General features: G+C 27.7%; 5 protein-coding genes and 1 long non-coding RNA gene across 6 annotated transcripts; 3 read left to right on the forward strand and 3 right to left on the reverse strand.

The window, feature by feature from the left end:
* Positions 1–15,210: 15,210 nt before the first annotated feature.
* LOC136080498 (L-rhamnose-binding lectin CSL3-like) lies at positions 15,211–18,642 on the forward strand. The gene is made up of 4 exons (XM_065797228.1): positions 15,211–15,398; positions 15,545–15,631; positions 16,165–16,248; positions 18,200–18,642. Exons 1-4 carry the CDS (start codon positions 15,347–15,349, stop codon positions 18,523–18,525), a joined length of 549 nt encoding a protein of 182 aa, XP_065653300.1. The 5' UTR covers positions 15,211–15,346; the 3' UTR covers positions 18,526–18,642.
* Positions 18,643–52,147: 33,505 nt separating this feature from the next.
* LOC136079951 (uncharacterized) lies at positions 52,148–61,350 on the forward strand. The gene is made up of 2 exons (XR_010638336.1): positions 52,148–52,262; positions 60,863–61,350. It is a non-coding gene; the product is annotated as an uncharacterized LOC136079951 (long non-coding RNA).
* On the reverse strand, positions 57,442–82,835 carry LOC136079950 (uncharacterized). Its single transcript, XM_065796613.1, has 2 exons — positions 82,752–82,835; positions 57,442–59,463 (listed from the first exon to the last, which is right to left on the reverse strand). The coding sequence occupies exon 2, from the start codon at positions 58,692–58,694 to the stop codon at positions 57,642–57,644; it is 1,053 nt and encodes a 350-aa protein (XP_065652685.1). The 5' UTR covers positions 58,695–59,463; positions 82,752–82,835; the 3' UTR covers positions 57,442–57,641.
* Positions 72,453–72,884, forward strand: LOC136080141 (uncharacterized). Its single transcript, XM_065796752.1, has one exon. The coding sequence runs from the start codon at positions 72,453–72,455 to the stop codon at positions 72,882–72,884; it is 432 nt and encodes a 143-aa protein (XP_065652824.1).
* On the reverse strand, positions 75,182–76,247 carry LOC136080142 (uncharacterized). The gene is made up of 2 exons (XM_065796753.1): positions 76,154–76,247; positions 75,182–75,858 (listed from the first exon to the last, which is right to left on the reverse strand). Exons 1-2 carry the CDS (start codon positions 76,245–76,247, stop codon positions 75,182–75,184), a joined length of 771 nt encoding a protein of 256 aa, XP_065652825.1.
* Positions 82,836–97,160: 14,325 nt separating the features above from the next.
* On the reverse strand, positions 97,161–103,772 carry LOC136080499 (L-rhamnose-binding lectin CSL3-like). Its single transcript, XM_065797229.1, has 3 exons — positions 103,532–103,772; positions 100,986–101,069; positions 97,161–97,681 (listed from the first exon to the last, which is right to left on the reverse strand). The coding sequence occupies exons 1-3, from the start codon at positions 103,581–103,583 to the stop codon at positions 97,296–97,298; spliced, it is 522 nt and encodes a 173-aa protein (XP_065653301.1). The 5' UTR covers positions 103,584–103,772; the 3' UTR covers positions 97,161–97,295.
* Positions 103,773–131,448: the final 27,676 nt, after the last annotated feature.

Here is a 131,448-nt window from a genome sequence, read left to right on the forward strand (position 1 = left end):
GCGTGTTTATTTATTCTTATATGCGCGTTTATATCCGAGTCAGCTACTCATAAAATCTCTAATACAACTTTATATTGTTGCGAAATCCTGATATTGCAATTAATGTATTTGCAATAGTGCGGTCTTCGTAAAGGTATTGGAAAATTACGCTAACGTAATTACATGTGTTTAAAGTTAACAATATAATATTTTGTGGTTCTGAATTTTAGATAAAAAGGATGATATTTATAAATAATATACTCGCAGCGAAATGGTAATAAAACAACTATAAATAAACGAGTGAATTCATTATTGTCACTGGGAAACGTTTAATAATTCCCCGTTTAATAATATAAACAATAAATAGGCTTTTATGTCTTTATATAGATATATATAAAATGTAAATTAGGATGTTGCCACTGCTATTTATTTAAAAATGGTTCCCCAGCCAGCGCTGGATTTAGGTAACTACGCATATGGTTGTAAAATGTAATTAAATTAAACTCTGTAGTATACATAATATTTTTAAGTTTTCTGATTACCCTATCCGTATTCCGAGACCTTTCTCCCTGTTTGTAAGTATACTTTAATAAAGAAAAAATTTCTTCAAATAAATAAAGCTGTGGCGTGTATGTTGGTAGATACTTAATAGCTATGCCATGAGAAGCTTGTGTTTGCCAAACAGAAAGGCTCCAGTGGAATCTACAATTGTCCATAACAAGCATCGGCGCTTCCACAACTAAATTCCTAACCGCTGGTGCCAACATTGTAGTAATGAAAGTACAAAAGGAACTTGCATTCCAGCCTCTAGTTTTTGTTTTATAAGCCAGCACTCCCATTGTTGAAACAGCACAAATTAAACTAACATTCTTGCCACAATTTGCTGACGACTGTAAAATTGCTGGCGCACCTCTAAGCGAATATATTAATTTTGAGGTTATTACTTATTTATTTGGATGAAATGGATTTAATGTGCACACAAATAGCATATATGGTTATAACCATATGTGCTGTTAGTGTGCACATTAAATCCAGTTTACTCCAAATAAATAAGTTTTTCATTTGAAATTCCGTTTGTTTTGCTTGCAAATGTATAGCGCGCATCTATAACTCGTGTTGAGTTTCGTTCTTCTGGCACATGCACAACACGCTTTCTTGATAAATCCGAGCGATTGAGTATTCTTGAAATAGTAGGCTGAGACATGTTGAAGCCTGCTGCAGAAAGATTTTCTTTCATTGCTTCTTGCGTACAAAGGTTGTTTTCTTGTACGCATAATTCGATAATATTTTTTATTTGAGCGTTTATTGGTCTTTTACCTCGTTTTTTATCAAAAAACGACTTGAATGCAGTCATGTCGTCGAATTCTCCTCTGTTTAACTTAACGACAAGATTTCGAACTGTGCGCTTAGATAAATTAAGAGAAGTGGAAATGCTTGTTGTAGATTAATTCCTTTCAACTAAATGCTTAAGCATTTCAATGTGCTCTCTTGTAACATTTTTTTTTTGTTTTACGATTGGCACTGCTATTTTCTCTTCCATCCATAGGGCAAAGATTTGATGTTAATAATGATTATAAATAATTAAATTTAAATCTAGATAAATGAGTAATTAGATGAATAAAAACTTTATCAATTGAGAAATTTAATAATAAAATTAAACAAAGACTTAATACTAAATTAAATAAACTATCATCGAATGTAAAAAGTCTTCTTCTTAAGTATTTTTAACCTCGTTTACAAAGAAACAAGAAAAATTGCTTAAATATGCTTTTCAAAACATATATAAGAATGAATAAATACGCATATAAGAATGAATAAATACGCATATAAGAACGAATAAGTCCGCATCTAAGAATGAATAAACACACATGTAAAAATGAATAAACGCACATATAAGAATGAATAACCCTATATTTACAAATATCATCCATTTTTACAAATATCATCACGAAATATTATATTATTAACTTTAAATAAATGTAATGACGTTGGCGTAATTTTCCATTAACTTCACGAAGACCGCATTACTACAAATACATTAATGTTAATATTAAGATTTCACAACAATATGAAAATATATTAGCGATTTTATGGGTATTGGACTCGGATATAAACGCGCATATAAGAATAAATAAACACGCATATAAGAATGAATAAATGCGCATACAAAAATGAATAACCCTGTAACAACATATTAACAAAATTTATTATTTAATTGCAATTAAAGTTGTATACCCCGAAGCATATATTAAAAATAATTAAGGGGCTTCCACATTATAACTAAACAAAAGAGATAGGCATGAAGCGGAACATCAATTACCATTCATTGGCCTATGTTTCAAAGCATATCGTATTCAATTAGTATTTTGTTTAGTTTTTTTATATTATACTTATTTTAGGTTAAAAAATTTAATTAAAACACACTTGTTATATGTGACTGCCATATGGGACAAACATGACCGATAGTTTACTTGAGGACCATATTAGTTTTATCTTATATTTCCACTTGTAATAGTGATAGACATTTTTTTTCTTAAATTTGTTATAATTTGTTATTCAAACATATTGTAACGTAAGAAATGCATTACTTTTACCAATATTATTTATGTAATCCTTACAGTTCTCAAAGTGTTAAACTAACTTTTTTTTAACCTTCATTCTTACATCGGCAACTGTTAATTTTTCCTTTTCAAACTAAGAATGTAACAATATAGTATAACAATATATTAAACGGAGTTTCATCACTTAGAATCTTAGGCATAAAGTTTGATGAACATCTCAATTGGAAAAATCATATTACGCTCATTAAAAACAAAATTTCTAAAGCTATACGCATTATGCATAAAACAAAATACCTTTGCTAAATACAAATACAAATACAATTGCTAAATACAAATACAATTGCTAAATACAAATACCTTTGCTAAATACAAATACAATGTTTAACAGGTTTATACTACTCATTTATCCATAGCTACTTTAGCAATTGTAATATTGCCTGGGCAAGTACTCCCCCTTCAGTATTAAAATATATATATATATATTAAATTAAAGCAGGCCATTAGAGTTATATATAATGTCCATAAATACGTCCGCTCCAAGCCGTTACTCCAGGAAATTAAAGCTCTTAATGAATAATATTTAAATGTGGAACATAGTTCTTGATGAAAATATGAAAAGTAATAACTTTAGTAAATTGTTTTAAAAATATATTTGAACAGTATTTACTTGAATCAACAGACACAAACACGTTTTTGCATTTTTAAGTAAAAAAAAAAAATATTGTAATATTTCTTACTTGATCTATTTATTTAATTTTTGCAATTTATCGTCTTCTTGTTGTAACTTGTTTTGTAACTTGTATTAACTTGTTTTGTGCAACGAGTATTTGTAAATATATATAATGAGAAATTTGTAAAAAAAATACTTTACAACTGCTACCGGTTTTTACATCCATTTAAAACAAACATAACATCTATTTAAAACAACCATGACATTCATTTAAAACATCGTGCCAATCAATTAAAACAATCGTGATTTTCAATTAAAAAATGAAACGCATGCGCAATCTCAACATTTTATATAATTCAAAAAAAAAGGTTTTATTTTAATATATATTTTTATTTTTTTTAATCAATTTTTTAAAATTATTTAAAAAATTTTTTTTATTTAAAATAAAATATTTATTTTCCAATTACTGTCGAGGTATGTCATCTGACCTAAGAAACGCTTTAAAAAAGCTTTCGCAGTGTGTGTAATAGTTCGAGAAGTTAAGATTAGGAATAGATAAGCATGCCTCACGCATTCTTGTAATTAGTTCATTTCTTCCAGCTAGGGCCGTATTTCTTCGCACGTTATTTTTAAGATAAAAAAAAATCTCTTCACACGGATTCAAGAATGGTGAATATGATGGCAAATATTTTATTTGAATGAAAAATATTTTATTCTGAGCCCTCATCTAAACATTTTGATGTATTCTGAAATTATCCATCACCAGGTTGAATTCTTTCTCTGTCCCCAAAACTCGTACAACTTCATCAATATATTTTTGAAACAAAACTGTGTTGGCTGACACACTGACAGCTTTGCAGTGAATAATTTTTAAACTATTGACGGCTAATATCATCGAAACATTACGCTGCCTAGGGCGAATGATCGGGTTTGGTGTTACTCCTCTTCTTGCCCATGAATGACTGCAAGACATGTGTAAATTAAATGGACTTTCATCAATAAAAACAATATTTCGATAACGATGAATAGGCGAGGCTGAAGAATAATATCTAACATATTAAATTCGAAGATTTTTTACATCATTGTCGTTTCTTCTTTCATAAATTGGTCGAGTAATTATATATATGTATCTAAGATTGGTCACCCATCTCCAGACAGTTTTAATCAATACATTTACATTTAAAGCATGTTTAACTTCAATTATAGTTGTCGTTGTGTTATCGTTTTTAAGCTCTTCAATTCTTCTTGTAATCTCTTCATTATAAATAACGTGAGGAGCGCCACCTCTAGAACCAGGACGTAATGAATTCGTTCGATCTTACCTACATAAAATTGATCGTATTGTGTTTCGATTAACTCCTGTTAACGATGAAGCTTCAAATTGAGTTTTTCCATGATCAACGACTAGATTTACAACAAGGTCTCGCATGTTTTGGGAAACGGAATTTCGTGGCATGAAGATTCAGATTGAATTTTTCGCGGTAATGAAGTTTCAGATTGAACCTTTCTTTGATCAACGACGAATCTCAAAACAAATTTTCGCGTATTTTGGCAAACAGATTTTCGCTGCATGTTTTAATAAAAATCTAATATCCACATGCGCTAAATATTTTATTAGGAAATCATGGTTGTTTTAATTATCATCATGCATGCTTTAATTGAACTGATGTCCAATTAATTAATCAAAGTTTCATGGTTGTTTTGCCAATACAGTATGTGTATAAAAAGTATGTAAAAAAATATGGTTTTGCATCCATTTAAAACAAACATGACATCCATTTAAATTTAAAATAAACTCCATGAAATTAAAATAAATTAATATAAAATTAATAAAAAAATAAATTTAAATAAATAAACCCTGCTGCGAATTGCGCATGAGAATGTTGAGATTGCGCATGCGTTAAATGTTTTAATTGAAAATCACGATCGTTTTAATTGATCGGCACGACGTTTTGAATGTCATGGTCGTTTTAAATGGATGTCATGTTTGTTTTAAATGGATGTAAAAACCGGTATAGGGGCTTGATGACAAGACCTCTACTTGATGACAAGACCAAGTCTTCTACTTGCTCCCGTCGTTATTAATTTTGATCTAAATTTTTTTGATGAAAATTGTAAAACTAGAACATTGTGAAATATTTATAAATAACGAATAAAAATATACATATTATAAAGTAGCAAGAATAGTCTTTACGAATATTTCGGTTATTGAAAATCTTTATATGAGACTAAAAAACGGTACAGTGTTTTTTGGTTAATTACAGGTTTATTGCAGTGTTGTAACTCAATACTGCAATAAATATTTATATAAAATAACTTTTTATATACATCAAAATTATAATAATAACATTTGCAATAGTGCTATTGATGAAAATACAGAAAGACTTCTAGTACTTTAGTACAAATCAAATTAGTACAAATACTTTTTATAAAACTAATTCATGTTAATATTTATTTTAGTTATTACATACTTTATATTAAGTAGTTTAATTATATACTTTATTTTACTTAAATTATATTTTCTTAGAATTAGTTATTTCATCAACTACTTTATCATAATTATCAAGTCAAGCTAAATAAAAATTCAACATAATTATCAAGTTAATCTAAAACAGTTAGGGGTATTATTATATAAAAATTTTAATTTTAATTAAGTTATTAGTAATTTTAATTTATATCATGTAGCTTTATGATAACAAAACACAGAGTAAACTCTGTGTTTTGTTATCAGTTTTTAAATAATTACTCGTTTATTAAATCATCAATCAGTTTTTAAATCAACAATTCTCAGTATTAATTTATCCGTTTTGTTATAAATATAACTGACGCATCTATAAATAATTTTTATATATACTATGTTTGTATTACTTTATATATACTTTTTTTTATACATACAATGTATTTATATTTATTTTTTATATGTACTATGTTTGAGAATAATAGGTCATGGTAATAAGAAAGTTTTATAAATTCTGCAATAAAACTGTACTTGATAACCATGAAGGAATTCTATGTACTTGTTGCTTTTCTTGAATACATGCTAAATGTAACGATTTCAGCAAACACACTTATCATCAAAGTCTCGACTGACTTTTTTATTTATTTTTATATTAGGAGCCCCAAGAATTCTTTACAGTTTTATCACAGAGAACCACGGAAGAGTCTTTGAAAAGAAGCTTACTTCCTTACCAATGTTATAAAACTTTCCCAGAAATGGCGTTGAACCACAGATCTCTAGCTTTTGAGACAAGCGCCCTAGTCACAGCGTTGCAGCCGCTTGACCAATGCGCTACGGCAGCTAACTAATTGGAACTGTAGTGACTGCATTTCCGAAAATTTTCTATTTTGTGGCTATTTTGTCAAACTTTACGAATCAATGAATTTTCAGAATTTATTCAGGAATATGAAAAATTTTTCGGCAAAAGTATTAAGAGTAAATATTAAGATTTTAATGAAGCCAAGAATTTACCAAAGCCACTTTACCGAAGTCAAAGTTTTTTATTTAAAGTGCTAAAGTTTACTAACTTGCGTACCTAAATTTTATAGTACTAATTTTTGATAAACAATATTTCTACCCAACCTGCATTTGGTCCCAAATTTACAACTATTAAACGTTTTTAGAACGCTCTGAACATCTTTCGAAAGTTCAAAAGTAGTTTTTTTCACACCAAATGCACGCTAAATAAGTATTAAGTATTAATTGTGATATTACATTTACACTTATATCAAATGCACAATATATTTTATAATCGCTTTGTGTCGTAAAAGGGTTTTAGGTTTTACATTTTTGCTATTTATTTTTTTATATAATTTTTTTTTTAAAAAAAGATACAAAATTATAGTTATATAAAGAAAACAATTAAGAAAACAGTTGCATATGAACATCAATTGTTTATGTAAGTAGTTAGAAATTACTTGGAACTAATTTACTACTTAAATTGATTACTAATTGGAAACTTATCAGTTATTATTATTTTTTTTTAATTTTGTTATTTAGGTGCCCCAAGAAGACCTAACGGTCTTGTCACAGAGCACCTAGGTAGTGCATTTAACTAGGAAGTTCACGCCTCCTTCTTTACCGTGACACGAATATGTATCCAGACTTCGTTTTGAACCTTTCCTTTAACTTGTATTTATTTATTGGTTTTTTTATTTGAACATTGAATCCGTTAAACTTCATCCCATTAGTTTAATATATAATTATACTTTTTCAAGAGTAAATCACATATCCAACCATTAGGTAAAAAATTTTTAGTTTGTACAAAACTATAAACAAAACATAAATTTGAACTTTAAAGTATGGTAAAAAAACATAGCATAAATGAGTGAGTTTTATGATACAAGCTATTAATCTATACTAAATAAATTATGGAATAATAAAAGTTTACTTTATTCATGCTATAACAAATTATAAATCATAATTTAAAATTTAAATTGAAGTTTTGAATCATTAATCTAATTTAACTACATCTTTTATTTGACTTTTAAACTCTAAATATTAAAGATCGATAATTGACAAAAATTTGTGACAAGCAATAATTAATGAGAAGTTTTCATTATTTTCATCTTTTTAACTTGATTATCATAAACATCAAGGTCAGAGTCGGACTTTTGAAGATGTAAACCTGGTTAAGAATTACATGATTCTTCTATGTCTGATTTATTGCCATCTAAATCAGTACTGTCTACTTCTATTGCTTATTGTAAATGAAACTCTAAATAAAAAAAGTAGTGTTGTTACGACTAATATATAATTCAACTGTTAATTAATTTGAATAATATATTTCCTAAAGTCGATAAAAATTGACAGATATATTTTTGAAATCAACTAAAAGTCCATTTAGTCAAAGAATGGGAACAAACTGCTTTTTTGATATAAATTGTAATTAAATTAATAAAGTAATTCATATTTGTTTTCTATTTTCTAATATCATATTATTTAAATAATAATGAAGCAAGACAATATGAGAGAAGGGCCTTTCAGATAACGGAATAATCTATTCCCACACCCCAATAACAATGGGACCGCGTTAAATACTTGCTAAATTGATATATTATACATTAGATTATATACATTGGATGCCTAACTTCAATCCGAATAGTGAAGCCTCTTTTGCCCTAATTAGAAATGGCTTCCACAATATTAGCTACATATTTTTTGTCATTTTTACAAATAGCAAAATAATATGTATATATATATATATATATATATATATATATATATATATATATATATATATATATATATATATATATATATATATATATATATATATATTTACAAACAGCAAAATAATATTTTTACAAATAGCAAAATAATATGTATATATATATATATATATATATATATATATATATATATATATATATATATATATATATATATATATATATACAGACGTATTATTCTGTTATAAATAAATAATATATATATATATATTTATTTATTTATATACATTTATAAATGTATATATATGATTGTAGAGATACCATTTAGAGGTTGTTCCACAACTTTTAATCCAAATGGCTCATTCCCCCTCTCCACGAAATAATGCTAACATGCCATGATTTAGATAAAACTTAAAGAGAGTAAAAAAAAACTAGGTAATCGTTATAATAGTATATATTATTGGTATTAAATGAAGAAACAAAAGTTAAAGTTAAAAAGTTTAATCGAATGAAAAGATAAAATTATTTTAAGATTTTTACTTGACTAAATCGACTTTTTTGATTCAGTCAAGTAAAAATCGAAATTAGTCGATAAGTAAAAAAATCAAAATTAGTTGATTGGAAAGAAAATTGAAATTAGTTGATTAGTAGAAAGTCCGTTGTCGTTTAAATTGAATTCGATTTTTCGACTAATTTCGACTAGTCGACTAATTTCGACTTTCGACTAGTCGACTTTTAGTCAATTTAATCGAAGTTGATAAGAACACTAATAAAAACGTTAATACTCTTGATGGAGATTTTATTTTTACATATAATTATTCGTTTTTTCAACAACTTTTAATTTTAAACGTTGATCAAGCATCAATTTTTAGAGCAATACATTCTTAAATTTTGAAAACGACTATTAAAATATTTTTTAAGTTTATGAACAACAGTTTAATTACAGTCGCTGTGTGATAAGCACTGTGTCTGGAAACCTTTGCATAAACAAATGGTATAATTTTTTTTGTATGTGCAGTGTTTGCACTCATATCTTTTGGAGCAACTGTGTTTCAGAATGCATACAAGCTTTCAACAAATTTTTATTCATTTCCATTGATATTCTGTTGGATTCTTTAAGAATCGATTCATTAAGGAATTCGCTTATATTAGGCTCTGTGTGAGACTCTGGGAAATGTGTGACTTGTAAGACGACATATCTAATTTCATAATCAGATGCCACAAATCTAGCAATAAAAATATGAATCAATTGGGTTGTGTGCTGGCATTTCCAGCCATCACAAGTTAATCTGAAAATATCTGCTCTATCTAACTCGTAATTTATTATGACTTTCACTGTTTCATACATCAGTGTAATCACTTTTGTGGAGAAACGCTTTCGACAAGGGATTGTATAACTTGTTTAAAAAAATTGTTTAAAAGTCTAGTAAAACTTTTATACCCCACAAACATATCGTCTTATCAATAAGTCTGGTAATACCAAAATAGTCTGGTAAAACATCAATAAGTCTACTGACCAATAAGTTCTTGAGCCTTCTGGTTAAGAGATGCCTAAAACAAATTCAAGCAATAAACTAAATGCAATAAACTAATAAAACTATTGATGGATCCAGATCATTGTTCTTAAAAGAGGAGGGAATCCATTATCAAATTCTAAACAATTACTATTTAGAATTAAAATAAAAAATATAATATTAACTAATTATTTTTAAAAAATTTGTTATTTCTTAGGGAGTAACAACTCCTTTACTCCTTATCCCTTCTACTTGTAACCCTCTTTGTATTTGCCACAAAAAATTATTAACTACTAACTAACTTGTACTAATTTGCTAAATTTTTAATTAACGATTACTAATAAGCTGATATTTAATACTAACTACATTTAGTTTGAGTTACTCACTTACCTGCCTTAATGAGCCTTTAATAGAAGCAATAGAGTTAATAAACACATGCAACCTTTCTTGAGTTTCCTCTGTTGCTCTGCCACTACTAATTTGCACTAATTTAACAGAACTTCTCTTTTCTGAGCATATTGTTTGAGTAGTGCAAAACTGTCTGACATAGATTTGACTCGGATCTGTTGTAGCTTTACTGTTAACAATCTTAGCCAAAGAATTATCATGCTATGGACATTGTGAGACACTTTTTTGAAATGGTTTTGTAAGATTGTTGTGAACATTTTGTATGTGTCTTTTCTGCCTCCAGACAATGTCTTTTTAAAAAGTATCCAAATTTCTTTGCCAACACTTCATGACTCACTTTGAGATAACCCCATAAAGGATTTTTTACTTTGCAAGTGAGTAGCAATTAGGTACTATTTAGGTCACCTTTAATTTTATAAAAAGTATTTGTTCCGAAAATTTAAATATAAAGTAATGTAAAGTTAAAACTAGTATCTTTGTTTAATAATGTTTATTATTATTGGTAGCATTTAAACTAAAATATAAAACTATTATATTGAAGTAAAATTGCCAATTCTAAATTGTCATTTACCTTTTTGTGTGTTAATTTTTATCTTTATAATAGTTTTTGTAAGTAAAAAAGTTTGAAATTAAAAAAAATTGCTCTATGCTTTAAAATTAGATAACTTTTGTAATATTATCGTTAAAAGTTTAAAACTCTTGTTGAACTAATATCTTTAGCACTATATGTAATAAATTTTAATTTACCAAGTTCAATTAATCATAACTTTATAACTTTTGCTTCAAATTAGCAATGAAGTTGAATAAATAAATAAAAATGGTTTTTAAGCCCTAATATTTTATGTTTTAATGCTTTTAAAAAAATATTTAACAAAAAAAACAGCAATTTTATGGCTGCAGGAAAAAAAACCCGGAAAACACCGCATAAAATAAACGATATATCAATATAATAGTTGTTTATAATATAAACATTTTATACATACATACTATAATACAAACAGAACATTAATCCTTCATTTTTCTTAAATCGACTAACAAATAGGTAGATTATACAAGGAGTCTACATATATCAACTGACAAATAGGTAGAAAATGCAAGGAGTGTACAAACATCGACAATTAGAGTGCCGCTACATTGACTAAGGGTATTGGTTTGGGCAGGCAATCTTTCAATTTCAAAGCAATAACTTTTATAAAAATTTATTTTTTGAAGGTAAATAAATAGTAAGATTTTTTTTTTTTTTAAAAAACTCTTTTATCAAAAATTATTTTATTCACCATCTAGTACCACGATCAGATTGAACAAAGCAAACTTCAAGTGTTTATCTCCTTATTGCAATTAAGTTACCTTCTGTTCTACTGCAGCAAAGTTATTAAAAAACCTGCCAGGATCTTGTCATTTTTGAAATGTAAAGCAAGATACCTATTAATAGTAAAAAAATAACTCTCCTTAGGCAGCTGTCTAATATGGATTACTATAGAGTCACAAGTCAGAACATAAATATTTTAAATTGTGTTAAAGCGAGAGTAAAAAATTATTCAAGTGCTATAATGGGAGTATTAAAATGTAGCTGTTTAATATGCATTTATTGATCTTTTTTTTTTTTTTATATATTTTATTATTTTTTTTATAAGTTTGCCATTAATGATAATTAAAGTTTTCGTATTTGCAAAATATACAAATAGCGGGGGAAAGGAGAGGACAAAATAGTCTTATCACCAAGTCCCTAATAATTCGTAAAAAATATATAGTGATTAAAAATGTTTGTCTTTAAAAATGTTATCAAAAATAATACAAAAAGGTTGAAAGAAAATAAAAATAATAAATTCCAAAATTTATTTTTAATGATAAATTAACACAATATAAAAACAAACAAAAAAATATTCAAAATTATATAATGCAGTTATTAATTAATACAGAAAAAAGAATTTTATTTTAAAACAATTTGTATCTGTATATAAAGAGAAGGTACAAATTAAAAAACCAAAGTTTTTTAAAGAACCGAATTTTTCAAATTGTTGCAAAGAAAATGAAAATACATTTTAATATTTTAAAGACCAACAATATAGATATAGCTCTAGAAGTCTCCTATGATTTGATTTATTAAAATTCTTTAAGTTTTGATTTAAAATTATTTGTGTTTGCAGGCGTTTTGATATTGTTTCTGATTATTATACTTCACAATTGGGGTCATCTAGCTGTGATAGAAACCGTAGTGGCTTCGATGTAAATTTTAGCTTTAATATAATTTTATTCGCATAACTTGTAAGATATTTGTGCTTTATTTTTTAGAGCCATCACTTAGAACATAATATATGTAAATAGTACTAGAGCTGAGGAAAAAGATTATTCATGTATCAGAACGAATAATTATCCTAAAAATTTTATTATATTTCCTCGCAATGGGATGAGAGTTGCAAAATCCTTGACATGATGTAAAAACAAACAAAATACTTATTGTTTTGATTAGATTAAAAGCCACATATGATGATGGAAACTTTCAGCCTAAAGAAAATCCCTAAAAAATTAAAGTTATCTGATACTGACCGTGTTTGTTTATTTAAGTTGTAGATTTTTTGTTTACAATCGTTATTGTTTTTATATACGTAAAAAAAACACATCCATCAATTTCATCGAAGTTATATAACTATATTAAAAAATTATATAATATAAAGCTATATAAACTTAAATTTCATAATTGTTGTTTGTTTGCTTTTTTTACATTAAATATCTATGTAAATTTTTAAGAAAAAACTGATCACTTTTTTCTTTAGGTGTCATTTTACTGCTCAGTTCTTTATGTAGTTTATAGAATAGATTAAGTATAAATTGAAATACTCTCTCAGAATATTAATATATCATTGAAGAGAGTATATCGAATAAAATGATTTCAACAAAAATGAAGTTTCTTATAAAAAAAAAGAGATTATAGAAAACTTCATTAACAATAAAAATCCACTGAGCGTTGTTTTTTCATAAAGCTTATATTTTATATAACATTAATTTTTATGTATAATGCTCTTAATAAAAAATAACGACAGACAATTTAGATTTAGAAAATAAAAGTAACATGGAAAAAAAAAATTTTTTTACTCTCTTATAAAATCCTAAAAACATATTAAAACTTCACCAAGCTCAATGAAAATATTTTATGGGTAAAGCTTTAAAGTTTATCCTCCTTTATAGGAAACACAGTTTACAAGAGGTTACATACAGTTTTATATTTGCCATACAAAAATGCTGTAAATCGGTGTAATAAAAAGCATGAAAGATATTTAGAGAGTATGCTTACAATAAAAAGGTTACTAAAAAAAAAAATTAACAAAACTATATATAAACGCTCAATTAACAAAATAATCAGCTTGTCTTTTATTTCCTTTTGTTTTGTTGTTCCGTCAACAATTTTTTAGGAGAAACTCAAATAAAATAACAAAGAGAAGTGAATACGCCTGCAAGCCGTAAACTCTTAAGGAAAAAGAGCAAACTTTACTAGATTATATTTAAAAAAGTGTTCAGTGAGAATTTACTAAAAATATTAGACATATGCCTGGTTCGAAAGCATTTAATTCAAAGAAAAGAACTTTTGTATTTAAATCATGTATAAACATGTATATCTACAGGGTACGTATGGAAGGAGTCAAGTCAAGTTAGACGCACTTGGTGCAATGGATGAACTTAATCAATTTATTATGAACACTGCCTCATTTAATGCATGTTTTTATTTTTAATTTAGAATGACAAATATAGCTTTCATTAAACCCTAGAATACTTTACAAGAAGTATCCCGGACTTAATGGCTATATATTTTGATTCAAAGAATACACTTTTAAAGTACCTTTTAGTTGATAAACATTCTTTAACAGCATTATTCCTTTATACTACACTTTTTTTTAAATGTAATCATAACATTAATTCACAAAATTTGTATGAAGATTTGGGCGCATATAAAACTTTTTATTATTATGAGATTGTTATGCATTGTGCACACGTGCTAGATTAAGCTTTCCCGTTTCAGTTTTTAAGTTTAACTTTTAGACAGTATTTACTATTAATTTAATTTAAAACTTCTATGATAATTCAGGCGCATAAATAATTATTAATAAGAGATCATTATGCATCATGCATACGTGCAAGATGAACAAAGGTCTTATGCATAATGATTTAACTTTCCTGATTAGGCTTTTAAATTTATCTTATTGGCAGTATTTACTATTGTTTTTAGTTAAAAATATTTTAGTGATTACATTCTAATGCGACAAGTATAGGATATTTGGCTGTAATAGCGTGTTCTTTCAATGTTTTAACATACCACGGTTTTACACAGAACTCAATGTTGTTTTTGTGGATATTATTCCTACGGTACGTTTTTATATGTTGGTATTTAAAATATTCAAAATGTGGTATGGTTAGAGAAAAAAAACCTTCAAACGTGCCAATACTGAATCCATTTCCTCTTGAGAATCTGGTTTTTACATTACATAATTTGTATGTATATTTATTTTTAGATATTGCGCGCGAACCAGTAAATCCATATTCATTATATCGAAAGTCTGCACACGTCGACCCTTACAAAACATTTTGTTAAAAATATTTTGGCCTTTTGTATATTTCATTTAATATGGTAGAAGTTTTTTAAATATGCTTAATGAAAAATATTTTTTGTTTGGGCTGTCAAACAATCCTTAAGCAAATGTTTTGTGTGGGTTGAATAATATTTTTGTTAGGATTGTGAACCAACCCATTTAAAAAATTATTTTTTAAATACAAAAATAACCAAACTTTGACATACTTTCATACTTTCAAAATTTTTTACACCCACACATAAATTAAGAAAAACATTTTATGTTTAAAACAGGAATGTTTTTATAAATATATTTAATGGTGAAACAATAAATTTTGAAACTGAAAGTAAGATGATCTGCAAAATAAACAGAGTTACTTTCAACTATAAAAGCTAGTTCAAATCAAAAAATAACTCAAGCTGTTGCAGTTGTTACTTTATTCATCATCAACAAGTCAACACATTTTTTGGGAAATCTGCTATTATGTCAAAACTCGGAATTCTGTTCGCGTTGTTTGCTTTGACATTTGCAATAAGTTAGTATATATTATATCTACTTTTTTATACAAAATATCTACTTTTTTAAATATCACTTTTTTTAAATACAAAATATCTACTTCTTTTAATATGAAATACTTTTTATTTTTAGCAATAAATCTTAATTATAGTAATTATTATATAGGCTACGAAGTTAACGAAGAAAATAGCAACGATTATGAAAACGATTTTCTAGATAATCTTGAGGATAGCGAATTAAATGATTTCATAGGTAATTACTGACGTTATTACTTATATTTTAATATAAATTTTCAATTTAAGGAAAAAAAAAATTATAATAAAAGTTTTAACATTCAAGTGAGCTAATCAAGTCAGGTAGAGTATATAATGATTAAAGTCATCGCTTTAACTAGACATATCAACACACAACCTATTTTTACTTGTTCAAATACAGTTTTTATTGCTAGCTTAAATACAGTCGAAAAGCCTAATATCTAAAAAAAACTCGTTTTTATTTGAATACTTAACTTAGATTAAAGTACAAAAAGTAATCGCAATAATAAATCAGTAAAAACTTTTAAACTGCTTCATAAGATTTTAATGTATTAAAATACTGATATGTCATATGCTTGAATTACCATATAATTGTTTTTTATTATAGTTAATACTTATTACATATATAAAAAATTTAGAATTTTTTTTTTTTTAATTGTGACTAATAAATAATTAGCCGATCTTAGAACTTAACGTCATAAAAGATAATTCTTAAGTTTATATGTTCAATTTCAAATATTTGTTATGTAGAGACAAAGGATGATAATGAAGACAACGACAAAGAAGAATCAGAAAATTACGAAAATAATGATCCCTCACAAAGCTATATTAAAAGTAATATTGTTTTTTTAAGTTTTAAACAAAATTAAAACACGTTTATTATTATTACTAATATCTATTTTTAGTTATTCTTTGTAATTTAAAATAACACAAACTTGAAGGCTGGATACAGTTATAACCTTTAATGGAAAATTAAATGCATAACTCGTTTTTTTATTTTCACTAGATTTTCCCATAGAATTTATTTTTAAGCATTAAACAAACTGTGCTAAATGATGACGTAGAGTTTTATGATATCAATATAAAGTGATAATGCAATTTAAAGTGATAATTAAATTGTGTATGCATCTCAAACAATTTTCAAAACAAAAAAGGCTTTATTTATATTTTCTACTTAGTTTTGAAATTTCTCTTGAAATGTCTTGAGATTAAAAAAGTAAAGAAACCTCATTAATAACATGTTGACTAACGAGATCGATGCTACCCATGAAATAGTTTCACAAAAAAATATCTGCTTATGTTACTCTTTTGTAACTATATGATTACAAAAATATTTAAATTAAAATTTGTAAAACGTAAATAGCCTTCATGACGTTAGTGGTTAATTGGGTCCGTGAATTACAGAAAAAACAATTAAATCTTATAAAACTGTGCATATGCAATAATTATGATAAAACCTTATGACTTTTTTCCTGTTATCATATTTAGAATTTGTAAAAATAACATATTTAGGATATGTAAGAAATTTAAATTTTTGAAAATGACCATTTTTCTATAAGTTTATGGAGATTTTAAGGTGCAGCAATATTTCATATACTTACATTTTAGCATATGCGATATCATACTAATGCAAAAGTTCCATATTTTATATGTTGAATATATTAAATTATTTATACCTTGAACTAATATTAATTGGTCTTTAAAATGTGAAAAGAATCATTTAAACTTCTAGTATAAAACAGTATTTAAAAATCATTTCTTAAGTCTTGAATAATTATTAAATATTTTAAAACCCTAAATGGCTTTGCTCTATTACCGTTGAGCCTGCTGGCATTAAAGTTCAAAACAATTTTTAAATAGTTAACTTTTTCAGTCATTTTGTTGGCAACTCGATTGATTTAACTTTCACTTTGATTTAAACATTATCAGCGTCCCTTGTTCATTTTTAACTTGTTTTTCTTGTTCTCCTTCAAGTGGTTCGGGCTATGCTATAATCTCAGGAAATGTTTTAGCTCAAACTTCTTTTTTATTAGATCTCATATCCATTATCTAAAATTGCACAATTTGCTATTACCCTATGGTGATAAGATTTTTATAGATTTTTAAAGATTCCAATTTTGAGATTTTCTTCGTGATTGATTTTTGCGTTAATCACGCTTTTCCACTCAAGCACTTATATATTTTTGATTAGATTTGGACAAGCATGAAAACTTTTAACCTTTTCACTGTTTTCAATATTTCTTCTTCTTGTGCAACTGCTATTTTTAATCGTAATCATGATTTTCGTACTTTTCACAAGAACAACTCTGATTTTATTAATTCTCAAAGTGATAAAGCCTAACTATTTTTAAAGATTTTCATAAAATCTTTACCTTTTAAATTAAATAACTATTTGACCCAACGATTGCAGCTGATATCGTAGTTTATATTTCAAAAGATATGCATTTATGTATTACATATTAAAACAATATTATATTGCTCTTTATAAGTGTCTTCATTACTCAACTATTCAACAAGTTTTTGTTTTTTTTGCTATAAAATAGCATTAATGGTTTGATAAAGTTTCAGATTAGTGTTTAAAGAAGTTATATTATATTGCTCTTTAGAGGTGTCTTCATTACTCAATTGTTCAACAAGTTTTTGTTTTTTTTCCGTTATAAAATAGCATTAATGGTTTAAAAAAGTATGAAAGTTTCAGATTTGTGTTTAAAAAAGTTATTTTTAAAAATCTAATTCTAATACATATATAGCTAAATGGTTAAAAATAATTAAAATATATATATAGCTAAATGGTTAAAACGAACTGCACGAGCATGCGAAGGAAACAATCTGATAATCAACTGCTACGGTCGAAGAAAAATTAAAGTAATTTATGCAAACTACGGAAGAACCTCGTCTCGTATATGCTCTAAAGATTTTAATACGGATTTGCCTAAGAAATGTAACAATCAAAAAAGGTCTCTGAAAGAAGTTCGTAACAAGTGTTCAGGCAGGTCATCTTGCGTTGTTGAAGCATCGAATGGAGTATTTGGCGACCCATGTTTTGGAACATATAAATATCTTGAAGTGCGTTTTTATTGTCAAAAGAAACACCATTTTATTCATACTTAAACCAGTAAAACGTTTTTTATTGACAGTGTAGAAAAAAATTTAATTAATTCATGATTTATTTTACTTATATATAAACATGATTTTATAATTCTTTTAAAACAATTATTATCGCTAGTACTGACGTTGTTTTTTGTGTTGTAATAATCTTTTGTAACTTTCCGCAAAGCATATATTACCATTATATTATCTAGTTAAAGCGTACCTTATATATACCTAAATATTTACCTTTTATATTTACCTAATTAATTTAAGTGGATGGTTTAGAGTTTTTCGTTTGGCAAAACTCGTGTAAAGTATTTTTTTCCCAACTTTTTTAAGGCGTAATTAGTAAAATTAGTAAAGCATTTTTTGTAATAGCTTAATCTTTTACAATCTATAGTTTGGGTTTTAAATAAAATAAACTAAATAAAAATTTGTTTTTGTTTTACAACCAGTGGCGATTTTAGGAATATACTAAGATGGAAGGGGAAAGGAATGAAGACGAATTCTTAAAAAGTAACGATTGCTTGCTGAAAAAATAAGATATTAAAACTAATAATCAAACCGAGAGAAGTGACTAAAAATCTTTAACTTGAAAACCACCTTTATAGGAAAGTTCGGGTATTGGGTGTTATATCTCACAACCTTGTACAATAGGCCCTGAATATAAAAACCTCTTCTTTTGTTAAAAAAAAAAAATTAAAACAAAAGAAGAGTTTTTTTTAATTATACAGGTATTAGGACTTTTATAAAGACTATTTTTGAACAACTTAAGGACAATTATATATTACAGTATTCGCCATTAATAATAACTCAGGAAAAACAGATTGGTTCAGAATTGGTCAATATTTAGTCGAAATTGGTCGAAAAGTGGAATAAACGTTTAGCGAACTATTATTGAATAAAAATCGACGTTTGATAAAACATTTATAGATTTTGTGAACATTTATAGATTTAAAATCTATGCTTTAAATCTTTTAATATATACGTTTACAATATTGACTATTATAAGTCGTTATTCTAAACGTTTGATCAACGTTTAATAAACGTTTATTATATTATAATATAGTAATACAGCCATTTGGTCAGAAGAGTCACATAACAGCTTAAATCACGCGGTTTAAATAGGCATAAATAAAACAAAATAAAAAACGTATTAAAACTTTTTTTTTTATAGGCTAAATAATTAAATTAGACTTAAATGCGTTTTCAAGATTCACCTCCTTACTACAACTGAAAGCAAAACGACTTGTAATAAACGAGTGTCCAGTGCGCCATTGCAATTCATGGAACTTAAAAAGCTCATATCGCAACAATCTCCCTTCCTGAATGCCAACAAATTTATGGACTCCGATGTTTCAAAAATTATTCATGGTGACATTGACACAGTCAAAAAATATGAGCTGCTGGTCTCTCGTTATGAAAGTCCTGCTGCAAGAACTTTTTTTTTTAAGTTTTATAAACAGTTTAAATTCATTTTGTAAACGCTAGTATAATTTTGTAACAGTAGGTATGCATCTTTGCTATAATCAAGAGATTCAATAACTAAATTTTTTTATTTTAAATGCATTTAAGCTTAATTTAGTTACACTAAAGAAAATTGGTGGACCAGAGCTGGTAAAAACCACTGCATATCTTATGTCGCAACGTTACTAATTTTTTAATTTCAAAAATAAACATGGATAGTACAGAAAATTTCGGAAACTTCCATTAGGAAACCTCTCTATAAGTAAAGTTGTTCTGTGTAATTCCAATTTTGATTTATAAATGTACATTTAAAATGCTAACTATTTTACCATAGTTTTTTGCGGTCACAAATCAGGTTACGAAGTCAGGCGATCAGAATACGAATGTAGAAGATGATGTTGCACAAACAGGTGCATTATGAACAAGATGTAGTCAGTATTCTAGGATAATTTTTGATAATGCATAAACCAGAGAAAACAGTGATCCAAAATATTTGTTCGAGTTTATTAATTTTAATTGAGTTTATTAATTTTATTAGAAATCTTTGACTTAATCTTAATGTAAACTTGTTTTCTGCTAATGAGATTAAATTTTAAAAATATTTGATAGAGATTGTTACTATAAAACTGGAAAAAGCTTGATCATTAAATTTTTTTTTTAATTATCGAGGCATAAACAAGTATAGTGCACAAACATTTTTTTCTCTAAATTTCTACTTTATAAAAACGTTTTATATAAGTTCATTACGTCATAAGTAGAATAAACTACGGGTTCCAAGCCAAATAAGTGGATTTTCAAAAAGTATGTCTATGGCTCTGAAAGTATGGTATCATTTCAACCATTTTCAATAAGTCTATGGCTTGGAAAGTATGGTATTATTTCAAACATTTCTAAAAAGTGTATGATCTCTACCTATTATAAAGATGAATCATACTTTCTGCGAAAGTATGATGAATCTCTAACATTTTTCAACATGTATATTATGAGATCTCTTCAACTAGATTGACATGGTAATAATTAAATTATTATTTCAACAAAGAAATAATGATTATAAGGTGAAATCTAGCTCATGCATAAAATAAAGCATATCCTATTACAGTAAAACTTCCCGATTGTCCAACTTGCGCATCCCCAGAGTTTAATGTAGCTACTAATCTTCTTCCAGGAGCAACACTAGGCATCGAATCAGAAAAAATTCTGTAAAATGAGATAGTAGTTGTAGAACCAATTAATGCACTTGTTGGATACAATATTCCAGATGGTTCATTAATAAATGAACTAATATTAGCACCGTTCCACGAAGGAAGATATAAGTCTTCTAAACAAGATGAGCGGTATATACATACACTATTCGAATCAAGTCCTTGAAATACAGTATAATTAGTATCGTTATATGGTGTTCAAGGTTGTATAACAGAGTTAGTATTTACTGGAGAATTGTATGCATCAAACTACGTACTCTAGATTCCCACCAATTTCCAGATACTCCAATAACATGCATTAAAATATATTTAAGATAAACACTTTGACCAGAGTTGTCTGTAGTGTCTAATAATATATATTCTTTACCATAAGTTGTGTTAATAAATCTAAATGTTTCTGAGTATAATTTAATAAATGGCAATGATTGAGGTATTGAGGTAGTTCTTGTAACAAAAGGTTGTATCCAATATGCAACGTTTTGACTAGTTTTATTGTATAATTGAGTTACTAGACTAGTAGTAAATGGTAAATTTAGTGTAAAGTATCCTCCTAATGCATTATCAATGTGTACATTACAACCTTGTAAAGAGTTTGCATAAAATGAGTGGCCAAGTGGGTCAAGTTGTAAAAATAAAAAATCACAGACTAAAGGAATATTATTATCTCCAACACTATCTGTAGAAGTAGAATAATCTCCTAAGCAAATTGAATGATATGCGTATGTTTTAACATACACACTACCTGGCATATTATTAGGATCTAATCCTTCTAATGCTAACCATAGTTTTCTGAGAATACCAGGACCAGAAAGTTGAACAAAAACTGTTCTTGCATCAATACCTGCATTTGGTGGAATAGTCTGTTGCTTTAATCCAAAGCATGTAAAACTTGAATTTGGTGTTATCCCTAATTCATTAAGATTAAGTGTTTTATTATCAACATAGTTTTTTGTAGCAGCACCATGTGATCTAGTAGGCTATGCTACATTTATTATTTTATTAGAGTTCATAATAATATTACTAGTTGCATTATTATATCCATCTCTTCTAAGGAACAAGTAAGTAGCTTGAAAGTAGTTAGTACTTGAATCTCCTGTATTTAAGTTTCCACATTCTTCTATTTGTGTATTTTTAGGCGATTCATCTTTTACAAATACACGTTTAAAATGTTTTATTTTTGGTTTTTTTGCTGCTTTGATCAATTGAAAATTTGTAAGTGGTTCAGTTGGTAAAATTATTCCTTCAACATTAATAAATTTATGATAATTGCAATTAATTTTTTCCATTTTTACTTATAACTTGTTTGTTTTCTTAAAAAAATAATTTGACCTATTTGGGCTCTGGGATTATTTACCTTCATGGGCTCTGGGCTCTTTGACCTATAAATTATTTTATTTTAATTTGTAGTGCCCATATGCTAATGTGTGTATACCATCTTCTAAAATAACTCTTTTATCATCTTTTGCGCTTAATGCTATTTTATTTACCTCTTCTGAGCAAACTTCATGTTTATAGGATTTTATTATATTCATTTTCCTAATATGTTCCTTTTATTTAATATACAATCTTTGTAATATTCGTGTGTTATATATTTTTTAACAACATTTGTCTTTACTCCTTTACATTTTTTTTTCTCTTCTCCGAGCGCTTTGTAAGAATAGAACTTGGATCTAAGTCCTACAAATTCTTCAATTTGTGCTCCTTTTGATTCATCTTTAAACATTCCTAATACTTTATCATTTACTCCAATTTTAAGACCTATTTTAATAATGGCTGGATGATTCTCATCAAATTCACTTGTATCAAATTCGCTTTCAATATCACTGGCTATATCTGCATGAGCGTCTTCTGTTTTTATTTCGTATGCTAAAGAATCTCTATCTGTGAATAATAGTTTTGCTCGATCAGTATATTTTTTCTTTATGTAATCATATTGAAATTCGTATATTAGTGCTTTGCTCAAATCTAATATGCACATTCCTAAGTAAATTGATTTAGTATATTTTAATTTTGTTTTTTTTATATGTACTGCTATTAAGTTTTCATCAAATATTGTTCTACTTTTAAAGTTAGGTTTTGATGTTAATTTAATAGCTTCATTTCTGTTTGTTACAAATCTGATATAAACTCTGTTTTTAACATTTCCATTGTTTTTCCTAAAAATGAATTGTCAATGAGTTTAAAAAAATCATTTTCAAACCTATTGTTACTTTAGTTCTAAGTAATTGTATTTTTATCGATGTATTCACACAGTAAACACAGATTGGTTCAGAATTGGTCAATATTTAATCGAAATTGGTTGAAAAATAGATTAAACGTTTATTTCTATTATTGCCTAAAAATTGACGCTTGATTTGAAATGCATATTTCAAACTTTTTATATATATACGTTTTCTAAACGTCGATCTAACGTTTAGAATATCGACTTACATTAGTCAATATTGTAAACATTTAATCGACCTTAATTAAACATAAACATTTATAGATTTAAAATCTACGCCTAAAATCTTTCAACTTACACGTTTATTAAACGCCAATCAAACGTTTACAATATTGACTAATATAAGTTGTTATTTTAAACGTTTGATCGAAGTTTAATAAACGTTTATTATATTATAATATAGTAATATAGCCATTGGTCAGAAGACTCACATTACAAGTCACGCGGTTTAAATAGGCATAATTAAAACGAAATAAAAAAGATTTTTAAAAAATTTCTTTTTATTGGCTAAATAATTAATTTAAATGCGTTTGCAAGATTCACTTCCTCACAACAACTGAAAGCAAAACAACTGATTATTAAATAATAAACGAGTGTCCGGAGCTAAAAATTTAAAAGTCTCTTATCACGAAATTCTACCTTCCTAAATGCCAAAAGCTTAATGAACTCAGATGTTTTAGAAATTATTGATTGCAACATTGACACAGTTTAAAAATATGAGTTGCTGGTCTCTCGTTATGAAAGTCTTGCTGCAAGTACTTTTTTCGTAAGTTATATATATAACTTTCATAAAACGAATTTAAACTGTTTATATATATAAACAGTTTAAATTCATTTTGTTAGCGCTAGTATGATAGTGTAAGTAAGTATTCACCTTTGCATTAATCAAGAGGTTTAATAAATAAATTTTTTATGTTTTTATTTTAAATGCATTTTATCTAAGTTTAGTTACATTTGCTAAAGAAAATTGGTAGAACAGTGCTGGTAAAAGCCATTGCATATAATATAGCGCTACTTACGAAACTTTCCATGTTTATTTTTGTGAAAAACAAACATGGATGGAACAGGAAATTTTGAAAACTTCCATTCAGAAAATCCTCTATATGTAAAGTTATTCTGTGTAATTCCACTTTTAATTTATAAATGTACATTTAAATTACTTAAATTAGAATAGTTTTTTGTGGTTACAAATCAGGTGAAGAAATCAGACGATCAGGATAAGAATGCAGAAGATGATGTTGCACAAACAGGTGCATGATAAACAAGTGGGGTAGACGGTATTCTAGGAAGATTTTTGATAATGCATAAACCAGTGATCCAAAATATTTGTTTATGAGTTTATTGGTTTTATAAGTAATCTTTGGCTTAATCTTAATGTAAACTTTTATTTTCTGCTGAGATTATCTTTATAAATATTTGATAGAAAATTTTTAATATGATATTTCCACTACCAAAAGCTTGATCATTTAATTTTTTTTAATTATCAAAACATAAACAAGCATAGTGCGCAAACATTTTTTCTCTAAACCCCCACTATATGAAAATGTTTTATATAAGTTTATAAATTTATATATAGTTCTATAAAATAAGACTATAGCCTAAGTAGTTCAGTATAAAAGTTTATAAACATATTATAATAGTTATGAAAAATATAAAAAATAAGACCAGGTCTTTTATAACTACATCTTATTTATAACTTTCGTTACTTTTACAACTATATTTTGTATATAAATTTCACGACCTATATAGCTCTTATTATCTATATAAGATTAAAAAGTTATAACGTAATTTTAACTTATATTATATTTAAAACTTAAATATATTACCAAAATCAAAGAAACAATTAGACAAGTTTAATATACGTTTATTTAGACTAAATCTAAACGCTTTATATACGTTCATTAGACTAGATTTAAATGTAAATTAGACAAAATCTAAACGCTTTTTAAACGTCTAATAATCCTATAATAGACGTCTAAAATACGTTTGAATATAGACGTTTTATGGACGTTTGTTCTAAACGTTAATCTGGATTTCATTCTAAACGGATAATGGACCAAATCTGAACGTTTTGTTGAAACGTTGTTTTGACGTTTAGTAGACTTTGTTTGTTTACTGGGTGAAATCTAGCTCATGCATAAAATAAAACATATTCTATTTCAGTTTTTACAGACTTATCAATTCTTTATTATTAATCCATGAGTTGAACGAATCATGATGTTTATACCACTTTACTAATGATTTGTTTTTGAGTTTACAAATAACTTTTTCAATACTAAATATGTTTTGGTCAGTATTTTGCAGTTCTTGTTCATAAAAAGTACCTTGTATTTCTTCACCATTATTTTCAGTTATTTTATACGTTGGTGGATCTGTGATCTGATCCTGTGACACTGTAAAAACCTCCTTAGTTCATCTCGATGTGTAGGTGTGTATCCTTTATCAAACGTTCGCTTCTTTTTAGTTATCTTAACTCTATCACTAATTGAAAACTTTGGTATAACAGACTCCGATCGTACATTTCCATTTAGATTTAACCAAACAATATTTTCATTCTTTTTATCACTAGCTTCAACTGGTGTCATTTTAATTGAGGAATGCTTAGTGTTGTTGTATTTTTTACCATTTCATCTAAAACGTCGATATATCTTTGAGTAGAATTAGCTGAAAAGTACTTAAACATTTTATCTTTCATTGTTCTATTCCAACGTTCAACTACGCAACTTTTTTCTTCATTGTCAGTTGAATATAACTGATTACCCAGCGCTTTAACATGCTTATTATAAAATTTTAGGCTTTTATCCACCCATATTTTATCACACTTTCTTTCTTCAAAGATTTTATTTAATACATCAGCAATATCAACTCCAATTTTACTCCTGAAAGGAACAATTCATCCATACTTTGAAAAAACATCTTTCACTATTAATAAGTATTTTATATCATCTTTGAATTTGGAAAAAGATTTCATTTCAACTAAATCAGCAGTTCATATTTCATCGATTCCATTTACAATAACTTTTCTTTTTCTGAAATGATTTAAAACTCGTCTTTAAAGTTCGTTTGCAAGTTTGTCAGTCCATTTCAATACATTATCTTTGTTTTTTTTACTTGATTGTTGGTAGGTTTATTTGACAACTAATTTATATGAGTTCAAAGAGCCTAATCCAAACTTTTCTTGAGAGGATATAATAGGTTTTATAATACCTCGTTCAATTCTTTCACGTATTGTAGGATATTTTATAGCATCCATTTCATCGATCATAATTTTATCAGCTGAATTTCTTTATGCAGTATCATCGAAGTATTTATAAGCAAGATTGTGATGGAACGCTGCTTTATCAACTCTATCTACAGGTTTACTCCATTCTTTATATGCGCCAGTAGAAGTTAATCGTTCATCTAAATTAGTGCCAGGGCCTGCAAAGTTCATACCAAGTAAGTGCATTTCACCAGGAAACTGTGACCATGGTAGTTTTATTTTACTTGTTGCTGAAATAATTGAGCTTACTAAATCACCTTTTTCTTTTGCTGATACGAGTTTAGTTTTTATTTTTCCGCAAACAACACAATTTCCACGTTGCATATTTTTATAGCTTTTACTAACAATATTTTGTAAGTTTAGTGTAGCTGTTTTGTTTCTTCATTTAAGACAGTACATTTTTATATATATAGAAAATAAAATAAATAAATGTATTTTTTAGAAAAAATTTTAGATATATAAAAATGGATATTATAGATTTTTCATGGAATGCGAATAACAATAAGAGAAATAATAATAAGTTGTTTCCTAAGAGTATAAGAGGAATTATAGTTGAAAAATCAGGTTGCGGAAAAACTACTTTATTATTAAATTTACTTTTGAGACCTGGTTAGTTAGACTATAATAATTTACAAGTTTTTGGAAAATCTCTTTTTCAACCAGAATACAAAATATTAAAACAATCTTTTGAAAAAAGACAAAATAGAAAAATTTAATACAAACCCTGAGCTTATAATTGAAGACATTTCAAACAATTTAAATGAGAAAACGGATATGGAGTGCAAGTTTTTTGAAACAGCAGAAGTTGTACCTCATCCTGAAAATCTTGATACTCATAAGAATAATTTGATGATACCTGATGGTTTACAATTAACAAAGCAAAATAAGTGTGAAAATATTATATAAGAAATTTATATTTATAAAAAATTTATATTTATATTTATATTTAATAATAATATTTTTTAATTATTTAATAATAATATATTATTTAATAATATTTATATTTATATTTAATATTAAAATTTATATTATATTAAAAAAATAATGTTTATAAAAAAAATTATATAAGAAATAAGTTTGAAAATATTATATAAGAGAAAGACATAGTAATGTAGATTGTTTCTATCTTGCACAGAATTATTTTATGTTACGTAGGCAAACTATACGAGAAAATACAAATTTTATTTGTTTATTTCCACAAGATACAAAAAATTTAAATCACATTTATAATGATCATATTGTAAGTGATATGCCAAAAGATGAGCTTAAAGATTTTTGTAAGAAAGCTTGGTCAGAGCCTTATAGATTTGTTATTATAGATCTATCTTCTAAAAAAGATTATGGAAAATATATAAGTGGATTAAATTGTTTTATATACCAGTTTGTGAATTTAAAAAAATATAAAAAAACAAAATATTATCTTATATATAAAAAAACAAAAACGACATATTATTTATCAGTAAGCGGAAATAGCAATATCTTAAAAACTAAGTTTTCCCCAATAATTACACTTAGAGAATATAGAGAATATGAAATGGCTCTAGTTAGTTTAGAGACATATTACAGTTTTCGTAATATTAATTCTTTAAACAACGATTTTAGATATAGCGCAAATATTGTTTTTTAGATATAACTAGGAAGGACATAAACATTCCAGATGGATGTTATGAGATTATTGATATAAATAAATATATTCAATTGATTATGATAGAAAACTGTGATGCAAGTTTAGGAGTTACAAATACTACAATTGGTGGAAATATTAATACATTAAGAATAGCTTTAACTATTTCAACTAGTTTTAAAGTTGATTTTACAACTACAAATTCAGTTAGAACTGTTTTTGGTTTTGACAGTGGAATATATTCAGCAGGCTAAAATATATCAACTAATAAAGTAAACCTATTAAATGTTAATAGTATACGAGTAACAAGTAATATAATAGGATCATCGTAGGTAAATGGAGGAACTGATAACGTTATATATTCAATTTTTGCAGCTGTAGGTCCTGGTTATAAAATTGTTCAAGAGCCGTATAGCTTAATTTATTTACCAGTAACACTAAAAACAATATCAAAAATGGAAAATAAATTGCTTGATCAAAATGCAAATCTTTTGAATTTATGAGGAGAAGTGTAACTATTACATTTTATATAAAAGAAGTAAAGTAGTATTTATAATTAAAATAAATCGTAAAAATTATTTTTTTCTATTTTTTTTTTTAAATTTTTTTAATTTATATATAAAAATGAGTAAATATACTAATATTAAAATAAATGTTTCGCAAGGGCAATTAGAAAAACTTAAAAAAGCAATTAAAGATGGTTATGGAGCTAGTATTAAGTTATCACATTCAGATCTTAATGGTGAGCATGTATTAGCTGTAACAGATTATCAATTGAATAGAATTAAAAGAGCATATGAAAAAGGTAAAGGCTTAATAGTTACTCTAAGTAAAGCACAACTAGCTCACAATTCTCAAATAGAGTAAAGATTTATTGGAACACTGTTACCTTTCCTTGGTGCAGCTGGAGAATTTTTATTATAAGGCGTTGCTCCAGCACTTGCAATTGGATTATTAACAGGAGTAGATTCAGCAGCTGGATCAGCTATGGTTGATAAAATAGCTGGAAGGGGTGTTATGTACTTAAAAAAGAATGGAAAAGAAATTAAAATGACAGCTGCAGGAAATGGTTTATATTTGAGACCATGGAGTAAAGAAAGTTCTGTAGGTGATGGATTGTACTTACGTGACTGAAATGGATATACATCAACAGGATCATGTTTATTATCAGGTCCAAATTCACCATTTGCTAATATTCCAACTTTGAATATGATTCTGTGATTTCTTGAAATTTTTTATATATTGCATATGAAAAGAAATGCTAAGAAATAATCCGCATACGCATAAATTTATAAACAAATATGTACCAGATGAACCTCTAAAAATACTTCTACATTCTAAGGCACACAAAGATTTAAAGCACCCTTCAGTATTAATAAGTGAGAATAAATATGAAATATTTGCACAACATGACATTACAATAAAATCTCTATCACATCAATAATTCTTTTAAAGTTTGGTGTAGTATTTAATGAAGGTGTTGCGTAAGTTTCACTAAAACAAGAACTTGAATTACAAATGTTAAGTTTACAAAATTTTGTAATATCAGAGTCTGTTGATGATATTGTAGTAAACGTTGTTAATAACTCTGATTGTGATGTATTTGTTAAAAGAGGAGTTTATGTTTTGTGAATTTATTTAAATATTAAAAAAAAATATTTTTACTTAATAAAATGTATAATATATATTCAAATATCCATGCAAAGAGTGAAAATGATGATAAAACTTTCAATAAAATATATCCAAATCTTTCAAGTGCACCTAATGAAGATGATAAGATTATTAGTGCTCATATATATCGCCTAAACACAATTTGTGAGATTCATAAAGAATAAGAGCGTAAGAGAGAGAAGAGAAATATGCTAAGTAAAAAGAGCTGTAAAAATAATTTCAGCAAATGATAATTCATTACTAGAAAGCACTATGGCACTTGGAACTATTGGAATTGGCTTTTTAGCAACAATAATTGCAGCACCAGTAGCTATCGCATATGAAGGTGCAGTATTAGGAGCAGGTGTTTTATCATTATTAGGAGGGCAAGTTAAAAAAAAAAATGAGTTTAAAAGCAGAAAAGCATGAAAAAGTTAAAGCTCTTGCTGATTCAAAACTAAATACAATAAATGACTATATTTCTAAAGCTTTAGTAGATGGAAGTATAAATGACAATGAATTTAAACTAATACTTAGTGAACTTGAAAAATTTAAAGCCATGCTTGAGCAAATTTAAACAAGTTCAAAAGAATTAAATAATAAACAAACTAAAGAATCATTAATTAAACAAGGAAGAGATGATGCAATTAATATACTCAAAAGCAAATTTAGATGTAAAAGCACAAAATAATTTATTAAAATAATTTAATCATAAAAAATAAATCATAAAATACAACATAAATTCTTATGTTGTATTTTTTTTACCTTTTTTATAAAAAAACAAAAGGTAATTTCTAAAAAATGACGATCCTCAAAAAAAAAAAAATTGTTAAAGATTTCTTAGATATTAAAAAAAGAATACAAAATAATAGTTTACATGAAAAGATGGGTGAAACTAATTTACAGTTAGACTTGTAAATTAGTTTCACCCATAAAATTGTATAAGGTATTAGTTGATACTCAAGATGGAATAACATAAATGAATTGCAAGATCAAGCTAGTAAAGTTGCACTCACTTTTTCAAATTATTATCATGAAGCAAATAGAGAGATAATGATAACTGATTCTAAAGAACTATTGCGTTTTCATGAAGAATATTAAGGTATGAGGCTAGGAAAAATTGCAGCAAATCAACTAAAAATGTATGCTACTAGCAAAAAGTCTACAGATACTCTATTTGGAATATATAAAAAAGATGGTATATTCTATATTGGAAAAAAACTTATTATTTATGAAAACACATATTATTTATGATGATACAGTTATTGATGATGAAACATATTATGGTACTCCTGGACTTTGGGAGTTGATGACAGAGTTTAATCCTGATAAAGGAATATATAATGAAGATGACCTTAAAAATTATAGAGGTATATTAATACAAAAAGATGCTATAACTACTGAAAACCCTAATAAATCAAAGTCATCTCGTAGTGGAAAATACAAAGAAATAATAGCCCCCATTTGAAAAGATTTAAAAGAAAATAGGAAGCGTGAATTAAAAGGAACAGGAGTAGGAACAGGAGCAGGAACAAAAATACAAACTATAATTCTTCCTAGCGACCCTAATGCGTTAATTGAAATGCTTGAGTTACGTATAGCTGCATGGAAAGCAGGTAAAACTGGAGCAAGAAATGAAGGTGTTGCAATTTGTGATGAATTATTATGACAAGGTATAATAGATAGTTTACAGTATAAAGCAATACAAAATAATTTATAATTATATATCAGCGCATATAAAAAAAATATATATAGCACATAAAAAATGATAGCTGTTCATAATAAAAGATATATAAAGAAACATGCTATTGGAGGAAGTGGTATATTCGAAAGTATAAGAGATTTATTTAAACGAATAAAAACGTCAAATGTAACAAGAGTATCATCAGCTATCTTGAAGAAGCTGGCTGCTAGTGATTAAGGAAAAACTGCAATAACTGCTGCTAAATCAGCAGGAAAAGAACTTTCAACATCAGCGATAGAAGCGATAGAAGAACTTTCAACATCAGCTGCTAGAAATGCTGCAGTTGAAAAAGGAAAACAAATAATTGATAAAGCATGTTCAAAAATATTTTCACAACCTGTTATTGATAAAAGAATTGATGAAATAATTTCAAATTTGGTTGGATCTAATGATCAGATTAATAATGGATCTGAAAGATCTAAAAAATATAATGCAGATGCTATATCAACAAATATAAATAAAATGATGATGGGTTCTGCAATAAGATCATCAAAAAAAGTATCAAATGAAAATGCTTTAAGAATAGAAGATCTAGTTAAAAAATGACGCGGCTTTCGACTTGCATAGTTTACTTGCTTAGTAGACTTGCATAGACTTGCTTAGTAGACTTTAGATTTAACTTGTTAAATCAATGAGCTACGCTTAGACTTGGGAAATTTTTTATGCACTTATTAGTTTTTTAAGAATTGTCAATCAAAAATTGTTTTTTTATATTGTATATAAAAAAAACAAAATGACGACTTCTGAAGTATTAAATTTTACAGAAATCCCAATTGTAGATAATGGAATTGGAAGAATTGAATTCCATGAATATGAGCCAGTGGCTCGTACAAATCTAAATATTGCTAGAGAGATAAGAATCAACATTGAACAACAACATTTGTTCACACTTCCATCTAAAGTTTATCTGTTATTTGAAGGACAACTTTTTAAACTTGCAGATGGAATAGCTTATGCTAATACAGATGCAGTGACGCTTTTACTAATGGTATTATGCATTTATTCAGTCAAATATCATACCAATTATCAAACCAAGATATAGAATCTATTTATCATCCAGGTCAAGCAACTACAATGTTAGGAATGCTTAAATACCCAATTGACTTTCAATTAGCGCAAGGATTAAATTATTTGTGATATAGAGATATTATAATAACAGCAGTACTTGCTGATAACTTAGGGTTTGCATTAAGAAAAGCATACATAACTCAGAAACCAACTACAAAAGGAAAATTTTCATTTTGCATACCTTTAAGACACATTTTTGGATTCTGTGATGATTATGACAAAGTTATTTATGGGTTTAACATACAATATTTCTTGTAAGAAAAAGTGATGATGACGCAATTTTTAAGATTGCTGCTGCAGCTTTAGGAAAAGTTAATCTTAATAAAGTATTATTGCTTATACCACATGTGATCCCATCACATGTAGAAAAGATTAGTCTTTATAAATCTATTGAATCAAAAGTGACACTTCCAGTAAGTTTTCGTCAGTGTGATAATATATCTGTTGCTAAATCGACAATATATTCTTGGAGATTGAGCATAAAGACATCTCCTGAAAAACCAAGAAACATTATTGTCGCATTTCAAACAAGTAAGGATGGAGATCAAAATGCTAATACTTCAATATTTGATCATTGCGACCTGAAAAATATGTACATTATGCTTAATCAAAAAAGATATCGTGCTGCTGATTAAAACTTGTCATTCCCAAATCAGCAATTTTCAAGAGCTTATAGAGATGCGTTTAATGAAAAATTTTATGGAATGAATGAATTGATCACACACAGCAATACAACTCCTTCTGACTATAAAGATTTATACCCAACTTTTGTTTTTGATGTTAGTAAACAATCAGAAAGATTAAAATCATCAACAATAGATGTACAAATTAAAGCAACAATTAATACGGCTGTTTCAGCAGATACTGATACTTTTTTTCATTATATATTAAAAAGAATGAAATACACAAAGAAAAGTTTGAAAAATCTATTAGAAGAAAATAGCATTTCAAAAACATCTGACAATATCGCTTCATTGCTAATGATTGCTATAGATAATGGGTTGTTAGATAAAGAATCAATTATAACTGAAGTGAAAGATGTAAATGATAAAAGACCAGTTAGGAGACCTAGAATACATCCAATGAAAGAAGTAAATAAGAAAGAAACAATTAGGCCTAAAATACATCGTAAAAAACAAGAAAAAAACAAAATAGATCCAAAATATTAAAGAATAAAAACGATTAAGAAAAAACCAGTCACTGTTATATTTACAAACATGGAAATTGGAGAAGTTAAAATATATAACTCATTATATAGTGCTTTGCAAGATACTAAGCATGGATGAGTTCGAGTTCAATACCACTTATTTATCAAAAATACGTTTTTTTTAATATTTGATCAAAATCGGATACGATATCGTACCCGATCTTGATCAAATATCAACATAAAACGGAAAAACGAAAATCTTTGCTTTAAAGCGCATGGTTAAACTGAAATTGTGAAAGCAAAATTTAAATTAATAAGCTTTCTCTTAAGAAATTTAGTAAAAAGTTTGTCTGCAATGAAAAGGAATAGTCAGGAATACATGAAAAGGTGTGTAAAGAGATATCGTTCTGCTAAAGCAGTATCGCATATCTCCAATACAGTTACAGTACTTTTTTGTACTAAAAAATTTACTAAAACTTTATCATAAAAATATTTATTACTACTTTTAAATTTATTTAGTTTTAAGAAGTTCTAAATTAATATAATTCAAATATATTTTGCATCCTATCATTTCATACCTTGCTTATTTTATTACGTTAATTATTATTTTATTGACATTTCTGTTATGCTATTACCTTTTTTTTGTTCTGTTTTAGAAAATTTAAAAAAATAAATTTAAATTTCGAGCCAACACTGACATTTTTTTGTTGCTAAACGTTAAATTTTGTTTTAAGGAGTGCAGTTCTTCTATCTGTTTTTTGCTCTTTATTCAATAAGTATTTGATTTAAATTAAATATAATTAAAATTTGATAATTTATTACGAGATATATGTTTTTATATATGAATATATATATGAATCTTTTTAGATTTTTTCATGTTATTTTTAAATTTTTGTTCGCGCAATTCAAGTTACATATGTTTATAGTTTGCATATATGTTTATATTATGTTCAAAGTTAAAAAGTTTTTGATAAATATATGTATGTGGTAATATGTGTTATGTAATTGTTTTATAAATGTGTCATTAAAATAGTATAAAATGTATCAATTGTGTATATAAATATTATATGAGGTGTTTATATATGTTATATAAAGTTAAATAAATGTATTGTGTTTTATAGTTATTATATATGTTTATATTATGTTGTTTCCATGTTTTCAAAGTGTGCAACTTGGCAAACGTGTTGAGCAAGATTTTGCGTAAAGTTGTTATTTATGTTACTAATGTTGTTACATTTGGCTTACCTTTATGTTGGTGTCTATTGTTAAAAATTATAAGTTGTTTTATTATTGAAACTCACTGCTTTTAATCATTCACTAAAAGCCACTCAAGAAAAATCATTTTGCCATATATCCATTTTGTTTACATCTAAATTTGAATTTTTAGAAGCATGAAGTACCAACATGATTTGTTTACTAAAAGCTAACATAAAAAAACAATATTTAACAACTACTACTCTCTTATCATGACATCTTATCTCTATCAGATATATTGATTTTCGATTCATTTTTGATATTTTTCTTTGTATTTACTTATCAATTACATTTTTTCATTTCAGATGTATCATATGATGGATTTATGCGATATAAAAAAACAAATATATGTAAATTTTTATTAATTTTTTCAAGGCTTTTCTAAATGTGTGTCTTATTCACATGGTTTTACAAGCAAGGTCTGCAAGCAAATTTGAGCTGAAAATTTTTTTTAGCTTTTAAGGAGAATTGGCGTTATTCTTTGTTTTATTTAATTTGTTTGAATATAGTAGTTCAAACAAATAAAGGTTTGTTTGTTCTTGGTTTTTTACTTATCTGTTTTCAGATTCTCATAAACTAGGCAACTCAGCTAAGCAAGTTTTGTTTTATTTTTTAGTGCTATTGAAAAGTGCTGAAAGTTATTTTTTAGAGTGATTGAAAAGAAATGAAGTGTTTTTTAGTTACTTCACACGGTGTAACTGATACTGGTTTGAGTAAGTTTACTATTTTGTTTTATTTTATATTGGATTTATTTTATGTTGGATTTCTTTTATATTTGATATATATTATATTAGATATATATTTTGTGTATTTAACATGGAAAACTAATGGTAGTTTGTTGACACGAAAGTTTTTAAACTTAAATCTGCCTATTTTTTAGTATATTTATATATATATATATATATATATATTTATATATATATATATATATATATATATATATATATATATACATATATATATATATATATATATATATATATATATATATATATATATATATATATATATATATATATATATATATATATATATATATATATAATATATACTTTAGAGTAAAATATACTAACTGACATTGCTTTAATATTTTATACAAGATTGTGCATTTATTATTTTTGTTCATTAAGGTAAAATTAATTTTGTGCATTGTAGATTCTTTGTTAAGTTGAAAATCATTGATGTAAATAAATAATGTTTAATATTTTTGATAAACAACTTATGTATGTAAACATATAAAAAGATATGGATTTCAATAAATCTTAAGTTTAAATAAAGTCTTTGATTAGAAAAGATCACAATTTGTAAGATTCTTTTACGTTCATTTATTCAATTGTAACAATAGTAAGATTACTGGTAATATGTTTAATAATAACAGTGAAATTGAAATAGATAGTATTAGGCTCAACAAAGTTATTAATGTAAAATGCATATAGGCAACTTGAAAATAGTTGTCAAATGAAAAAAATAGATCTAGGTAGGGCGAAATTAATTGTTGTTGATATGTAAGAAATGTAACTCGAAGTGCAGAAAACTTACTTGACAGAATTCAGTGTCAAGCAGTGTTAATGTCTGTTAATTTGATTTTACTTTAGACACTTCAGAACAAAGCAAAGTATGAGTTTAACATTTAACATTATGAGTAACAAATAACACTTTTAAATCTAAATAATTTTATTTATTTTTTATAATTTCTATCATAATTGTGTTCTTTTTTTTCATTTTTTTTTAAGTTTGTCTTCCCTTTGTCATCTTTTGATTAGTTTGCTAAATGTTGAAACATGGTTTTTGATTTTGTAAATTTAGTATGATGTGAAATTTACTCTATTAATCATTAGTCAACAGTAAGAGAGAAGCTGGAGCTTAATTAAGAAATGCTGGAAATTAGGTTTTAATCAAGGTAAAAATAATTTTGTTTACTGGTAACATAATAAAACCAGTTACTACTATTTATTCCGTGCTTTTTTACATTTGTTAACATGCTGCTTTGGAAACACTTTCTCTCTCTCTCTTAGATGAGTGGGAGATTTAATAAAACTTATGTAATTACTGAGCTCTTACGTATTTCTTAATACCACAAATGATAATGACCATTTATAAGAAATATTTTACGAGTTGCTTGCTATTTTATGATATAGTTGCTCAAATTGTTTAACTATAATTTTCCCTTGATTGTTCAAATATTGTAATAAATAAAATCTTTTTAGTCCAAGTATTTAAGTTAATAAAATATCTTATTAAGTTGTGGTTTTAATTGCCAGCGTTACTATAGGAAGAATGTATACATTGTGTTGTCTAACCTTTTTATAATCTTTTTTAATTATTCTGTAGACAGAATATATGAACCTGTCATTTCGAAAAGATCACAAGTCCACAACTTTTAGCAGTTAGTTTATAAGTTTAAATTAAAAACTTCTGTATGATTTATGTTTTTTTATAAAAAATAAAAAATACATAAGTTATATACGTTCTTTATTTACCCAGTCGGCATATCTAGTAGTGTAAATACTCGGAGTATTGACAACGTATAACATACCGCTGTTGATATTAGAAAAATACTCATTTAGTTTTAAGTTTTGAATTCGAGTTCAATACTACCTACTAATCAAAAATACGTATTATTTAATGTTTGATTAAAATCGGATACGATATCGTACCCGATTTTGATCGAATATCAACATATAATGGAAAAACAAAAATCTTTGCTTTAAAGCGCATGCTTAAACTGAAAATTTAAAACAAAAAGATTTCTCTTTAAAAATATAGTATAAAGTTTGTCTGAAATGAAAAGGAATCGTCAGAAATACATGAAAAATTATATGAAAAGATATCGTTCTGCTAAGCAGTATCACATATCTCCAATACAGTTACAGTACTTTTTTGCACTAAAAGTGTTACTAAAACTTTATCATAAAAATATTTATTACTACCTTTAAATTTATTTATTCAGTTTAATGAAGCCCTAAATTAATATAATTCAAATATACGTTAAATCCCATCATTTTATACCTTGCTTATTTTATTACGTTAATTATTATTTTATTGACATTTTTCTATGCTATTACCTTTTTTTTGTTCTGTTTTAAAAAATTTATAAAAATAAATTTAAATTTCGAGCTAACACTAACATTTCATTGTTGCTAAACGTTAAATTTTGTTATAAGGATTGCAGTCCTTCTATCTGTATTTTGCTCTTTAATCAATAAGTATTTGATTTAAATTAAATATGATTATAATTTGATATATTATACCGCTGTATATCTCTTTATATATTTAAATATATATATATATATATATATATATATATATATATATATATATATATATATATATATATATATATATATATATATATATATATATATCTATATATATATATATATATATATATATATATATATATATATATATATATATATATATATGTATATATATATATATATATATATATATATATATATATATATATATATATATATATATATATATATATATATATATATATATATATGAATCATTTTAGATTTTTTCATATCATTTTTAAATTTTTTGTTCGGCAATTATTTTTATATAATAATAAGTTATTATTATATAAAAATAATTGCCTATAATAATAAGCATATACATTTTGTTTATATCTTAATTTGGATTTTTAGAACCATGAGGTACCAACATGAATTGTTTTCTAAAAGCTAAAATGAAATAACAATATTTAATAACTAATACTCTCTTATCATGACATTAATTTTTTTCTTTTTTATATACTTACATTTTTTCATTTCAGATTTATCATGTGATGGATTTATGCGATATAAAAGAATGAATATATGTAAATTTTGATGAAAATTTTAAAAACATCTGCTAATAATTAGTCCAGTCAATGTTCAAACTTCAATGTTGCATATGTCATTTTTAAGTAGTTTCTAGGCTTTTCTAAATGTGTTTCTTATTCACATGGTTTTACAAGCAAGGTCTGCAAGCAAATTTGAGCTGAAATTTTTTTTTTAGCCTTTTAGGAGAATTGGCGTTATTCTTTGTTTAAGTTAATTTGTTTAAATATAGTAGTAGTTCTAATAAAAAAAATTTTGTTTTCGCTTGGTTTTTTACTTATCTGTTTTCAGATTCTTATAAACTAGTCAACTCAGCTAACCAAGTTTTGTTTTATATTTTAGTGCAATTGGAAAGAGCAGAAAGTTATTTTTTAGAGCAATTGAAAAGAACTGAAGTGTTTTTTAGTTACTTCATACGGTATAACTGATACTGATTTGAGTAAGTTTACTATATTGTTTTATTTTGTATTAGATTTATTTTATATTTGATTTTTTTTTTTTTTAAGGCTGCAAGCAGCCACTAATTAAAGTTGGAAGTTACTGAGAGAGAAAAGATAAAGATTGTTGAGCAAGATAACGATTGACAGACGACTTAAAAGATTGCAAATTATTTGAGTCAGGAAAACAAGATGAAGGAAGCGAATTCCAAAGAGCTGATGTCCGAGGAAAAAAACTAGACGAATAAGCATTTTTGGAGCACTTAGGAACAGTCACAGAAAAAGGATGACACTTAATTGAATGACGAGTAACACGAGAATGAATTATAGTAGATGGCACAAGAGATGCTAGCTCTTTAGAGCAGTGCCCATTATAGTATTTGTAGAAAATAGAAAGAGAAGAAACAATACGACGATGTGATAATGGTTGGAGGTTGGCTGCAAGAGCAGGTCCAACTATATTTACAACGCGTTTTTGCACCTTGTCTAAAAGAGAAAGGGCATCATTAGAGGATCCGCCCCAGATATGGCAACAATATTCCATACAAGGCCGGATTTGAGATTTATAGAGATAGAGAATAGAATCCGAAGTAAGAAAGTGACGAGCTCGATAAAGAGATGCAACCTTAGCAGATGCTAATTTTGCAACTGATTTGATATATGGTTTCCAAGAAAGATTGGAAGTAAGAGTTAATTCTAGAAGATGAAAAGTAGTTGACTCATCGAGTACATCACCGTTCATAAATATAGGAAGATTTAAATTATTGCGATAACGATTGGCAAAAAAAAATTGAGTTTTATCTGAATTAAAGTTCACCAGCTTAAATGCCCCCTCCAAGCAATCAGAGGGTGTTGGTTTTTTAAGTTACGTCAATCAAAATTATTTTGTAATTTTTAATAATTACATAATTACTTAATTAAATACTATATTAAAATATAATATATATATATATATATATATATATATATATATATATATATATATATATATATATATATATCTATATGTATGTATATATATATATATATATATATATATATATATATATATATATATATATATATATATGTATTTATATATATATATATACATATATACATATTTGTTTGAAAAAATGTATATATGTACATATTTGTTAAAAAATACTAAATTTCATACTGTTTTTTTTTTCTTAAGTGCAACGAAATGAACAACCTTACCTTAAATACTCCAAACGACAATATCAATTTGCACGAGCATGCGAAGGTAATAATCTCATAATCAATTGCCACGGTCAAGGAAAAATTAAAGTGGTTTATGCAAACTATAGTAGAATCTCGTCTCGTATATGCTCTCGTCGCAGATCATTTTTCAGAAGACTTTTTAATCCTAATTATTTCCATAATAAATGTGACAGTCATAAAATTTCTACAAAAAAAGTTCGTAGCAGGTGTTCAGGATTGTCATTTGTATTGTTCAAGCGTCAAATAGAGTATTTGGTGACCCATGTTTTGGAACATATAAATATCTTGAAAAAATATTGATTCCTTTTACATAGATAATTATATTTTCCATGTTTTGGAAAATATAAATATCTATGTAATAGGAATCATCATTTCATTCATCATAAATGAAGAAAACCTTTTCTATCGACAGTGTAGTATTAAATTTAACTTTCGATTCGATTTAATTATATGTAAACACGGACATGGTCATAGTATAAGACCATGATTTTAAAAATTTCCATAAAAATATTTCATCAAAAATGACATCGTTTTTTGTATTTGGAATCGTTTTAAAACCTTTAGAAAAGCATATATTTTCTTGATGTTTACCTAATTAAAAAGGAGGATCTAAGATTTTTTCTTCATTTTTTAAAACATTTGTAAAATTTTGGTATGAATAATTTTTTTCCAGCCAATCTCTCTGACCCTATTCCATCCCAGGAGGTATATTTAGACGCCTTAACAAATACCACAGGGTGCACCCCGGTAGGTCAAGCTCACCTAACTAAGTTAGCTTCGATTACGGCAACAATAACAAACAAATAACAAATTTATCGGTTAGTGTAAAGGATGGCAAACTGCATCTCTATTTCGAATTATATTTGAAGTTATCACTGGGAGACAATATTTAAAAGTGTATCTGAAACCGAATGATACATTTTATTAACTAACAAATTTAATAAAGCTACCTTACTCTGTATAACAAGCACTACAAAACCATACCAGCAAAAAAAAGTCCATGGGTTACTGATGAGGGCATGGAAGCTGTAAAAAAAAAAAGAGTAACCTCTGCAGTAAATACGTATCAGCGGGGCTAGGAACACACTATGTTATTAGAACAGAATACAAAAAAATAAAGAAAACCGTGACAAAAATTGTGAAAAAAATTAAAACCAGACTATAAAGATGCACAAACTGCTTTGTTTAGACATAACGCCAAGGGAATCAGTTCTTAAGTGCAAACCGAAATTGTACAGCAATGGATTTGTGACTGAAAACATATCTAGCATATGTACGACACTTAATGATTATTTTTATACAGTATTTAAAGTAGAGCTGCAAGGACAGTGACATCTATATTCAACCTCAGTATAATACATATAAAAACTCAGTACCTTGTAAAGTGCCAGAAGTTTCTTTTAAAAACAACCTTATTATACCAGCTCAGCATATCTTCGTTCAGCATTAGGGTGCACAGCACACATTTGAGATTTGCGGAATATTGTTACAGATGCCATCAATCAGGTTTAAAAGCGTTTGACAAAGTACCGCAGGAAGGACTTTTTTATAAACTGAAGGCCTATGGCATTCGCGGTCAATTATATAACTGGATAAAAAATTGGTTCACCAATAGAAAACAACGTGTCAAAATAGATAACACACTGTCTCCAAGGAGAAATGTACTTAGTGGAAAACTTCTGGGTTCAATTTTAGGATCGCTCCTTTTTGTGCTCTACGTTAATGATATACCGAACCTAATATTGAGTCACATTAAAATGTATGCAGACAACAGCAAGCTCATAGATGTTTTAAAGACTGATAAAGATACACTTTTTAAAAGATCTTGACACAGCTGTTAAGTGATCTAAAAAGTGACTTATGCTGTTTAACATTGAAAAATGCAAATATATGCATATAGGCAAAAAAAACACACAAATAATCCATATCATTTTTATACAATGGAATCACATAATGGTCATCGCAAACAGTTCGAAACCATAGCAAGAGAGTGTGATTTGAGTTTTATAGTATCCAATAACCTTGAAGTGAAGTTACAAGCTAAACACGCAGCTGCAGCTGGAAACAGACTACGTTTTTAATCACGGAAGCGATCGGACGTGCTTTTCTTGCGTTTAAACGTTTTATGTATTTACAAAATAACTACTTATTTTTATCTAGTTCTAAATATTTAATCAAAATAAAAATGGCTAAACACAAAGAATATGTATCTATAACAATGATGAGAGAAATAATGCACGTACAAAAAGAAACAGTTATGGCTTTTTTTTGTGAAATTGCAAGCAGTTTAAATATAAAAATTGAAACGCTTCAAAAAGATGTTTATGATGTAAAAAAGGAGCTTTGTGAAATTAAAGGAAGCATGAACTTTATTGGTGATGAATGGGAAGTCAAAGTAAGGGTGTTGATAATAAAATCGCAAAGGTAGTCGAAGAAATAACTAATGTAAAAAATGCAAGGAAAAACCATTTCTGATAACACTGAAATCAAATCAAAAAATATTGAGGACAGAAACAGACTAAATAACTTTCGAATTGATGGACTCATTGAAGGTGTTGATGAAAAAGATTGGGAAGACACAAAAAATAAAGTCAAAAAACCCTTTGTTGAAAAACTTGAAATTGCAAATGATATTGAGATTGAACGCGCTCATCGAGTCGGTAATGGTGGTTCTGAACGAGTGCGAACGATTGTGCTAAAGTTGCATGACTTTAAAGATAAAGCGATAATTATGGATGAAGCGAACAAACTAAAAAGTACTAATACTTATAAATGAGGATTTTAGTGAAACAACTAGGAGAATTCGTAAAGAACTATTTGCACAAGCAAAAACTCATAGGCAAAATAGCTATTATGCAAAAGTTCTAAATAATAAATTGATAGGTCAAGATTTTAGGCCAAAAAACTAGATGTAGTTGAAATTTTGCCAACTATTTGAAAATAAGAAATATTATTATAGGAGTTCTTGAATAAGCTCTTGTTTTATCCTTTATCTTTAATTTTTAAAAATGGCCGAAACTTTTTTGCTAAGAAGATTTTAAAAATTTAAATTTTGATCCTTTTGAGGATTTTCTTAACTTTTCTGAAGATAATTTAAATATTATTAAAGGAACTGAAATGAATTTAATAAATACATCATATTTTGATCCTTATAAGTTTAAAATAAAAAAAGATAATAATTCCACTTTCTATATTACATTTAAACATAAGAAGCATGAGTCAAAACTTTGAAATATTTAAAGAGTTTTTAAATATTATAAACTACACGTTCGACGTCATAGCTGTGCCAGAGACTTGGCATGAAGCAGATAGTCCGATTGAATCAAATTCTAGTTATAGATTGCCAAGTTATAAAGTAATTAGCCAACCGCGAGGATATTATAAAAAAAGTGGAGGACTAGGATTTTACCTACTTAAAAAATATATATTTAAGACAAAACAACAATTATGCTTAGTAAAAGAAAACTATGAAAGTCTTTTTATTGAAATAACTAATAACAAAAATAAAAATACTATAATTGGATGTGTTTACCGTCCACCATGTGGAGAAATCAGATTGGTTCAAAATTTTATTGAAAATTGTGTTTTGAAAATAAATAAAGAAAAAAAAACAATTATGTATAACCGGTGATATAAATTTAAACGCACTGAATTACCACAACTTTCCAAAAATTAAATCGTTTTTTGAAGTGTTGTTGATATACAATGTTTTGCCAGTAATCAATAAATCTACTCGAGTGAATAAAACCTCAAAAACAGCAACTGATCATATACTTATTAACAATTACTTAGAAACGTCATTTCAGTCAGGCATTTTTAAAACAGATATAAGCGATCATTTCCCGATCTAAACTACTAATAAAAAAAAAATTATGGATACTCAGCCAAATTTTAGAAACTTAAAAAAACGTAACTTAACCATCAATAATACAAATAAACTATCGAATAAATTAAATTTAGAAAATTGGATTGATGTCTATAATTGTCAAAATACAAACAAAGCTTTTAGTATTTTTTTAGCTAAATTTTTAGCGAGATTCGTCGAAGCTTGTCCATATGAAGAAATACAAATTAAAGCAAAGCACTTAATAACCCATGAATGAATAAAACACTTTTAGAGAGTTCTAAAAAAAATCAAAAACTATACAACAAGTTCTTAAATAATAAAAGTACAGAGAATGAGAAAATATACAAAAATTATAAGAGTTTTTATGAACATCTTCTTGAAAAAACAAAAAAAAATGTATTATAGTAAACAAATTAGCAATTCCAAGTTTGATGTTCAAAATACATGGTCATTAATTAACGACATCATGGGCCGAAGTCAAATAAAAAGTTCAGTATTATCTCAAAAAATTAATATTAATAAATCAAATATATTGTGTCCTTATAAAATATCTAACGAGTTTAATAAATACTTTACAAATGTTGGGATTAGTCTCGCAAACAAAATTATACCAACTTCTACGTCATTAAAGACATATCTAAAAAAATCAACAGATGAAACAATGTATGATAGTGCTTTAACTTTTCTTGAATTTGACGCAGCTTACTTTTCTTTTATCTCCAGGATTTGATGACGTTCCTAGTAATATCCTTATATCTAACAAAAAAAAAAGCGTTACAAAACCTTTGTTCCACATAGTCAACCTATCTTTAGATCAAGGAGTATTTCCTGATAAATTTAAGCTTGCAAGAGTATACCCAATTTATAAAAATAATGATCGCGCCGACTTATCAAGCTATAGACCCATATCGGTACTTTCTGTTTTCTCAAAAATCTTCGTACTTGAAGTTTATAATAGAATATTTGATTATTTTACAAAAAATAATCTTTTTAATCCAAAACAATTCGGATTTCAAAACAAAAACATTCACCAGAACATGCCATTATTGAATTAGTCGACCAAATAACTGATGGTTTTGAAAATGATAAGTTTACTCTAAGAAAGTATTCATAGATTTATCCAAGGCATTCGATACCGTTGATCAATTTATTCTGTTAGAAAGACTAAAATGGTACGAGGTATGCAATAAACTATATCATTGGATAAAAAGTTATTTATCTAATAGAAAGCAATATGTTCAAAACAAGAAAACCAAAGTACTGAATATTCTGTGTGGAGTGCCTCAAGGATCGATCTTAGGACCGCTCTTATTTTTAATTTATGTTAATGATTTTAATAATGCATCAGTAAAACTAAAGGCTATCATGTTTGCAAACGATACAAATCTATTTTTATCTAACTGCAATATTAATCAACTTTATGCTGACAAGAACATTAAATTAGAAAAAGTAAATGATTGGTTCAGGTCAAATAAATTTTCTTTTCACGTTAAAAAACATAATAAACCTTGTTTCATAGAAAAACACAAGAAGAAAACCTTCCTCTAAAACTGCCAAAACTTATTATAAAATTTAAACAAATTAAAAAACAAGGTATTATAAAGTTTTTAGGAGTTATTGTGGATTATTATTTATCATGGCTCCCACTTTTAAAATATATACAATCAAAAATTAGCAGAACCATTAGTATTATGCATCGAACTCGCCCATACATAAGTTCACATAGTCTAAAGTTAAAATACTTCAGCTTAATCCATTGTTACATTACTTATGCAAATACTACGTGGGCAAGTTGTCAACCAAAAAAACTTAAAAAAATTCTTTCCTTACAAAAACATGCTTGTAGAATTATATACAACAAAAAAAAGGGGTCCACACTCAACCTTTAATGATGGATACGAAAATGATGAACATATATCAGATAAATATTTACCAACACCTATTCTCTATGAATAAATATACCGATAATCTAACTCCTGAAATCTTTATAAGTAAATTTAATAAAAATCTAAATAAGAAGTATTTCTTAAGAATAAATCAAAGTAACACATATAAGTTACCTAAAAAAAAAAAAAAACACAGAATATAGTATAACTTATAGAGGTCCCAAGCTATGGAACTCTTTTCTGAAAGGCAATTTAAATATGGCAAATTCTTTAAATTCATTTCATTGTCAAACAAAAACCTACGTTTTAATTCTATCGGATTAATTTTTATTTTTGTTTACAAAAAATTGTTTTTTAAGCATTATATCTGATTATTTAACTGTTTGTATTTTTAAATATTAAATGTAACCTTTATATATTATATGTTGAATATGATATCATATATTTAATTAGAAATTTGTATTTAAATATTTTCTTTTTATGACCTTTTGTGACTATTAGTATCTATTAATATTATATCTTCTTCTTAACTATTTGTATCAATATATATATATATATATATATATATATATATATATATATATATATATATATATAATATATATATATATATATATATATATATATATATATATATATATACATACATTTATTTATATATATATATATATATATATATATGTATATATATAAATATATATATATATATATATATATATATATATATATATATATATATATTGAATAAAGTTTTTATACTTTTTCGATATTATATCTTCTTTTTTGACTAATTGAGGGTGTTTGTACTTTTAATTGATACATCTTCTTTTTTCCCTATTTTTATTCTTAAATATTATATATTCTTTTTTACTATTTCTTTTTTTTTTCTCCTAAAATTTCTACTTGATTTATTAACCATGTATTACTATTTTTGTTATTAACAATAATTGTAATACATGGTTTACAATTTGTTAGGATCTGTAGGGGCTCTATGAAAAGATTAGGTTGTTATCTTGCCATCCATATCTTTTTTGAGCACCTGTTTGTTTAATATTTATACATTTGTAATTATATTTTATTTTTCGTAAAAGGGTATTGTAATTTATATAAACAGCAAATTAAAAAAAAATTTAAAAAAAAAAAAAAAATAGAGTTCTAGGGAAAATTATAGAAGAATTCAGGAGTCGTGGTTTAACTCTTTGGCGTTTCCTTTATACTTATTATACTAGACTACAATTAGAATTTACCGTCCCAGAGTGGTCTCCTTATTGCATAGGAGATATAAATACAATCGCAAAAATTCAGTATTGAACCACAAAATGGATTAAGTAAATATATAAAACAAGGAACGTTTAACGCGGCCTAACTTGACTACACTTAAAACTCGCTGCATTAGAATTGACCTTATACATCAATACAAAATAATGAATGAAATTGATTCAATCAGTTTTGTAGCGCCACAAATTACGAAAATTTGTGGCGCCACAAAACTGAAAAAATCAATTTCTGTTTATTATGGGTTTAAGTATAGTTTAAAATCAAGGAGCCACACTCTTGAATAAGCCGCCGAAAAATACATAAAAAAACGTAATTTAAGCGAAACACACTTCATTACTAATTGAGTAGTTAAAAACTAGTATTCCTTATTAAATACCACAGTAAACACAACATGGCTGACACCGGTATAATTGCAATTGTTTTCATATAGGAAGGGTCTTTCTCTGGCTCTCTCCGTCAATAATTAGGATATGCATTTTAAACAAATTCCACCAACTGCTTTTATTGTGCACAATCTCATTAACTTTGTAAATATTAGTTAATGTTAACTTAAAAAATAAACAAATACAATTTTAGAAAAAAAAGCGCATGCTTGTTTTTTAAAAATTGAAAAAAAAATTGAAACCAAAAGTATTTCAAAAAGCCTACTAAGCAATTGAAGTCAAAAGGAATAATAACAATATTAAAAAAAAACATAAAAATGTAGTTGTTCTATTAACTTCATTAGTAATAAAGTTGATTAAACAATTATATTTAATTTTTTATATTGTTATTATTCCATTTGAGTTATTGTTATTGACATTTAAATTTTAAACTACTATGGAAATCATACTTGTTTGAAGTTGGAATATCTAGATCAAAAAAGTCTGTGTATTTTAATTTAATAATTTATCACATTAAAATACACAAACTTTTTTGATCTAGATTTCACAACTTCAAATAAATTTGATTTCCATAGTTGTTTAAAATTTTAAAGTAAAGACTAAATAACCTAAAATAGATGATGTTAAAATGACGTGCAACAGGGTTCGACAATAAAATAGGACATTCCATATGAAAAAATCGTGGTTGACAGAGTTTCACACCTGAGCCTGGCTAGGGTGTGTGCAACATTTTTTAATGTTTCAGATAACTTTCAGACATGGAGCGAACTTCAAACATTTATATTTTTATACTTATGGCAAATAAGGACGCCTTGCATAAATTGGCAATGACTGAAGCCACGAAACAAAATATCAATAAAATTTTGGCAAAAGTTGCTCAAACTTAAAAGCAAAATTTTTTTTATATTCTTAACTAAATTTAAATTCATTAATAAAGTTTAAATTTCATATAATAATCTATTTTCGTTTTAAAATTTTGCCTTTACAAGGTGTAACCCCCCCCCCACCTCAATATGCTGCTCATACTGGCGCCCTTAGCGCTAGCTATAGAAGCCCATAAGAAGCATTTTCAAACATGATTCACTCTATATATAAAGATAAAAAAAACGTTTCATCCCTTTTTTCACTTTTACCTAGTAATATACAGAATACAATTCGTTGTATCACGATAAACTATTAGGTGGTGATCTGATTGACAACAGATTATTTTTGATATAGAAAGTGAATAAACTGAAAGAATAACTTTATATATATTGAAATTCTTGATGGATTTTTAGGGTAAAGACTGTTATATCAATATTTCAAAAGATGCTTACACGAACAAAATATTACTTTTTTCTCACGAAAAGTTTCTTTTAATAATATAAATACATTTTTTTGAAAATCAATAACCCATCAGAGCTACTATGTAGCTAAATTCATTTAGAGTTAGTAAAAAAGCCACATAGTGCGACAATTAAGTTAATAACTGTTATTAATAATAATGGATACTAGGCGGCTATCTAATATATATTGCTATAGATACCGTTGCTATAGATCCACCGTTGCCATAGATCCAATGTTAGAGAACAATATTTGTTAATAGAACTATTGCAATGGTAAATTATTTTGAAACTTTATATAGGTTAACTTTTTTGAAAATTTTAATATATTGGTGGAAAGTTGCAAAATCTTTCAGTATCAATTGAAAACAAAAAAAACAAATTTGAAGTTTTGAATAAAAGTAAGCGCATAGCATGCTGTGAAGATCTACCCAAAAGTTAATTTTTTGAGAAAGTAAAGTTTATCCGACACTGATTTAATATTTAAGCTCTTTACTAAATTTTAGCTGATGTAACTTAGCTAGGTTTTATGTTTACATCCATCATTATTTCTATATCTATAATAAAAATATTTGCAAAGTTCATTGAAATTATGTAACATCAAATTCTATAAAGGTTTTTATTTATATGTTTGTGTCGGTAAATATGATATAAAAACCTTGAATAATAAATCCGAATCTTTAGTGGGTTTTTGGTCAATAAATGATCATTTAGCGATGATTTTATCCATTTATTTGGTCAGTTTCGACTAAATATTGACTAACTCAGGACGTCTGCGTTTAGTAGGTAATAAGTAAGATTTCAAAGTTCAGAAATTTGAAATAAAACAAAATTAACAAATAAAAATTTTGATTTTATCAAACTTCTTTTAAGTAGCTATCGTTGTGTTATTAATAAAGCACATCCTAAACTAAACTAATAATTATTTGCTAAAAAATCTTTAATCTTAAATCTCATTATGTAGGAAACGACTTTGATTTCTCAAAACCTCAAGGTTACAGGTTACACAAATATTACGCACAGACACGCAAATGTACACCTAGATATACAGATAGTGCGCACAGATACACAAATATATATACAGATACACAAATATTACACACAGATACATAAATGAACACACAGATACACAAATGTACAGCGTTTTGAAAATGTCAAGTATAATAGTTATGTAAGTATGTATGTTGTGTTCTGAAAAAAAGAGTGCTAATCTAAATTTAAATTTCAAAAAAAGGTAATTAAGAAGGAAAAATGCCTTGCATTAATATTAATAGTACAAACTTTATCATTCAAAAGTTAAAAATGGTTCAACAAATTTATTGCTAACGTTAGGTCTGAAATACAGGACACGTGTTATTTTGGTGATCGTTCAGCGAATATAAAATTCATAATGTAGAACAACAAATAATTTTTTTTGGGAGTTTAGAGATGACTGTCTCTGCAAAAATAAAATATTTATATGGCTTTATGTATGTTTCATTTATAAGGCTTTATGTGTGTTTGATTAACAATGCCGGAGCTTATATATCATATTATATAGCCTTTTAAAAACAAAAAAATTATGCAGATTCAAACAGCCCACACAAAATACTTTGTGTAAGTTGAAAAACATTATTGCGTGGGTTCGGAAATTACACACCAAATAATATTTATTTTTTCAAAGGCAAAATGAACCAAATTTGACGCAATTTCATATCATAAAAAGTCTTTACACCCACACAAAAATCAATATAAATATTTTAAGTTTGTGACAGGAATGTTTTCATAAAGAATTTTGATGGCAAAACAATAATTTTTGCAAGTTAAGGTAAAATAGTCTGTAGAATAAACAGATTTATTTTTACTTATAAAACAAGTTAGAAACTAACATCTTAAACTATCGCATAATATCTTTATCTTGCCGGTTATCAATAAGGAAGCAAAATATCTTTTGAAGTCCGCTAACATGTCATATTTCGGAATTCATATGGCATTGTTTGTTTTAACCTTTGCAACATGTTAGTCTTTGATACACATTATCTAATTTTGCATAACTCAAATACTTTCTGTTTTTAGAAAGAGTTTTGTACAATATTTTTTGAACTATATATTTGTACAAATTCTAATAAATAATTTTTTAAATATAATAAAGTAATTTATAGCAAATGCTTAGTTACTTGCAAACAGAGCAACTAATAAAACCCTGCTAAGATAAAGCCAGTTGTTCCTTTTTTGATCCCAAGTGGAAAAAAATTCCACATAGGTACAATACAGTTAGTTACTGCTTGAAGTTGATGACATTGCCACGCAGCCTTCTGGCTAGTCTCTGCACACTCAGTGCAGAGACTAGCCAGAGTTTGGATAAGCTAGTCGCTTTGGTCTACAAAGCTTGACATTGTTGGGACTGTGTTACGTCCTAAGGTACTGGATAAGACCGCTTCTACGCCGTCTATACTCTATTGATTAAATATTGATTACAGCTAGTCTTCAAAAGTACTTTAAAGGTTTAAATTAAGGTAAGAGTTTAGTGGGTTTTTTTTTTATGCTTCAAAAGTGTTGGTCTCCGCAATAAAATGAGTTCCATGCGGTAGTGCAAAAAGTTGTGGTATTACATATGATGTGTATAGTATAGAAATGATGTTGATATACCAATAGTGATAAGTTCTTTTCAGCATACCTGGTGCAGTGTTTACCTTGGCAATTGCATTTTAACATTGTCTAGCCACTTAAGTTGATTGTTTACAGAAACGGTGAGGTCACGTTTAGAGGTTGCATTTGTTTCACTGATCTAAAATATTTTTTTAAATTATCTATATCGGAAATTATATGTGTAAAATATTTCTTATATAGGCTTCGATTTAAAGGAAGAAATCAAAACAGAATATGAAGATTTTTAGATAACTTTGAAGATGACGATTTAGAAGATAATTCAGGTGGTTGTTATTACTAAATTTAGTTCTTATTTGTTATACACACACACACACACACACACACACACACACACACACACACACACACACACACACACACACACACACACACACACACACAGACACACACACACATATATATATATAAATATATATATATATATATATATATATATATATATATATATATATATATATATATATATATATATATATATATATATATATATATATATATATATATATATATATATATATATATATGTATATATATATATATTACAAATCCACGCTTAAATTAGTTTGTATTTGGTTTATATATTGACTATTATTTAATTTATAAATATATATATATATATTTACATTGCCTACTTAAATACATAGCCATCTTTTCTGCTTTAGTCGGAAAAAAATAGAAGGCCAGTTACAAAAACGAATATTTTGTCGGATAGACAAACTTTTCCAATCTGACATTAGATAAAATTCTTGTGTTGGCTTAATCTAATTATCTACTAAATATCACTAAACTTGGTATACTTAATCGAGGCTCCTTTTTAGCAGTAAAAATAGAAATGCTGTGCTAATAGAAGACAATACAAAACTTTTAACCTTTATATTTATATATTACTAAAATTATTTTAGAAAGACATGGGTTAGATTTGTCAGTAGAAATTTTCGGATATTCAAGGAATGTGCAAGAAATAAGAATACGCTAATTCTCAAAAATAAGTTTTAAAAGTTTAAAAAAAATATACACACAATCTGACTTAAAATGTAAAACAAAATATTTTTATTTTTTCTCTTTTTTTTTATAAAGGGAACAATGTTATCTGCAACAATAAAATTACTGTCTCCTGTTGACAACTTTGAGTACAAAGCATTTTGCAACATACTTTAAACATCTTAATCAGTTTTTTGGTAATAAAACCAGCAATATAACTGGCAACTTCCCAAAATTTATCTGATTAAATCACACAACTTAAATCTTTTTCTTTGATCTGATCTATCAAGGATCTAGCATGTTGTGTACCTTCAACATGATTAATATCATTTTTATTTGAATTCTTCTCTTTATTCAACGTTTTATTTTGATTATATTTTTACTATAAATAACGTCTTTCAAACTGACAAGGAACCTGCCACCACTCATTTGGCAGATTGTCTCAATTTTCTTTCTAATTGATCACTTTAATAAGTCAGCATAAGTTTTTAATTATCTTTCTACAGATCTTCTATTAATAAAACTTGACATTGGTAAATTGGTACTTTCCTTGGTATAGCCATAACTGGAAGTGAAGCTGTTGCTATGCTAGCTGGGTTTATTGTAGAAAAAGACTTCATATTATACAACAAACCTCCTTTGTGTATTAAAATTTCATCAAAATGTTTTTAACAGATCACTAAATGATAGTCAAGGAATTAATGTCTACTAATTCTAACCCATAACTTTTTCAAATCATCATCTTTTGGAAAACCAAAAACTGGGTCTACTTCACTGCCATAACAGTTAGAATTAAAACCAACAACACAGATTATAAAACCAACAACACAGATTATAACAACCATTATAATAACAAATAACGAAATAAGTAGCCACAAATAGCATTACTAAGTTTATTGAAGTTTAATAGAGGTGGCTTCTAATACAACGTTAAAACTTTTATCCAGCGCCAGATTTAATTACTTAAAAGATATAGCGCGATAATTAAAATATTTTGAGAAAGTTTGTCCATTTGATGAAACGTTTTTTTAATTGGCCTTTTATTTTTTATTGATTTAAGCAGAATAAAAGACCGTGTATTTAAGTAGGCCATGCGTATATATATATATATATATATATATATATATATATATATATATATATATATATATATATATATATATATATATATATATATATATATTTATATATATATATATATATATTAAAGTTGACAAGATTAATTCTTACGATTTCGACCATTTTGAAATTAGAGCGGTATTTTTTTTTAACTTAAGGTGGTACATAACCATAAAAAATAAAAATGGAAACAAGACAATGCAAAACAATTTTTTATATTTTTTTCATTCAAAATAAATTATTTAGAAATAAGAAAATAAAAAAAGTAGTTAATCAAGTCTTTTTGGCTCGATTATTACTGAAAATATGATATTTGATGATAGATTAACAAAATATTTAAAAAACTTATATAGTTAAAGACATGCAAATTTCACCAGTTCTTTATTGTATTGTAATGCAGGAGTTGAACTAAAATGCCATAATATAAAAAACTTTAGAAGATATTGGCATTTTTTACTTGTTGATAATATTTTGCATAGTTAGAGCTTATAAAAAGCGCTATAAGATGAAAAGTTTTGTGTATAAAATAATAGTTTTAGTGCGACTCCTGCCATCATAGCTAAAGAATACACAGTGAAAATTTCAACCTAAAAGAACATACTGATCTTGAAATACACCGTTTTAAAGTTAACAAAATTGGTAAAAATTAAATACTGAGAAAAACGCAAAAATAAAGATAAACTGAAGAAAATATTATGATTTAATTAATATAAGCCTGCTGAATAAGCAGGTATCTCTTCATTTTCTTTTTCTTTATCCAGAAATTCTTTTCTAATGGCTCTTAATTTTCTTCTTGCTTTTTCGCCTTTGATTGATGACTTTCTATAAACATTTTTTATGCGCACTATATCACATTTTTAAATGTATTATGCATAAACAGTGAAACCAGAAGTCTAAGCATTTGCATTATTGGGCTTAGACCAGATTTAACATCATTAACTCAATGATTTCTGAAAAAATACTAATTTCAAGAGGTTTTCGTGACACAAAAATTTCCTTTGGACATTTTTTCCAGATCATACTGTTTAAGCATTCATTTTAATTTTGAGTTAGGCTATGCAAACACTTTAACAATAGTGATTCTGCTGATAAATTATGCCAAACTGGCATTAACAAATCTTTGATTGTAATTGGGAGGCTTAAGTTTTTCTTGTATATTTTATTACCTGTTATTTTGTCAGCCTGCCATAAACACCAGGTATCCTTGGTGATTGGACAAAACTGACGCCGAATTTTTTCATCAATGTTTGTCTTATGAAACAAAGTTGTCCATATAGATTTTTTTATTAAATAAATATCACCAATATTCTGCCTTACAGCCCTAACAAAGTAACTTTAAAGAGTATTGATAGCTTTATCAGAAGTCTACCTATTCCTGAGACACCTCTTCTATCAGATAACTTTTTATTTTTATACGTTAGACGAATATTTTGGCAACGAGTACCCTACACGTTTTTGAATGTGTCAAACACATTCTAGCTTAGAAATTAGAATCTCTCCATAAGGTTTAGATAACTTTACTTGATTAAACAAAGTAGTATCTCCATCACCAATGTATTCCGTATATATAAGATTATTTTCAAAAAACAAGAAAACATTTTAACAGCCCCATGGATCCAGAACTACCTAATTTGACAGGCAAACATGATTGAGTTTCCAGTCCACATATTGAGGAGATTCTTTTTTATGCTTCCACATTGCACAACCATGACAACTTTTAGATAAGACATCATAGTCTAAACACTTTCCATCGATCATTGAAACGATAGAGACAATTCCATTTAGCGAGCTGTGTCTTCTCTTCTGCCACGAACCATCAACGGAAACTGTACAGTTCAGTTTTAGTTCAATATTAAATATACCCCCGACTATTTTTCTGCACTCTTAGTCTTGCTGTTTTTTTGGCTGCTATGGTCATAGATGCTTTACAAACACTAGTAAATGTACCATGCAAAACATTAATAATATTTGTGTAAGCTTTAAAAAAAATAGGTGGGGGTATATTTAATATTGAACTAAAAGATTTTATGGCTCTATGACCTCTACCGGTGTCTCTAAATGCCAACACCATTTGGACATTAGTAGAAACTTTCTGCCATAATATTTTGTAATTTTTGTTTTATTTTGAATATTAGTAATAATCTTTTACGTTTTAAAAATATTTTGCAATCGACAAGAGTATGAAGTACATGATAGTTGTAGTTCTAAACAAAATCCTTGTCGCTTCTTCATTTTTTCAAGATTTCATTATTTGCAAGATTAACATAACTTCCACAATCTGAGCAACTAGCTATTTCTTTTACTAAAGATTTTAACAAACCATAATCAATTATAATGTTATAATCATCTGTGTTTACAGAAATTAAAGAATCGAATTTTATTTTTCCTGAACATGAGTTACTAGTTAAAGGTAAAAAATCAGGTGCTAACTTTTGTTCAAGTGTTGAGTTATTTTCTTTTTGTGTGAACTGATTGCAGGCAAGCGATCTCTTTTTTTGTCCTAGAACGAGTTCTTGGCATATTATTCAATAAAACTTCAACAAAAAGTGTTATATTCACATATAAACATAGCATTTGCGGATTTAAAGACTTCTGGCAAACAAAATTGTGCTTTGAAAGTATGACTAATAACTTTAACTTAACAAGCAGCTAAAGGACTTATCATTGTCATAAACTAGTAATATAGTTTTCCATAATGACAAGGCTGAGTAGGTAAGAAGATGGTTGCTAAGGACGTTGTTATCTCGGAAAAATTTATTATGCTTCTATAAAGCTGCTTAAATCACTGTTTATGTTATTAATATTAAAAATAGTTTTAAAAATGTGATTCTCATAAAAGAATACGATATATTCTGTTTTATGTTATTTTTAACATTTTTTGTGATATTTTGGCTAATTTAGTATTAGTCATTATCAAACTCTTGGTTAAAGTAGTAACTGTTTAAAAGTAAAAGAAGTATATTGTTTAGAGCACTTTGATAAAGACTTATACTATATTATACCACATTAGCCAAAAAAACACAACAAAATAATATATTACTAATCAAGATGCAATTTTTTATCATTTATATATTATATTTACAGAGCCGTGGCTAGTAAATATAATATATAAATGATACACCCTCATCTACGGGAAGGAAAGAGCAGTTTTATTTTTTCGGGGAGAGAACTTCGATAACTTCAGTAGCTTTTTTTTTTTTTAAGAAATATCTTGTATAAAATTTTTTAAATATGGGGTCCTTACCATTAGGGTTGAGTTTTTATTGACTTAAATTTACCGGGAAAATGGTAAAAAAATCAAAATTTACCTGTAAAATCGGCAAAAAATAAAAACGCATAAACAAAAGACCATAAAATGCAGTAATAAGTAAATAAAGCACATGAATGTTAGTTTTGAAAATTATTTTTTGATAAAAAATGAGCTTTGAGAAAACAAAGTGTATTAAGTAAGTCGTCACTCATTCTGCATCGAATTTTTGTCACAAATAATCCAGCGGCAGAAAAGGCTCGCTCAGATTCGACACTTATTGGTGGGATTGTTTCTAGTGCATTGAACAAAAGTTCAAAGTTTGTAGTTCTCTTTCCGGTCGCTTCATAGACCAACATTTCTTTTGAAATGGCCTTGAATTTGTCGTTTGAATTGTGTCGCTGTTTTTTTGCCGAATGCTGAATTGCTTTCTCGAGTTCCTCTTCAAGAGAAAGTGGATTTTCGTCAAGAGTTTTTGAGCCATGCACGTCTTGAATAAACTCCAGGTCATCTGGATTTGTTGGAAAAAGCCTAGACAGCAAGTTTTTGGCTTTGAAGTCTTTTGAAGTAGAGACTTCGGAGGCATATTGAAAACTTTATGCTCTTCAATGTCGGACAAGCATTCTGGATTGGAAAGATATCTGTACAAGCTTACAAGATTGCTCTGCCTTCTCTCTTCCAAACGTCTCAAAATTGCACTCTTCATTGCAATGCAAAGAGGTGAATCTTGTTGTTTCAGCCTGTTCACAAGAAACTTGAAAATTCCTTCAGCAGTAAGAAGAGTTGCATTTTGTCGGCAAAGTGCTTCTGCTGCTAATTTGACTGGTTCAAGAGCAGCAACAATGTCGGATAAAATGTCTTCTTCATCATCACTGCAAATCAAATGTGGAGAAATGTCCTTCAATACTTTTCTGATTGAATGTTTGACTTTGAGGAACTGTTGAATCATTGACAGCAGACTGTTCGATCTTGTTCTGCAGTCAAGGATAAGTGAAACCTCTTTACCGTGCTTTGTCTTAATTTCTTCTTGAAGGACGTCATTTTTGACGGGCGATTTTCGAAATAACTTGACAATTTTTCTGACTTTTGTGATAACAGATTGCAAGTGAACTTTCACTTTCGGAATGGGAATGTTTTTATCCATGGCGGCACCAAGAAAACTGACTTCGGTGTCAGATTCAGATTCGTCACTGCTGACTTCGTCGTCGTCGCTTGTTTCTTCAAATGAGTTTTGTTGAATTTGTTGAGAAGGCTTCTCGTACAGCACTTCTTGAACGGGCAAGTGCATTCCGTGGGTATAACAAGTTTGATGCTCGGTTGGAACCAGTTTTCCGAACTTAACCATCATGGAATCTTCGTCAGTAACTGAGCAGACAATGCTGTCGCCTAGTTTCAACCCAAATTCTGCCACTTTTTCAGTGACAACAGCTGCAGCTTTTTCAGCCGGCAGAGATCCGGAAATTTGAGTCAAGCCCAGATTCTAGTGATTGTTTTTTTGATGAATATTAATATTCATGTACCTTCGATTTTTCAAAGAAGTGTACTCATCCAGTGTAATTGAAAAGCGTTTTCCCATTGTCACTAAAGAATCGAAAGTGTTTTTAAGGTCATTCCTTACGCCAGTTGCAAACTTTTTAACAGACTGGATTGCTTGTTTGTGATTTTTTGGGAAATCATAACCTATTTCAGACATTGCAGATCGAATGAAAGAGCTGTTAACAATGGCATTGAAACTAAATCCATCCAGTGCTGTAAGTCTTAAAATCACTTCTTCAATTGATTGCTTTTGAAAAAAAATTGAAATCTTAGGCCTTTTTGATTGTGATGCTTTTGGTGTCACTTTTTCCTGTATTTCCTTTTTGATTCCATGTTTCTTGTCTTAGTGATACCACATTCCAGTTGTGGAACTTGTGTATTGACTTCTATCTCCACAAATTTTGCAAGTAACTGTTTTCCCTTTGTTTAAGGTGTAGTGTTTCCAAGCGTCCGACATTTTGCCAAAACGCAAATCAAATTTAGTGATAAAGACCACAATAAATATGAATGATGAAGACTTTGCAATGACATCGCAAACGGCGGTCGCTTTTAACGGTGAAAAAGAAAGAAAAAAGAATCATCTAGAAAAAAACAAAAACTATTAAAAGTAAAAAAGAAAAATATATATATATTAAAGAATAAATGAAGGCATTAACAAAACTAAGCCAAAAGAAAAAGAAAGAAAAAAAAAAGTCAATTAAATACAACAAAAAGATATCTTTAAATTAAAATGTATGAAAAAAAAAAAGAAGTTAAACGCTAAACAAAGTTAAAAAAAATATGGAATGTCTTTATAAATTCGAAAAGTCGAAGATGTAACAAAAATATATACTTTTTAAAATTTATTTCTATGTTTAAATGTTGTGCAATTTTATTTTTTCTGTGATTTTGTCCCTATTTTTATGTTTTTTAATATTATGATATATGTTTTGTTTTGTGTGTGTTTGTATTGTGTTTTAATGTTCCTGATTTTCTCGTTTGTTGACTTTTCCTATACATTTTTACCCACCTAATCTATTTTTATCTGTTCGTTGGAGATTTTAATTATTTTATATTAGAGTGTGATGTGTTTATTTTAAGTTTTTTGGATTATTATTGTAACGGTTGTATTCTAGTAGTATTGATTATAGTTGTTAGTATTATTATTATTTTTATTTTTTATATTCAGTCTAGTCTTTCTTTATTTTTTTTGATCTAAAAAATCTCCTCGGATGTACTTATTCTTTATTTTACTTTTTATATATGTTAAGTAGTTAAAACTATTTAAGTCTTTTTGTTTATTTTAGTTAGTTGGTTTTATTTAGTGTAAATTTATAAATATTATACTCAATATATTATTTTTCATGATTATAGTGTTATTATTAATATTAATTCATTGTTCATCATTTTTATTATTATTTGTGCTAAAAAATATTTTTTTATATCAACTTATAGGTATTTACCTTATATTAGTTTTATAACTATTTGTAAATGACCGTAGATGTAATATCGTTTTCCAAAATACATTAATTGATATATAAGTCACAAGAAAGTAAAAACGTTTTTCTTAAAGTGTTTAGACAAAACTAAATCACTTTTCAAGCATAACAAACAGCTTTGTTAACAGGAAAATGAAAATTAAATTTTCAGTTCAATTTTTAATTTATTGGTTGAGCCATTTCAAGCATTCTAAAACATTTTCAAGCATCCTTCAACGTTATTAAAAAAACAATATTTGCCAAAATTTACCGACATCATTTTACCGGTAAATCGGTAAAACAATTTTACCGATTTACCGGTAAATTTTCGGTAAAAGCTCAACCCTACTTACCATAAGTTTATAAAGGGACTTAAACCCTCAAGCCACGGCACTGTATATATATATATATATATATATATATATATATATATATATATATATATATATATATATATATATATATATATATATATATATATATATATATATATATATATATATATTTACTTATTTATTTATAGCTGTATGCACATAAGTAAAAGCTTGAATTGCACGAGCATGCGAAGGAAACAATCTAATAATCCATTGCAACGGAGCAAAAAATACGTGTGTTTGATGCAAACTATGGTAGAACATCTTCTCAAATATGCTCTGGTCGCAATCCTACTGTAAGAAGTTTTGGAAAGGTCTTTGATTTGCCTAATCAATGCAACAATCAGAAAAAATCTTTGAATACTGTTCATAAGATGTATTCAGGCAGGTCATATTGTGTTGTTCCAGCATCAAATGGGGTATTTGGCGACCCATGTTTTGGAACATATAAATATCTCGAAGTGCATTTTTATTGTAAAAAGCACTGAAACACCATACTTAAATTAAGAAAAAGTATTTTCACTACTGACAAAATAAAGTATAAACAACTCGTGATTTAGTTTAATTTTTGATAAATATGGTATTATGCTGGATTTTATAAAAATATTGGATAGAAATAAATTTTCACTAATGTTGACATTTTATGACGTTTTTGTATTTCAATCATATTAAATTTTTTTGCAAATCATAAGCTTTCTTAAGGTGGTTCCTATGTAATCAAATAAAGTTTCATTTTATTCATAAGGCATTAATTTTTTCCAAAATTATTTTGATGATCACATATAATGAGGCATATAAAAGTCAAAATAACCCAAAAAAATAGAGTTTACTAGAAACTCAATTACTCATGAGTAAAAGCTTATTTTACTTTCAAACTTGGTATACTTGTGCGTGCTACCTGTATCTAGTGCGTGAGCTTTTTTTATTAAAAGATCTTGCTTCTACTTTAAGTCATGCTTCAAAACAACTATATTTTCGAAAAATCTCCTACTTCGCCTCCAATCTTAGTTCCCTAACCACGACTTACAAAAAATAAATTTACTTGAAAAAAACTAGCAGTACACTCGATAAATAAGCCCTGAAAATTTCAAGTAGTTATCACTATTAATTCAAAAGTTATGATGTTTTTCGTGAGACAATTTTCTTGAAAAACGATATGGTAGAAAATCAAAAAACAAAAAAAAATTTGTTTTTAAAACTAAAATCCTCATTTTAAATAAGTTTCTCCTCCTCATTTAAGTCTTTATCCAGTAAACCCTTCTTGATGGCTTTTAATTTTTTTCTTTTTGCTTTAGTCTTCTCTGATGTTTTAATAAGTAAATTTTGGATGCTGCGTCGGTTCATTTTTTCAGATATAATATTAAAACAGACACGGGTTTGTATTCCAAGTTTTTCATACACTTTAACAAGTCCAAATTGACCTTCGTTAAATTGAAGAATATCACTATATACATCTAACTGTAGAATCGATTTTTCTACAAAGACTTGCTTGGGACATTTCAAAATCTTTGACAAGATAGAAAACATCCACTCTGGTAAATTAATCTTCTCTTTGTGCTTTTTTAGTTTTTTATTCTTGTAACTACATCATGATTCTTCTCCTGGTGAACAAAACATGTGGCGCTTATCTAAGTTAGAAAAGGTACAATGGTACAATGATGAAGGATAGCACCTATCCACTTTTTCATCGTTAGTGCAATTTAATTTTAGACTTCTTCGAATGGCAATACCATAATAATTTGTTATTGAATTGATGGAATTGTTTGTCAACTTTCCTAGAGGTATTTTTATATACTTGCACTAGTGTCCTAAGTCAAGAACCTATTTGTTTGTTTACATGTCCAATACATTCAAGTTTAACAGGTGTAATACCAAACTGTGCTTCATAGGGTTCAGAGTTAACAACTTCTTTGTAAGAAGCTGTGTCTCCATCTCCGAGATACTCATTATAACCTAGTTTATTTTGACTTAGAGATTGCTGAAATATATCAATAGTACCTAAGGATTCCATTGCTCCTGATGACTTTCGATGGTTAATTTTACAATTATGTGCAACTTTCCAATTTGTGTATTCCGTCGTCCGTTTTTTCCACCCCATATTATACACTGTCTACAATGTTTTGATAAAATAATAACATCCAAACACTTTCCTTTGCTTACTGCTTTCACTACACCGTTTAACAAGGAGTGTTCTCTTTTTTGCCAAGTTCCATCAATCGAAACACGACAAGAATGTATACCTGGGACAATTTTTTCCATTTTTGCTTCATTTGCAACGTTTTGCAAACTTTCTAGTGCAGAATTTTCATATGCAGAAAAAAACTTATTATTAATATTTCTAAAGGCAGTATTAGATATTGAGTGCATATTCATACATCGTGCAAATGTTTTAATTGGTTCGTGCCCTTTACCAATTTCTCGAAATGCCATAACCAATTGATCATTAATTTCACTTAGCTTACAACCATACATTTTTTCAGAAGCACTAAAAGGTGAAGTATACTTGTGACTTTTATTATTACATTTTCCACAAAAGTAAACAATTTATTATGAGAAAATCCCTTTCTATCATCCAAACTATTATATATTGTGACATTAGCTTCCCACATTCTTGACACTTGTTTCCTACTGCTATCATTTTCATGAGTATTTTAAAATTTATAAATCAAAAGTAATCATCACTACTTCCAGAATGTTCAGCTGGTGGAATGGTAAATTTTTTTTAGTGATTTTTTCAATATTTGCATTTTTTTTATTTCCATTGATACCACGTTTATTATTTACATTATATTCAGGTTTTTTTCAACTACGACCACCAACACTCTTTCTTGATGAGTTTTTTTTTGTTATTTCGAAGGTTTCTTATATCAAATCTTTATTATTTTACTAGAATCTAACTAAAATGATAAATAATTTCAACAAAAACATTAGAAAACAGTAAAAAGTAAAAAAATTATTATAAAAATACCTGCCTGCTGTTTGCACATTGCAACAGCATAACTTATAATTATTAAATATTTTACAACTTGGACGTACAAGGCAACATTAGAATAGCAAAAGAGATGTACTAGTTTAAGTTTTAAGGTACATTTAAGATAATAACTAAAAAAATAAAACGGTTGCTATGGCCGTTGCTAGGCACTAAAACTATACCTACCTGTTTAAAATAGTAAATATTGTAAAAAGCATAAACAAACTTAAAAAAAAAGTATACCACTAGAAAGATTGTTAAATTTTACATTGGAATATCTTATTTGCATAAAAATCAATTTTTGAAAAAATTTTGACTTTTGATTATGTAAGAACCACCTTAAGACAGCTAAAACAAAATGGTTTTCTATACAATAAAAAACAAATGTAACTGTCAAGTCTTCCTTGTGCGATGTTTCAGCTAGATCGTTTTTAAAATGTATTGTATCTTAAAATGATTACAACTTTTTTAAAAAGTGTTCGATTTATGGAACTTATGAAGGAATCGTGTTTAATAAGGAAACTTCGCACCTATCTCTTATATAAATCAACTGGTTTAATTTTTTAAATTAAACTCTTTTGTTAGTGACTTATCCTACTCCTTAAAAATTTGAAACTCCTAAAAAAAACCCTACACAAAAGATTAAGACAATTGGATGAAATAGACAAAATTTGCTTTAAATTATTCTTTAGACAATAGATGTATATAGTTTCTCTATTTTATATCTCAGTTTGTAAAAATTTCAAATAAGTAATTTTAGTTAAAATCGATATTTGTTTGTTATTTGATGAAACTTATCCAACTTCAAATAATTACGAGAAAAATATATTTAAAGATGAAAACGAGGTAATATTTTTTTTTAATTTTATTAAGTTTAAAATTTAAATTCAAAATTTTAAGTTTATTGAGAGAATTTATGGCTTTTGATTTTAATCTTTATTACAAAATGTATAACACAACAAACATTTAAAACGGAATTTCAGTGGATCAATATAGACATCCCTATAGTTTTGTAATAATAAGTGCGTATTTCATATATGCGAATCTGCATAAGTGCGACTGGCATAAGTGCGAACTGGCATAAGTGCGAATCACTTGCAAAAACTGGCATAAGTGCGAACTAGCACAAGCGCGAACTGGCATAAGTGCGCCGAAAGAATTTGCAAACATTGGCATAAGTGCGAATCGGCATAAGTGCGAATCAATTGCAAAAACTGGCATAAGTGCGAACTGGCACAAGCGCGAACTGGCATAAGTGCGCCGAAAGAATTTGCAAACATTGGCATAAGTGCGAACTGCATAAGTGCGAATCAATTGCAAAAACCGGCATAAATACGAACTGGCATAGGTGCGCCGAAAGAATTTGTAAACATTGGCATAAGTGCGTCAATAGAATTTGAAAATATCTACATAAGTGCATACTTGACTAAGTGCGCCGAAAAAATTTGAAAATTTTGGAATAAGAGGGCGGTAGCATAAGTGCACCGAATAGATTTTTCAACTTTTTTTCGTGGGGGACTCTTGAATTTTTTTATTTTTAAAAAATACTCAGTAAATATTATTATTTTCTTTGTCTAAAACTCAATTTAAAAGTTGGTGTTGTCGTTCAAAAACTGTGCGGGAACGGGACACCTTAGTGAGGCTTATAAGGCTTACTGATCTCAATGCCATGAAGCCGTTTAGATCTTTTTTTATCAAAGGCTCCTAATAAATTGGGCCTTAATAAACGTTTTTTCCAAAATTGGTTAGGCCCGGTAGTTGGCTCGTGTTATAGTCTTTGTTAAAAGTATTAAAAGAGATTGTTGAACTTTCCAATAAATTACGAGATACTCCACACAATGTTTAAAATATTCTTTATATAAAATATTTACAAGTTGTTTGCCGTTTTGATAAACAAGCTTTAGTTTATCAAAATACTACTCAATAATTTGACATTCTCTTCTTTATTGCTGTAACTTGTCCAGTGAGCATGCATAGTGAACATAGAGTAAAGCATGCTGTGACAACCAATTTAATCAAGTTGTAGTTCCTACAATTAATATTTTTATTTTAAAAAAACTTTTTATGGTCATAATTTTAGAACACGAATATTCAAAAATTATTTCTAATATTCTATCGTTTTGTTAATCGATCACTGTTTTTATGTATACATATATGCCAAAAAAATTATGACCATGTAAAGTTTGATCCCCCCCGTTCTTGGTTTGAAGAGACATTATAGTTAAATGAGTGTAACGTTGAGCAACCGATCTAGCTTCATCAATTAGTTGTTTGTGCTAGGAGGATCGATCTTCATCGCACAAACGGCTAATTGATGTAACTAGTTCGGTGGCTCTATGCTGTACTCATTTATATTAGATTTCTTCTCCGTTAGACATCCTAAATTGGTCTCATATAAAAGTCTTGAGAACGTCGTATCCGGACAAACTAAAGACGTCTTTCTAGACGTCACACAGTAGTGTGTGTGTAGGGGGGGGGGGCACTTTATATTTTAATATAAAGTTTTAAAAGAAGAAAAAACAATAATATAGATTTGGAAGTTACATCATATTATTACTTTATTCTACGCCATCAGCCAGGTTCGTATGAAATATTTCAATTTAAAGCTTTATAAATATTGCAAATATTCTTTATAAATATTGCATGTATCTAAGTATACTTTCTTAAAATGTTTAACTATATCTATATTACACTTCTAATCTACGCTACAATAACTGTTAAAGTGACGTCATTGCAAAATTCAAATTTGATATGTTATTCTGAAACATCTCTTGAAACTATAGAATTTGAGTTGAAGTTTATACGAATATTTGTATGGCAATACCAACCAGAAAATAAAATTATACTTAAAAAAACATGCTTTCCTAAGAGTTATATTATTATTATCAGGTGACATAGAACTATGACCTGGACCAATGTATTTGAACCATATTATTTTAGTGATGGAGAAACTTTAAAATATTCTGTATATGAAAGGCTTACAATGTTTTCATTTAAATATCCGTGGCCTATGGAATATTTAGCATCATTTATTTGTTTAACTGCAACAAAAACATTGACATATTCGCCCAAATAAACCCATATAAGCAAGGACGACCTTAGTGAACTATATCATATCGAGGGTTATGCATTTCTAAGCAGCATACGAAAAAACAAACGCGGTGGATGTGTTGCCGTTTACATATCCAATAAGTTAAACTGGGTAAGATGTAACGATCTCAAATCCAACGAAATAGAGAGCGTTTGTTTCGTAAAAATACTTCCAAAGACGAAAAGTATATTGTTTTGTGTCCTATATTGCCCACCGGATGGCTCGAAATACCTTAGCCACAATTTCTCTAACCCATTTTCAGTAATGATATCTAAACCTAATTAACCTAATTTATTAGAAACAATTTTAATTAGAGATCCTAATGTTAATTACATGAGGTCAAGTGATCACACTGAAATAAAATCAATGTTAAAATTCTATGGTTTCAAGCAACTAATAAAAAGCGCAACCAGAACAACGTTAACATGTTCTACTTTAATTGCTGTAATTTATACAAATAATCTAACTCCGAAATGTGAAGAGAACCTTTTTTTTTAGTCATTTTTACGATGTGGCACATATACAATCGATCTCAATGTACACTACAGCCACGTTTTTATTTTTTGCGGTCTTTATCAGTATGTACTAAATTTTCACGCGTTTTACTACATTTAGTTTTTCATAACAGTTTTTCCGTTTCAGTTTTTCAGTTTTCATTTTTTGTCTTTTGAAATTGAATTTTAAATTTATGTTCTAATATATACATATCCTTCATACCTGGAGCATTATTAACTTACCAATAGGCAATGTAAATTTCATATTTTAAAAGACTTCTTACTTCAATTATTTTTCATTTATTGAAATCCGCAGTGTTATAATTTTTCCAGAAATTTATTGATGTGATCTTTAAACCCTTGTTTTGAAGTTTCATCAAAAAACATTTTAGTCTGTTTCCTCGTTTTGAAGGTTATTGAGTATCCATAACCAAAATTCTTGTTTCATGATGATGGAAAACTCTTCGGTAACTTATATTTAAAGTAGTAAGATTATCTTACTAAGATAAAAATCTATACAAATCGGAGTTTTTAAAGATTTAAGGATATGGGTTTCACAAGTTTTTATGTATGGTTTCATGACACCTCTTCTGGAATAGCTCAGTTAATTCTTCAAGTTTTTCTGGAGTAGTTCTGCATGTTCTCTGTAGACATAAAGTTTGTTCTTTCTGAAATGTTGTTTCAGTTGTATCAATTGTTCTTTCTTTTTTCCCTTGTGGTCATGGAACATTTTATACCAACTCATAGTAAAACTTGAGTCATTGAGTATGTATCCAACTTAAACATTTTGTTCAAAAGTTTAAAAATAATAGTGTTACAATAAATGCGCTAAATGCAAAATAACTTTATGTGTTTAAAACAGCAAATTAGAAAAATAAATAAATTAAACATATTCAAGTCTCTCTTAGCGGTTTTCCAAAAAATTTTGGAAATTCAATTAACGCAGTAAACCATAACTTAAAACCATAACAAAATATATTAAAAAAATCCAAATATAACTCTCCATATTGAATATATGATATTCCAATTCAAAATTCCAAGTAATTATATTTAGCCTAATCATGATAAAAAAAAATTTAAGGAATAAATTAGACGGATGCTCAAGTAAAAATTAACCAAATGTTCTCGTATTATATATTATAGATTCATTATTCTTTAAAAATGCAATGTTTATTTAAAAATAAATTTGATGTGCTAAGATTCAAAACTGCTACTCTCCGGTATCTACTAGTTTCAATGGAAAGTTACATCTTTAATGATCGTCTATATGAATCCGTTGAAAAATAAAATCAGAAAATGAATACAAAAGCATTGCCAGAGATCTTATTTACATTAGTTTTCATTTTAAAAGTATTTATTGCTGTAAAAGTATTAGATTTTTAACAATGCAATAAATACTGACATATAGGCCCAGATTACCCCACCCTATAAATTTTTTTTAAATTGATAACTATGTTATCAATTTAAAAAAAATAAGCATATTTAAGTCTTAAAAGAAAATGAACCTAATTATATAGTTTATTTTCTTTGTGATGAACCATTTTCCATATTTTAGAACCCGTTTTTAGTTCATTTTTATTGAAGTTTAAGATTTTTAATTAAAATCTCCTAGTTAAATGTATACGCCATTTTGAATAAAAAATGTGCTTTAAAAACTCCCTAGTAAGCTGATAATTTTAAGGTAATTTTAAGTTTACACGTTTTTTTAAATCTTCAAAAATGGCCTAAAACCCTCATTACAACGAAAAAAGTTATTTTAAACCGTTTTCTTACCTGCATAAGGAGCCTAGCCTATTTTTTTTATGAAAAAACTCATGAAAAATTTGACGACCCTGCGCGACCTATTTTTTTTAACGTTTGTTAATTTTTAAATCACATTTGATTCAAACATTAGTTTTTCATAAATATTTTGTGGCTTATCATTTGGTTTTGAAACTTTTTTTATACATGACACTACAGACGATGCAGTGCGAATGTATGAATGGTCAAGTTTACTGCTTCCGTGTTTCAAATCTATTACACCACATTTTTCATTGCCTAAATAATAGATAATAGCAATAAGACCTTTGGTAGTTTTTTTATGAACACTTGTTTACTAAAATTCGCGGATGTACAATGTTTTTGGCCTGTAGTAGTTTGGGTAAGATAATAAGTTTTTTTAAAACCTTTTTTGCTATTCTTAGAACTTATTATTCTTATTATTTTTTCATCTATAATGATTGCATTTATAATTGTCTTCATTTTCAGACTTCATTTTAAAAACAAATATTCTATCAGCAATAGATAGAATGGGTGCAAACAAAATAAGTTTTACATCGTTGTTTTCGATGTAAACATTTCGACAGCATCATCTGCCGACAGCATCATCTGCCGACATAAAGTCATTTTTATTTTTAATAACATATTCCTCAGTTTTTTGCCTTAACTAATCAATTCTTTTGATGTCGTTGCCTTCATTTTTAAATCAAAAAATACTGATACTACAGATTTTGAAAACCGACTGACTACCACCAATAACGTGTTAATAAGGACAATTATAAAATAGTTGTTCGATTATTATAGGTTAAAATAACCTATAGGTTATTATTAACCTAAAAAACTATAAATATCGACGAACAACTTCTTGCCTATTTTTGTAATAAACTTGAGTTTATTCTAATGGCTTTAATGAATATCAATATTTAATGACTATAGTGTTATTTACATCAGTTGTAATTGTGCTCTGTTTTGCTTTATTAAATTTTTGAATGAACTTTCAAAAACCAGAAAAGTTTATAAAAAATAACTTCAAACGTACTTTATGGAAACCCATAACTTCGTACGTACTTTATGGCAACCCAAAAGGAAAAGTTTTTTAAAAGTTTTTTCAAATATTAAAATAGTGCTTTTTTGAATATGTTTATTATAGCATAAATAAATTGTTCTAATATTTTTATGAGCATTTAAAAGCTTTTATAAAACCTTTTATAAAATGAAACTTAAAAATTAAAAAAACCTTCAATAAGGGTATGATACTTACTGTTCTGCTCGACATATCTTCCTGCTGTTTTTAACTAAGCGTACCGAAATAAAATAAAAAGTATAAAAGAGAATGATCATTACAAATAATGGTAATTGTCGGGTTATCAATAATATAATTAAAAATAATATTTGTGGTCAGTGTAAAAATTATTAATCGTTATTTGGTTTTTTGCACGAGTTGAATATCATCTTCAAACTAATTTTTGAATTTTTAGCATTTGGTTGGTTTTCATTGGATGCCGTTTGCTTTAACAATAGCAAAATCAAAATGTGAAGAGTAATGTTGATGTAGTTGACATAAAAGTTGTAAAAATTTAATTAAGTATCCACTCAGAGGTTATTTGGGTGGTTATCGGCATGGCCGTAGAGAGGGAGGATTAGGCGGGTGTGTTGTCCTGGGGCCCGGCTTTCTTTAAGAGTCCGGAGCAGGACTCTCAAAGAAAGCCGGGCTACTTTGGCATTACATGGTGCTTATTTTCAGCCAAGATAGGGCCCATAAAGAAATTTGCCCCGGGACCCGTCTTGGCTCTCTATCAGTTATCAGTGACTTTTATTTTCACAATAATAATTCTGACTTTTTTGCACTTATGCCAGTTTTTGCAATTGGTTTGCACTTATGCTAGTTCGCACTTATGCCGATTCGTACTTATGCCAATGTTTATAAAATCTTTTGGCGCACCTACGCCAGTTCGCGCTTGTGCCAGTTCGCACTTATGCCAGTTCGCACTTATGTCAATTCACACTTATGCCAATGTTTGCAAGTTCTTTCGGCGCACTTATAACAGTTCGCGCTTGTGCCAGTTTGTACTTATGCCAGTTTTTACAATTGATTCGCACTTATGCCAGTTCGCACTTATGCCAATTCGCACTTATCCCAATGTTTGCAAATTCTTTCGGCGCACTTATGCCAGTTCGCGCTTGTGCCAGTTCGCACTTATGCCAGTCTTTGCAACTGCTTCGCACTTATGCAGATTCGCAGTTATGAAATTCGCATTTATTCAGCCTCCTCAAACCAAATAATTTTAATTAAAAAATTACCTAATCACCCGTGTAAGTTCAAACCCCCCTCAAATTGAGGGGTTGTAATTTTTATTTGGTCATAATTTTTGAACGCTGAAAGATAATACTATGAAACTTAAAAATTATTGATGAATATAAGTTTAGTTGAGAATAATACAAAAAATATTTCATCAATTTGTTTGGGGCAGGTGTAGCAAAAATTTTGGGGCTTTTTTGTTTCCAGCCTCCAATCACCGCAATTTTCTGCAAACCCTCATTATTTGATATAAGTATAAACATAAAAATGTTTTGAGTTAGCTCCATGTCTGGAAGTTAGCTATCTCAAAGATTAAATAATGCTGGATCCGCCACTGATTTATATATATATATATATATATATATATATATATATATATATATATATATATATATATATATATATATATATATATATATATATATATATATATATATATATATATAAATATATATATATATATAAATATATATATATATATATATATATATATATATATATATGTATATATACATATATATATATATATGTATATATATATATATATATATATATATATATATATATATATATATATATATATAAATTATAAATTATGTTAGTGTATTCTACAAATAGAGTGCTCAATGTTCTAAAAGGACAGAGCAATAATAAATTAGTAAAAACACTTATCTAATTTATATATATATATATATATATATATATATATATATACATATATATATATACATATATATATATATATATATATATATATATATATATATATATATATATATATATATATATATATATATATATATATATATAATTTAAAACATCAGATAATACTAATTTAAAACATCAGATAATACGAATTCTCTCAATACTAAATAATTTATTTGAAATTTTTGGCGGATTATAGGCACCTGCATCATCAGCATATACTATAATATAATTACAAAATTTGTGACCGTTAAATAACAACAAAATTTTTTTTTAAATTTTGACGTCACATACATGTACATATCTATGAAAGGATTTAATATCAATTGAAGGAATCAATCTTTGTTTGTTTCTTTGTTATTTCTTGTGGAACGGTGAGATTCATGAGTTGGAGAATTCAGGTCCAATTGGATTGTCTTTTATGGTTGTTTTGGCTGAATCTTTTTCACAATACCATGAGAAAAAGGCAATAAAAATGGCAATGACAATGGTTCCTTCAATTGATATTAAATCCTTTCATAGATATGTAGATGATAGCCACGCTAGGTTTTCTAACTTAAAGCAAGCGGAACAGTTCCAAACAATCCTTAATAGACAACATCCTTCTTTAAAATATACAATTGAAGTTGAAAACAAAAATAAGATACTTAACTTTTTGGATATAACTGTTATTAATAATACACGTGGAAAATATGAGTTCAAGGTTTACAGGAAAGATGCTATAACCAATATCCAAATCAAACCTCATTCTAATCACAATCCCAAAATTTTAAAAGCAATATTCAACGGATATATACACAGAGCCTACTCAATATGCGGCAAAAACCATTTAAAAGATGAGATCAATTTTTGAGATGAAAAAATGCTTGAAGATATTTCTTATCACGTTCGAAAAAAACGTTTAGCAAAAAAAAATCAAATTCCATCAAACTCTAACAACCTTCCTACAATTTCTTTACCATGGATACCAATAATATCTCCCAGACTTAGAAGAAAAGCTGGTTACAGAACTGTTTTTAAGTCAAATGCTAACCTAAAAACGCTATTAACGTATAGAAATAAATCAAAATTACCACGCAACAGCCAACCTGGAACCTATTTAATTAAGTGCAAATGCTCCAAAGTGTCGGTGAATCAAAACTTCAAATAAAAACAAGGGTTCAACAACACCAAAATTTTTTGACTGAAGGCAAGTTAAACCAGTCTGCATTAGCTTTGCATAAAGTAAATTGCGCTGAGGATATTAAATGGGATAGGGCGGAAACACTTAAAGTTGAGGATAAGAAATTTGAGAAAAAAGTCCGTGAAGCCTTGGAGATACAAAAGCATCAATGTTCTCCAATGTACGGTGGTATGAATTTGGACAATGGACAATATGTTAAAACAAATTTTTGGACTTCATTTTTTTCATACTTACGTAAAAGAAGCCATTATAAAGGCGACGTCAAAATTAAAAAAAAATTTTTGTTGTTATTTAACGGTCACAAACTTTGTAATTATATTATATGCTGATGATGCCGGTGCCTAAAACCCGGCAAAAATCCCAAATAAATCATCTAGTATTGAGAGAATTCGTATTATCTGATGTTTTAAATTAGTTTATATATATATATATATATATATATATATATATATATATATATATATATATATATATATATATATATTTAAACAACTTTAAAAAGTATTCTACACAATAGAGTGCTCAATGTTCTTTAAAGAACAGAGCAATTATATTAGTAGTAGAAAATCACTTAACAAAAAAAAAAAAAAAAAAAAAAAAAAAATATTTTGGTAAAAAAATTTTTGTTAAGTGATTTTCTACTACTAATATATATATATATATATATATATATATATATATATATATATATATATATATATATATATATATATATATATATATATATATATATATATATATATATATATAAATTTTAATAAAAATCACAATATTTTTTATTCTTGACATGTTTCGTAGTCTTAATAAATTTTCAAAAGATTTAATTTACTATTTAAACTCTGGTAAATAAATTTCAAAACTGAAGACAATACAGAGAAAAATTAACAGACAAATAAACTCGTTACAAACCAATTAAAAATTGTATTACAAATTATGACTTTATAAAGATAAGTTTGCATACTATACCAGATGTTTCAACTTAATTAAATTTTATAAAAACTTATCTACGATGTTAACTTTTAAAAATTACAAATTATGACAAAATAAACTTTCTAATATTAAAATATTAATAATAATAGTAATATAGTAAGTGATACATAAATTTATAATATAATGAGATTTTTGTTTATTTAAAGAAGGATTTTCCCATTTAATATGAAGTGCTTCTTTTATTTTTAATTTGTTAATGGTAGAGGCAGTATCTAAAATCTGAAAGCAATCATAATTAGTTAGTGTTTTACAATTAACGGATGAATTTAAATGTTTAAAAATATGCGATTGCTTGTCACTCGTAAGGTGCTCATTTATCCGTGTTGTCAAATGTCTGGAGGTTTCTCCAATATAACTGGCGTTACAGCCAGCACAAGAAAATTTGTGGACAACGTTAGATTTAAGCATCTTAGGAAGTGGATCTTATATACATAAATTGTTTTTTTAATTTATCCGTTGTGAATATATTTGATTATTACATTTTTACAATACTTTTTAATAATTTTATCAATTTTAGTTTTAGTGAAATTTGAGTAAAATCCAATTAATGGAAGCTTAAAATATTTTATATTAGTATTATCAACAGTATTTATAACAGGTGAGTTAATTTTCTTTTCAACATATAATTTAATTTCAGTGTCGATAACTTTTTGCGGAAATTGATTATTTTTTAAAACGAAAGAAAGATTTTTTATATCCTTATCAAATCCAAACCGCGTGTTGTTAATTTTATATGTTCGATCAATCAAGCAACGTATAAGACCAGTTTTGTAACATGAAGGGACAAAGCTAAAGAAATTTTGTAAAAGACCCGTGTATGTTTTTTTGTGATAAACTGATGTAGAGAGTGAATTAGACTTATTAATAAGAACATCCAAAAATGGAATTTGGTTGTCTTTTTCTTTTTCCATAAAAATCTTAAGTTTTTGTGTTGTCTATTGAGATGTTTAAAAAATTCTTGCGCTTCAAACTCTGAATTAAAAAATTGCTATTATGTCATCCACATAACGTTTATAAAATATCGGTATGGAGGATGAGCAATTATTAACCCACGTTTGTTCATGAAAACCGATAAACATATTAGCTAAAATTGGTGCTAAAGGAGAACCCATTGCAACGCCATCTAACTGATCATAAAATTTTCCGTTAAATAAGAAATGAGAACCTGATGTTGAAATTTGAAGTAATTTTTTGAAATGAGTTTTAGAAAAATATTTTGAGCGAATATCTTTAAAAAACAATTCTGTTGCTATATTTATAGTTTCATTAAGTGGAATGTTAGTAAATAAGTTTTCAACATCATAAGAAACTATAAATTTGTTAGTTACATCAACTTGTTTTAAATCTTCAACTAATGAAAATGAGTCAAAAGTGGTATAATGTTTTGGTAAATATGGAGATAATAAATCTGAAAGATGTTTAGCAAGTTTATAATTATATGTGCCAATGGTTGAAATAATTGGTCGAAAAGATGGTAGAGAAGAATCTTTACTAAGTTTGTGCATCTTATTAAGAGCATAAATTCTTGCTGTTTGTGAACCAACAGGATAAATTTTATTGTAAATGTCTTTTTCAAAACATTTAAGTTTTTTAAGTTTTCTAAGATACCCTTGTAAAGATACTTCTCTTTTTATAGTTTGGTCATCTTTTAATTCTTTAAATTATTAAAAGTTTTATCACTTATAATATTATTAAGAGAATTTATATAGTCAACTTTATTTAGAACAATTATACCATTCCCTTTGTCTGGTCTTGTTATTACGATGTTTTCATTCTTCCTGAGTCTTTTTATTATTTTGTGTTTTCTCAGACAACCTTTCAGACGGCGTATATTTGTAAACATAATTATTTGCAAAATGTGAAAGTTCACTTTTATCTTGAGGTTCCGAATCCTTGTTTCTAAGTTAGGTGTTGAGAAATTGTGCAACGCTATCAAAAAGAGCAAAAACGTCCGTCTTTTTTTATAAACGCTGGTGGTAAAGCAAAGTTAAGACCATTATTCAATAACTCCAGTTCATGGTGTTGTGAAGTGTATGAAGACATATTTTGTACGAAGTTTTTATTTTTATGAGGAATGCTAGTAAATTTAGTGAGTTAACATAATTTTTAAAAAAAAAAAAAAAAAAAAAAAAAATTGTGATTTTTATAAAAATTTTTACAGATTTATTGCTAATGAGATGTTCGAAAAAAAATAAATATATATATATATATATATATACATATATATACATATATATATATATATATATATATATATATATATATATATATATATATATATATATATATATATATATATATATATATATATATATGAATGTATATTAGGGCGCTGCGAATCGGTATTTTGAGTTTCGAATCCCGAATCGAAGCGCGACTTGATATACGAATCGAATAAACAATATTAGGAAATCTAAATTTAGAAATCTTTTTTTTTTAAAAAAACAAAAAAAAAGCATATTATACCAATATATTAACTAAAAAGTTATGACGGTCGATGAAATGAGAAGATTTAAAAAGGGTTACTTGTTGTATTTAAAATTTCTATTTTTCAGTTTTGATAATGATATGGTTCTATCACTTTTGTAATTCTATTGACTTTTGGACATATTTTTGGTTCTATCACTTTTGTAATTCTATTGACTTTTGGACGTATTTTTGGTTCTATCACTTTTGTAATTCTATAGACTTTTGGACGTATTTTTGGTTTTGATTTTTCTTTCTATTTTCAACCAACGCACGCACGCCTATTCTTTAAAATCAACAAATCAGATTGCGTGTTCATGTGCTTATTTTCTGCCTGAATAGGAATTCAAAATATGCATGTTAGAAAGGTAAGACAAACAAAGAAACACCTAAACTTGTAATATTTTAGTAAAGATCAAGATTGTTTCCTTCGTATGCTTGTGCAATTCAAGCTTTTACTTTTGTGCATACAGCTATAAATAAGTATATATATATATATATATATATATATATATATATATATATATATATATATATATATATATATATATATATATATATATATATATATATATATATATATATATATATATATATATATGAAACTTTTAGTAGTAAAAATCATGTAGTTATTTTTAATAATTCTTGACAAAAAATCAATTATAAATATATATAAATATATATATATATATATATATATATATATATATATATATATATATATATATATATATATATATATATATATATTTATATATATATATATATATATATGTATTTATATATATATATATATATATATATATATATATATATATATATATATATATTATATATATATATATATATATATATGTATTATATATATATATATATATATATATATATATATATATATATATATATATATATATATATATATATATATATATATATATATATATATATATATAGTGCCGTGGCTTGAGGGTTTAAGTCCCTTTATAATCATAAGTTAAGGGCCCCGAATTTAAAAATTTTTTTAAAAGATATTCCTTAAAAAAAAAAAGCTACTGAAGTTATCAAAGTTCTCTCCCCGAAAAAATAAAACTGCTCTTTCCTTCCCGTAGATGAGGGTGTATCATTTATATATTATATTTACTAGCCACGGCTCTGTAAATATAATATATAAATGATAAAAAATTGCATCTTGATTAGTAATATATTATTTTGTTGTGTTTTTTTGGCTAATGTGGTATAATATAGTATAAGTCTTTATCAAAGTGCTCTAAACAATATACTTCTTTTACTTTTAAACAGTTACTACTTTAACCAAGAGTTTGATAATGACTAATACTAAATTAGCCAAAATATCACAAAAAATGTTAAAAATAACATAAAACAGAATATATCGTATTCTTTTATGAGAATCACATTTTTAAAACTATTTTTAATATTAATAACATAAACAGTGATTTAAGCAGCTTTATAGAAGCATAATAAATTTTTCCGAGATAACAACGTCCTTAGCAACCATCTTCTTACCTACTCAGCCTTGTCATTATGGAAAACTATATTACTAGTTTATGACAATGATAAGTCCTTTAGCTGCTTGTTAAGTTAAAGTTATTAGTCATACTTTCAAAGCACAATTTTGTTTGCCAGAAGTCTTTAAATCCGCAAATGCTATGTTTATATGTGAATATAACACTTTTTGTTGAAGTTTTATTGAATAATATGCCAAGAACTCGTTCTAGGACAAAAAAAGAGATCGCTTGCCTGCAATCAGTTCACACAAAAAGAAAATAACTCAACACTTGAACAAAAGTTAGCACCTGATTTTTTACCTTTAACTAGTAACTCATGTTCAGGAAAAATAAAATTCGATTCTTTAATTTCTGTAAACACAGATGATTATAACATTATAATTGATTATGGTTTGTTAAAATCTTTAGTAAAAGAAATAGCTAGTTGCTCAGATTGTGGAAGTTATGTTAATCTTGCAAATAATGAAATCTTGAAAAAATGAAGAAGCGACAAGGATTTTGTTTAGAACTACAACTATCATGTACTTCATACTCTTGTCGATTGCAAAATATTTTTAAAACGTAAAAGATTATTACTAATATTCAAAATAAAACAAAAATTACAAAATATTATGGCAGAAAGTTTCTACTAATGTCCAAATGGTGTTGGCATTTAGAGACACCGGTAGAGGTCATAGAGCCATAAAATCTTTTAGTTCAATATTAAATATACCCCCACCTATTTTTTTTAAAGCTTACACAAATATTATTAATGTTTTGCATGGTACATTTACTAGTGTTTGTAAAGCATCTATGACCATAGCAGCCAAAAAAACAGCAAGACTAAGAGTGCAGAAAAATAGTCGGGGGTATATTTAATATTGAACTAAAACTGAACTGTACAGTTTCCGTTGATGGTTCGTGGCAGAAGAGAAGACACAGCTCGCTAAATGGAATTGTCTCTATCGTTTCAATGATCGATGGAAAGTGTTTAGACTATGATGTCTTATCTAAAAGTTGTCATGGTTGTGCAATGTGGAAGCATAAAAAAGAATCTCCTCAATATGTGGACTGGAAACTCAATCATGTTTGCCTGTCAAATTAGGTAGTTCTGGATCCATGGGGCTGTTAAAATGTTTTCTTGTTTTTTGAAAATAATCTTATATATACGGAATACATTGGTGATGGAGATACTACTTTGTTTAATCAAGTAAAGTTATCTAAACCTTATGGAGAGATTCTAATTTCTAAGCTAGAATGTGTTTGACACATTCAAAAACGTGTAGGGTACTCGTTGCCAAAATATTCGTCTAACGTATAAAAATAAAAAGTTATCTGATAGAAGAGGTGTCTCAGGAATAGGTAGACTTCTGATAAAGCTATCAATACTCTTTAAAGTTACTTTGTTAGGGCTGTAAGGCAGAATATTGGTGATATTTATTTAATAAAAAAATCTATATGGACAACTTTGTTTCATAAGACAAACATTGATGAAAAAATTCGGCGTCAGTTTTGTCCAATCACCAAGGATACCTGGTGTTTATGGCAGGCTGACAAAATAACAGGTAATAAAATATACAAGAAAAACTTAAGCCTCCCAATTACAATCAAAGATTTGTTAATGCCAGTTTGGCATAATTTATCAGCAGAATCACTATTGTTAAAGTGTTTGCATAGCCTAACTCAAAATTAAAATGAATGCTTAAACAGTATGATCTGGAAAAAATGTCCAAAGGAAATTTTTGTGTCACGAAAACCTCTTGAAATTAGTATTTTTTCAGAAATCATTGAGTTAATGATGTTAAATCTGGTCTAAGCCCAATAATGCAAATGCTTAGACTTCTGGTTTCACTGTTTATGCATAATACATTTAAAAATGTGATATAGTGCGCATAAAAAATGTTTATAGAAAGTCATCAATCAAAGGCGAAAAAGCAAGAAGAAAATTAAGAGCCATTAGAAAAGAATTTCTGGATAAAGAAAAAGAAAATGAAGAGATACCTGCTTATTCAGCAGGCTTATATTAATTAAATCATAATATTTTCTTCAGTTTATCTTTATTTTTGCGTTTTTCTCAGTATTTAATTTTTACCAATTTTGTTAACTTTAAAACGGTGTATTTCAAGATCAGTATGTTCTTTTAGGTTGAAATTTTCACTGTGTATTCTTTAGCTATGATGGCAGGAGTCGCACTAAAACTATTATTTTATACACAAAACTTTTCATCTTATAGCGCTTTTTATAAGCTCTAACTATGCAAAATATTATCAACAAGTAAAAAATGCCAATATCTTCTAAAGTTTTTTATATTATGGCATTTTAGTTCAACTCCTGCATTACAATACAATAAAGAACTGGTGAAATTTGCATGTCTTTAACTATATAAGTTTTTTAAATATTTTGTTAATCTATCATCAAATATCATATTTTCAGTAATAATCGAGCCAAAAAGACTTGATTAACTACTTTTTTTATTTTCTTATTTCTAAATAATTTATTTTGAATGAAAAAAATATAAAAAATTGTTTTGCATTGTCTTGTTTCCATTTTTATTTTTTATGGTTATGTACCACCTTAAGTTAAAAAAAAATACCGCTCTAATTTCAAAATGGTCGAAATCGTAAGAATTAATCTTGTCAACTTTAATATATATATATATATATATAAATATATATATATATATATATATATATATATATATATATATATATATATATATATATATATATATATATATATATATATATATATATATATATATATATATATATATATATATATACGCATGGCCTACTTAAATACACGGTCTTTTATTCTGCTTAAATCAATAAAAAATAAAAGGCCAATTAAAAAAACGTTTCATCAAATGGACAAACTTTCTCAAAATATTTTAATTATCGCGCTATATCTTTTAAGTAATTAAATCTGGCGCTGGATAAAAGTTTTAACGTTGTATTAGAAGCCACCTCTATTAAACTTCAATAAACTTAGTAATGCTATTTGTGGCTACTTATTTCGTTATTTGTTATTATAATGGTTGTTATAATCTGTGTTGTTGGTTTTATAATCTGTGTTGTTGGTTTTAATTCTAACTGTTATGGCAGTGAAGTAGACCCAGTTTTTGGTTTTCCAAAAGATGATGATTTGAAAAAGTTATGGGTTAGAATTAGTAGACATTAATTCCTTGACTATCATTTAGTGATCTGTTAAAAACATTTTGATGAAATTTTAATACACAAAGGAGGTTTGTTGTATAATATGAAGTCTTTTTCTACAATAAACCCAGCTAGCATAGCAACAGCTTCACTTCCAGTTATGGCTATACCAAGGAAAGTACCAATTTACCAATGTCAAGTTTTATTAATAGAAGATCTGTAGAAAGATAATTAAAAACTTATGCTGACTTATTAAAGTGATCAATTAGAAAGAAAATTGAGACAATCTGCCAAATGAGTGGTGGCAGGTTCCTTGTCAGTTTGAAAGACGTTATTTATAGTAAAAATATAATCAAAATAAAACGTTGAATAAAGAGAAGAATTCAAATAAAAATGATATTAATCATGTTGAAGGTACACAACATGCTAGATCCTTGATAGATCAGATCAAAGAAAAAGATTTAAGTTGTGTGATTTAATCAGATAAATTTTGGGAAGTTGCCAGTTATATTGCTGGTTTTATTACCAAAAAACTGATTAAGATGTTTAAAGTATGTTGCAAAATGCTTTGTACTCAAAGTTGTCAACAGGAGACAGTAATTTTATTGTTGCAGATAACATTGTTCCCTTTATAAAAAAAAAGAGAAAAAATAAAAATATTTTGTTTTACATTTTAAGTCAGATTGTGTGTATATTTTTTTTAAACTTTTAAAACTTATTTTTGAGAATTAGCGTATTCTTATTTCTTGCACATTCCTTGAATATCCGAAAATTTCTACTGACAAATCTAACCCATGTCTTTCTAAAATAATTTTAGTAATATATAAATATAAAGGTTAAAAGTTTTGTATTGTCTTCTATTAGCACAGCATTTCTATTTTTACTGCTAAAAAGGAGCCTCGATTAAGTATACCAAGTTTAGTGATATTTAGTAGATAATTAGATTAAGCCAACACAAGAATTTTATCTAATGTCAGATTGGAAAAGTTTGTCTATCCGACAAAATATTCGTTTTTGTAACTGGCCTTCTATTTTTTTCCGACTAAAGCAGAAAAGATGGCTATGTATTTAAGTAGGCAATGTAAATATATATATATATATTTATAAATTAAATAATAGTCAATATATAAACCAAATACAAACTAATTTAAGCGTGGATTTGTAATATATATATATATACATATATATATATATATATATATATATATATATATATATATATATATATATATATATATATATATATATATATATATATATATATATATATATATATATATTTATATATATATATGTGTGTGTGTGTCTGTGTGTGTGTGAGTGTGTGTGTGTGTGTGTGTGTGTGTGTGTGTGTGTGTGTGTGTATGTGTGTGTGTGTGTGTGTATAACAAATAAGAACTAAATTTAGTAATAACAACCACCTGAATTATCTTCTAAATCGTCATCTTCAAAGTTATCTAAAAATCTTCATATTCTGTTTTGATTTCTTCCTTTAAATCGAAGCCTATATAAGAAATATTTTACACATATAATTTCCGATATAGATAATTTAAAAAAATATTTTAGATCAGTGAAACAAATGCAACCTCTAAACGTGACCTCACCGTTTCTGTAAACAATCAACTTAAGTGGCTAGACAATGTTAAAATGCAATTGCCAAGGTAAACACTGCACCAGGTATGCTGAAAAGAACTTATCACTATTGGTATATCAACATCATTTCTATACTATACACATCATATGTAATACCACAACTTTTTGCACTACCGCATGGAACTCATTTTATTGCGGAGACCAACACTTTTGAAGCATAAAAAAAAAACCCACTAAACTCTTACCTTAATTTAAACCTTTAAAGTACTTTTGAAGACTAGCTGTAATCAATATTTAATCAATAGAGTATAGACGGCGTAGAAGCGGTCTTATCCAGTACCTTAGGACGTAACACAGTCCCAACAATGTCAAGCTTTGTAGACCAAAGCGACTAGCTTATCCAAACTCTGGCTAGTCTCTGCACTGAGTGTGCAGAGACTAGCCAGAAGGCTGCGTGGCAATGTCATCAACTTCAAGCAGTAACTAACTGTATTGTACCTATGTGGAATTTTTTTCCACTTGGGATCAAAAAAGGAACAACTGGCTTTATCTTAGCAGGGTTTTATTAGTTGCTCTGTTTGCAAGTAACTAAGCATTTGCTATAAATTACTTTATTATATTTAAAAAATTATTTATTAGAATTTGTACAAATATATAGTTCAAAAAATATTGTACAAAACTCTTTCTAAAAACAGAAAGTATTTGAGTTATGCAAAATTAGATAATGTGTATCAAAGACTAACATGTTGCAAAGGTTAAAACAAACAATGCCATATGAATTCCGAAATATGACATGTTAGCGGACTTCAAAAGATATTTTGCTTCCTTATTGATAACCGGCAAGATAAAGATATTATGCGATAGTTTAAGATGTTAGTTTCTAACTTGTTTTATAAGTAAAAATAAATCTGTTTATTCTACAGACTATTTTACCTTAACTTGCAAAAATTATTGTTTTGCCATCAAAATTCTTTATGAAAACATTCCTGTCACAAACTTAAAATATTTATATTGATTTTTGTGTGGGTGTAAAGACTTTTTATGATATGAAATTGCGTCAAATTTGGTTCATTTTGCCTTTGAAAAAATAAATATTATTTGGTGTGTAATTTCCGAACCCACGCAATAATGTTTTTCAACTTACACAAAGTATTTTGTGTGGGCTGTTTGAATCTGCATAATTTTTTTGTTTTTAAAAGGCTATATAATATGATATATAAGCTCCGGCATTGTTAATCAAACACACATAAAGCCTTATAAATGAAACATACATAAAGCCATATAAATATTTTATTTTTGCAGAGACAGTCATCTCTAAACTCCCAAAAAAAATTATTTGTTGTTCTACATTATGAATTTTATATTCGCTGAACGATCACCAAAATAACACGTGTCCTGTATTTCAGACCTAACGTTAGCAATAAACTTGTTGAACCATTTTTAACTTTTGAATGATAAAGTTTGTACTATTAATATTAATGCAAGGCATTTTTCCTTCTTAATTACCTTTTTTTGAAATTTAAATTTAGATTAGCACTCTTTTTTTCAGAACACAACATACATACTTACATAACTATTATACTTGACATTTTCAAAACGCTGTACATTTGTGTATCTGTGTGTTCATTTATGTATCTGTGTGTAATATTTGTGTATCTGTATATATATTTGTGTATCTGTGCGCACTATCTGTATATCTAGGTGTACATTTGCGTGTCTGTGCGTAATATTTGTGTAACCTGTAACCTTGAGGTTTTGAGAAATCAAAGTCGTTTCCTACATAATGAGATTTAAGATTAAAGATTTTTTAGCAAATAATTATTAGTTTAGTTTAAGATGTGCTTTATTAATAACACAACGATAGCTACTTAAAAAAAGTTTGATAAAATCAAAATTTTTATTTGTTAATTTTGTTTTATTTCAAATTTCTGAACTTTGAAATCTTACTTATTACCTACTAAACGCAGACGTCCTGAGTTAGTCAATATTTAGTCGAAACTGACCAAATAAATGGATAAAATCATCGCTAAATGATCATTTATTGACCAAAAACCCACTAAAGATTCGGATTTATTATTCAAGGTTTTTATATCATATTTACCGACACAAACATATAAATAAAAACCTTTATAGAATTTGATGTTACATAATTTCAATGAACTTTGCAAATATTTTTATTATAGATATAGAAATAATGATGGATGTAAACATAAAACCTAGCTAAGTTACATCAGCTAAAATTTAGTAAAGAGCTTAAATATTAAATCAGTGTCGGATAAACTTTACTTTCTCAAAAAATTAACTTTTGGGTAGATCTTCACAGCATGCTATGCGCTTACTTTTATTCAAAACTTCAAATTTGTTTTTTTTGTTTTCAATTGATACTGAAAGATTTTGCAACTTTCCACCAATATATTAAAATTTTCAAAAAAGTTAACCTATATAAAGTTTCAAAATAATTTACCATTGCAATAGTTCTATTAACAAATATTGTTCTCTAACATTGGATCTATGGCAACGGTGGATCTATAGCAACGGTATCTATAGCAATATATATTAGATAGCCGCCTAGTATCCATTATTATTAATAACAGTTATTAACTTAATTGTCGCACTATGTGGCTTTTTTACTAACTCTAAATGAATTTAGCTACATAGTAGCTCTGATGGGTTATTGATTTTCAAAAAAATGTATTTATATTATTAAAAGAAACTTTTCGTGAGAAAAAAGTAATATTTTGTTCGTGTAAGCATCTTTTGAAATATTGATATAACAGTCTTTACCCTAAAAATCCATCAAGAATTTCAATATATATAAAGTTATTCTTTCAGTTTATTCACTTTCTATATCAAAAATAATCTGTTGTCAATCAGATCACCACCTAATAGTTTATCGTGATACAACGAATTGTATTCTGTATATTACTAGGTAAAAGTGAAAAAAGGGATGAAACGTTTTTTTTATCTTTATATATAGAGTGAATCATGTTTGAAAATGCTTCTTATGGGCTTCTATAGCTAGCGCTAAGGGCGCCAGTATGAGCAGCATATTGAGGTGGGGGGGGGGGTTACACCTTGTAAAGGCAAAATTTTAAAACGAAAATAGATTATTATATGAAATTTAAACTTTATTAATGAATTTAAATTTAGTTAAGAATATAAAAAAAATTTTGCTTTTAAGTTTGAGCAACTTTTGCCAAAATTTTATTGATATTTTGTTTCGTGGCTTCAGTCATTGCCAATTTATGCAAGGCGTCCTTATTTGCCATAAGTATAAAAATATAAATGTTTGAAGTTCGCTCCATGTCTGAAAGTTATCTGAAACATTAAAAAATGTTGCACACACCCTAGCCAGGCTCAGGTGTGAAACTCTGTCAACCACGATTTTTTCATATGGAATGTCCTATTTTATTGTCGAACCCTGTTGCACGTCATTTTAACATCATCTATTTTAGGTTATTTAGTCTTTACTTTAAAATTTTAAACAACTATGGAAATCAAATTTATTTGAAGTTGTGAAATCTAGATCAAAAAAGTTTGTGTATTTTAATGTGATAAATTATTAAATTAAAATACACAGACTTTTTTGATCTAGATATTCCAACTTCAAACAAGTATGATTTCCATAGTAGTTTAAAATTTAAATGTCAATAACAATAACTCAAATGGAATAATAACAATATAAAAAATTAAATATAATTGTTTAATCAACTTTATTACTAATGAAGTTAATAGAACAACTACATTTTTATGTTTTTTTTTAATATTGTTATTATTCCTTTTGACTTCAATTGCTTAGTAGGCTTTTTGAAATACTTTTGGTTTCAATTTTTTTTTCAATTTTTAAAAAACAAGCATGCGCTTTTTTTTCTAAAATTGTATTTGTTTATTTTTTAAGTTAACATTAACTAATATTTACAAAGTTAATGAGATTGTGCACAATAAAAGCAGTTGGTGGAATTTGTTTAAAATGCATATCCTAATTATTGACGGAGAGAGCCAGAGAAAGACCCTTCCTATATGAAAACAATTGCAATTATACCGGTGTCAGCCATGTTGTGTTTACTGTGGTATTTAATAAGGAATACTAGTTTTTAACTACTCAATTAGTAATGAAGTGTGTTTCGCTTAAATTACGTTTTTTTATGTATTTTTCGGCGGCTTATTCAAGAGTGTGGCTCCTTGATTTTAAACTATACTTAAACCCATAATAAACAGAAATTGATTTTTTCAGTTTTGTGGCGCCACAAATTTTCGTAATTTGTGGCGCTACAAAACTGATTGAATCAATTTCATTCATTATTTTGTATTGATGTATAAGGTCAATTCTAATGCAGCGAGTTTTAAGTGTAGTCAAGTTAGGCCGCGTTAAACGTTCCTTGTTTTATATATTTACTTAATCCATTTTGTGGTTCAATACTGAATTTTTGCGATTGTATTTATATCTCCTATGCAATAAGGAGACCACTCTGGGACGGTAAATTCTAATTGTAGTCTAGTATAATAAGTATAAAGGAAACGCCAAAGAGTTAAACCACGACTCCTGAATTCTTCTATAATTTTCCCTAGAACTCTATTTTTTTTTTTTTTTTAAATTTTTTTTTAATTTGCTGTTTATATAAATTACAATACCCTTTTACGAAAAATAAAATATAATTACAAATGTATAAATATTAAACAAACAGGTGCTCAAAAAAGATATGGATGGCAAGATAACAACCTAATCTTTTCATAGAGCCCCTACAGATCCTAACAAATTGTAAACCATGTATTACAATTATTGTTAATAACAAAAATAGTAATACATGGTTAATAAATCAAGTAGAAATTTTAGGAGAAAAAAAAAAGAAATAGTAAAAAAGAATATATAATATTTAAGAATAAAAATAGGGAAAAAAGAAGATGTATCAATTAAAAGTACAAACACCCTCAATTAGACAAAAAAGAAGATATAATATCGAAAAAGTAGAAAAACTTTATTCAATATATATATATATATATATATATATATATATATATATTTATATATATACATATATATATATATATATATATAAATAAATGTATGTATATATATATATATATATATATATATATATATATATATATATATATATATATATATATATATATATATATATATATATTGATACAAATAGTTAAGAAGAAGATATAATATTAATAGATACTAATAGTCACAAAAGGTCATAAAAAGAAAATATTTAAATACAAATTTCTAATTAAATATATGATATCATATTCAACATATAATATATAAAGGTTACATTTAATATTTAAAAATACAAACAGTTAAATAATCAGATATAATGCTTAAAAAACAATTTTTTGTAAACAAAAATAAAAATTAATCCGATAGAATTAAAACGTAGGTTTTTGTTTGACAATGAAATGAATTTAAAGAATTTGCCATATTTAAATTGCCTTTCAGAAAAGAGTTCCATAGCTTGGGACCTCTATAAGTTATACTATATTCTGTGTTTTTTTTTTTTTTTAGGTAACTTATATGTGTTACTTTGATTTATTCTTAAGAAATACTTCTTATTTAGATTTTTATTAAATTTACTTATAAAGATTTCAGGAGTTAGATTATCGGTATATTTATTCATAGAGAATAGGTGTTGGTAAATATTTATCTGATATATGTTCATCATTTTCGTATCCATCATTAAAGGTTGAGTGTGGACCCCTTTTTTTTGTTGTATATAATTCTACAAGCATGTTTTTGTAAGGAAAGAATTTTTTTAAGTTTTTTTGGTTGACAACTTGCCCACGTAGTATTTGCATAAGTAATGTAACAATGGATTAAGCTGAAGTATTTTAACTTTAGACTATGTGAACTTATGTATGGGCGAGTTCGATGCATAATACTAATGGTTCTGCTAATTTTTGATTGTATATATTTTAAAAGTGGGAGCCATGATAAATAATAATCCACAATAACTCCTAAAAACTTTATAATACCTTGTTTTTTAATTTGTTTAAATTTTATAATAAGTTTTGGCAGTTTTAGAGGAAGGTTTTCTTCTTGTGTTTTTCTATGAAACAAGGTTTATTATGTTTTTTAACGTGAAAAGAAAATTTATTTGACCTGAACCAATCATTTACTTTTTCTAATTTAATGTTCTTGTCAGCATAAAGTTGATTAATATTGCAGTTAGATAAAAATAGATTTGTATCGTTTGCAAACATGATAGCCTTTAGTTTTACTGATGCATTATTAAAATCATTAACATAAATTAAAAATAAGAGCGGTCCTAAGATCGATCCTTGAGGCACTCCACACAGAATATTCAGTACTTTGGTTTTCTTGTTTTGAACATATTGCTTTCTATTAGATAAATAACTTTTTATCCAATGATATAGTTTATTGCATACCTCGTACCATTTTAGTCTTTCTAACAGAATAAATTGATCAACGGTATCGAATGCCTTGGATAAATCTATGAATACTTTCTTAGAGTAAACTTATCATTTTCAAAACCATCAGTTATTTGGTCGACTAATTCAATAATGGCATGTTCTGGTGAATGTTTTTGTTTTGAAATCCGAATTGTTTTGGATTAAAAAGATTATTTTTTGTAAAATAATCAAATATTCTATTATAAACTTCAAGTACGAAGATTTTTGAGAAAACAGAAAGTACCGATATGGGTCTATAGCTTGATAAGTCGGCGCGATCATTATTTTTATAAATTGGGTATACTCTTGCAAGCTTAAATTTATCAGGAAATACTCCTTGATCTAAAGATAGGTTGACTATGTGGAACAAAGGTTTTGTAACGCTTTTTTTTTTGTTAGATATAAGGATATTACTAGGAACGTCATCAAATCCTGGAGATAAAAGAAAAGTAAGCTGCGTCAAATTCAAGAAAAGTTAAAGCACTATCATACATTGTTTCATCTGTTGATTTTTTTAGATATGTCTTTAATGACGTAGAAGTTGGTATAATTTTGTTTGCGAGACTAATCCCAACATTTGTAAAGTATTTATTAAACTCGTTAGATATTTTATAAGGACACAATATATTTGATTTATTAATATTAATTTTTTGAGATAATACTGAACTTTTTATTTGACTTCGGCCCATGATGTCGTTAATTAATGACCATGTATTTTGAACATCAAACTTGGAATTGCTAATTTGTTTACTATAATACATTTTTTTTTGTTTTTTCAAGAAGATGTTCATAAAAACTCTTATAATTTTTGTATATTTTCTCATTCTCTGTACTTTTATTATTTAAGAACTTGTTGTATAGTTTTTGATTTTTTTTAGAACTCTCTAAAAGTGTTTTATTCATTCATGGGTTATTAAGTGCTTTGCTTTAATTTGTATTTCTTCATATGGACAAGCTTCGACGAATCTCGCTAAAAATTTAGCTAAAAAAATACTAAAAGCTTTGTTTGTATTTTGACAATTATAGACATCAATCCAATTTTCTAAATTTAATTTATTCGATAGTTTATTTGTATTATTGATGGTTAAGTTACGTTTTTTTAAGTTTCTAAAATTTGGCTGAGTATCCATAATTTTTTTTTTATTAGTAGTTTAGATCGGGAAATGATCGCTTATATCTGTTTTAAAAATGCCTGACTGAAATGACGTTTCTAAGTAATTGTTAATAAGTATATGATCAGTTGCTGTTTTTGAGGTTTTATTCACTCGAGTAGATTTATTGATTACTGGCAAAACATTGTATATCAACAACACTTCAAAAAACGATTTAATTTTTGGAAAGTTGTGGTAATTCAGTGCGTTTAAATTTATATCACCGGTTATAGGGTAGGGTGGGGCAATATGACCCGTGGGGCAAGAAGTCTTTTTGCTTATGTGAGAGTATCATAGGACGGTAATGTTTTATCTCTCTATAATACTATTCATAAAGTTAAAACAAAATTGAGGAATAAAAAATGTTTTTAGTATTGCTGGTAGGTGAGGTTTAAATCGGTTTATTACTTTTTGGAGTATTTTGTTAGTAAGTTGCTTCTAATTTTGAATGTTTATTGGATTGGCAATACTTATGCGATTAAGGTAAGAAATGTGTTGTTTTATAGAGAATTTATCACACAATAATATATAGTCAAGAAATTTTATAACTTAGCAATAAAATTAATTTTACTTGTATTAAACTTGCACTCACTACAGATGAGGCAAGATGTCCTCAGTTACGTGGGGTATGATGCCCTCAAAGGGCATCTTACCCCACGTACTCTTGCGTCGTGGTTTTACGGAATTTCTACCATTTTTAAAGTGTGTTTAGAACATAAAAACGTTTACTAATTTAGTTATTGACAATGTTTATATGTTGGTTTATATGTTGATAACTATTATACATATTTATAAATAGCTTTTTAAAATAATTTTATATATTTAGTAAATGTTATAATGTATATGCTAAGTAAAATGAAGTTGTATCACATGCTATTGCTGCAATTCAATACATATTTGTAAAACTTTTACAAATATGCATTGCATTCAGCTGAATGAAGTTGTATTAATACAACTTCATATATTATTACATGCGCATAATACAATTTCTACTAAAAGGAGCTGTGTTTAGCATGCAACATCATATTAATAATTGCAACATCGTGTTATTGTTAATAATCTTGAGTAATTTTGTATGTACATGTAACTTTAGTAAGTTCTTATTTAACTCAAAGAGAGTTAATTTATAGATGTTATGTAATGCATAAAATAATAATGTATTGAATAATTATATAATACTGTGTATATGTTGGTATGTTTATATAATTAAAATTTTAAGGTTTTAATATTTCTTTAGATACATATTTAAATATTACAAATAATGGTGAGAAATTATGTGCGAAAAACACAGAGAGGTGCAACAAATGATAGAATAAAGTCAGCATTATATGTAATAAAGATGGGATGCAGTCTAAAGAATGTTGCATCAGAATTTAGTATTAATAAAAAAACATTACAACGTCATCGAGATGGAAAAGTAAAAGTAGCTGGTGGTTTGTCTCTGGGTGGAAAATTTCCTGTTTTTAGCAAATAACTTGAATTAAAGATTGTTACCAAGTTCAGATTATGGAAACAGCATTATTTGGCTTGACAACAATAGATGTGCGTCGCCTAGCATATGATTTTGCTAATCAAATGGGAATCGATAATCCTTTTAATAAAGAGTCAAAAATGGCAGGAGTGGATTGGCTTCGAGGATTCATGTCTCGCAATCCACAACTTTTATTCGAACTCCACAAACCACCAGTATAAGCAGAGCCATTGGCTTCAATAAACCAAAAGAAAATCAGTTTTTTTCAGTATACAAGTCATTAATTGAGGAACATAAGTTTTCAGCCAAACAGCTCTGGAATATGGATAAAACTGGAATCACAAATGTCCATAAGCCAGGAAAAATAATTGCAACGAAAGGCAAGCGACAAGTTTCGAAAATAACTAGTGGAGAAAGAGGTGCTACTGTGACAGTTGTGTGTGCAATGAGTGCAAGTGGCACTTATGTCCCACCCTTATTTATATTTCCCCGTAAGCGAATGACTGATAGGCTGGCTGTTGGTGCACCTTCAGGCTCAATTATTAGAGTTATCTTCAGTGGATGGACTGATTCATCTTTATTCATTTAATGGTTAACACATTTTGTTGCTGTGACTCATGCATCTAAAACTAATGAGCAATTAATTGTACTTGATGGTCATCACATTCACAAAACACTTGAGGCCATTAAAATTTGTCGTGACAATGGGATCCATCTCATAACTCTTCCACCTCATTGTACACACAAGATGCAACCTTTAGATCGCACATTTTTTAAACCATTGAAAGTTGGCTACAATACAGCAGCAAGCAACTGGATGTTATCACATCAGAATTTCATTTTTTGACATGGCAGGTATTTTGGCAACTGCCTACAACTTTACTGCAAACGTTGACAAAGCAATCAATGGTTTTAGATGCTCTGGTTTGTACCCAATAAATAACCTTATTTTTAATGATGAAGCCTTTGAAGCAGCTTTGCTCACTAATGAGGCTGAGCCATTGAAAATCTGTTAGCAATCTAGTGAATTGCCTAATTTGCCTCTTGTTGCACCTATATAGTTGGCAAATGTCATGAGCACAACAACTACTGCTGCAAAATTGAAGGCTATTGATGATGCAGTTTTGCCAATTGTTGATGAGTATCTTGGCCTTAGTTCTCCCTTAAATATTTTGGAAAAAATTTCTCCACGTCCCAAAATTCCTGGTTTAAGACAACGAAAGAGAAAGACAGAGTCAGCTGAAAACCTTACTTCTTTACCTTTCAAGAAGCGACTAGAAGAGCATGAAAACAATGTAAAAAAAAAGCAACAAGCAGTCATATTGCGTAAAGAAAAAGCTGCACTTAATAAGGTGATCAAGAAAAAAATGAAATCAATAAATTTGAAGACAAAAAAGGTGAAAAAGCCTGAAAAGCAGAAAGCAGAAAGACCTAATGGCATAAAGAAACAAATGAAAAAAAGAAGAAAGATATGGTTTCTGCCTCTGAAATTTTCATCACTGATACAACTCTATGCACCATATGCTCTTGTCCATACAATGTGCCACCATTTGATGATTGGACACAATGTAGTAAATGTACATCTTGGTACCACTTTTCATGTGGTCCAGATGATTCAGACTTATGCTACTACTATGAATCATAATCATGTATATGTCATTTGAACATTTATGTTAGTGATATAAATTAAAAAAAGTTATTTATCTTCAAGACAATTGCATAGAATAATTGCAGTGTTTATATTTCAATTATTTTAATAAAATGTAAAGAGTTTTAATAAAGAACTATTAATAGCTTTTATTTTAACTGATAGTTATTTTTAACAACTGTTTAAAATGTTTGGGGCAAGATGCACTCATTGGAGCATCTTGCCCCACGGCTGGGGCAAGATATCTCCTTGCACAATTATTAGTTTTTTTAAATTTAAAGTTTATCACCAGTAATAAAGTTGTTATTTTATCTTACCAATGTCTTCTCTTATAAGTAGACTTTGATATTAAAAAGAAAAATTACAAGAAAATGTAAAAGTATTTGTTATATACGCTAAAGTTTGTTAAGGGGGGCATCTTGCCCCACCCTACCCTACATATTTGTTTTTTTTCTTTATTTATTTTCAAAACACAATTTTCAATAAAATTTTGAACCAATCTGATTTCTCCACATGGTGGACGGTAAACACATCCAATTATAGTATTTTTATTTTTGTAATTAGTTATTTCAATAAAAAGACTTTCATAGTTTTCTTTTACTAAGCATAATTGTTTTTTTGTCTTAAATATATATTTTTCAAGTATGTAAAATCCTAGTCCTCCACCTTTTTTATGATTTCCTCGCGGTTGGCTAATTACTTTGTAACTTGGCAATCTATAATTAGAGTTTGATTCAATCGGACTATCTGCTTCATGCCAAGTCTCTGGCACAGCTATGACGTCGAACGTGTAGTTTATAATATTTAAAAACTCTTTAAATATTTCAAAGTTTTAACTCATGCTTCTTATGTTTAAATGTAATATAGAAAGTGGAATTAATATCTTTTTTTATTTTAAACTTATAAGGATCAAAATATGATGTACTTATTAAATTCATTTCAGTTCCTTTAATAATATTTAAATTATCTTCAGAAAAGTTAAGAAAATCCTCAAAAGGATCAAAATTTAAATTTTTAAAATCTTCATTAGCAAAAAAGTTTCAGCCATTTTTGAAAATTAAAAATAAAGGATAAAACAAGAGCTTATTCAAGAACTCATATAATATTATTACTTATTTTTAAATAGTTGGCAAAATTTCAACTACATCTAATTTTTTTGCTTAAAATCTTGACCTATCAATTTATTATTTAGAACTTTTGCATAATAGCTATTTTGCCTATGAGTTTTTGCTTGTGCAAATAGTTCTTTACGAATTCTCCTAGTTGTTTCACTAAAATCCTCATTTATAAGTATTAGTACTTTTTAGTTTGTTCGCTTCATCCATAATTATCGCTTTATCTTTAAAGTCATGCAACTTTAGCACAATCGTTCGCACTCGTTCAGAACCATTATTACCGATTCGATGAGCATGTTCAATCTTAATATGATTTGCAATTTTAAGTTTTTCAACAAAGAGTTTTTTGACTTTATATTTTGTGTTTATTTTTTGTGTCTTCCCAATCTTTTTCATCTGCACCTTCAATGAGTCTATCAATCCGAAATTTATTTAGTCTGTTTCTATCCTCAATATTTTTTGACTTGAGTTCAGTGTTATCAGAAATAGTTTTTCCTTGCATTTTTTACATTAGTTATTTCTTCGACTACCTTTGCGATTTTATTATCAACACCCTTTTCTTTGACTTCCCATTCATCACCAATAAAGTTCATGCTTTCTTTAATTTCACAAAGTTCCTTTTTTACATCATAAACATCTTTTTGAAGCGTTTCAATTTTTATATTTAAACTGCTTGCAATTTCACAAAAAAAAGCCATAACTGTTTCTTTTTGTACGTGCACTATTTCTCTCATCATTGTTATAGATATATATTCTTCGTGTTTAGCCATTTTTATTTTGATTAAATATTTAGAAAAAGATAAAAATAAGTCGTTGTTTTTGTAAATACATAAAACGTTTAAACGCAAGAAAAGCACGTCTGATCGCTTCCGTGTTTAAAAACGTAATCTTTTTCCAGCTGCAGCTGCGTGTTTAGCTTGTAACTTCACTTTAAAGTTATTGGATACTATAAAACTCAAATCACACTCTCTTGCTGTGGTTTCGAATTGTTTGCGATGACCAATATGTGATTCCATTGTATAAAAATGATATGGAATATTTGTGTTTTTTTTTTGCCTATATGCATATATTTGCATTTTTCAATTTTAAACGGCATAAGTCACTTTTTAGACCACTTAACAGCTGTGTCAAGATCTTTTAAAAAGTGTATCTTTATCAGTCTTTAAAACATCTATGAGCTTGCTGTTGTCTGCATACATTTTAATGTGACTCAATATTAGGTTCGGTATATCATTAACGTAGAGCACAAAAAGGAGCGATCCTAAAATTGAACCCAGAAGTTATCCACTAAGTACATTTCTCCTTGGAGACAGTGTGTTATCTATTTTGACACGTTGTTTTCTATTGGTGAACCAATTTTTTATCCAGTTATATAATTGACCGCGAATGCCATAGGCCTTCAGTTTATAAAAAAGTCCTTCCTGCGGTACTTTGTCAAACGCTTTTAAACCTGATTGATGGCATCTGTAACAATATTCCGCAAATCTCAAATGTGTGCTGTGCACCCTAATGCTGAACGAAGATATGCTGAGCTGGTATAATAAGGTTGTTTTTAAAAGAAACTTCTGGCACTTTACAAGGTACTGAGTTTTTATATGTATTATACTGAGGTTGAATATAGATGTCACTGTCCTTGCAGCTCTACTTTAAATACTGTATAAAAATAATCATTAAGTGTCGTACATATGCTAGATATGTTTTCAGTCACAAATCCATTGCTGTACAATTTCGGTTTGCACTTAAGAACTGATTTCCTTGGCGTTATGTCTAAACAAAGCAGTTTGTGCATCTTCATAGTCTGGTTTTAATTTTTTTCACAATTTTTGTCACGGTTTTCATTGTTTTTTTGTATTCTGTTCTAATAACATAGTGTGTTCCTGGCCCCCCTGATACGTATTTACTGCAGAGGTTACTCTTTTTTTTTTTACAGCTTCCATGCCCTCATCAGTAACCCATGGACTTTTTTTTGGCTGGTATGGTTTTGTAGTGCTTGTTATGCAGAGTAAGGTAGCTTTATTAAATTTGTTAGTTAATAAAATGTATCATTCGGTTTCAGATACACTTTTAAATATTGTCTCCCAGTGATAACTTCAAATATAATTCGAAATAGAGATGCAGTTTGCCATGCTTTACACTAACCGATAAATTTGTTATTTGTTTGTTATTGTTGCCGTAATCGAAGCTAACTTAGTTAGGTGAGCTTGACCTACCGGGGTACACCCTGTGGTATTTGTTAAGGCGTCTAAATTTACCTCCTGGGATGGAATAGGGTCAGAGAGATTGGCTGGAAAAAAATTATTCATACCAAAATTTTACAAATGTTTTAAAAAATGAAGAAAAAATCTTAGATCCTCCTTTTTAATTAGGTAAACATCAAGAAAATATATGCTTTCCCAAAGGTTTCAAAACGATTCCAAATACAAAAAACGATGTCATTTTTGATGAAATATTTTTATGGAAATTTTTTAAATCATGGTCTTATACTATGACCATGTCCGTGTTTACATATAATTAAATCAAATCAAAAGTTAAATTTAATACTACACTGTCGATAGAAAAGGTTTTCTTCATTTATGATGAATGAAATGATGATTCCTTTTACAATAAAATTGCACTTCAAGATATTTATATGTTCCAAAACATGGGTCACCAAATACTCTATTTGACGCTTGAACAATACAAAATGACAAGCCTGAACACCTGCTACGAACTTCTTTTGTAGAAATTTTATGACTGTCACATTTATTATGCAAATAATTAGGCTTAAAAAGTCTTCTGAAAAATGATCTGCGACGAGAGCATATACGAGAGGAGATTCTACCATAGTTTGCATAAACCACTTTAATTTTTCCTTGACCGTGGCAATTGATTATGAGATTATTTCCTTCGCATGCTCGTGCAAATTGATATTGTCGTTTGGAGTATTTAAGGTATGGTTGTTCAATTCGTTGCACTTAAAAAAAAAAAACAGTATAAAATTTAGTATTTTTTAACAAATATGTACATATATATATTTTTTCAAACAAATATGTATGTATGTATATATATATATATATATATATAATATATATATATATATATATATATATATATATATAATATATATATATATATATATATAATATATATATATATATATATATATATATATATATATATATATATATATATATATATATATATATATATATATATATATATATATATATATATATATACATATATATATATATATATATATATATATATATATATATATATATATATATATATATAACTCTACCGAACACATAAACTCACGTAAAGACTGTTTCGATATATTTACTATAATTTATTAAATTAATCTAAGAATAATATTATAAGAAAGTATTTCAAATACAAAGATTTTATTAAATTTTAAATGTTTAAGTTTAAGTAATTCAAAATTTTGAAACAGTTTATTACTTATTATTATTTATTTGTTATTATTATTTATTTATTTTGAAACAGTTACCGATTTATTATTACTTAAGTTTTAGTTTCATTGAATGTATTATAAAAAGTTTTTATTATAAAAAATATAAATAAGTAAATAAAATGTAGTTGCATAAAATCCAGTAACTTTTCTTTAACATATTCAGTTGCAAATTAATAAGAAAATGTTAATTAATGAGGTAACTGTTGGAAATATTTTAGTCTTGGTTAACTAAATTTTAAGATTGTTAAAATATTATTACTATAATAAAAAAAATACGTTAACATTAAAAAAATACCAGGTGGCACCGTCAAAACTAATGGGCTCTTTATTTTCCATTGGTATAATCTCTTCTAGTTTTACAATTATATGGAACTATTATAGTCAGCCGTATGTTATAAGAAATTGATGGGCTCGTTGGGCTAACGCCTTTAAGATAACGTTAACATGATTCTTTACAAATTTGGCATTGCATTGGGCTACAGCTAGTATTAAGTTTTAGATGTAAAGATGTAAACGTAACTTGATAGGTGTGCTGAAAACGTTGAGAAAAATTAAAATATTAGGAAAATTTAGATAGGATTTAAGAACATTATTACAGAAATTTTTAAATGCAGCAGTAGAACGCAGAGTAGAATTAAAAAACTACTTTTGTTTAAAATAACCATCTTTTGATAAAATTATTTGAAGGATAAAATCCATTTTATTGACTTCATTTGACATCCATTTTATTTGACTTTAGACGTTCAAATGCTTGTGCACAAAGTTGTCAGAACATGTTCTTGCCAAGTTTAGTTCAATTCTTAGTCAAATTCTTAGTTAATTCTTTTTAAGGGCCACCACATTTTAATATATCTTCATTGACTTCATATATTCTATCACTGATCAAATGCAAAAATTATTGAATTAAGGTCAAGCGATGAGGATGGTCATATATCTGGTCGGCAAACATGAGGAATTTTATCCTGAAGAAACCTGACAATTTTCTTGGCTTGATGAGCTTGGGAAGAATTCTCTTGAAAGATCCCTTACTTGAGCTTAAACTTTTTCTTAGACCAGGGAAGCAACTGCTCACTGAAAAAACCCAATATAGGCTAAATTAACTTTTACCCTGAAACTTTTACCCTTTTATCTCTGAAACAAAAAATAGAAGAGTTTTGGATCTCCCAGAGCAGATCCTGGACCAACCTGTTACCATTGCAGGGTGCTGTCTCTTTGGAATGGTTCTGTCTTCATAAACCACAGAAATGTTGTTAGCTTGGAGGAAGTGCAACAAAAAACGTGCTCGTTTTAGCATTACTATTCGATAATTACCTAAGTTTGTCAGAAAAATAAAAAACGATTTTTAAAAATGTAAGATTTCCAGCAATATTTAAGCTAGTCAAACCATGTTGAGTAAAGAAATGTTTAGGTGAAGTAAGTAGTTTAATCAATATATGAGGTAAGACGGGGTTACTTCGACATGTGGGTAACATTGACATGTATTTGATAAAATGTGATTAAATGTACATGGTTGAATGTTTTTACCAGTCACCCGTTGATTATTGTTTAAATTAATTTAACAGAAGTTGCATCCAGGTGTAAAATGAACAAAAAGAACTTTTATCCAGATAGTAGTAAGTGTAAAAAACAACACAATACGGAGGGCATAAGTTAAACTAATTTCTAGGTATTGTTACTAAAAAACGTTAGTCAAAAGATAAGTAAAACTATGCATAATATCATTTTAAAGTGTTTTTATGATGTTGTTTCTAAATATTAGGCATTTGAAATTTTTTTGGAGTATTTTTTTTTAAACGCGTATTTCAGTTTTGGGGTAACATTGACAGAAAAAATACCACATGGGCCAAGAGTCAAACAAAAGTTGGCGGAATATTTTACATCTAATAAATTTCTCGGAACTACATGAGATGGAATCAAACAAAGCAAACCCTAATTGAAAAGTGTAATATAAAAAAAAATGTACAAGTAAAAGAAATGTACAAATAAATGAAATGTCAACAGTTCTAAAAACCGTAAAATCGACACAAAATCCACACCTAACAATGTTGCATAATATTGGTAAGAAGAAAGCATCAAAACCTGATAACGTAAAAAATTATCTTATTGTTTTTGAAATTAAACCAAACTCTCAAAAATTTATAACGAAGAAATCCAACAAAAAATTATAGCGCTGCAATATTTCGTCGTAATCAGTTATTGAGTCATTAATGTGAGGGTGCAACTTAATAGTTTGACAATTCTTAGAGGAAAAAATTTTAATCATAAATTAACATAATTTTATATATATTTAATTTCTATCTTTTAAGATAGAAATCAATTAGCTTCAGTTCTATCAGAACTGAAGCTAATTGATTTCTATCTAAAAAGTAATATAACATTGCATTTTCATTGCAATTTTACAACTTTTCAATGCTGGTTATTTTTTAAAAGAAAATATAGGTTGGTACTAATATGTATTAAAAATATTTTCTTTATTTTGTTTGTCAATATTCTAATATAAATGTTGCCCCTTATGACGTAACTTTAATATTTACAGGATAAAAAATTCTACTGCCAACGTTACCCCATATTGGGGTAACTTCGAGTATGTTTTATGCTGTAAATATTGCATACCAAATTTAGTTTGTAAGCAGCTTTCACAGCTAAAAAAAACTAAAAAGATTTGTCAATGATACCTTTTACCTAACTCAACCTAGTTTGATTAGCTAAATTAAAAGTTATAAATAGATCTTGTTAACGTTACTTTGCCTTTAAAATTTACAATAAACAAATAGGAAGCAATGGTAGTAATTATAAACACCTGAATCATGTAATTCACCATCCTCAAGATTATCTGGTATATCTTTTTCATATTCGTCGTTATTTTCTTCGTTTACTTCGTAGCCTACATAATAAATATTTTTATAAAGAAAAACTTTAAACTTAGATTATTCTAATAGAATAAAATAGTTTTAAAAAATTTTACTAAGAACTTTATTTATCAAAGTAATTACTTTTCTTTTGAACGAAAGCTTAAAGAACTCATTTTTACAACTGAAGATTTAACAATATAATTGTGATATTTTTTAGTGATCTTCCTTTTAACCCTATATTTTAACATGAATTTATAAAAAATGATTTGTATCATTAACAACTGTAATCTACATTTATAATAGACATAACGCATCCTGTATTTATAAAGGCGTATTCTAAGTTTCTTACTTTGTTAACTTATTTTTTATTTTGTAAATATCTTATAAATTTTAATACGGCCCTGTATATACATATAAAATTTTATATGTATATACAGGGTTGCCGAGAGCCGCCTGGGACAGCAACCCTGATTGGCGCTCTTATGTATCAAAATTTTTTTATATTATATATGAAGGAACTTTTTTTTTTTTTTTTTAGGTGCCTTCTTTTTATTTCGCAACCTTTGGATATCTCGCGCCTGGAATAAACTGTATTATTCGACCACCCACCCACCCACTCCCTTCCCTACTCTCGGCAAAACTGTATATATATATGAAGAGTACACGAGAAAAAACGGCATAGCTACATTTAAAAAGTTTTGAGAAAGTATATATTAATTATTTATAAAAGTCTTTGTATAAAAAAAGGAAAAAATTTTTTATAATAAAAGTTATAAATATTTTATTAAAAATGTAAACTTCAGATAAATTAATCAAGAAATAATTTTCTCTAATTTATTTTCCGTGTACTCTTCATATATATATATATATATATATATATATATATATATATATATATATATATATATATATATATATATATATATATATATATATATATATATATATATATATATATATATATATAACAACAACAACAAAAAGCAATATATTTACTCTTCATATATATATATATATATATATATATATATATATATATATATATATATATATATATATATATATATATATATATATATATATATATATAACAACAACAACAAAAAGCAATATATTTACCAGAAATATAGATGTTTTACATAAGAATGTTATACCTTATAAAAAATATTTGTACAGTCTACATTCTGGATGGTTCACTCTCATATAGCTAGGCTAAATCGAGGAGAGCGACCATCAGGGTTAGGGTTAGGGTTAGGGTTAGGGTTATATACTATATATGTACTAGTTTAAATTATATATATATATATGTATATATATATATATATATATATATATATATATATATATATATATATATATATATATATATATATATATATTTATATATATATACACATACAAATATATATATATTGTATAAATATATGTATAATGATATATATATATATATATTTATATATATATATATATAATGATATATATATATATATATATATATATATATATATATATATATATATTCTTTAAGCTGCACTAAAGTTGTTTTACAATAACTGCATTAAAATTATGTTACAAAATAATAACTGGGGTTGATAAGATATTGTAGTATAAAGAGCTTCGTAAAACTTCTTTCCGAATTCTGAGAAGTCTTACACTGAAACTTGAAAGGAAGTTTGCAAAAACAACTCCGAGACTTAAGTTTATAACAAAGAGAGTGATTCCTCATTGGAAAGCATTACCAGAAATAGTGATACCTGCTTAGATAGTGAAATCGTTTAAAGCTTGAATGGGGAAACATTTTTTTATTGCTGTTTATGTATTAGATTTAAACTTTATGTTCCGCAACGATAGTCGTTACAGTAGTTTGTATTACTATTACTTTTGCAATTATATATATATATATATTTATATATATACATATATATATATATATATATATATATATATATATATATATATATATATATATTTATTTATATATACACATACAAATATATATATATATTGTATAAATATATGTATAATGATATATATATATTTATATATATATGTAATGATATATATATATATATATATATATATATATATATATATATATATATATATATATATCATTATATATATATATATATAAATATATATATATCATTATACATATATTTATACAATATATATATATATATTTGTATGTGTATATATATATAAATATATATATATATATATATATATATATATATACATATATATATATATATATATATATAATTTAAACTAGTATATATAGTTATTATTTAAAGATACTATTTATCAATGATACATGTGTATAAATACTATGTTTCAATGATACTATACAGACACTATGTATCGATGTATCAAATACTTACTAATTGCAAATATAATGTTCTTATCGATTTAAAGTAAATGCTTTACATTAGTTTTAAAAGCAGAAAAAAATCTTATATATTAAATTAATAAACGTGTATCAAATACTTACTTAAGGCAAATGTCAAAGCAAATAACGCAAACAGAATTCCAAGATGTGACATGTTAGCGGATTTCCAAAGCAGCTGTGTTGCTTTGCTGATAATGAATAAGTTAAAAACTATACGATAGTTTAAGGTATTGTTTGTTTTTAACTAGTTTTCAAATTTAAAAATAACTTTGTTTGTTTTACAGATTGTTTTACTTTCAATTTTAAAATGTTTTATTTCACCATTAAAACTCTTCATGAAAACATTCTTGTATCAAACATTAAATATTTTTCTAGATTTTTGCGTGGGTGTTTTGTGTGGGTTTTTCAAACTTTAAGTATTTTTTGATTAAAAAATATTTTTTTAAGGGGTTGGTTTACAATCGACACAATAATATTTTTCAAACCCATACAAAACAATTTTATTAGGAATTTTTTACATTCCATGCAGAAACCAAAATAATTACTGGTATTTTGTTTTTGATAAGATAGAAACAACTCTCAACCACCCTTTCACCCCAACCCTGTAGACTCCCAACAAAAATATGAAAAGTTTGTATTTGTTATGCTTTATTATAAACTAGAGATTTGCTTAACGATCCCTAAAACTAATTGTTAATTAGGACTAAAACTAATTGCTAATTAGGACTCCTGAAAAGCAACTTCAGGAGGCCTTATTTTTTACAACTAGTTTTATGTTAAATTAATTTTTTAGCAATTGAATAATAAAATTAAGATTATAAATGTTAAACGGCAATAAAAAAAAATTCAACTGATTTAAACAGATTTGGCTCGTAATTTTTACTTCAAAAATATTTTTTTGCTGCGCATAATTATCTGGTTATTATATATAAATGAAAAAAATTCTTTAAGCTGCACTAAAGTTGTTTTACAATAACTGCATTAAAATTATGTTACAAAATAATAACTGGGGTTGACAAGATATTGTGGTATAAAGAGCTTCGTAAAACTTCTTTCCGAATTCTGAGAAGTCTTACACTGAAACTTGAAAGGAAGTTTGCAAAAACAACTCCGAGACTTAAGTTTATAACAAAGAGAGTGATTCCTCATTGGAAAGCATTACCAGAAATAGTGATACCTGCTTAGATAGTGAAATCGTTTAAAGCTTGAATGGGGAAACATTTTTTTATTGCTGTTTATGTATTAGATTTAAACTTTATGTTCCGCAACGATAGTCGTTACAGCAGTTTGTATTACTATTACTTTTGCATTTATATATATATATATATATATATATATATATATATATATATATATATATATATATATATATATATACATATATATATATATATATATATGTATATATATATGTATATATATATATATATTTATGTATGTGTGCGTTTACTTTTTTTAGGTGCCCCAAGAACACCTAAAAATCATATTACAGAGCACTGATTGAGAGCATTCAAATAGAAAATTCACGCTTCCTTTCTTACCACTGACGCGAAATATGCCCAGAGTTCGCTTCGAACCCAGGAGCTCTTGCTTCTAAACTAACCGCTCTTCCCAGTGCTAACCACTGTGCCACAATATATATATATATATATATATATATATATATATATATATATATATATATATATATATATATATATATATATATATATATATATATATATATATATATATATATATATATATATATATACATATATATATATATATATATATATATATATATATATATATATATATATATATATATATATATATATATATATATATATATATATATCTGTGTGTTTGCATGGATATACAGTACTGCGAATAAGTTTTAGACCACTTGTATAATTAGACGTATTTATAATTTTTTCTTATGTAATTTTTAATAATATATAAGAAAAGTTGAAAGAATTTATTATTTTGAATAAATAAACAAAATTGATGAGGAAACATGAGGGTTTTGTTTGTTTATTTATTAAAACGATATGTCATAACAACTACATCCAAAACAGGATATTCAAAGACTGCTGTTGCAGAAATCATTAAAAAGTTTTGAGAAACTGGCTCCCTTTAAGATAGAAAGAAAAATGGTAGACCTCCTAACCTAACAAAAGATGACAATAAATATTTAAAAACCCTATCTTTAAGAAAAATAAGAAAAGCATCAAATGAGCTGGCAAAAGACATTAGCACAACAACTGGAAAAAACATTAGCTCTTCTTTTATTCGACGGCACCTACTTGAATTGGGATTAAGAGGGTGTCTTGCAATTCGAAAACCATTATTACGGTGTGGCGATAAAGTAAAATGACTTAAATATGCAAAGCAACACAAAGATTGAGCCCAGGAAATGTTTAATTGGGTTCTGTACACCGATGAGCACAAATTCGAAATTTTTGGAACGAAAGGACATGTGTTTTGAGCAGAATTGAAGAAGCCTATCAGCCCGAATGTTTAAACCCTATTATTAAACACAGAGGAGGCACCTTAAAAGTATGGGGCTGTTTATCTTTATCTGGAGTAGTTGATTTGATCAAAATAGGGGGGCAACTCACCGGGGTACGTTATGTGGATTCCTAAGGCACCATGCAGTATCATCCGGAATGCGACTAATAGGTCATAATTTTATTCTGCAGGAGGACAATGTCCCAAAGCATTGTTCCCGAGTGGCAAAAAGTTATTTAAATGAAATGGCAGAGGAAGGAGTACTGGAATTAATGATCTGGCCTCCCCATAGTCCTGTTTTGAATATAATTGAGCATATTTGGGATTACCTTGACAAAAAGAAGGTCGAACATGCTCCTCGAAATACTCAAGAATATTTTAAAGTACTTCAAAGAGAATGGCACAACATACTCCAGGATTTTATAATTAATTTGTATGAATGTAATCCCTGGCGTATATCGGATGGGATTGAGGCAAATGGAGGAAATAGTAAATATTAAGAGTTTTTTATGGTTTGACATTAGAAAGTATGTAATTGTTCCATATTTAGTGTGAAATACATGTGTTTTAATAAGTTTATAATTTAGAACTAAAAATCTAAATATTAGAAAAGAATTCTCCGGGGTTTTTTGAAAAAATGTAAGTGGTCTAAAACTTATTCACAGTATTGTATATATATATATATATGAATATATACATGTATATATATATATATATATATATATATATATATATATATATATATATATATATATACATATATATGTATATATATATATATATATATATATATATATATATATATATATATATATATATATATATATATATATATATATATATATATATATATATATATATATATATATATATATATATATATATATATGCACACACATATACATATACATAAATATATACTGCACACACTGAACTAGACGTATTTAAAGATAAAAAACTGAATGATTGATTATTTATTAGGCTTAAGTGATATTTTGACTTTATAATTTACTTAGAATTAAATCACATAACGAAATTATTATAAACTGATCTTGAAAAAAGATATTTCAAGCATGTTTATTAACCAAACATTCAACGGAGTGTACGTCCATCGACTGACTTAAATAGGGATAGGTTTTATCTGAACAAAGGTTTATTTTATAATTAACTTTGTAACTAACTTTATGATTTATAATTTACTTATAATTAAATTTATAACTTACTTTTAATTAACTTTATAATTTATTTTTCGCTATATTAAGTTATTGTTAGTCATTTATTTTTATATTAATTTCTTATTAAAATTAAATAAAATATGATTATTAGTACTTAAAAATAGAAACTATTTAAACCAATGAGACCGAGTCAGATTATATTTATTTGCGAAAAAGTTGACTAGAAGCAAAAGCTATAACGACATGAATTCTTTCAGAAGTATATCCGGAATAACAAACCCGAAATTAAAATGTAATTACAAGAATTTATGTAAACGAAAATTTAAATCACAAATACAGTATGACTTCGTCTAGAAAATTATTTGGAATTAAAAAACCAAAATAAGAATGTAAAAACCAAAGACATAGCTAAATTTTGAATTATGAACTTTATAATAAAAATGGTTTAAATATATGTCGACTGCCTAATAAAAATATTTTGATGAAATACATTAATCAACATAAGAGTTAAAAACACATTTTAAACGAGGAAGGGTGCGCGCGCAATGTCAAAAAAGTAAAGTAAAAAACATCGGTGTTGAGTGAAGTTGTTAATTATGTAATATAGAATAGTAGATTCTCGTCAGAAAACGGATGGGCCCCAAATTTGGTAATATCACGTTTTGAATGTTTTAAATAACAATTTCTATATCTATCGTCGGGGTACTATCCTCAAAATCAGTATAAAATATTGCTTTCTACTATGACCACTTTAAAGTTGAGAATATATTTAAAAGTACCTACAAGATAATTAATTTTGCTGAAGATTAATCTGGGTACCAAAGAGTTTAAGGAAGTGTAGTAAAAGCTAAAAAAATGACCAGGAAACAAACATTGAAAAGTTCAAACTCATGTTTGACCATAAAGACGGAGTTTCTCAACGGCAGGCAGCTAAAAAGTTCAACTGTACTCAGCAACACATTAGTAAAACATTAAAAAAAAGAACAAATATTAAATCAAGAAAAAAAATGACGATTTCAAAACGCTCTGACCAGCAAAAAGCAGCAGCTAGAACTAAGTGCAGTCGATTGTGTCAGAAATTCAAAAATCGTAAACCAATCATTGACGATGAGTCTTATTTCACGTTAAATCACTCCAGTATCAATGGAAATGATGTATTTTAAACTAGTGATGTAAAATCTATTCCACCTACAGTTAAATACGAAACAAAACAAAAGTTTTAAAAGAAATTACTTCTATGGATTGCTTTTTCTGAAAATGGAATTTCTCAACCTAATTTTGTACCAAGTGGACTGGGTGTAAATCAAAAAATCTATTTAAACAAATGTATTAAGAAGAGACTTATTCCATTCATCAATAAGTATCATTCAGATGGTGCATTTGTATTCTGGCCAGGTTTAGCATCATCTCACTATGCAAAAACAGTAATCATGTACCTAAACCAGGAAAACGTGCATTATGTTGAAAAAGCGGATAACCCTGCAAACTTGCTAGAATGTCGTCCTATCAAAAATTTCTGGAGTATTTTGAAAGATTTTGTCTACAAGAATAATTGACATGCAGAAAATCTTAAAAAATTACGTTCTAGAATCAAGTATTGCCTTAATATAACTGATATCAAGTTCTTACGGAGCCAAGCTCAGTCTTTACCAGGCCTAGTTGATAAAGTTAGAAGAAATGGTTTAATTGAGAACAACTGATTATATATTTAAAAACTAGAGTAAAAATACTTTCTAGAACATTTTTCTTTTTTGTTTTATCTTACTTCTTTAAAGAGATATGTGTTTTTAAATCTAGTCTCGCTTTTTAGTTGTCACCCGTTATATATATATATATATATATATATATATATATATATATATATATATATATATATATATATATATGTATATATATACATATATATAAATATATATACATATATATATACATATATATATATATATATATATATATATATATATATATATATATATATATATATATATATATATGCATATCATTATCCCAGCCAACATGTTTATCTGAGCTCTAGGTAGACCCTGTATGGCTTTATTGACCCAGACTACCTATGTGGTGGGTATGATAAACTTCATATGAATAATCAACTTATATTATGTATTATAAATATTATTTGATATTAAATGGGTTGAAAACACACTAGTGTAGCAGTACTTACCTAATTAAAGTAGGTGTTACTTATTTTTGAATCAACATTAATATTTTTTTTTAATAATTAATTTGCTCGAAGATCTCAATGGACAGTTTAGACAGTTTTAAATTCCGTACACTGTTTACTGAACGGTATTCCAAAAAAAAATGCAGTAGAAAAAAAAAAAATGCAAAGTATAATAATATATAAATTTTTCATATTATTCATGATACCATGTTCTAAGATATTTCTCGGTGTAGCCTTGTGTCAAGATTTAAGTCAAACGAAATGAAGTCATAAGATGGCAATTGAGTCAAACGTGCTCAAGTCTTTTACACGTTTGACTCAATTGCCATCTCAGTTTTGTGACGCAGTAAGCCAAGCCCTCACTTTCGATTTTAATGTACATTTTTTGTTTACTGTTTATGTAAACAAAATAATTCAGATTTGAATAACTCATTTAAGAAAGTTACCGTAAAAAGTTTTAACCAAACCAATAATTACTTAAATTTTATTTTGTATTGTATAATTCGGTACATATGAATTTGTATTTATTGCCATTACAGCACTATTGCGGCCAGTGATCTCCAGTGTTCAACCTCCTTAATCAAATTATTTTCCAACCTGTTAAAAATAATAAATACAAAACACTTGGCCACGGCGGCATTTTAAAAACTGGAAAAACTTTAGTTAACTTTCATATCTTTTTTTTATGCCATATTTTTAAGATGCAAAAGCTAGTTACAAACTTTATTATGAAAATAAAAAATGCAAAATCAAAAGTTTTTATTTGTCTAAAACTCATAGTTTAAAAGTACAAGTATTGCAAAAATATAATTTTCTCTGTTGCATATATTAATATTTAGATAAGCCCTAACGATTTCAATAAGTAAAACGCCAATACGAATACTTGCCCAACGTAATAAGAAATATCTAAAAAAAATAAATCAACACTTCTTTAATGTAGTCACACAAAGATTTTCAGAACAATAGCTCCCACACAGTCTGAAGCAGAGGTGGATCAAGCATTTTTTGGTGCTTGACTTCCAGCAAATTTTCTGCTTCCGTCTGTGTGGGAAACCAACAAATTGATAAAATATTTTTTTTTACTATTCTAAACTAAATTTATATTTACTGGTAGTTTTTAAATTTCATAGTATCATCTTTCAATTGTGGTCATATATAGTTAAAACTCCCTCCCTCCTCAACTTAACGGGATATACAGCTTTTCTGTTTCCAGAAGGATGTTGCAATTAAATTAGTTCAACATATTAACTTTGACAAAAAAAGCTTTTTTAGCCAGACTTTAATTCTATCTTTTAATCATCTACCTTTTAACCAGACATTAATAAAACATCTAGTGATGGACTAGTTCAATCAGAAAAAGTCAGAGCTGGGCATTACTACCATATATTTGAAAACGCTATAGCTACCTTCCGTCACTTTGGTAACCAGAAACCGTTACCGCTCTTCCACTAATTTATCAAACTTTGAAATTGAGGCGCCAGTCCGCTTATTGTCCACTAGTAACTTTTCATTTTTTTACTTTTTTACAAAATCAAAAGAAAAAAACTAACTATCCTTTTTTCCCACTTTCCATTTTATTGGAGTAAAATGATACATGGTTAGTCCCTAATCACGTATCATTTTACTTCAATAAAATGAAAAAACAGTTCATGTTAAAAAAGCATAGAAAATTTAGATTGTTATATTCATATACAACAAAAAAAAAATAGAGAATTATGTTCTTTGAATTATAGGTATTTTAAAGCATCATAGCAGGAGTTCAAGCTGGTGTTTCCTGGTGTCGCCAACCTCAGTGTTGCCTTGATGTCCTTTGCCATGCATTCCTCCTATTTTAGGCATTCGATATCCCATGAGCCTTTGCAGCTGGTTTTAAAAACAATGACCTGAGGATCGAATTCAAACTTGCACTATCTAGGTATTCTTACTAGTGTACAAGGTCATTGTCTGAGCTACACAACAACGGTGCTTTGATTGAATGATATCATCATTGCAATTTTTTAGACATTCCTTCAAAAATAAATGCGTCGATTTGATCAGCTCATGATCCACCTTCTCTTTGTCTGTTTTTCTCACTCTGATAAACTAAACTAGTTGAAGGTACAAATATATTTTGAACAGTTGCTTGTAGTTGTTACATCAATCTAAGAATTAATAAAACCTATGTTAAATACCAAACTTCAATTAACTACAACACTTCTAAATTTGCAAAATACATTTTATAATTAGAAACAGTTTTCTCTTGACACTTTTTGAAATAAATTGCTTGTACATACTCTCCAGTTTATTCTAAACTTCTAATGTAGATTAGACGTAAGGTTTGCAAACAGCTACCCAGCTTAGGCTTTTTTTAAGATCTTGACGCTTCACTTGAAATTGCTTTCAAATAAAAAACTACCGCTAAAAGTACCATTAAACGAAAATACAATGAAAAGTTGAATGCCAATAGTAACGAGATGAGCATTATTTTATATAAAGAAATTTCAAATGTAATGAACATTGAATAAATTGGGTTGCTTATATTTTGTCACTATAAGAAAATTACAGGTGTTTTGCAATTCTATTTTTAAAAGCTTCTATTCAAAAAAAAATTACTTTAATCAGATAATAGAAAAGTTTAAATTAAAGTATATGCATGCATAATATAAATAATAGATCGAGTTAGTTGTACACATTTTATGTAAAGCATTAGTACCTCTTCTTAAAAGTTTTTCAATCAAATTGCACCTGAAATTATTTTATATTACGGGTCACGGGAAAAGTTTTATATTTTGACATGTCCATATTTTTTTCCCTTTATTTTCAGTAAATAAAAAAGTTTGTAATTTAAACATTTCATATTCTAAATTTATATGGTAGTGGAGTAGCGCTTTGAATTTTTTCTCTGGTAGTAACCTCAATCCACTACCAAATTTTTTCAGCGCTACTAAACGGAAAAGCAGCATTTAGTGGGGCTGCTACTACCCAGCTTTAGAAAAAGTCAAACTCAAAAGTATACTTAAACTTATAAAATGTGTAAGCATTTTTTGAACTTTTTTTGTTTTTATGAGTGATTTGTTGCAATATGTTACGTATGATGCGACAAAAGTAAAGCTTGATAGTGGAAACAAACAAAAAAAATCATATGCTATTCTTACAGTCGCTCAGTATCTTTTTATCTTTAAAGCAGCAAAACAAATGGGTTTTTTTTTTATACTCGTTGCACTCAAAACAGTTCCATGAATTATTTTGATTATAATTTTATTACAAAACATCATTGTACCAAGAAATATTTTATCATTATAAATATACAGGACCAGCGCGAGTAAGTGTCACGTGGGGGATGGGGCGTGCCATAACAACTTTTTCCGACTATCAAAAAAAAAAAAGTCCTCATTTTTAAAAATTTGCTGACTTCCTTATCGACATTTGCCGGCTGACAGTCTAAATTCACTGACTAACGTGTACATTTGCCGACAGACTTGTTAAAAAGAGTTAAATTTGCCAACTAAATGAACGAAAAAATCATTGAAGTGGGGAAGTTACACACACACACACCCCACACCTTCAATCCCCCACACCCCTCATTGCGCCATATATATATATATATATATATATATATATATATATATATACATATATATATATATATATACATATATATATATATATATATTTGTATATATATATTTATATATATAAAATCTATTATATTTTAATAAACTATATAATCTATAAAATCTTTAATTTATTGATTAAATATATATGTATTTTTAAAGCCAAGTTCAAAATTAAAATACTAGCATAATTAGTTCTATTAAAACTGCTTCCATTTGAAACATATGTATATAAATATGTGAATTTCTATCCGTTTAATCGTGCTTGATTATTAGTGTCTTTATAGGCACGTATTCGTACTTTAAGAAGCGAATAATTGAACACGATAAAAGGAATAAAAGTTCACTCTTTAATAAATATATATTCATTCAAATAAAAGCTGTTTTTATAATTCTAATCATGTTAGTATTTGAATTCATTTTTATAGTCATTTTCTGAAAGCACACTCTGATTGATCTACACCACAATCTTACGTGCAATCAGCAAGTCACTGTCTGAAAGTATATCTTACGTGCAGTTGAGCCATCACAAATAAATTGTTTAGAAGGGCTCGATAATATCATTACATCTGTAATAAATAGTTTTAGTAAATTTTTGGATATAGCAAAGTGCATGTTATGTGACAAAGGTGTATCAGATTCCCAGGAACCTGGAAACCGTTTCTCAAAAACACGCTCTCCTACTCAATGAGCTGATCCTTACTTAAAAATTCGTTGATATTCAACATCCTTCGCATTTCATCGAGCGCTAAATTAAGTGATATTGTTGCGCATATAAGTGACGAGGTGAGCTGACTGCTTCGATCTATTTGAATTTATATAAACAGCTCCAGATGCATTAAAAGTTGATGAATATGATGATATGTTCCACGACATATCAAATCTAGTTAATAATACTTTTTATGACATTAAACACCTTATGCAAGGCGCATGGGTGAAAAAAGCCAAAAGCCAGTACTTTGTAAATCTGGATAAAGAAACTTGTTTTTGGTCAAAAGACTTCCCGAAAGTTGCAAAAAAATCCCGGTAAAAATCAGAGTCAAAAAGAATGATTCGGAGAATACGATGAATATGTATGCTGTAGTGTTTATTGTAAAGAAATATAATGGTATTATTAAACAAACATTTCTTACATTAATTTATTGATGTGATATATGGATGGCAAGTAGCTTCAATAAAATCTTCAGAAGATTTCAATAAAATCGACCGCGTATTAACATAGATTTTCCCTTCTGCCACTTCAAGTCTGGTAATGCTAAATCATATTATCGAAATTATATATTTATAAAACACTTTATAAAGTCTGAAAAAATAAGAACATTCAATTATTAAGAACAGATCTCAAAGAGCCTTAGAAAGGTAAAAACCAATCCGATCGAAAGAGTGCGGCATTTAAAAATATCATAAATAGTTTTATTGATGCAGGTTGACTACCAGATAAGATATTTAATCTGCATTACGGTTCGGAAATAATCAAGTTAACTCAAAACAGTATAACAAATTGATGCATTAATATCAAAGTATCTCCACAAACTTATATGTTCTGCAAAATACTATATGGAATAATATGAACTGACATTCTGATTACCATCCCCTGACAATGATATTCTGTTGTCATTTATTGTGATCAAACATTATTTATAAGTAAAGCCATTCAAAATGTCAGTTTATATTATTCTATATAGAATTTAGGAGAACTTATGTGTTTGTAAAGAAACTTTGATATTACTAAATGTGTTGATCAATTATAAAATGTTAAGTTTGTTTCTGAAGACAAAGTCTTTCTTCATTAAAGTGCAATATATAAACGTTTACTTAAAATAAGAAAATTATTATTTGTAAAGAGAGTGGGTGTATTGCATCGTTTATTGACAGGATTAAGTTTGACACGCACATATTAGCTGGTATTCGCCACTCTTTTCAGGTAACATCGGCAATGGATAAAGTTAAAAAGTTGTTTCTGTTAAAAATGAAATCATCTTCACATCTACATTTAAGAACATCGTAAAGACATACTTACTAAATCTGATGTGACTCTTGAAACTGTATGTGAACAATTTCCTATAATGTCTTGATTTCAAGTGCTTGGTCGGGGTCTACCACCTAAGAAAAAGCACATTTAGATTTTCTTTTGCTCAAAGTTGCTTGCTATAAAAATACTTCATGGAAAGAGAACAGACAGATAAGAAAATAGGTTCAGGTTAGGTTTACATTTCAGGTTAGGTAATCCTGCTACTGGCAACATGTAACCCAGTACAAACTGTTTCATGTCCTGCTGCCTTATAGAATACGCCTATGTAGGAAAAGGCTAGAGGGTGCCAACTCTGACTTAACACATCTACTGTCTTCGGGCTCTTTGTTCAGTAAAGACTATAAATGGTGTGCAGATAAAAAATACTCATATTGGAAAATCGTGAAATTTGACGTAGCTCTCAGAGAGGTTGATTATATTAATAGCTATAAAATATCGGAGCACTAAAAGTGCTATATTAGTACTCTGATATACATCCAACAGCGTATGGATGATCTCCCCGTTTTTACTTTTGTTGTGCATTGTCAATGCCACATTTAAAGCTCTTTGCTACGGCTTAGGGTTTATTAATAGTAATTAAGAAATTGTTTGGTCTATTAGTGTATTAAGTATTATCTGTGCTTTGGTTCAAGTTCTTTAATAATTTAAAAATTGACTCAAGTATGAAAAACTATAAAGTACAAAAAAACATAATTCAGACATTCAGTAATATTTGTGGTCTTCATGGTAACTTTTTTTCTGTTGAGTCTTATCTCTTGCAAAGTTCACCAGACCTACTTGTTCTTTGTGAGACTAATTTGATTTCAGCAGTCTCATATTGTGATCTTTGTGTTGATGGTTATAATCTTTTATTTTTAAAAGACTCCAATCGTCACATGATTGACTTGGGCGTTTACATTCGTAAAAATACACCAATTTGTCAAACTGAGTTTGAATCCACAGACTATTCTTTTATATATAGTTGTTTAGCACCACTAAACTTTATCACTTTTTTTCTTTATTTTATAGCACTCTCGTTTATCTCAAGATTGCATTTTTTTTTTAATGTTATTTCTGATCAAAGTGACAACGCCCTTTCTCTTTATCCTTTAGCCAAATTGGTTGTTGTTGGCGACTTAAATGCTCATCATATTAAATTGCTTGGTTCTAGTGTCAGGGACTCTGCATGTGTTAAGGCCCACGACCTTCATCTTTGTCAATTTAAAACACAAACAGTCAAATTTCATACTTGCTTTCCAGACGATCCGAATCATTTACCTTCTCTACTCAACTTATGTCTTGTTTATGATCCTAGTTAGTGCTCAGTTTCTTCGCATTCACCCTTATGTCCTTTTAATCACGGTTTAATCTCTCTAAAACTATTACCTTATTCTTCTTCATCGTCAGAATCTCTCTATCATTGTACTTCTTACAACTATCTTAAAACTGACTGGGACTCTTTCCATGAATTTTTTTGTGATGGCCCTTGGGTAGAAACTTTTTGTCTTCCTCAGAAAAATATGCTTCTTATGCAACTTTTTATTTCCTCTTGACGACTGTAAGTCAAACCTCTTCTACATGGTTTTTCTCTCATTTCCTCTTCTACTGCAATTTCCAATCGTAAACATTACTTTCATATTTATTACTAAAACAATTCTTTTGAAAACAAACGTCTGTTTACTACTGCTATAAACCATTGTCAAAAGGTTTTGTGTAACGCCAAAACCCGCTATTTTAAATTTCATCATAAAAAGTATTTCGTTTTTCATCATAAAAAGTAGGGTCCCAAGATTTCTGTAGGGTATTTTTCAGGAGATTAAGCCTATTGTTCTCAACATTTCCAAAGCCTTTGATAAAGTTTGGCATGCTGGTTTTCTTTTTAATAAGCTTGCTTATTACGGTATATTAGGTAACATCATTAAGATTATTAAATCCCTCCTTACCAATCGTAGTATAATAGTTGTTCACGGTGTGCAGCACTCTTTCCTAATTTCTTGAAACTTAAGAGTTCCTCAAGTTTCTTTCTTTAACTCTATACTTTTATTAATTTACATTAACGTTCTCCCCGAAAATCTCGCATATAAGGTGGCATTGTCCCTTGATGATACTATCATCTATTCTTGTGTTGATAAGAAGCTAACACTCTCTTATTGCTCTGAAGGAGAAATTGAACTTTAAAAAGATCTCATTTCTGCTACAGCATGGGGCTCTCAGTGGCTGGAGAACTTTAAATTAGATAAAACTCAATTTTATTTGGCAATAATCTAGATCTTCCTATATTTATGAACGGTAATGTACTTGACGACTTATCACCTTTGTCTTCTAGGATTAACTCTTACTTCCAATTTTTCTTGGAAATCATAGCCATCCATATTATTGAATGATGCCCTTTCTCTTTTATACAAATTGCAAAAACGCATTACATACATAGTTGGACCTGCTTTTTTTCTATACATACTATAATGGGCTCTGTTCAAAAGAACTAGCGAAAGAAAGACATCATTTCCAGTCAAAAAATTATTACAGAATTTCATAAAAGTACAAAGACTAGATTTGTAAAACTAGAGGATGAAATTAAGAGTAGGAAAACGTGGAAACGATAAAGGAAATCAAACTTAGTAAGTTCAAATTTAATAGTTGATTATATATATAGATTCAATGAGAGATCAATAATAAATGGTAGCCTAAGAAAACATGAAGTAGAGGATTTGGTGAATCGGTTGCCATTCAATATAGGAATGTTAACAATATTGTGATTTTTGTTTGCAGTAAATAACCAAACTTTTTTTGAAGCTCACAAGTCATTGCAAGCCCCAAGCTGTAACAGAAGAAATATCAGATTCTAGATTGGCTGCCTGTTTTAAGCGATTGAAACAATAATTTTTACAGCTTTATACTCCTGATTTTTTATAAAGACCATTAATGTAGATAATAAACAATACAGGGCAAAGAAATAAACCTTGAGATACCCCAGAAGTAACTGTATATGAAGAACCGTGTTGGCCTTTGATGATGACTAAAATACTGCGATTAGAAAGAAATGATTTGATAATCTCAAAACTTTTCCCAGGAACACCCTATAAAGCAAGCTTTTGGAAAAGATTAGCATGCATATAACAGGATTGTTGTGTAAACCACAATGGGTAGAATAATTTAAAGGAGAAATGACTTTAGTAACGGAACAATTGGTTAACCTCTTTAACTGGAATGGCAGGTAGAGTAGAAGCGTTGGATTTAAGGGTCTTTTCAGAGTAAAACATTGTTGCAAAAAGTTCTGCCTTACCCTTCAGAGAGGTAATAAGATTAGATCCATGAGTGAGAGATAAGACTTACTTTTGTTAATGACACTTTTGAAGACTATCCGAAGGTTTCTAAAGTCGTATTTCTAAGACACGAGATTTAGTAACTGAGAATATTAGAGCATAGCATCAAATAGCATTTTTTTACTTTAATTTTTTTGCAATAATAAATAGATGTTCTTGTGATATAGATAAAAAAAATGATTACGATGAGATAAAGCAGCTGCACAAACAGGTAAAACCTATTGAGTAAAATGAGGCCTGACTTAAAACCGACAAAAGCGAATAAAAGCATCTCTATCTTCCTAGATCCAGGTTACGCAGTAGATGCATTTATCAGCAAAGTGACAAAAGATATCATCTCAAATGACCGTCATGAAGAAAATCACAAAAAGAATTCTAGTCAGCTTTATAGCTGAAGTTAGTAGAAAAAGTACAAGATAAAAGTTTCATAGAGATTATTGCATGGTTGGAACTACCTAATGGAGAACAAGGAAAAACTGAACAAATCAATTCAAAATCAAATCAAATATATAAGTTTTGAATAAAGTTGTTACGTCAAGGATTTTTTTAAATTGTGATAAATACTAAGACGAAATGCAACATATAAGTTAATAGTAAATCAATCAAAATATTTATTAAGTTATATCAATTATATCAATTATATATTTATATCAATTAAAATATTTGTTGCATATCAATTAAAATATTTATTAACACATGTGACATTCTTAATTACATAAAGTGCAAATTTGTTTCACAAAAGTTAGTGTTTTACGGGTGATATAATGTTTCCTGAAAGAAGTTTCTAAATCAAAAATATTGGCTAAATGCCAATTTATTTTGTAAAATCATTTCAAAATATGAAGCTAAAAATTATATTATTAAATTATAACCCACATAGATTTTCAGAAATTGACGGTGCCTCTGATCTGTAACAATGCGTTAAATGTCCATCTGTTTATACGTCCTTGATCATAATAAATTGAGGCTTGGAGATTATGTGAGAGCTTTAAAAGAAATATTAGTAGACAATTGGGACCAAGGCTTTTATTATTTTAATATAAGAATACCTTTTTGAGATTAGATACCTCGTTTTCAGTCATGGGGCAATTAAAAAACAATACAATAAAAGAAAAAACTGAACAAATCAATTCAAAATCAAATCATATAAGTAATCAAATCAATATAAGTTTTGAATAAAGTTGTTACGTGAAGGATTTCTTTTAATTGTAATAAATACTAATATAAAATGAATATCTGTCAAATTTAATAATGATAATAAAATAATAATAGTCATGGTCGATGCCACCAGGAGAGGGTTGGGGCAAGGGGGCACCACTTTTACCCTCTTCCCTCCCGTCATCCACTAACACACACACAAACTTACACACTTTTTCTAAAGGACCTTCTTTTTACTTTCAAGATATAGCTGACTTTTTTAGAAGTTGATGGTTGTGTCTCCTCCTCCTCCCTTTTCGAAACCCGTGTTGTCGGCCCTCATAATAGTTATGATACAAGCAACGATTATATAAAATGTATACTATAATAATAACAAAAATAACAATAATACTAATAATAGTAATGGTAATAACAATAATATGTGATTAGCACCAAAACATAAATAGCCATAACAGTATAATAAAAAAAATATATATAATAATGATTGCTTTAATATTAGCAACAGTAAGAATAATAACATTTGTTATGATAAAAATATAGTAACAATAATAATATATGTTAACATTAATAGTATATAGTAACATTAAAATAATAGCCATGAAAAGAATACTAACAAAAATAATTAATTTTAAGAGAGAATAAAATAATAAATTTAACAAAAGATATTTTAATTAGTATTATAAAAAAACAGAAAAGAGAAAAATATTAGATTAATATAAGAGTTAAGGTTAATTATAATAGGTAGTGGAAAGATAAAAGATTTATAAACAATATTTTTCTAAATAATAGTTAACAAAACAGTTTTAAATTTTGAGCATGATTTAAGAGGTTTTAATGAGAAAAGGAGATCGCTCCATGTTGGCATGCCTTTATGTTGGATGGATTCATAGCCCTAATAAACAGTTTGATATTTAGTTACTAATAACTTAGAGTTGCAGGCTGACCGTAGAATATTATTATAATTTTGTCAATGATAAAAATATTTGATAAATGAAAAAAGGTAGGTTATTGTGATTTTAGTTCCGGAAAAATAGGCAATTTGATAGTTGAATGAAGTCACACAATTTAAGGACTTCAGATAAAAAATAAAGCATGCTAAAGTTCAAATTAGTATGTTGAAAATAAGATAATTTTAGAGAATTATTTTGGAGAATTATTCTGGCTGCCCAGATTGTCCTCAAGCTTGAAAAGAGCGAAAGATAGCAGGATATATATTAAGCAAAGTTTTATTGTTAACTTGACGGATTTTAGCTAACATGCCCTTCAATCTGCTTAATTTCAAACCTATGTCTGAAGATGCAATACAAAAGATAAATAAGAGTCTAATTTGATTCCAAAGTTTTTCAGAGAATTAACTGTGGTTTCTGTGGATACCAATTGTGGTTTTTTTCTGCTTTCTAAATCTGAAGTTTAATTACTTATTTTCGTTTGAACAGATTTAAATATAATAATTTCCATTTTTTTTGGAGTTAAGATATAACTTATTTGAGCGGAGCCATTGAGCAATAATGGCTAGATTGTGATTTATATTTAAACATCATTAAAAATTTAGCTAGCTTTGAGTTGATACCATCACGGCCGTCCTGAAGAGATCTTAAAGGAAGAGAGTAAGAGGGAGGGTGATGAAACTGTTTTTAGCCGAGTAAAGCGAAGAAAAATTTTTATTACCTACTGAGATCGTCAAAATAAAAAAAAAAAGGGCCTCGTTTTCCAATATTTGCCGACCACAAATGCCATTTTTCTGGCTTCAGTTTCTAAATTTGCCGACTATGTTATTTCCTAGGGGGCTAGACACCCCTCAACGCAACCTCTCGGCTTGACGGCCCTGAATACCGTTAGTTGAAACAAATTGTGTTCTATTACAAAGATAAGAGGAAAACCAATGTAAAGGAATATCGCTAATAACGCAATGTTGCAGTTTGCAACATTACGGTATTAGAGGTACTCCTTTGCGAAACTGTTTCATACTTATACTCCATACGCAAAACGTTTATTGTCTGATTTTCTCTGTCACTTCTAATAATGAATGAGTTGTTGAGTGTTTATTGCAAAATCCATATTGGTACTTGTCAAGACATAATATATTTCTCCAAAAAATTCTCAAGTCTGAGAAAAATTTCTTTTTCAAACAGTTTACTTAAGATTGAAAGAAGAGAAAAGGGTAGATAATTGGAGTAGTCCAGATGAGAACCCAGTCCAAAGTTGAGGCCAATGTGTGGAATAAAAGTTAGAAAAGCAAATCAAAAGTTCCCAATAAGTTTAAATTAATTCCAAAACACGTTTTAATAATTATAAAATACCTACAAGAGTTTTTTTATGAGCCTATGTTTATTAAAAAAAATATAATTATAATTCATAACAATGCTTCGACATTGTCCGTCGTTTCACTACTATTTTTAAGGCTTAAAGCAAAAATGAATTAACACGAGCATGAGCGTTAAATGTCCATCTATTTATACGTCCTTGATCATAACAAATTGAGGCTTGGAGATTATGTGAGAGCTTTAAAAGAAATATTGGTAGACAATTGGGACCAAGGCTTTTATTATTTTATTATAAGAATACCTTTTTGAGATTAGATACCTCATTTTCAGTCATGGGGCAATAAAAAAATTAATAAGTATTAGATATTTTAAGAGTCTCTAAAATCACAATTAGGAGGAACAATATTTTCAATATTCTTCACATTATTATTATTTTTTTCAAGTATTCTTCACATTACTTCTTTTCAAGTTTTCTTCACATTAATAAATTGAAACTCTAAGATTACCAGAGACTACAGTGGTGTCAAAAGTATTAAAACCAAAAACTTAAAATACATGAAACAGTGGTTTCATAAAAAAAAAATTTAATTTTGAGCTTGTTTTCATAATCGGGTCATATATTTTAATTTTTTTTATAGATTAATTAAAGAATAAGCAAAAAGATTTTGCTAACTTATTATTTGCAAAATCTTCTTTTTATTTTTTAATTGGTTTCATATCTGATGAACTAGGCCATGGAAAATTAGACTTGGGCCATAGAAAATTAATTATTCTGATGAACTTCTAGTTACATTTAAAAGCAAATATACTTGTTTTTCAAATGTAGCAACAATGTTAGAAGATGTTTTTCAAATGTAGCAACAATGTTAGAAGATGTTTTTCAAATGTAGCAACAATGTTAGAAGATGTTTGTGAAATGCAAGTCCTTCACATGCGGCTACTTGGGAAATTGTAAAAATTTTTCCAGGATTGTGGAGCATCCATAAATCTATTGCTGAACTATATGCAGTTTTAAATGTTCCATAATACCCACATCAAGTGGTTGTAACTTGTGTGTGTACTGAGGTAGTAAATATAAAAATGGTCACCCATTCTATTTTGCTTTATTTAATGCTGCTACGGTCAAGTGAGCTTTACAGTTGCCGTGTATTAGTATCAATGGATTTCTTTAATGGTAGATTAGAATCATATAAACTGATTTTAAATATCCAAAAAGATTTGACTGTTCATCCTGCCTGCTTTTCATGCGAGTCCGAGAGATCCAAAAGGAGCTTCTGACAACATATGCTCGTTAAAATGCACTCATGGAAAAATATGTTCTGGTGAAAGATTTGTCGAGAAGGATTGATTGTTACACAAGCTGTAAAAGGGATTCTTCTTTCAGCGCTTTTAACTAAAAATCAGATAGTTTTATAAAATAAAAAATCAAACTAATAAAAATACACAAGTTATTGAAAATTACCGATTTTTTTGTGGGCTCAACACAGTAGCGGTTCCAGTTTCATCAAGGTTAAAAACCCGTGTTTCATTTTTGAATCTTATTGATCTTTAAAGAACCTCTTTAACTTATCAAAAAAACATAGTTTTTATTATGGATCTTGAACGATATTGCCATTGAAAGAGAGCATCCTTCTGATGGTCTAAAGGACAAATCTGGATATTTTTTTCTAAAATTATTCATCTATTCAATACCTGTCATTAAGTCTTTGCGCAACTTTTGTGGAGTATTAACTTTCATTAATAGTTGCCATCTCGTAAGCTTCACGTCGACATTATTATATTGGAAGGCCATAGAAAATTCTTGAGCAATTCAGAATATATTTCTTCAGCTCTAACTCTTGCTCATCTGTGAATATTCTTTTGACACAGTAGGTTCACGTCAATCTAATATTTTCGTCAAGCAGCATTTTTTCAATAACAACGAGGCGTTGCATATGGGATGTTGGAAGGTTTTGTTGTATCTCAAGTGTTGGAAGGTTTTGTTGTATCTCAAGTGTCTTTCAGCATTTCAACACTTGAAATGCTGAAAGCCAAGTTTAATAACGTTTTTAAGCTAAAGACAACACTTTTTTAACGTAAAACTTACACTAAGAACTAGTGAGCTACAGTTTACTATTTCCCATGAAGGAGTGGCTCATTTCTCCCCAAGCCGTGCAAGTTGATTCAGGCCCGTAGGAAAAAAAATTATATTAGGGGGGGGGGGGAGTGCTAAGGACCTGGTTTTTTTTAGTCATTTTTTCTCAAAAAATAGCTTAGGGTCCCGATCCCCCAATGTTGAAGGGCAATACTACTGGGTAGGTCAAATAGTAGTAGGTTACAAAACTTTGTCAAATGAACTTACGCCGAAAATACGGATAACAAAATAAGTCTTTTCTATCTTTTTTTCTTATACATTTTAATTTGTAATCGTTTGCTTATTTCTAAAAACTAACTTAAAAATTTTTTATTTGAAATTTTATTGGGGTTGGGGGGGGGAGGGAAATGCCTTGCTGACCCGCGGTTGCTACGGGCTTGAGATCATTGTGTTAAATGTAGAAAAAGTACTTGGTTTATGAGTAAAAACAATTTCTTATAAGTACTTAATTGTTTATTAGTTATTTCTCGAAAACTATCTGATGTCTTAAAATAGAAAACGTTTTTATTAAAGATCTTTCAAAAAGTACCAAAAATTTTACTCTTGCACCAAAAAAAGTGGAAGACACCGCAAACGCAAACACACGCACTAAAATTCGGTAAAATGAATGGGTTGTCTTAACAACAATTCTCCTATAATTACTTTATAAATGTTTGGAGCCATTATCATTATCTTCGATTGTCTTGGCCCGTTTTAGCAATCGGATCAATGATTTAATGATTAATATATTTATTAATATATTAGTTTAGAAAGCCAAAGTGTTTCCAGCGGTGAGAAATAGAGACTTTTTTATTATTAAGATGAGAAATATCTTTCATAAAGTTGTCTTCTATTTCACAGTTTTAATTTTTACCAGTCTTTGATCTTTCAACCAGATAAATGAGAATCTTAATTTAACAAATTTCGCAATCCTAATTTTAAATTGAATTTGTTGAATGAAATGACAAAACGTAATGTTAAAAATATTCACATCAAGATTATGTTTGGGAAACTTATAGGAAAAAACTGCGTTTCCAGATTCAGCGCGATTTCGTTATCACCATTCGTTTTGCCAAAAATTTTATTTCATACCCAATACGAGTCATCCGCTCGTTATGAGTCAATATTTTGGTTAAAGCAAAAGAAACGGCTTTAGAGCAATAGTAATTTTCGTGATCGTTTAGTTATTAGTTTCATAGCGGCAATCTGATCTGAACGTCTGGTGTCCGAAATCTTCTAAAGCATGATCTTCTATCTAGCGGAAACGCTGCTAAAAACAAAAATATCTTAAACTTTTATATATTTATTACAAGAAACAATAAAAATCATTCATAAAAAGTTTAATATTGATCATGGAAAGCAACATCAAACTTTAATATGCTGAAGATTTTATGAGATTCTTTTAAAAACAATGACAGCTTATCTTTAACAACAAAATGTATTGTTTGGATATGATTTAGTTTTAACTTCAACGTCGTCTTCATAAAAAATAAGTTTAAAATTTATATTTTTTAATTGGAAACCATTAACCAACGAAAAAGAGATGAATTATTTAAATAATTTTTGCTTTATTTATATTACCAAAGAATTAAAGAATTCTTTGGTAATATAAATAAAGCAAAGTTAATTGCTATGTGCATCAGCAAAAAAATTTATTTTATACCTCATCAATAAAAACAACTTATTTACTTTTGTAATTATATCTCTTTAAGCTTTCTTTTGTCTTTTGTACGCATGTCTCTTACACACATACACACACACACACACACACACACACACACACACACACACACACACACACACACACACATATACACAAATATATATATATATATATATATATATATATATAAATGTATTTCAAAAGTTATGACGATGCAAAGTTTACACCTCACTCATTATGAGGGGGGGGGGTCGGAAAAGAGCAGCCGTGGCGCAGTGGTTAGAGTTCTGGCTCAGAACCCAGAGGTCCTAGATTCGACGCCAGCTCTAGCCCAACAAGCGACCATGGTACAGACGAAGGCGTGAACTTCCTTTTAAATGCTCTCCCGCGGTGCTTTGTGATAAGGCCGTAAGGACTTCTGAGAGCACCTAAAATAACTACAAAAAAAAAAAAATCGCATGGTCATAACTTTTGTAATTTTTAATAATTTTTTACAAAATATAAAATCTGTCAATAAATTTAAATTTAGTTTAAGATAGTATTGTTGAAATTTTACTAAATCAGTGCCCTTACGTTTAGGCAGGAAGGGCAAAGCGTTATAGGAACTTTTTTTATTCCCAGGCCTCTGGCATCCCAAATTACGGCAAGGCCTCCTCATTTGGCACAGGTAATAACATTCTTAAGTTTGGACATTGCACAATGTGTGATTCACACAGTGTGAAAGTGTCCTATCTAAAATATCAACAACATAAAAAAGCCGGCGCCAATGTGTGTGTGTATATATATATATATATATATATATATATATATATATATATATATATATATATATATATATATATATATATATATGATATATATATGATATATATATGACATATATGATATATATGACATATATGATATATATATACACATATATATATATATATACACATGTATATATATTTACATGTATATATATGTATATATATATATGCATGTATATATATTTAAACGTATATATATATATATATATATATATATATATATATATATATATACATGTATACAAATATACATGTATATATATTTAAATGTATATACATTTCATGTGTTACCGCAATCTTCAGGTAAGTAGTAAAAATTTAATTTTACTACTAAAATTTAGTTTTATTACTTTCCTCAAGATTGTATTTATGAAACTCAGAGTTGCAATTTAAATTAATTATGTTATAAACATTAGCATTTAGCTAATTCCTGGTACTGCAGTTTACTGTAACATATATACTATATAGCTCTAGTTTATCTATTGAGCACTCTTTTAATTATACAATATTATACATAATAATATAAAGATATTTTTTTTGTTCATATATATATACAGGGTGGGCCAAAAGTCACTGACCCTTTTTATTTTTTATTATCTTTTTTATTTCTAAATATTTTTTATTTTCTTAATATTTTTTATTTTTTTCAGATCCTGGAAATTAATTATGGAGAAATTCAGTACCGTCCATCGTACACAAATTGTAAAATTTTACTATCAAAATCAAGGCTCAATAATTCAAACCCAAAGACCTTATCGAAGGCATTTCAATGTGAGAGATGCTCCTAGTAGGAATGCAATTAAGAGCACGGTTAAAAGATTTGAAGATCAAGGAGCTGAAAGTGATCTGCCACGTTCTGGAAGACCTAAAGCAGTACGGATGAAAACAAAGGATACGTGAAAATCTCGAAAAAAATCCGACAACTTCCACCCGAAGATGATCATTGGAACTTGGAATTTCTCGAACATCTTTAAGAAGGGTTATGTAAAGTCTAAATTTTTATCCATAAAAAGTGCAACTTATCCAAGAATTGAAGCCACAGGACTTTCAACCTAGACTACAGTATTCCGTTCAATTACGAGAACTTGCTGAAAATGAACCAAATTTTTTTGATAAACTAATCATGTCTGATGAAGCCCACTTCCACCTAAATGGGTTCATCAATAAATAAAACTGTCGCTTTTGGGCAACAGAAAACCCAAAAGCTGTGCATCAGAGAGAACTTCACCCTGTAAAGTGCACTATTATGGAAGAGGTAATCAAAAGAGCTGCAATTTGTGAAGCAGAAAATAGAAGGCATATGCATGATGTTATTTTTCACACTTAACGATAAAGTTTCTAAAGCTTACTAAAAGTAAAATTGTGGTAAGAATAAAATTAAATTTGTGATAGAAAATCAATTTCCATCGCCTTGACTTTATGATACTAAAATTTCAAGCATTTAACTGTTAAATTAAAAAAGTGTAAAATTGAAATGGTTCAGTGACTTTTGGCCCACCCTGTATATATATATATATATATATATATATATATATATATATATATATATATATATATATATATATATATATATATATATATATATATATATATATATATATATATATATATATAATATATATATATATATATACAGGATTGTACAAAACATTTGCAACCAACATCGAACAATGCTAAAAAGTGTTCCTAATTTTACATGTCTTAAAAACGAAACGAACTGTACTACCACAGCAAACAGTTCAGGAGTCTGGAGTCATAGCATGCCATGACATGAGCAATCAGCTGACAGGTGACAGCACACAGGCAGAATTTCCTTGACAAGTGCCATTTTGCAGCGGACAAAAAAAGTGCAACTTTTTTGGTTTGTTTCATTTTCTTAAGTCTGGTCCGTGTCAACGTCACGGAAAGTTTTTAATAATTAAAGGAAGTATCCAGAAGCTTCCAGAAGTTTCCAGAAGAAGCATCTGGAAGCATTCAGTAGCATCCAGAAATATCCAGAAACATTCAGAAGCATCCAGACGCATCCAGAAGCTTCCAGAAACATCGAAAAGAAGCATCTAGAATCTTCCAGAACAGGTTCATACAGGTTCATTTTACTATATAAGAGACATGTAAATCGACATATAATTCAGTCAGTATATGAAAGTCAATCAGTCAGTTATATCAAGACAGTTTATCGATGTGAGTTTTATCTGCGTTTTATCGATTAAACATCAATACAAGAAGTGAAATACAACAAGTATTTCATTACATCAATACAGTCCACATCCAACCAAGACGTTGTGTTCCACAGACCATTATTGTATTATCACAAGGTAAATGTAACATGGTAAGCCTTGAGAAGCGTGATTATTTATTTTTATTATTTTTATGACTTTAAGTGCAAAAATGGCTCCCGACAGTCTTGGATTGGAACTAAGAAAGAAAATTATTGGCGATTACGTAAGTGGAATGTCACAAAAAAGTATTTGTGATAAATATCGCTTGAAAAAATGGACCGTATCAAGACTATGTTTCAAATATCGTTCTACGGGGAAGTTGGCAGCAGATAACAAAGGTGGAAGACCGCGTTCCACCACTTCTAGAGAGGATTCTATGTTCGTCAGATCGGTCAAGAAGGATCCCTGGATATCATCAGTCGAGATACAAAAGCAATTAGAGCTGCCTGTATCGGACCGAACAATCAGACGACGTGCTGTTGAAGCCGGATTGTTTTCTTGACGCCCTGCAAAGAAACCGCTGATTTCACTAAAAAACCAGAAGAAAAGACTCCTGTTTGCTACATCTCATATTGACTAGAATGTGCAGAAATGGCGAACTGACCTGTTCAGTGATGAATTGAAGTTCAACATCATTGGGAGCGATGGCATTTGCCGTGTACGTCGACCGGCCGGAAAACGTCTCAATATACGTTACTGCCTTAAGACCGTGAAGCATGGTGGAGGCAATGTAATGGTCTGGGGGTGTTTTTCTGCTAACGGTCTAGGTCCAATACATCGAAACGATGGAATAATGGACCGTTTCATGTATAAAAATATCCTGAAAGATGTTATGTTACCTCATGCTGGATGGAATATGCCAATAAAATGGGTTTTTCAGCGAGACAACGATCCGAAACACATTGCAAAAGTAGTCAAGCAGTGGTTTCAAGACAACCATCTATCGGTGATGGATCGGCCGCCTCAATCTCCGGATCTCAACCCTATTGAGATCCTGTGGGAGATCGTCATCCGCAGAATTAATCGTGAAAGTGTTCGTAATAAGGATCAACTGTTTGAACAAATCCAAAAAGCCTGTGCAGCAATTCCACAAAGTTTCATTGATCACCTGATCGAATCTATGCCTCGAAGATGCAAGGCTGTGATCGACAACAAAGGATTTGCCACGAAATATTGATTGCGAAATACAGCTTGGTCAACATTTTGTCGAGTTGCACTTGTTTTGTCCAGAAGGTAATCAACTTTTTTTAATACTTTTGATTAATTTATTAATTTTCGTGTACAAATAATGAACTTTCTGATGAATAAAACTTGAAGAACTTTGTCTCTAAACAGTTACATAGTTATTTCTCTAAATTGAAAAAATGCAGCACTTTTATATAAAGAAACTAATTTAGCATTATTTGGTTTCGTTTTGTCCGATACTGTATATATATATATATATATATATATATATATATATATATATATATATATATATATATATATATATATATATATATATATATATATATATATATATATATATATATATATATATATATATATATATATATATATATATATATATACTAGAGATGAGCCGATTCCGAAAAATAATGATTCCGATTCCAATTCCGATTTTCAATTGCGAATCCAATTCTTTACCAATTCCGCTTCTTTTGTGATTTTTATTATTTTAATTTTAACTGATAGCGCATTCAGTATAATAATTTAAAGCATGATTAATTTAATACTTACACAGACTTTAAAAGTAAAAAAATTAAAATCAGTTGCATTGGTGCAAGTGAAGCAGGGCTTGCAACATCGGGGCACTAAGGAGCACGCCCACCGCACACTTTTTTTTATCGAAAACTTTGATTTTTTAAGAAACTGAAATTGAGGATTTTTTTCAAAATAAGGGAGCGTGCCCCCCTCTCACTTTACTTTGAAAACGGTGTCATCCGCCCTGTGAAATAATAGCAACTTAATAAATTTCACAATAATAAATAACAAATAATCAACATTCTATAAATTGTTTGTTTTAGTATAGAACTTATATTTAATAAGAAACAAATAATATAGTCATAAGTAATGGTAAGTAATCAGATACACAAAATGTTTCATTTTTAGCATTTACATAAGTCAATACCATTAGTACTGATAGTAAAGAAACGGCAGGTTTTTGTTCAAAAACACATGCCTTTGGATCCATTTAGGAGTAAACAGACTTCTTTTTCGGTCGCAGATAAGCCCCAGAGTACTCCGAACATAACCGCTCCGAAAGCACTGTATATAGAGGCGTCCATAAATATATGCTAGTTTTTTCATATGAAGAAACTTGGGTTTCCTCCAGTAAGCAAACATGTCTTTGTGACTTGTGAGTGTACTTGAGGTTCTTTCAAGTACACTACTACTTCGTCTTAGATCGTGCAATACGCAGTATGTATCTAAAATATTTTTTAAAAATGTTTTTTTTTTTAATATTATTTACCTCCCATGGCCCAGGGGCCACTTCAGTTGAGGAGGGTACTCATTTTTTTTTTAATTATTTTCTTTTCTTAATTGTAGTTACAGCCCTATCTCAATTCTTTAACTCCAAAACGAGGACCTGACAAACAACGTCGCTACGGGGAGAAACTTGTTAAACACTTTTTAAAGTATAATAATAATATAGAAGTGCATACAATACTTACTACAAAACTTTTTTTGATTTTCTCTCTCCATCTCCCTCCCACCCCCTTCTTTCGATCCATTACTGTCTTTTGCCCTTACTTATTCTTTTTACTACCCCCTCCCCTCGCCTACGACACGGCTATAGTATACGCTACTGTCCTTTAAAGTTGAGTCAGATTTAGTTTTAGGTATTCAAAAAATTTGGTGGTAATCGGATTATAATTATTCGCTAAATACCATCCTAGTATTCATAGTTTTACGCGTTTAGCACCTGAAGATAACTTTAAATACTTTTAATATATACTCTTCATTATTGTAATTATGATCATTATTATTTAATCATAATCAATCAAACAATTTTTTT

This window comes from Hydra vulgaris, chromosome 05, assembly GCF_038396675.1.
Source record: "Hydra vulgaris chromosome 05, alternate assembly HydraT2T_AEP".
Classification (NCBI taxonomy): domain Eukaryota; kingdom Metazoa; phylum Cnidaria; class Hydrozoa; order Anthoathecata; family Hydridae; genus Hydra; species Hydra vulgaris.

Coding starts and splice junctions, on each gene's coding strand:
- LOC136080499 (XM_065797229.1), bottom strand. CDS start 103,583: ATGTCACATCTTGGAATTCTGTTTGCGTTATTTGCTTTGACATTTGCC. Junction 101,070..103,531: donor TGCTTTGACATTTGCCTTAA/GTAAGTATTTGA, acceptor TTTATTATGTAG/GCTACGAAGTAAACGAAGAA. Junction 97,682..100,985: donor TGGTGAATTACATGATTCAG/GTGTTTATAATT, acceptor TTTTTTTTTAAG/TGCAACGAATTGAACAACCA.
- LOC136080141 (XM_065796752.1), top strand. CDS start 72,453: ATGGTTGTTTTGGCTGAATCTTTTTCACAATACCATGAGAAAAAGGCA.
- LOC136079950 (XM_065796613.1), bottom strand. CDS start 58,694: ATGATGGTTAAGTTCGGAAAACTGGTTCCAACCGAGCATCAAACTTGT.
- LOC136080498 (XM_065797228.1), top strand. CDS start 15,347: ATGTCAAAACTCGGAATTCTGTTCGCGTTGTTTGCTTTGACATTTGCA. Junction 15,399..15,544: donor TGCTTTGACATTTGCAATAA/GTTAGTATATAT, acceptor ATTATTATATAG/GCTACGAAGTTAACGAAGAA. Junction 16,249..18,199: donor CTCACAAAGCTATATTAAAA/GTAATATTGTTT, acceptor ATATATATATAG/CTAAATGGTTAAAACGAACT.
- LOC136080142 (XM_065796753.1), bottom strand. CDS start 76,247: ATGTCTTCATACACTTCACAACACCATGAACTGGAGTTATTGAATAAT. Junction 75,859..76,153: donor GTTTATAAAAAAAGACGGAC/GTTTTTGCTCTT, acceptor AATAATTTAAAG/AATTAAAAGATGACCAAACT.